Below are 142,370 nucleotides of genomic sequence, written 5' to 3' on the forward strand. Positions count from 1 at the left end.
TCCTCCTTGCGTACTTCCCATAGGCATCTGGTTGGTCACACTGAGAGCAGGATGCTGCACTTGATAGGGCTTTGGTCTGATCCAGCTGGATTGTTCTTAATTAGCTGGTCACCTCAACCAAGCTGTGTCCCCAGCTTCACGGAAATCTTATCTCCAGTCAGGTTGGTACCCTGCACATTTTGATTCATAAAACTTTCTGGGAGCGCTAGACACTTACTTTTATTTATGTTTTAATGAAAGCTCAGGCTCTGGGGTCCTTTGCTGACATGGGCCCTGGTGAAATTGCTTCAGTTGCACCATGGATAATTTGGCCTTGTCCGCAACTCTGTGTGCATTTTTAATGGCAAATATTAGAATAAATTCCAAAGTCTATATCAGAGCAACACTTTTATTAATGCGATCAAAGTGGCACGTAAGCTTTGAAGTCTCCCAGAACCTGCATGCTATTTCATGACATTTAGGTTGGCTTAATATGATCTTTGGAATTTTCCTTATCAGCAAACATGGCGACATTTACTCTGTGTGTGTATCAAAAATAAACGTTCACTATGTATACAGCAAGGATCCAATTTGATTGGTGCATGCCTGCTGATGACAGTCTAGCTGTGCCGCGGCGAAGAGGTTGAGAAAGTGACATGGCTTACCATTGTGCAAGCAATGCTTTGTAAGAGTGTTCTTGTTTTGGAACAAAGAGGGGTAGTTTAAGCCCTTAAGAAAGGGTACTGAAGCCATTAACAAGAGCTTTCTTTATAAAGTCACGATCTGCTGTAAAACGCTACATACTTACACTTCCTTTCCTATGGAAACCAAGAAAAGTAATCACAAAGCAAATACTATAGGGTCATTGTCATCTCCCCAAAGCTATTCAAGATGAGACCCACTAATTAATGGGAAATTCATCAAGCTGAACAATGGGTCATTTCATGTGTTCAAGCAACATGTGAAGTACTGAGCATTTCTGGAAGTCATAGAGCTGCAAACAAAAACTGATTTAAGTGAGTTTGGAACTGCCTATGTTATATGGTGAAAAGTGAAGCTTGGAGAAGCATAATATTCTTGGTGCTGTGCTTGAAGGAGCCGGTATCTGTAGTGAGTCTGTCTTGGGACAGACACTGCCTTTATTACTATGTTCTTAGAATCCAGTATTGGGTTTGAAGGATCCTGTCTCAGTAGTCAGGGAAACTCAGAACCATTCAAAGCCCTACAGCTGTCAGGCACTACGATGAACAGCAATTATAAGATGCAATCACACATGGCTATAATACATAGTAACAATTGAAGGAAACCTGAGTTTAATATCTAAATAAAGATCTTATTTTTATGATAAAAGATGATTTCCTCCTTTCTTAACTTACACACTTCAATATTAGTTTGGACTTGTAATCCATTTCTTTCAATTTGTCAATTCTTCATCTTGATTGATTTATTTTTCTCTGCTCTCTTTCCCTGTATATGATATAGTCTAAAGAAATCAGTTCAAAGCAGTTACTATGAAAGTGTGATAGAAGGCAAAAACACTTCAGAGGACAACAGGGAGCAGAAGAAAAGTGAGATTTTACATCTAGTTTACAACATTCTGAATGTTCATAGTCCCATGCAATTTCACTCAGAGTGAATTTTGGAGTCATTCTTTGAACCCAAGTTCACTCAAAGCACACATAAGCAGCCTAAATACACAATTCTTTCCCACTTAGTGTGTTATTCAAATTTGAAGGAAAAATGCCTGTTCACCAAAATAATCATATGCCAAAATATACTGCACATGTGTTCTTTGTAATATTTTATGATCAAAGGATAAACTAACCAATTACAGCTAGAACATACTTCCTGCACCAGTGGTATGTCTTGATGATTTGGAAATTGTACACACATTGGGGTGAGCTAGAATTTCATGTCGTCTCACCAGCTCAGCAACAACTTATTCAAACCAGCTTCAAATTACAACTAGAACAATGCATTAATCTAGTTCACCTAAAATATCATTCCATAAACAAAGACCTACACTATATAACAAATCACTATATATTAAATCTGGGGTCCCAGGATGGCACTGCCCTTGCTGTCCACCAGTCCCCGGTCAATTTTTTAAATGTATTGGTGTATTTGTGGCAGCTGTTTGGTTGCAGGGGTTTGCCTTTGGGGAGGGGGTTATTGTTGCCTGCTTTTTGTGTTTTGACCGGTGTGTTTGTGTGATTTGCCTGGTTTTGGAGTGGGAGTTCTGAGCAGTGTCAGTTTCTCTTCTGTGAAAGCAGTATTGTGTGATGCCCACAAGTTTCTTAGATTTCCAGATGTGTTCCTTGGCCCAACAAAAGTTGGGGGCCCCTAAATTAATCTAATATATCCATTAAAAAGTATTTACAGGCACATAAATTCTAGCCAACAGAAGATGTGTCAGAACACAATACCTAAGCAGAAGTGCTAAAATGTTGCGTTGTAGGGTAAGGTGTTAACACTTCAAGGAAAATGTGCAGGAGGCAAAATATCATCATCATCATCTTGGTATGTCTGGGAAGTGCAGCTGAGAAAAGGTTTAGGAAGATGATAGGAGTAGCAGGCAGTCTTCACAAACTCACTAGAATCAACAGGAATATAAAGGAAGAGATCCTATAGCAGGAAAGACATAGCTAATTTCCCAACCCCCATAGATATGCAAAATAATTAGCTTATTACCTAAATGACACAAATTTATAACGGTTTGATCAATCGTATTCTGAAGGATTGGGCCTGTGTTTTGCAAAAGGTAGCACTTGTTGAACAGTGGTGGTTAGGTAATTTTAGACTCTGTCCTTTACCATTAGATACCATTACTTCAACATGTGGTAAGCCAGCCCTCTTGTTCATTTTGCCAAGTGGGGTCCTGGATGTCTGCCCAGAGTCCTGGCACCACTGTTGTCTAGCTAGCAGATGCTGAAAAGTCTTCTGACTTAATTTTTCCTAGCATGGGTCAAGGCTGTATCAGAGGCACGCTGCCACAAGCAAGGATGTTAATATTCATTTTCCTAGAATATAAAAGCTTAGTTGGGTGCCAAGAGATTTATTTACTTGGTAACTACAGTTTACGTTGAGGCTTCAGCCACAGTTTCTGCGGAACAAAGTGTTCCTTTTGGGAGCAACACTCTAGAAAGGGACACATTCCTAGTACAGCGGTTTGTACTTCCCTTAAAGCCTTTATTTTTGTTGGCCAAGGCTCCCATTATTTTCAGGAGCTTGAGCTAATGGTTAACAAAAACTGCACACATTGGGTTGTGCTCTCATTGGGCACAAAGTCTCAAGGCAAGTTACTTTTTCCTCTGTGTGAATGTTCCTTAACACTTTTGCTCAAATAGAATTGACAATGCTTGGCTTCAAGGTTACACAGAATATCCACACATCGCAACCCCAAGAAGACCCTGTACAAATAGTAGAGTAAATCTGGTACAGTTCACTTGCAAAGTATTTCTGGAAGTTGCATAGGCATACATAGACAAAAGAGCTTTAAGATTACAGTCTAGGGTAATTATAGCTAGGGCATTCTCACACCACCTCATAATTTCCTTGGCCCAAGAAATCAAGTGACATTAAAGAGCCAATATAAAAAGACTCTCACATCTGCAGCCTCCCTTAACATGGACAGTTTATTGCTGAACAAAAACATGCGATTCTGCCTCTCTGCCACCAGACAACCAGCCTTAAAACAGTCTGACACAGGGTATGGTCAGCTGCCCTCAAGCCTGCATTACAATTTGGTCTTGAAAGAAATGTGAAAGGGAACTTTGGTTTCTTGACCATATATGAATGAAATTTCATTCTACAATAAAAGAGAGTAGGAATCCAGGTGTTACCAATTTATTTATTTTAAAATATTTTTAGCCTGCCCTTCATTACAAAGCAACTCCAGGTCAGGATATAACAGTTAATTAAAACCACAATTAAAAACATAGATCATAAAACAGGAAGAACTACTATATCAGTGATAAACAAACCCAAAACTTAGCCGGGGCTATTAACATGCTACAAAGGCTCTTACATCTGCCATAATGATTATACCACTGTATGGTATACTCACATTGGAGGTAGCAGTATCAGACAGATAGAAACAGTTGGAAAGCACTAGAAAATTTCATTGCATTGTTGATTTCACTATTGTTTCACTATTGTTTCACTATTTATTTTCCAGAAATAAATAAATACTGGTGTAAAGCTTTAGCAGCACTGGTACTTACAAAGGTGTACCTAGGGTGCCTTGTGTCTCTGGCAAGGAGCTCTATCAGTGCCCCCACTCACCCCCCAAAATCACTTTACCACAATAGCTACATTAGAAATTATGACATTTTATGGGACCCAATTACTTGAAGCATCCAGAATGAAGGCGAGGCAGAATGAAAACAAATGCACTGGTTACGCATTTGTTTCCAGGTTCATGTTAAAGCCCAGAGCAGCTGTTTCTAGGTTCAATTTAAAGCCCTTTTGGAGAAGCCATGTTGATTCTCTCTCAGCAAGGCAGGTTCTTCTATGTTGCATAATAATAGCTCTAATATATTTAAGGCAATGGCCTTTCCTCTTAAACCCTTTTACAAATCAATGTTTCATTCGTTACCTTCCTGTCAGCTGAGTTTTAAACAAATTTAATATTTTTTGTTAGAAAATATTCAATTGGACCCAGTGATTTGTAGATAGTTCTACAACTTCAGTTTTCGTCACTTCTATTTAGCTTTGTTTCTCAGATACCCTTCTTGGGGTCAGTGGGGGAATCAGACATAGCACCTGCCCACCATCTTCCACACTGAAGTTCAAAGCAAATAATAGAATTAATTTCTCTACCTTTCTTTAGTAATCCTGTCTTACTGTATCTTTGCTATGTAATGATCCAAATATCACCCTGGCTATTTTCCTGTCTCTAATGTACTTCAGTGTTCTGTTCATTGTTTTGAGTGGGATTCAACTAACACGTCACCCTAGTGGCTAGCTAGCAAAACAGGGCTTTTCTGCCTCTTCCACTGCCCCTCCAGCTGGCTCAGGGGGAGTGTTGGGAGAAACCCCAGAATAGGATGCAGGGGAAAGATAGGGGGTATTGTTCTGTCTGGCAAACTGAAATGTTTGTGCTGACAGAACTATTGCCATAGTGCTTTGCTGAATTCCTTCTTTTAGCAATATGCGCCTTAAAATCTTTTTCACTTGCCTGCTAGTTTTGCTTTTCCAGCATGTTTATTATACTTCCTCTTTTCTTTTCTTTTTTAGTTTTGGAAGGCTTCTACTTTTTAACACTTTAAATACTTCCTCCCTTAACACATTAGACAAAAATATTTACAAAAATAATTTTTTGTTCCATTCTGTTGTTTATAGAAATACTGAACACAAACTGGATATTTTGAATATAAAAAGGTAGATATTTATGAATATCCCTACATCAAAAATTTATTGTAACAAAATTGAATTCAGAAAGGCATTTTCAAAAGCAAAACCCTTCAACACACATTTGGTCTAAAAACTAGCTTTTCAGGTCACCATAAATGCACATCTAAGCCTCTTTAACACTATGGAGTAGCAGTTCCACAATAGGACAGAATCTTTAACTGCACAGGTAATGAATTAAAGAAAAGAAAATCTGACACCTTCTATAGAGGCACGGGAGTTGCATCAGTAATGTGTCTTCCATCTATCCCTCCAATTGCATAAACTTTGTTTGCTGCCTATGTGATAATGGATTAAGCCATTGATCTTCAACTGGTGGTTTGGGAACCACTATCACAAGAGTGGGGAATTTGTGGCCCTCCAGATGTTGCTGGATTACAATTCCCACCATCCGTCTCCATTGGCCACACGGGCTGGGGCCACGGATTTCTCACACTTGCACTATCACATCACAGCCTGGTCTAAGGGAGGTCACAACAGCAGCAATACTAGACAAATTTTTGGTTGAAAACTATGAAATGGATCCCCAGGTGCATGTTTGGGTTAATGGTGGATTCTGGGTCTGCAAAAGTTGAAGACTAAGCATTGTATAGCAAGGTTTAATGAAATCTTTGTAATAAGACCATTGCTGAGGCTAGGTTACAGGAAATGTTAAAAATGAACTCCTTCATCGTGTTGTTCTTTAACCAGAGCTTTTTTAATTGTTCACAGGGCATTACTACTACTGGCTAGGAAACACAGGGCGTTGTCTCAAACTCATATGCAAGGAAGGGGACAGACATAGTCATTTTCTACAAAGGCGGCAAAACAAAAGCTGGGGGAGGGAGTAGAATATAGCGGAACATCTGCAAGAAAGGGAGCTATGACGGAGGCTGCAAGGGACAAAGGCAAACATGGTAGTGACTGCAAACCAGAAGAAGTGGGCTTAAAGGAAAATAGCAGGGGATAGAGAAAGGTTACTGCTGTCCTTCTGATGGACTTTCATAGAACAAAGTCTGGTTATTGTCTTCAATAGGAATATAATCAGTTGCATGGTGCCTTCCAAAGGGACCTCAAAGGCACCCCTGTGCAATCTACTGTCACATCCACGCTGTATGAGTAGCATACAGCTGATGTCTAGTTAACATGCACACAATTTCTCTCCAATTTTAACTAATTTATAGGATATTGCATATTTTAATGCTATTACTCACATAAACCATGAGATACAATGCTTGCGGTTTTTTGAAAGGTGATTACCCCCCCCCCCCTTTTAGGCACACAACTGAAAGGTTTCCCTTTCCTATTTCTAAACCAAGACCATTAGTGTACAATAAACGTCTCTGAGAAGAACACATCTTTTCCAATAAAACACTGCACACTGGCGATAATCCCTGAGAACACCAGTGAAACTGTCTTTCAGATAAATACTGGTTTCAAGCTTAAGTCCTGGGAGTCAGTGCTGCCAATACACAAACCGCATTTAAGACAAATCCAGTCATCTTGACACATTTGCTCTTCCCTGAACTAGCTAGGTGTTAATGACATAACAGCACTGCAGTATTTATAGCTGTACTTACTTTACAGCATTCCTTTTTCAGATTCTAACTTACTATGCAGAGTGAAAACTGTGCATTAATGTTCACCATGCACTTCCCAGAATGAGGATCATTTGTTTCTTCAAAGCCCCTCCATGTTGGATTTTAACAAATCCTTGAAAGTGTGGGATCTCTGCTAAGAATCAGCCCATAGTGAAGTACAAGTAAGCCATCCTAGAAAGTAGGAAAGAAAAATCACACTTGTAAACAAGTAAAAACAAATGCAAAAACAAAGCCTTGTCACACCTAAGTTTCTTTATGCCACCTAATGAAAATTTGCTCTTGATTGTGAATAATAAAATGCAGGATCTCCCAGTGTGCTATTTAATGAACAGAGGATCAAGGGAGTCAACAGCTGAGTATGAAGCCCACTTGTAATTTCTTTGTGAGTACAGTCCCATTTAGAGGTGGTTTGAAAACAACTGAACAAGTCATTCAGTTGTTTGCCTGTGTCTGAACACTGTAATATCCCTTTTAAAGAGAGGCTAACAGTCAGAATGCACAACCCATTGTTGAACTGTTCCACATCATATTGCAGCCACTTTGTCTTTTGACTCAGCTTCTCCATCAAGCCACAGTTATTGCAGAGACTCCTTAGGATCCAATCCTCCCTCCAGTAAGTTTGAGGGCTGCTTTGCACTTTACAAGGCAGTGTTTGCGGCAGTAAAACCAGTGTTTAGCTTAGCAAAAATGCCAAGTGTTAATGGCAGATGCATCATCCTGAACACCTATGTATGTATTGGAGAAACCTGACCATGTGCAGATTCCTGTTGTATGTACAGTACATTATATGCTTTTTTTGAAGACGACAAACACACTATGAGTCATTCTCAATAAGCAAGCTTCAGCTTTCGATCCCAGGACGAAGTGTTATGGAAGGCAATTTCCCTGAAACAAACTGCTGGAGTAAATGAAAAAGCAGGCACTGCTTTGGGGTTATATATAGGGTTGGTCCATACTAATTAGCAAGTCTGTACAAAAGCCATAGGGAGTCAACTGGCAACCTCCATTTGACTGCATAATTGAGCCATTGAAATCAGTCAAATCACAACAGTTTTATATGCAGCCCTAGCATGGAAGTTTGGATATACAGAAATGGTGCCTTATGATAGGTTTAGCCTTGCCATAAGTCTGTCACAATTTCCTGACAGGCTACTATTAGGTGTGAAAGGCAATGCTGTGATTGTGACTTCTTCTGACATATACTGTGTTCAAATGTTGGAGATGTGTTGGCTAGAAAAGATCTACAACATCAAACAAAACATCACCTATGAGCAAAATAAATTTAAAAACATGTACTGCTGTATAACACCTTTCTCTACTGATTACACTTCATTCTGACACCTTGTCTAGAATGCAAAGTTAGCACTTATGCACCAAAGTGAGAAATGAACAATTCAACCTGTAAAACAGGTTATTTTAATTCAGTAATTCAGCAAGCTATCCTTAGATTTGATTAAAAGAGCCACCAGATTATAAACTGTATCTTATTTTTTTATTTTCAATTGTCCTTATATTGTATGATTTTAAAAAGTGGTAAGAATTCTACATTACTGCTGTGATCAAGCACAGACAATATGTGTGTAGAAAGAGGCTTCTACAATGACTGCTGTTCTAGATGTGACCAGAGTATGCAAAATAATCGTGCCCTACAATGGGCAGCGGTTGCACCCAGCACCTGCTATCACTATGTGCACAATACTCTTGAATGCTAAAGTACAAGATCAGCATTGTCAGTTCTGATTCCAGATGCACACTCTACCCACCACTGTCCTAACAAATGATTAGTGCATACAAAGCAGATAGAGCCAACCACCTGTTCAGCAGGGTTGATCTGTGAATGCAGAATCACATGCTTAGCCTGCAGTATGCAAGGATGCCTAGATCACAGCACATTCACCAAGGATAGCAGAGTTGGTGAATTTTCCTTTTCCTCAACCTACTAGGAGATCCATGATATATCCTTTTGTGTCTTTAGATTGGGAGAGACTGCTTTCATTAAAAACAACAACGCTCTAAACCATAACAGCCTGAAATTTTGATTCAGGTAGGTAGCCGTGTTGGTCTGATGCAGTCAAAATATACTAAAAAATTTAAAAATTGTCCAGTAGCACCTTAGAGACCAACTAAGTTTGTTCTGGGTATAAGCTTTCGTGTGCATGCACACTTCTTCAGATACCTGAAATTTGTTTATTTTTAAAAATTAATATGCTGGTAGAAGCCATTTAAACACTACATGAAGACTCAGCTAGACTTCAGAAGCAGTCCTATACTTAAGTTCTGTTGGCTAAGATGCTATAGGATTTGGCTGAAGGCTTGCTATCCTGGCCAGCTTCTAAATATGCCAGCAGCACAACAGAATGTTGTCAGAACAGATAAAATGGGGTGGAGTCATGGGCAAGACAGAATGGTACAGAGGAGGAGCACACTTGTGCTGTATCCTATAGCCCTTCAATCCTGGTTGACAGGTAACTTTACATCAGTGCCAGAACTGGCATAAGATTTCCCTCTGTGACCACTCTGCCCACATCAAAAGAGCATTAGATGCACTTGGCCTCAAACACACATGGGAATCTGAACGCATTGCTAATGCTTCTTATCTCAGAATCCTAATACGTATCTCACCTCGGTACTCCGGACACATACTGTACATCCAGCCCCATTCCACTTCAACAACTACACCTCACACAGGTAAGCAAGAGAAGGAGAAACACATGCTATGATGTTTAACTGGTGCACCTGACACCTGTCTCTCTTCACCCCTTTTTGCTATACTTGAATACTCTTGTCCTGCCTCAACAGTGCTGCTGAAACATTCCTCCCCACAACAGTGGGGAGCAGTGTCTTCCACACAAAAGGGAGGTGCTCATCCATACACACAGGCAAACTTGCTGTTGGTAAAAGCCAGACGCTCCACTTCAGCCTTTGCCGCTGCTGGCAATGCAGACTCATGCACACTTCTGCCTTAAAGGTTCACAACTCAGAAGCTTTCCTGGAAATGCAGTGCTTGGCTATATCCCCAAGGGGTGTATGGGAGGCAGAGGCAGGAGCACCAGGGGCAATTCCCTTGCAGCAGTGGCTTCAACTTACCTGTACTGCACTCTCCCCTAGAGCTCGCTGGATTTCCCTCAAAGTCTGATAGTGTTCCAGCAGGTGATCACCACATATTATGTCTACCTAGAAATAAACAGAAAAAAGGATCAAAATGTGTTTTCTTTAGCTGCAACAAGCTAGGGGCTTTAAAGTTTTAATTCAAAGGCTGTTTGAGAACACATTTTATGTATCTATTTCATCTCCAGAAATGCTCTCCAGGACCTCAAAACTACTCTTTTGTAGTCCCAATTTCAAAAAGCATTTTGAGGATTTGGCAAGAGATCTCTTCAAAACACAAGTTGTTATTGCTATCAAGAACCCATTGCCTGCAATAGCACTGTAAAGTAACAAGCCGCTATGAACATGTAAAGGACACTCCTAAACAGATTGAGTTCATTTGAAGACAGCACCCCGTCCCTGCTTCGTAAGACTTATTGCTTCTCTGTTAACTACTTTAAATATCCTTTTCCTGTCTTATTAACTCCAATGACTTTGTTCAAATATTAACTTCATTTTGTACTGTTCAGCGGATGTGTCAATAAATATCTCAAGAAATTCCATGTTCAAAGCAAATATCCCTTCAGAACAGGTGTGGTTAAACTTGTTAACATGAGCAGGTGTCCAAGAATCATTTTAATTAAATAACGCAGGAGCTCCTGGGTGCCAGTTCTCTGTGGACACTGTGTACATGCCATTTGCAATCTGTATCTCATTTGACACTAACAAGTCCCAGAGATACTGATCATTGGCAACTCTCTGAATGATTCTTTAAAACTAAACAGAGGTGCAAAGTCCATTCATGTAAGAATTGCATGCAACTATTGCATGATATTGCTTAAGTCATCCACACCATCAGCAAACAGAAATCTCAAGTGATGCAACTGAAACAAAGATAGGATCAACAAGTCATGATCATGTCCATGTTTAATATCTAAGTCGGTAGAGTTCAGTCTTTCTAGTGTCAATGAATTGTTTCTGTGTTGATCAATGTGCTGTGATTTTGTTACCTACATAACACTTTTGCACTACAGAGGATTTGGGGTTGTGTTCTAGGGTACAATTTTAACTCCTGCAGTTTCAGGAGTTTGCAAGAAGATTTGCAAGAAGCAAGTGGGAGCAGCAGACAAGTTGTCTTTAGGTTGCTTTGTTTTTGTTTTATTATGTATTTTGTGTTTTCATTTTGTATTTTTATGTTGTGAACTGCCCTGAGATCTGTGGATCTAGGGCAGTATATTAATGTAATAAACAAACTTTTTTTTACTGACAATTTCACCATCAATCCTTGATAAAAGCTTCCTCAGTGTGAAAATGGCTGACTGGGTTCTTAACAATGAGCTGTGCATCTTTGACTTATCTCTGGTGCTATTCTATGGTGGGTACTAATCTGTTCTGAATAACAGGAGGCAGATTATACTCAAGATGTTTCTGGATATTTTCAGAAGCACCTCTCCAAGTCAGCAGATGATTATTTTTTTTAAAAAAAAACATTCAACAAAAACAGAACACATGCTGGAAACCTATAGGGAGTCAGATATACCTTCACTGTTTGAAATGTTAGTTCTGTTTCCTTCACTGGGGATTGTATTGACTTCGTCTGCTAAAGGATGTTCAGCTTCCTAGGTTTAATAATTAGGATTTTTAGGAAGAGGTCTGCTGATATAACTCCTTTGCTTGACACCACGGAATTAACTTTCTTTTAAGGGTAGAAATTATGACATGTGCTCCTCCCATTTGAACAGAAATGAAGTTCCTTGGTCTTGTATTGAAGAGCATGTAGCAGTGTTGGTATTCTCCGATAACTCAGTACTCTACAGGTGTGGGAGAGGAGACCTTGAAATTTAAGATTCAGGTAGGTAGCCGTGTTGGTCTGACGCAGTCGAAATAAATAAAAAGATTAAAATATTGTCCAGTAGCACCTTAGAGACAAACTAAGTTTGTTCTGGGTATAAGCTTTCGTGTGCATGCATAAAGAAAGCTTATACGCAGAACAAACTTAGTTGGTCTCTAAGGTGCTACTGGACAATCTTGAAATTTGTGATAGTCTGTTTTGGTCAAAAATAGCATCTAGGGGCAGAATTTATCATATTTAGACCTACCAGGCATACATTTCCAAATTATCTGCCTGGCTTGCTCAGTATTTATTCCTACATATTTCCCCTTTATCATGCTAAATTAGTACAAACATTTTTACAGTAGTAGAAATCACAAGAATCTTTAGAGGAGTCAACAAAGTTGGCCACATTTGGCAGAAGCAGAAAAGCATCTGATGGCCAGGGAAGCAGAAATCCTAACAGACATTTCAGGTACATCTTTTGAACAGCCTGTCTCCTGTTTGTCAGAGTGGATTACCGCCCTTTATCTAATGACACTAGAGATAACAGCAAGGACCTTGGATTTAGATAAAACAGAAAGAGGAGAAAGGGGGAGCTAGTAAGAAAAGAAAGGCAAAACAGAATATGATCAAGTGAAATGTCCTAAGTCCAGTCCATAAGAAATTAGACATTAGAGCTGCATTTATTTCTATGCATTTCCCCCATTTCCCCTCTTTATCTTCCTAACTTATTACAAACATTAAAAAATGGCAAATTAGCATCTAATTGAAACACCAAGGTGCAAACACACACATTTTATCTGCATTTCAGACCACCTGCCTGTTTCCTATGGGCAGAATCTGAGGCTGTGCTCACTTCTTTCTCCTTCCCGTTGCAGTCCCAAGTGGCCTCAAAATCTGCTCTGCAGAGCTCAACCCTCCAGAGCACATTTTGAGGGTGCATGGAAGGCTTCAGAGGACAGTGAAGTCCCTCTGCATAAGTGGAAGCCTGTTCTGCGCATACAGACAACACTAGATACAACTCTATGTATCCAAACCATTAAATGCCACAAATTATGATCAGATGGAACTTATTCCAGTTTATTAACACTGGAAGCAAAATGTTAACCAATTCCATTGCTGTAAAACAATTCTTCACAGTCCTGAGATAATTCAAAAGTGACTGCCTAGAGATATCCTGATGTGACCTTCGCTGCTGCAGTTCTAGACTAGATATTAAATGTTTCAGTGGCTTTAAATAAATGATTGCAAAGCTGCTTCCCCTCTACCTCAAAGTGCTTGGAATATTAAATGCCTAATTCTGCTACTTCAGTGCTAAGTCCTAAAGCTTCAATACTAATTGTTCGGGTGGGATTCAGGTGATAGCTGTAAAACTCAAGGGAATAGAAATACAAAGAAAAGAAGCAATTTGTTCTCAACCACCCTTTTAAGAAGCATCTGTAGCATTTGTGATTATATCCATTAATCCCTGTGATGTAAGGAAATATATTACAGATAAGGGGGGTGGGAATCCCACCTGCCAGCAGTGTTCTAAATCTATTTTAGACTTTTAAGTTTAGAATCAAATCAGTGTTACACTAGTGTTGCAACAATGAATATAACTGATTTGACGCTTTCTGGAAACAGGAAGATCATTATATTGCTGTAAATATTCCCCTAATGAACACACTAAAGTCTAGTTAAAGCAAGGGAAAGAAACCTTTCTGATGTTTTTAAAGAATTACCTGCCTTGATTGGGTGCATGCAAGTTATTTCCCTGACACCCCAATCCAATACATATGTATCTCAGAAGTTCCACAAAGTTTTATGCAGCTTACTCCCAAGTAAGCATGCCTAGAATTGGAAGGAAAAATAGATGAAAACGAGACATAAGGGATGCAACTTGTGCATAAAGCACTGGATCTGTCAAGAGTTTTTGTCAGGCTCCAACAACTTGCCCTCCTGACCACCCGGCAGCATCTTTGGCAAGAGTTGCACACTAACTTATTTTATCCCGAAGTGTCATCCCGGTTGCATTACAAGCTCCACCAGCTGACACTGTACTGCATTAGATGACTAGGGGGATGAATGCAACTCTGTCTGGCTCTATAAAGTCTCACTCTCAGGGCCTGTTCTTCAGTCTAAGCAACTTGTCTCCTTGTAAGCAGATCCTGTCAGGCTGACCTCCCGCTCACCAACTGCCCTTCCTGGAACTTTTGTCCGCCTGAGACCATGATGCTTTTCTTTGGCTCCCTGCCTTGCAAACAATTTGTTCTTTCCTGTTTTGGGGGTTATGATACTGGTTCCACTTCAGATGCTGAGCATTAACTTTAGATATACAGTGGTACCTCGGGTTACAGACACTTCAGGTTACAAACACTTCAGGTTACGGACTCCGCTAACCCAGAAATAGTACCTTGGGTTAAGAACTTTGCTTCAGGATGAGAACAGAAATCACACGGCGGCAGCGGGAGGCCCCATTAGCTAATTGAACTTCAGATTAAGAACAGTTTCAGGTTAAGAACGGACCTCCAGAACAAATTAAGTTCTTAACCTGAGGTACCACTGTACCAAAGCTGTCAACCTTTCCTTTTTTTGCAGGAAATTCCCTTATCCCAGCGCCGTTTCCTGTTGCTTCCCGCTGCTATCCCAGATTGTTAGATATCCTGTAGACTGTCCCCAGGACAGGTGAGGCTGCTGATCCCTTATTTTCAAATCTAAAAGTTGACAGCTATGCTGTACAGTGGTACCTCTGGATGCGAACGGGATCCATTCTGGAGCCCCGTTTGCATCATGAGCAGAACGCAACCCGCGTCTGCAGGTCTGCGCATGCCGCGATTCGCCATGTCTGTGCATGCACGTGATGTCATTCTGGGCGTCTGCACGAGTGGCGAAACCCGGAAGTAACCTGTTCTGTTACTTCCGGGTCGCCACGGGACACAACCTGAAAAGATTTAACCCGAAGCGACTTTAACCCGCAGTATAACTGTACATGGTAAACCCAGCTACTGAGGAGCCAGTTGAAAAACTGCATGGGCTATTTATACAAATTATTGACCCCAAACCTCCCTTTGTTTATAAATTGCTCTCATTGTGCCTTTACCGTGCACCAGATATTATACTGGGCCCAATCAGACTCTGATTTCTAGCAGAAGATGCATCAAACACATGCTACTTCTAATTATCTCCCCAAAGCCAATCTTCATTTACAATAAACACTTTCATCTGAGAGATTCCTCTGACAAGGGAACACTTCTGTAAGCTATATTAGTACATCTAAAGCAGTGAAATAGCAAATTCCTTTATAACTGTCGCTCTCTCCCCACACTAATTCTCTCTCAAAAGGCAGGCAGAAAGCAGCTTTTGGATGTTCTGATATTAGGATGGCAAGGCACTTACTATTTCAAAAAGATATTTTTCAGACATTACTACAACAGTCTTATCAAGTGAAGACAGCAGCTCACAGGCTGATTTCAATAATGTGAGTCCAGGGGGCAAGATGGCAACTGAAAGTGTTGGGAAGACGTGGTTTATTCAACATTTTTTTTAAAAAAAATGCAAATACTTAATGTAACACTTTTCAGTCCGAAGACTTTTAGAGTGCCTCAGCACTCAGACTGCTAAAACAATAGCAGTCATAAAAACTTTAAAACCAGGACAGCTGGGACTACAGAATGTAAACCTAAAAAGAAAAAAACATAGTCTAAAAGGCATGAGCGGATAAGGTCTTCACCTGGTGCTGAAAGGACATCTAAGCTGGCTCCAGGCAAGCTGCCTTGGGGAGAACATCCCAAAGCCAGGGCACAATAGCAGCCAAGCCCTACCTCCAATAATAATGGGGCTCATAAATTTACACCGGAAAGCAGGGGTGGCTAACCATTTTTGGGCCAATGGCTGCAATTACCTTTGGCCAACCACTTGGGGCGGGTCACCCCCTCCGCCAAAAAAAACCCAACCCCACCCTCAGTGATCTATGCAGATGAGAAGGGAGAAGATTGGAATCTCCACTGTAGTGCTGGGAAGAGAGGTTTAAACTTATCCTGCCAGCCCAGTATTCTGGTGCAGATGTAAATCACTCCTTCCCTGCTCATCCAATTTGTCTGATGAGCAGGGACAGGGTGATTTGAAACTCCAATGAAGTGCTTCTCCCAGCCCAGCACCATAACTCCATATTTCTTTTGCCACTGCCAGAATCAGTGTGGTTGGAAGGACAGCACACAGAAGAAACTACTTGGCAGGCTGTGTCAGGCCTTCAGGGTAGGGGCTTCCTGCAGTACAGCAAAACTGAAGAGGGATATGAGAATAGTAACATCAACAATATGTTCTGACAAGTAGTTACTGAAGCTGGACATTCCAGATGTACTTCATTGCAATTAGTGAGCAAACAAGTATGAAAAGGAGAAATATTGTTTTCGGATTGACCATGTTAAAATTAAATAACACCTGATAACCTTCAAAAATCATGTTGCAATTATGGCTCTTTGCTGCAGGCATAAAACTAATCATTCCCTCAGTGACCAAGACCAGGACTTTCAGGCATTAATAACAATAATAAACAAACTGCCAGCCTATGGGAAGAGAGAAAATCAAGGCTCTCTAGTGCCGTGTCCTAGCAAAGAACTCCTCTGGACTCAACCACAATTAAGCTGGGAATCCTTAGGGGCCTACTTCCAAGTAGTATATCTAGGAAACAAGTGCAACATCAACTTTTATGTTCAACTGAAGTCTGTGGCATACAAGGCTTTTAAAGAGAGTGTTGCATGTTCCAGTAACAATGACAGAAGATGGAAGTTTTGAAGTTACTCTTTTAGCATGGGATGGGGTTTAAATATGCATTGTCATATCTTCTATCAGCAAATTAATCTAGGCACACTTTGAAAATGAACAGAAGGTATATCAACAGAAACAAATAAACCTGAACAATCAAAGGCATTTGCAGACACAGTTGAGAACAAAATATGCCTATCCCATCTTTGGAAAACAGATCACAACATATCACAAAATCAGTTCTGTAGGTTTTACAAATGTGCCCAATGAATTCACTTAGTGTACATTTTCATTACAAGAGAGCAACAAAACACACTCTGGAGTCTTAACACATCAGACCATTTGGGCAGATTAATGTTTTTAAAAGGCAGAATCAGAAACCTTTCTTTTAATTAGATGTGCAAATGCATCACGTGTATTAATGCAACTACAAGGACACATAATCCTTGAATCCTTTTCACCTTGCACATAATTGTCATTAAATCCTGTATTTTATAAAATGTGAAATTCAATATCAGGTTGTACCTGCTGAACAGCTGCACAATTTGGCAGAAGCCATGCTACACTCCCAGAACAAAAAATATGCCACCACCACGATGAAAGATGTAGCAGTGCAATTTTTCTGCCAGTGAAGATGGACGGAGTCATCAGTGGCATAAGGGAAGAACATTAGTAGTTAGATTGTTTTATAATCTTAAATATCATGACTACACCCCCATTTATGGTGAAGTTTTAGACTAGACCTAGAGCTGTTGACACAGAATTTCTATCCTATTGACCTTCCAGACCACAACCAATCATAAGGTATGGTGTGATAAATCACAGCATAAAACTACCAGTATATAAACCCTGGACAGGGAGACCATAACTCAGACAGACAAGGTGCAGGGCTGGGGTTGTACAGAGAGAGTTCCACCTCATTAGCAACAGCAGTGATGAGGCTGCTCCTAGCTGTTCCTCTGTAAGAATATCAACCTATTTGCTCCAGGCATGGCTGCTGTATCCTTTGTTCCTACCATGGAACAGAGTGCCATCATGGACCCTGCAGCTGATATTCAGCTACATTTCAAGCAATGGCCCACTGTACAAGACTTCTGGTGGGCTGAACTGGTGGGCTGTTGGAAACCCTAAACATGTGTACTTCTTCTTCAGAATTGCCTCCATTTTGGAGGCTGTTCAATAAAGGGTTATGACTTTGACACATTTGTTGCTATGGTGTGGTATATGGGGATCCCTTTCTCACACTCTAGAAGGCCATAGCTTCATTTGGCTTTGGAATGACACTATAAGGTGGGGAGATGGTGTCAATATGCTTGATGGGCTCAGGACAGTGGTCACATCTCACTACTCATTCAGGTTCCCTGGACTGAGACAGAGGCAGGATTTTCAAGGTACACAAGTGCATAGCTGTTGCCACCAGGATGTTAGAGAGAGGGATGCTGAAGGGGAGAAGGGCCAAATCTGAGTGGCTACATGGCAACATGACACCTTCACGTCGCCTATGTGATCCTGAAATGGATTGCCATAGAAGGAAGCTATTTTGTTTTTAAAAATGGTGCTAAAGCTGCAAATCAGAGACAGCAAACAGCACATGTAAAAGGTCAACAAAAAGATATGTTGTCAAACATTTCACGGAAAACTCTGTTTTGCCCCACAAAACATCACAGAGAGAAATACGGCAAAGTGCTATTAAAAAATCTATGTGGAGCAGTGGAAATAACTTTAAAGCTCTTATAATCCAACACATTGGCTTGCCCTCTTACATTTGACTTTTCTTCTTTGGTTTCTTCTTCTGTGCTTGCTTGCTATTGCCTCAGTGTGTGTTACATAAATTCTTTGATGCAACAAGTGTGGCTTTTCCAAGTTACATAATGCCTTGTGAAATGCACTGCATGGAGAACGGTAAAAACCTCACTCGCATACTTGCTGCTAGGAAGCAGACTTTCAGTGTGAGCAAGAGAGTAGAGGAGTGTCATAGCCAACGATATGGTGCAAACAATTAGCACAGCATACCTGGCAGCCAGGATCAAGGTCCATCTTTCTTCTGAGAAATTTCTCCACATGTCCAATTGTTGCCTCTCCTGAAACCCGTACAAACTTCTTTTCCAGTGGCTGGAAGGAGGAAACAGATTTCATACTGTAAGGCTGTTCAGTAATGAAGGGGGCAATTCTAATCAGGTTTTTTAACAAGGACTTTATCCCATATTATTATTATTATTATTATTATTATTATATGAAACTAGTAAGTCATTTTCACAAATTTCCCCCTTAAACAGCTTTTTTCAGCAATAAGATGATGTTGTTCAGCTGCAACCCACAGTTCCACTATTTTTCCTCTTCCACCCACAATCTCACTGCACATGTATCTTCTGTATTTAGTTCTTCTTCCCATAAGCTAAAGGAGGCATAGATGGTTCTCCCTGTTCCATGTTATCATCACCACAATGCTGTGAGTTAGGCTAGGCTGAGAGCTAGCAATAGGTTCAAGGGTCCCAGTGAGCTTCATGGCTGAGTGGTAATTTGAAGCTGGATTGTCTCAGTCTGAGGTGGTAATCACTACACCACATTGGCTCTCAAATACATATATGTACCATTTTTATTTATTTCTTTACAAATTTCTACCCTTCACAGATAGCTCACAGACATAATAAAAACATGGTGTTCTGGGCATTGTTAATCACTAGCCCATTTCTATAGAATACAGTCTAGTTGTTCACTCTTTAAAACAGGAGTAACTAACCTGTAACTCTTCAGATGTTGTTTGACTGGAGTATCTGAAAGGCTACAGGCTGGCCACCATGCTTCAGAGGCAGTCATAATTTCCAGTGCGCCTGGTCCCTCAAACTAAAATATTACATCCCTGCCTTTGCAACATTCCTTTATCTTTATAAATTACAGATTTGCAAAAAAGCAGTATATACTCCAGGACAGAACCACTGAAGTTTTACTTATGCATGCCATAACAATGAACCAAAGGAAGATAAATTTCAGCAGTATTTGTACCTTAAATTTCCCAGACAGATCATTAGCTCTGAAAGAAAAAGAGAATTAACATAATAAGTATGTCTGAGCTACATCTGGATTTGCAGGCTCAAACTGCTAAATCAATACAATGCCATTAGTTACAGAGTTTCTCTGTGATATATATATGTGTGTGTAATTTATATGCTCATTAGGTCCTTGGATTATGCTTGAAAGCTTAGAATATTACCAGTTATCGTCATTATCATAATCTCCTGTTAAAGGCAGGCAGCAGCACTCACCACAAGTTGTAGCTATTATACAGGCTTCAAAAGTAGTGAAAGGAAAAACTGCAGTAGTTGATTCAAGTAGTTCCTAAGGCATGCACCACAGGGGTAAGTTTCCTATCTTCAAGGAAGGGGAAACATTTTCTGAATCAGAAAGCTATCATTACAGAAGTTCCTTGGACTGGATTCAGGAACAACCCTAACTAACAAGCCTGCTTTGAGAGTGTGGATGACCCTACCAGGAAGAGCCAAGGTCACCTCATTTAAGTCAAGCAGGTTGTTAATCACCACCATTTCAATTCCATCTGCACTCCATAGTTAATCCTCATCCAGTCTGGTACAGCATTTAGATACAGCTTTACACTTGCTGTTGCTGCTCTGCTGAGAATGCATATTGGTGTAATTAGAATACTGATAACGCCATTCCTCAAGTTTGAGATTATTTCACCACATATTTCATATATATTTTAGATCAGCATACTTTGAGAATTGGTCTGAAGAGAAGACAATGGTCCAGTTCAGACAAACATATATTGGCTTCATAAGCACAAATATGCAGTTTAATATCCTGGCTTGCTTTGATCCAGGTAGGCACAAGCTTCCTGGTTCAGGAGCAACTGGAAACTACTGAACTAGGCCAGTGTATTTAAAATATACATGGATATTTTTAAAAGCTTCAAGGACAAACTGCTTTCTTTATACTGACACAGAAACAAATAGAATTGCAGCCACTGTATTACCTTTATATTGAAGAATTCTGTATTAGGAAAAACAGTGAGCTTGACTTTAGTAGAACTAACCATGTAATTTAAGTCTACCTTTAGACATCAATCTAAAAGGTATAGAGTGTGCAAGACTGGGTGCTGAGCAGAACAATCATATGCACAATCAGCTGTCAAATTGCATTTCAGAGGATTGACTGCTTTTCCTTTAGATACATGGAGACAAATTCACTTGCAGAAAAGAACTTTTTCTTTCAAAAAACTGTAAGTCAACTCTTTATCTTCATGAATGTCTAAAAGGTTAACAAAGACAGATGGAAAAACCATGTTATTTCCAAGGCAGAAGATATCACAGTTTTTCCATTCCCAGGATTGTTACCCTTTTACTACCATAGGAAGGACTGGACCATTTCAAGATATAAATTGAATGATATGGAAGAGGTAATAAACAAAATTGCTCCCAGAAAATGACAAAATATAAAACAAAACATGTAACAGATATACATATACTACTACGACAACAACTATTGGTAATTAAATTTGTAAACAACCCTTCATCCGTAGATCTCAAGGCAGTTCACAACATTAAAAGTTGCTCATTAAAAGTATTGTTAACTGGCACACACACCATTACAAACAGCAATTCTGATCCAGGGTGATGCTGGATTAAGGCCCACTGAGACCCACGATCAGCACAGATGCTCCCTGAGCCAGTCACCATCTCTCAGCCTAACCTACCTCAGAGGATTATTGTAAGAATAAAATGGGGGAGGGACTTAAGGAGAACCACCTGTAGTTTTCAAAATGATTTTTGACATTGGAATTTTTTTTTTAATAGTGCTAAAACTAAGGTTGCAGTAGTTCATACTAAGCATTACAAGTGTCTCTTTTAAAAAAGGGGGGAAAGTACAGATCACCATTCTTTTAGATGACAGTATCCAACATGACGCCCTCAAGAAGTCTACAACCAACCTCTACCATTGATCAGGCAACTTTGTCGGATGCAAAACGGATATGTTAAATTAGAGAAAAACTATTACTGCACATGTCCAGAAACACATTGGCTTGTCTTTTAGCAATAATCACTTCAGTGTTTGCCAGTTGTCACTGCCACCTAGTGGTTAAAAACAGGAAAAAAGGTTAGGCACCCCAAGTTACAGAACGCTTGGTCGGGCACGGTTTGATTAAATAGAACTGTCTTTACACATACTGTACACTTCATCAGAAAAGGTATAATGAGGGTTCTACATGTGCCTACTATAGAAAATTGCAGTCTGTTTCTGTAAGAACTGAACTGAACTTTTATTCAATAAATCAATCTGTAGAGATAAGAAAACCTTTCGGAACAGTTCAGAAATTCAAGATGAATCTACATCCATTGGGAAAGGAGAGATGGCTTTTGTAAGCCAAGAGTTCTACAAATAGAATTGCTAATCTGAATGTCTTCCATTAGCTCTCAATCTAATTACTGAAACAAAAAAAGCTAATGTTGCAACTGAATGCCAAGGCCAACATATCCTTTTACGTCCATGTCTTTAAAACGCTACTTGTAAGTTAAAACTCAATCTACTAAAAGTCTGCTTTTACTTACCCAATGAACTCAAGGAGTAGTGACATGTCAAGCTCTGGAGGGATACGGAAAACCGAGCCTACAACTTTACGGGGCCTCCCCCTGGCTATAGCAATTGGCTGTGGAACAGCTAGGATAGTAGAAGAAAAACAAAGAATATTATTTCCCACCTATAACAGGATACATGATGAAATAACAAGTTGCACAGACTCGTATCTTAGTTCAGAAATGCACCGCCTAATTGCTATTGGTGCTATTTAAATGTTTTTACTAACTCAAGAGGGACAACACTGTTTTTTCTATGATTAATGTAGCATTTTGTTACAATTTTTTAACCCACATTTTCTTTCAACCCACTGGCCTGGTTCACGTGACATGGTAAGCCAAACCATGCTTACACGGATTACAATTATTACATGAGCTGCTGGAGAAAGGAGCTTGCAACCACTTTGTTCCTTCCCAATCTTTTTTACTTCTGTGCTATGCTGAGCTAAGCCAAGGTTTGGCTTAGCATGTCATCCAAACTAGGCCTTGTGTTTTAGATCTTACCTTACTAAACCACAAGCTATAGCCAAGAACCTATAGTTAACACAACGCACTAAGTAGCTGTCACAAGGAAGATGGAGCAAGCTTGTTTTCTTCTGCTCTGGAGGCTAGGACCTGAACCAATGGATTCAAGTTACAAGAAAGGAGATTCCGACTAAACATCAGGAAGAACTTTCTGCCAGTAAGACCTGTTTGACAGTGGAACAGTCTTTCTTAGAACTCTCCTTCCTTGGAGGTTTTTAAACAGAGGTTGGCTGGCCATCCACCTGTCATGGATGCTTTAGTTGAGATTCCTGTATTACAGGGAGTTGGACTAGACTCTCAGGGTCCCTTCCAACTCTACAATTATGATTCTATGATACAGCATGAGCACAGTTCTCTGCCATTTTAACAAGAATTACTGTCAAATTAGTAACTGGCTAGTAAGCCAAAGTTATCGGTGGATGCAAGTATTCTCCTATATTAGATGAATTTGGACAGGCCTTGATGTTGTCATAAATGCACAGGAAGAGTTCATAAGCAATGGATATCCCAACTTCCCAAAGGGTGCCACAGACAATAAAGTGGCCACAATTGCTATGATGGTCTGATCTAATCATATTTATTGTGCTGTGCATGCATGATCTAGTAACATCCCTTCTCTACTCTTCACTCAATTTTGTGCCTTGAAAACCCTAGCTGTCTTTCACAGACATGAACAAAATCACTACACAATTCTTCTTAGCAAAAAATGCTGACTACATAATTCATTTGTGAATATCACAACTCTGAACGTGTCCTGCTATCTTATAGCACATTAATCAGAGAATCTTTAAGCTAGTTAATTAAGCTTAATAATACTCTTGTGGGGCAGATAAGTTACTGTACTATTATTTTCATTCTGGTGGGGTGGGAAAAGAAAACATTAAACAGCTTAATCAGGTTCAATGAACAATGACAATTGCTCAGTCAATCATCTGTCATCCTTCCAAATACTGTACCAATTACACTGTCCAACTTGGAACACGTTTCATGATTGTACCCATGGGACATCCCCTAGCATCAGCCTGACCATAGTCTGTGGTTAGAAAGCTGAGCCACTGGAATAAAGCGGCATGACAATTCTTACATATATATTTTTAAATAGCAATGCTGCTATTATAGTTGTTATAAAAACTTACCAGGCTTAGGTATTTCCAAACCTCTCTCTCGGTAGAAATCATGCATTTGCTTTTTCTCTCCTAAAAAATGCAATACAAAATATTTGGGTTTGCTCCACATAGAAAATACAATGCATAGATGTGTTTAAAATCTATGGCTCTATGGCTCTCAGTAAGTTATTGGGCTCCAACCCCCTCCGGCTCCAGCCAGGAAGGGATGATGGGAGTTGTAGTTCAACAACAGCTGGAGAGCACAGGTTCCCCCAACCCCAGTATAGATATATTTTCTCAAACTAGTTGGTTAGCGATACAAAACATGCAAACTAAAGAAACCACCATTATCATTCAGCAGGATTTTCATACATTTATAGTATTGTGTCATCTAAAGATTCTTAAGTCAGCAAAAAGAGAGGAAAAGTCTTAAAACAGAAGCAGTTAAGATATATAAGGTAAAGGTAAAGGGACCCCTGACCATTAGGTCCAGTCGCAGACGACTCTGGGGTTGCGGCGCTCATCTCGCTTTATTGGCCAAGGGAGCCGGCGTACAGCTTCCGGGTCATGTGGCCAGCATGACGAAGTCGCTTCTGGCGAACCAGAGCAGCGCACGGAAATGCCATTTACCTTCCCGCCAGAGCGGTGCCTATTTATCTACTTGCACTTTGATGTGCTTTCGAACTGCTAGGTTGGCAGGAGCAGGGACCGAGCAACAGGAGCTCACCCCGTCGTGGGGATTCGAACCGCCAACCTTCTGATCGGCAAGCCCTAGGCTCTAGAATCAGACTCCTTTGTCCAGCCACTGTTCACAATATTTAAAGCTCTTCTCTACAACCAAAATGCCTACAAACTTTATAAAATGAAAGCTGAGGATCTCAGATGGTTGTGTGACAAACTACATGACGGGGTTCATGCTTCTGCAGTCACAGAAAACAGACACAGCCCTTATATCAAGAACCAAGGCAATTTAGGAATTATCTAATTCGCAGCTAACACATTCTCTGGTGAATCTTATCTTTAATTTTTATAAATAGCACTAGGCTCAAAATAAAGGACTTACTTTCTTCCAAGCTGACAACTAATTTATACACTATGTCTTGCAACTGTCGATCCAGCCTGTGGAAGTAGAATAAAAAGATTAATTAAATTAGTGATTGAATATGGGTTGTGGTAGTGAACTGTTGAAGAAGAGCCACAGGAGAGGAACTAGAAGCTATGTTCAATGGCATACCTAGATTTGCAGGTTTCCCTATTTTGGGAAAGATTTGAGGTTCAAGCCAAAATATCTCAGTTACAAAAGCAACTTTACAACCATCTTTGAAGCAATGCACTGGCGCACTAGAGGAAATAAGAAGTCTCAAACAACCCTTGTGTGGGAAAGTTTCAAGACCAGGGAGGCAAATCTTTTGGATATGAAAAACTTTTGTTGGTAAACAATAAAGGGAATTAAGAATTGTGTGAGGTGCTAGACCTTTTATGAGACAGCAACGTTTCCCTCCAGTGCATATAGCAAGTTAGAAGTATTTTTCAAGTTCCAATAATATATTTTAGTTCAAAATAGAAATATCAGTGTTATCTGAAAACCATTGCTTCTTTTACATACACACACACAAAATATAGATAAACAATTATAATTAAATTATAATTAAAATATATTACCTGATATTATAAAGGGGTTGCGTCTGATGTACTACAATGTTGCATTTTGGGCATCTGTTACTGTAGTAAAAATGTCTTACTATGCAGCTTTTACAGACTGTAGAAGATAAATTTTGCAGTTACAGGCCTATAATGTGGTAGTACACAAGTTCCAAAGATAATACAGAATATATAGCATGTGTCACCTAAAATGCAGAGTAACTGTAGAAATAAAATGTGTGCGTGTGGAGGATAAAAACTTTTTCAATCGATTTCTGCCCTACTTTTCGATACAAAATTTCAAAGGCTTACTAAAATCTTACTGAAAAAAGTTATTAAGAATAAGTCTTGAATAGTGGTATGCAATATGTATTTACTTGATATCAATCTCTCCCTTTTCATACTGAAGGATCCACAACATGTTTACATAAAATAATACAATTTTTATTAAGGTTGATTCTAGGTCAGGCATAGGCAAACTCGGCCCCCCAGATGTTTTGGGACTACAATTCCCATCATCCCTGACCACTGATCCTGTTAACTAGGGATGATGAGAGTTGTAGTCCCAAAACATCTGGAGGGCTGAGTTTGCTTATGCTTGTTCTAGCTTCTCCAACTCCCAATGCTACTCTGAGGTGGTATATAACCCTCCCCCTCAAATTACTGCAACTCTTCCCACTGTCTTTTATCCCTTCTTACTTTCCCAGCTGCTGCAAACGGAATAGTCTGTTGCCTGGCTGGGCACTCCTTATTCCTTTCACTGTCAAAATGCAGATCATCTCACAGTCCAAGAACCAAAAGGGAGGAGCCAGGTGCAGCAGCTGCACCTAAAGCAAGTGACTTTGAGGTAGAACATGTGCTTTTGTGCAGAAAGCCCTGGGTTCAATTTTTTGCATCTATATTGTGTGTGTGTGTTTAGGATCAAATACCAGAGAATGTGAAACACCTCTACCAGAACTTAGAAAGCTGCTATCAGGCAGAGTAGATAAACAAATACTCTGCCCGATTAAAGGCAAGTTCCTAGGTTCCTAACCAGCAGGCAATATGAAGACTCTGGGCTGGGCAAGTATGGAATAAATACAAGGAAAACTGCTATTTCTTGGTCTGCACAGCAGTAACATCTGTGTGCGGTACCTCAGGCTTCAGCTGTCACCCAATGACTCCAGGGATTTTGGATTACAGAACCCCTCCAGATCTGCATCTGCATATGGTCATCTACAGCCTAGCCATGACAATCAGGTTAAGGAGCAGCAGAAGCTGAGGTCAGGGTAGCTATTTAAGTAGAAGAAAATGTGCTAAGATCTATTCAGGAAGCTGAATAGGAAAGGCAAATAAAGGAATGATTTATTTTAATTTATTTCAGAACATGATCAAGGAGAATTTTGGGGTGGGGATAGTATAATCCAAGACATACTGTAGCTGGATTGTTTCGAATTTCCAGGAGCCCTCTTAAAGACATCCACCACCATGGAGTTACCACAATTAATACAACATTGTTTTGCATTATCACCAAAATGTACTTAGGCTTGATATTTCTGCATAGATAACGTCAAAGCTTCTGTTGAGTAAGAAATTAATATTAGTACTTACATGTATGAAGGCACTCTGTGATGGTTGTGGCATCTATGAAGTACCCTTTGCAGATAGAACACATTATATATGGTGTCAGCTCAGAGAGGTTAATCATGCGCTGCAAATGTGAAAAAAGGAGGGAAATAGTTATTTTAAAAGTTTTGCTTGTTACCAATACGAAGATGTATATTGTTTATTGTTTGATTAAAGCACAGTATTAGAAGTGAAGTGGGGATTTTCCTGGACACGGTCTTTTTAATTTTGTTGTGAACTGCTTTGGGAACCATTTAAGTGAAAGCATATGTAAACATATAAAATAAATAAAATTAAGAGCATAAGAAGAGCTTCCTGGAACAGGCCAATGGCTCATCTTGTCCAGTATCCTGTTATCACAGTGGCCAACCAGATGCTCATGGGAAACCTGCAAGCAGAACCTGAGCATCAGAACATTCTCCCTTCCTGCAGTTTCCAGCTACTGGTATTCAGAAACATTACTGTCTCTAGCCATGGGAGATGGTGAGGAATATTTCACCGGGGACACACAAAAGATGTCACATTGTGAGACAACACAGAGCAAGCAAAACGTATATAGGAAAGGGCCATAAACTCTGTGGTAGGTCATCTGCTTTGCATGCAGAAAATCACAGTTCAGTCCTTGACATCTCTAGGTAGGGCTTTGGGAGACCATTGCTCAAAACTCTGAAGAGTTGCTGCCAGTCAGTGTGCACAATATTGAGCTAAATGTACCAATGATCTGACTTGGCATAAGGAAGCTTCCTATGTTCCTGATCCCACCGTTCCCAAGGAACTCACAGGGGAAGATTAGGTAAGAGAAAGGAGCCCAAGGGGTATCCAAGGAAAGTTAAAGCTGAGCAAGGATCTGAATCTGAAATCCCTACCCAGCTCTCTAGCCACTGCACCACATTGGCTATATTTGGCACAAGGCATCATAGGAAGCACTGTTTACATATTTATATCCCCATCCTTTCATCAGTAAGTTCCAGGAAAAAGTACAGCGGTACCTCGGGTTAAGTACTTAATTTGTTCCGGACGTCCGTCCTTAACCTGAAACTGTTCTTAACCTGAAGCACCACTTTAGCTAATGGGGCCTCCCGCTGCCGCTGCAGCACGATTTGTGTTCTCATCCTGAAGCAAAGTTCTTAACCTGAAGCACATGTAACCTGAAGCATATGTAACCCGAGGTACCACTGTATATGTGTTGCCTGCTCCCACTTTCATCTTCACAACAAGCCTGTTAGGTAGGCTAGGTTGCTAGATGGTGATCGATCCAAGGCCACTCAACGAGCTTCCCAGCGGAGGGAGGATTTGAACCTGCTTCTTCTCCATCCTAGTCCGATGGAATCTCACCCCATGGTGTCTGCTTCACCCAAGGGTGCCCATGTGCTCCCCCTTAAGCGCACTGCCTCTTGTTTTACCTCATCCTCATCTTCGCCTTCTTCCATCCCAAAGCCCCCGAAGGGGTCCGTGGACCCCCCTCCTAGAGCTGCTGCTGCTGCTTCCTCCACCTCTTCTTCCTCTTCCTCCTCTTCTTCCTCCTCCTCCTCCATCTCTTCGTTGCTGGACTCTGAGCGGCTTCCCGCTTCGAAGCGGGAGTTTTCCCCGGAGCACCCCGGGGCTTCCAGACCCGCTATTGCTTCCTCATCGTCGACGTCCTCCTGCTCTCCCTCGCCCAGCCCCTCACCGGCCACCTCCACCTCTTCGCTCATCGCCGCGGCTTTGAGGGAAACAAATGCACGGGCCGCTTCGACCGACAAGGAGCAACCGAAGAAATGCCTGGGGGGCGGGTAGGGCGAACGCAGTTCACACCCAAAGGAGCTATTCCTGTCCTTTCTTTCCTATCTCTATGATCCTTCCCTAAACGTGACTACAGCTTCAAGGCGCGTGCGCAAAGCCTCTTGGCGCGCACGCTTCTAGGGCGCCTGCCTCATTCACATACAACCCCTATGTACTCTGGGAAACTGAGTTTTTATTCTCTCTCGCAACGGTGAGCCAGGACTCAAGGTGGGCTTTTTACCTGTAAGCCGCCTTGAGTTCCAGTTACGGGAAAAGGCGGGATACAAATAAATATATAACAACGACATCAATACAGCAGAACTTGGTCTTAAAACTGAATTTTGATCCCTATTGTATAAAATACATAAAATGGTTTTCATAAACTTAACGCTGGCTACTGCTTAATAGCAGTTTTGATTAGACAATTGAAATGGGTGCATAGTGAAATCATTCTGATGCCAGTGTTGGTGAAGGGGTCAGTATTTAGTGCTTGTACAACATCATTATTATTACATATTTGACTTTTTGGTCACTCACTACGAAAAATCTAAGCAATTTACAGAAGGGGATTATATAATATCCCGAGGTTCAGCTAAATAAATAAAAAAATAGCCAACACGATGTTTAGAATTGGCTTTTAAGTGTGCGAGGGTGCAGAAGACAGAAATACACCACCACTCGAGTTTCACAGAACTCTCTCAAAGACATCTCAGAATCCTACTTACTGATGAGTTCACTGACAACTTAAAATGTGGTATACGTTACACTTTTCACCTGTTATATTTGTCATAGGATATATACAACTGGAGAATCGACCCCTCTGTGCAAGCCGCACCCATAATCTCTCATTTCACAAACTTGTAAACGGTCGCAGAATCATCGGTGGTATTTACTTGCTCTAGTTAGTTCTCCTTTTATTTTACAGTACAGTATTCTATTTGAAATCATTTCCCTCCAGTGGAACAGGAAGTGCCGTAAAGCGCCGCCCTAATTGTCGCTAGCTGCCCTTGGCCTCACGGCTTGGAGACCGTGCCCTCACTGTCGCAAAGCCGCGGGCTGCCTGAGTTGGAGGCGAGGCTGTCGGGTTCCATTATGGCGGCTCTGCCGGAGGAGCCGGCCGAAGCAGTCACAGTGAAGCCGGACCCCGACGCGGGAGCGCCGCCGGCACCACCCCCTCCTCCTCCCGCTCTCCCTCAGTCTCCGGCAGCAGCAGCTGGAGCGACGGCGGCAGCGGGAGTCGCTGCCGCTCCCTCTGCCCCCTCGGCCGCCGCTCCTCTAGCGGAAGGGGGCGAGCCGTTGGCGGCAGGAACCGACGCGAAGCCGCCGGTGGCGCCCAGCCCTGCGCCGCCCGCTTCGCAGCTGCCCACCGACCGGCAGACGCTGCTGGCCGTGCTGCAGTTCCTGAGGCGCAGCAACCTCCGCGAGTCCGAGGAGATCCTCCGCAGGGAGGCCCGGCTGCTCGCCGACGAGGTCGCGGCGGATCCCGGCTCCTCGGCGCCCGGAGTCCAGGCGTCCCATGGCGGGGAAGGGCAGGAGCCCGGCGTCGGCGCCCCCGGCTCTGGGGATGTGCTGCTCAGCTCGGTCACCTTTGGCCAGAGCGGGGCCACCATCTCTCCGGGCGCTGCCGCGGCGCCTCCCGCAGTGGCCTTGGGGCCACCTGGGAAAGGTGAGCGAGGGGGTCGCTCGCAGGAGGGACCTTTCGTATTTGCACTGGCTGCTTTGTGACAGCTGAGGTCAAAATCCAGTTTTTAAATTCGCAGGCTGTTCTACGTTGTGGTCACCTAGTGCTATTGCACAGGATTCGTTCTGCGAATGGTAATGACCAATTTATCTGTTTAGGGAAGCTTTTAATGTTTGACAGACTATTGTATTTTAATATTTTGTTGGAAGCCGTTCAGAGGGGCTGGGGAAACCCATCCAGATGGGCAGGGTATAAATAAATTATTATTATTATTATTATTATTATTATTATTGGAGTACATATTACTGTGCGGGAGGCAGGGAAGACAGGAGTGCCTGGCATTCTCTGGTCCATGGGGTCATGAAGAGTCGGACACGACTAAACGACTAAACAACAATGACATATTACTGTATACGTTAACATTTTTTTTTGTTAATCGGCTTGCTCTTTTGAGGCACACCTATAAAGCTGTTGTTTATATTTTTATTCTCCCAAGCAATCAAAGTTAAAGTCTACAATAAAACTAGATTTAAAACCAAGCTGCTGTTTATATTTTTATTCTCCCAAGCAATCAAAGTTAAAGTATACAATAAAACTAGATTTAAAACCACACATAATACAGAAGGAATACAAAGTGTAGGCTACAGCTTCAGTTTCAAAATAACTAGGTGAGAGACTTAGTTATCACCTTTTATAAGTACATTTTGGGAAGTAGTATAATAGGAGGAATTGGCGCCACTAATAGAATATTCTGTAGAGCAAAACTCCCATCAGCCTTAACTAGCATGACCAATGGCATGGGGTGATAGGAGTTGTAGGTAACGGGCTATACTGACTGCATAACCTGCTTATGAATAATATTTGATCCTGGATTGTAATAGTACAATTGAGCTTAGGGTATGATTGAGTGATGTCAGTTTTTCATGTAAACATTCATTTGAAAAGAAATTTGTTGAGCATGTTTCTTAGTCATTTGCTCCGTGTCATTACTTACTAAAAGTGATAAAAATAGCACTGTTGCTGTGCATAATAATTTATGCAGCAGTATAAAGGGGAAAGAGGTTCTTGTCTCAAGAAGCTTACACAGTTTAGAACTGAAATAGTTACACAGAGTGCAAACATTGATTTACCCATTATATGTTAATGCCTTGCAGTTGGAGTCTTTGTGGAAGATCAGCCAGATGTAAGTGCAGTACTGTCTGCCTACAATCAGCAAGGAGACCCAGCGCTTTATGAAGAGTACTACAGTGGACTGAAACACTTCATTGAATGTGCTCTGGACTGTCATCGAGCTGAGTTATCACAGCTTTTTTATCCTCTCTTTGTACATATGTACTTGGAGCTAGTCTACAATGGGCATGAAAATGAAGCAAAGTCCTTCTTTGAAAAGTAATACCATTTTGTGCATTTAGTCTCCACTTTCATGTTCTCACTATTAGCTAGATAAATCTAAAAATTTGTTGGTTGCAGATGTTCACAGTTAAAGTGTGTGAACTGGAAGTAGAGTCTGTAACATTTACGCTAAGGCAGGCATCCAGAGGAGGAACAAAATAATCCTGAGATGCTGAAAGATTTTTAAGCCCCTCTCCTGGCAGCTAGGTCTTTCCTGCAAGTGTGGGCTACTGGGTGCCTGCAACCACAAAATATAGGCAATATTTTAGGAGGATATTTATAGATGCCATATAACATGACTTAAGACATTCCCAGTTATTACATAGATTATTGCATTCCAATGACTAATTATTATTCTTATGAGGCAGCATTTGTTTATGTGTGTGCTAATTTGTTTAATTATGAGGTTAAATGCCAGTTCTAGTGATGTCTGTAAAGTTCTGAAACTTCTAGGCCTGAACCATTTGATAACATTGCTCATTTCAATGACTTAAGGGAGTTGAACCAATGAAATACTCTGCATTGTCTCCTGTTATGGGCAGCAAGCGAATACATACATGGCCTCTTCAGAGAAAAATTATCTGTGTCCAAGGCTGTAAAATCCTGGGTATTTGGTACTTGAATTCCTAAACATTTATGTGGTTACTTGGGAATCTGAAATGTTTTTTCCAGCCTTGTGCATTCTGGTTTTATGAGCTAATACAAAAGGTTGCTGCTTGTAAAAGCTAGCTATTTCTCACAGCACCTGTGCTTCTGTGCTTTAGAATTGTGGCTTTCTTCTGGTATAATGAACTATGTAGTAAGGGTTTACTTTGAAAGTCAAGTAGTTTATTAAATTACTGCTATTTCAAGATGTTCTGCTAGACTGACTGCACCAGCAATTGATTGAGAAAGATCTGGGACGTTAAGGGTGACGTAGAATGATGTCCGCTTGCTTGTGAAACAGGACTTAGTTTACTTCTCCTCAGCCTCCAGAGCAGATTTGGGGGGGGGGGGGCAGAGAGACAGGCAGAGGTAGACGAGGAAGAAGCACCCACTTGCACTATTCTGGATCTCACCCTTAGATAATGAAAGAAATTACGAGATAAAAGCAGTTATGGGAGTGAAAAATTCAATTGAAATGATTTTTTTAACATAACTGAACTATTGATAAAATATAATTTTTAGATACATTAAATATAAGATGGTGATAGTACATAGATGTCACGCGTGAATATAGAAAAATAAAAAATGTGTTCTGCTGAAGATCACAGAACTTAAGTTGTTTAGACAGTTGTCCCCCTACACATCTTTTGTGTGATTCTAACCTTTTTCTAGGTTTCATGGAGATCAGGAGTGTTATTATCAAGATGACTTGCGTGTACTATCAAGTTTAACCAAAAAAGAGCACATGAGAGGGAATGAGACAATGCTGGATTTTCGAACAAGCAAGTTTGTGCTGCGAATTTCCCGTGATTCTTATCAGCTATTGAAGAGACACCTTCAGGAAAAACAGAACAATCAGATCTGGAATATTGTTCAGGAACATCTTTACATTGATATCTTTGATGGAATGCCTCGCAGTAAACAACAGATTGATGCTATGGTGGGAAGTTTGGCAGGAGAGGCAAAACGGGAGGCTAATAAAGCAAAGGTATGAGGTTGATAAATACGTAACATCATGAACATTTTGTTAGGGATGTATAGGTTGTCAGTTCTATGAGAGTTCTTGGCTTCTTTAGATCTGCAGTTGGTTAACAGTGTATGCTTCTGGATAAGGAAGAATTAGCTAAGCACTCTTACTTATCATTACTCCTGACTGCAGCTCCTTGTGCTAAACTGGATGTTGTTCTGGATAGATCTCCAATTTTCCAGAGCAGTTAAACTTTATGTGCCCCTGACTTGCCAAAATGGCAAGTATCTCTCTGACCATTGTCTTGGCATTAGGAATGACTTACATATGTTCTGCCTTTGTTCAATATATGATACAGAAAGGCTAAGGAGTTACATTTGTCACTGACATCTGTGACAGATTATTGGCCCAGTTTACATGTCATTTTAAAGCACAGTTAAAACTTAACTGTTGTTCCCACTCCTCACCCCCCAATTACTTGAAAATTGCTGAGAATTTTGGTGGACCACTCTTCGTAGAGATGTATGTCTTAAATGAAAGCTGTTGTGGTCCACAGAGAAACATTCATATTTTTAAAAGTAATTACATTGATCTAATAAAACTTACTATTCTGCTCTACCAGTTCTCTGTTTCTTTAACTTTTCTTTTTTTAATTACATGACTCTTTTCTTCTTTTGACTTGTAGGTCTTTTTTGGCTTATTAAAAGAACCAGAAATTGAGTTGCCTTTGGATGATGAAGATGAAGAGGGGGAAAATGAGGAGGGCAAGCCAAAGAAGAAGAAGCCAAAAAAAGACAGCATGGGATCAAAAAGTAAAAAGCAAGATCCAAATGCTCCTCCACAGACTAGGTAATGCTGAAAGTAGAAACGTCTCAGTTCATTTTCCATCTTCCTTTTTTAGTCTGCACCAGTTCAGACTGAAGTGGGCAGCTGACATTGCTGAATAGAAAACTAGATATCACAGAAAAGGTCTCTACCTCAGTCTTTTACCTGATATCTAGCTTTGTGTATGGAAGGTTGGCTTTTTTCCCTTCTGCATGGAGGAACATTCAGTCATGTGAGCCCTCATGCAGTCTGATGTGATACAGAGCAAAGGAAAATTTACCATCTAGGAACTAGACTATAGTCAATATTTTGATAAGCATTTTCTCAGTTAATTTGCTTCTTAAAAAATGTTTTGGAGGTTCTAGTTCTATTAGGACAGGGGTCAGCAAACTTTTTCAGCAGGGGGCCAGTCCACTGTCCCTCATACCTTGTGGGGGGTTGGACTATATTTTTTTGGGGGGGGGAATGAACGAATTCCTATGCCCCACAAATAACCCAGAGATGCATTTTAAATAAAAGCACACATTCTACTCGTGTAAAAACACGCTGATTCCCAGACTGTCCGTGGGCCAGATTTAGAAGGTGATTGGGCCGGATCCAGCCCCTGGGCCTTAGTTTGCCTACCCATGTATTAGGAGATGCATTGCACTGATGTAAAAAGCTTGTATCATTTGAAGGAAAACTTTCCTCTATGAATATGGAGGTGTTCGTAAAAGTAACTTCCCTTATATTGTAAAAGAATTGGTAGAGTTATGATTTTCCTAATTTTGTCATCTTTTAGTTAATACTACCCAAGGAGCTTGTTTCTGGGTTCTTTCCTCCCCAGACATTCAAAAATTGAGTTCTTTTTCGGCCTCTGTTCAGTGTGCAGGTGTGATTTCCTGGCATCAATGGATCTTTTGTTTCGTTTTTGGTTTTAAGTATGTTCTTCTGTATGCAGAATCCCGCTTCCTGAGCTAAAGGATTCAGATAAGTTGGACAAAATAATGAATATGAAAGAAGCCACTAAACGTGTACGTCTTGGTCCAGACTGCCTGCCTTCCATTTGTTTCTACACATTCCTTAATGCATACCAGGTCAGTTGTGGGATTGGTAGTGATACCAAAGTATGACATTAGGCAGAGGGCAACTGGAGGTGGCTTTGCCGAAATGGCCTCAACCAAACGGGGGAGGCCTGGTGGGCTTAATTATCCACTCCTTGTCTATAGCAGTGGCTCCCCAGTTTCAGACCATTCCCTCCCTGCCCTACCTGCAGATGTTGAGGGTTAAACTTGGCATGCAAAACATATGCTGTATAATCCAGCCCTTCCCAGATACCTGTTCTATCAAATCTTGGCACAGTTTAAAAAATGGATTGTGCCCAGACTTTGCATGAGTGGGATGCTGCTTGCACAGTGCGGTTTTTCATCCTCTCCCCTCTGGCAGGACAGCTGTGGAACTAAGTGTTGTGGGCTGCAATGGGAGATGGAATCATAGGAAATTGGACAGAGACCACTTGCCTAATGCGGAGCCGGAAGGCCACTCGTTGTAGTCAGGATACAACACATAGTTAATACCAAAAATGTGGAAGTGCCTTGTGCAGGCTGCTTAAATAATAGGGGCCTGCAAATCTTTTACTTTTAATGATGGCTTGTGGTTGCCCCACATGAAGCAAGAGTCCTTCCTTTCTCTTCTTTTCACTTATTGAACAAAACATGGGCAGGAAGAATTTGTCTTACTTCAGGTTGGGAGGCAGAGATGGACAGCAAGGGAGTCTCACTATTTCGAGTGTCTCCAAATCCTGGTGTAAAGTGGAAAATTAACCTCTTCCCCTTCTCTCAAGTCCTCTGCATTTGCCAGAGGACTCAGGAGGGTTGGGTAAATGGTGACTACAAAAAATCAGAGCCAGCCAAAAGGTGGATCCTTTCTTTAAAAACAAAAAACTTCTGCCCAGGTTTAGCAACATTTGCTTTACATTTTTTTAATAAAAAAAATGGCTATACAGTATAGTTAATTTTGTAATATGGTAATTCTCACCTCTGTGTTCAAAACTAACGCTAGATGGCTAATTCTCGGGGAACAACACTGTGTGGTGATTACATTCTCAGCCCACATATAAAACTTCTTCAATGGTGATTTTTGCATGAACAGGGCCTTACAGCAGTGGACATTACAGATGACTCTAGCATGATCGTTGGAGGCTTTGCTGACTCCACTGTCAGAGTGTGGTCTGTGACACCCAAAAAGCTACGCAGTGTGAAATCAGCAGCAGGTAATCAGAATGAACTCTCGTCCTAATTTACACACTAACTGTTCAGATAGAGGATCACATGGAGGAAGGTTGCTCAGTTTAAATCCTTCCTTTGGAATAGCAATCCTGAGCTAATGAAATGAAATTATTTTGCCTTAATGCATCACAGCTTTAGCATTCATATTTATTTAACTGCTGACAATAGAACCTACCCAAATTAAGACAAATTGTTTTTGCATATAACTACTGACATCAGGGGGAAAACTATACATAAGGATCAATGCTCTATTTAGGGAAGATGTTGTGATACTTTGGAAATGAGGCAATGTTTATTTTGTGTTATTGTACTTCCTTATTGTAGAGTACTGTGTTTTTGCTAAGGAAGATATGCTAATGCAGAGATTTTAAAAATCAAGTGGTTTCAGGAATGGAGCAGAAAATACAATTGAAAGTGTTCAGGCCTGTCAGCCTAGCAAAATGGTTGCCAGTGGTACTCTGGTAGAAGCATCACAGATTTCAGATTTCAGTGAAGGCCTTTCCCAACCAGATGCCCATCAGATATTTGGCACTGTAGCTTGCTTCAGGCATAGCCAGCACATCTCTGTTGGCTGGAGCTGATGGAGGTTATAGACAAACACATTTTGAGGGCATCTTGGTCTGTATCATTGAAATTGACAGAAAATCATGATTTAGGCCATGGTGGTATTCTGATACAATCAAAAAGGCATTTGCACTTTGGCAAGCACTACTGGCGATCTACATGAAGATAAACTTTAGGGTTTTTTTCTTTTCAGATCTCAGTCTCATAGATAAAGAATCAGATGATGTTTTAGAAAGGATCATGGATGAGAGAACAGCAAGTGAGTTGAAGATTTTATATGGTCACAGTGGACCTGTCTATGGTACCAGCTTCAGTCCTGATAGGTAAAACAATAGTTATTTGTGGGGGGATCTCTTAATACAGTATTCTTTAAGCAGAGTATCCACACTTACAAAAAGTATTTTTCTGGAGACTTTTGTACAATTTGAGTCTACCACCTCAGGATAGATGAATGAGACCTGATCCCATGGACTATGCAATTTATGTTGAGCATCAGAAGGAACCTCATGAGCTAGAAGCCTCAAACTGCTACAGGCGGTGGCCATTTTAGGCATGTCCAGTTAACATGTGATTGCCGACATATGAGTCCTTTTGGACCTGGAAGAGAACGGAACGAGAGGTGTGGCATGCTTATGTACACTCAACCAAAGCATGCAGAGGCCAGGAACAGAACCCCCACATGAAATGTTCCGTCTGTACTAGCATATTTTTAATCTGAAGGTCCCATCCTTCAGATGAGCTATGTACAATATCAAAAAGCTTAGAATTGAAACAGTACTGCACAATTGTTGTTTACAAAAGTGCAGTGGGTTAAGCCAATGTCCACTTAATATCTATGAATCTCAAAGCCACCTCTAGCTATAGTCTCTGAAATGTTTTTGTGTATTGGACAATGAAATATATAACTGTCAAAATAATGGTTTTATTTCTTTAAAGCATGATCAAGTTTATTAGATGCAGGAGGCTTTTCACATATTTTAAACTAGTAAATTATATATGGGGCAATAGACATGCACATGAATAGATGAGTGTTCTATATTTCATATTACAGTGGTGCCCCGCAAGACGGAAAACCCGCAAGACGAAAGGGTTTTCCGTTTTCAGAGGCACTTCGCAAGACGAATTTCCCTATGGGCTTGCTTTTTGAGTTTTTTTTCCGCTCCAAAACCCCTTTTTCTGAAGTGCTAAGCTGCTAATAGCCTTTTAGCAGCTAAACCACTAATCCCTTAAGCCTTAAAAAGCCGTTAATAGCCCTTAAACTGCCAATAGCGCTAATCCGCTAATGGGCTTGCTTCGCAAGACGAAAAAACCACAAGACGAAAAGACTCGCGGAACGGATTCTTTTCGTCTTGCGAGGCACCACTGTATATCACTGTTTTAAAAATATTGTATGGAAAACATGAATATGAAATAACTTCTAAGAAACAAGGGGGATAACATTCTGAGGAGCATGTTTTAAAGTGGGCAGCATCCCATGTTGCGTGAGTGGACTTGAACTCATGTAATTGGGCTTCAGCTACCTTACCCTTCCCTCCAAAACCCCTCCATCATCTCTGGACAATGCTGTAATACTCCAGAGCAATTTGAGGGTGTGTGGAGGGTGGGGGCTACAGGCAATGTTGGATACAACCTAGTAGTTTATAATTTTGAGGTTATATTGTTAAATTTTAATTCTTAAAAACAAATCAGGCGTCAGCCAAACATCAAACAGTAACCAATCAGTGTGATGGGCTAAGAGGATGTAAATGTAAGAAATCCTTAGTTCCTATGTCATCTCAGCTGTGATCTTATTCTTTTAGCTTCTTAAATGCAAATTGGGGATAATACTCTCCTGAAGTGTATTAAAAGCTTTGATGTCTTGAAATGTGTTATTGAGGGGTTTAAGACTGAGTATAGCTTAAAAAATACCTTTTCTGATTTATTTTTTCTGTCAGGAACTACTTGCTATCATCTTCAGAGGATGGCACTATCAGACTGTGGAGCCTCTTAACCTTTTCTTGTCTAGTCGGATACAAAGGACACAACTACCCTATATGGGATACACAGTTCTCTCCCTATGGATATTACTTTATATCTGGAGGTCATGACAGAGTGGCTCGGTAAGTCAGCATGAGTTTCCCATCTCAATGTAAATCTGCAGTTCTGTCTTGTCAGTTGGTGACATCTCCTTGTTGCTGTCTGCTATATTTTAGGGCAAGGGTAGGGAACCTCTAACCCAAAGGCCAATCTTGGCCTGCAAGGTCCTTTCCCCTGAACAACACCCACTTGTATCTCAACAGATATCAGTGGGTGATGTCAGCTGATGAAGGGGGGGCAGGGTTCAATCCTGCAAGGATCTATTTTGCCACCGTGTTCCCTGTGGGGAACATGCTGGTGAAGCAGACTCCTTCAGCCAGTAGGACTGAACTCTTTACTTATCAGTTGGTGAATGGAGAGTTCAGTCCTTATAGTTGTTGCTTTGCCAGTATGTTCCCAGCAGAATGGCACTGGTGAAGGAGACCCCTCCCCCTGCCTCAGATTAACTTTGATAGGTGAACCCACCTATCAGTCACCTGACATTAGATGATTGATGCCAAAGTTAACTTATTTTGTATATGGTATACGACCCTTCTCTTGCCAACCTAGCAGTTCAGAAGCACATCAAAGTGCAAGTAGATAAATAGGTACTACTCCGGTGGGAAGGTAAACGGTGTTTCCGTGCACTGCTCTGATTTGCCAGAAGCGGCTTAGTCATGCTGGCCACATGACCTGGAAGCTGTACGCCGGCTCCCTTGGCCAATAAAGCGAGATGAGCGCCGCAATCCCAGAGTTGGTCACGACTGGACCTAACGGTCAGGGGTCCCTTTACCTTTGCCTATACGACCCTTATATAAGACGACCCCTACTTTTTTGAACCCAAAATTAAGACATCAGGTTTTCGGGAGGACAAAATGCAAAAAAACCACACCCCATTGCAGGTCTGGCCTGCTGTGCCAAAAAGGTACCTCATCCCTGTTCTAGGATATATCCTATAAGACATTTGACTAAAAATAGTACTAATTGCCATTTAGGGTTTTTTATACTAGAGGGAGAATTAAATTTGCCCCCCCGCCCCATCTCTCTTGACTCTTCAGCTTAGTTTGGAGGCACTTGTGAAGCACACATTCCCTTGCCGTCAGGACATCAGCAGTCTTGTTATGTATTTCTTGTTTCGCGTTTTTGAAATGTTCTTTGTACTGGTTTAAGCTTGTGGGCTACGGATCACTATCAGCCTTTGCGGATCTTTGCTGGCCATCTTGCTGATGTCACATCAACGCGTTTTCACCCAAACTCGAACTACGTTGCTACAGGCTCAGCAGATAGGACTGTGCGGCTGTGGGATGTCCTGAATGGGAATTGTGTCAGAATTTTCACAGGACATAAGGTAAATTAATGTGAGATTAACACTGAAATACATTAGTTGCACAAAAATGGTAACAGGAGATGGCTGAAACCTTTACACACAGTACTAGAAATTAGTTAAAAACTGACCTGTTGTTCAAAGTTTCCTTTTGAATAGATACTGTTTCTCCATAGGACCACAACCTATCTTATAACTTCCCACTGGGAAGTAAGAGGTCACCTCAGAAGAGGTGGTGCAGAGTGCTCTGAAATGACATTATTTATTTGAAGGGTGCTTGCTAAGTAAAACAAGGCATACTGTTGACGGTTTTGTTTTTGGATTTTATATATAGGATTTTCTGTAGCTTTGAATTGTTATCATTTCTAGTGTAATTTACCTTGAGGCTTCTTGTAGAAGGTGATGCATAAGTGTTGTTGTTAATAGGCTTATTTTTGTTCCAGGGACCAGTTCATTCATTGGCATTTTCTCCTAACGGAAGATTCTTGGCAACTGGGGCAACAGATGGAAGAGTGCTTTTGTGGGATATTGGGCATGGTTTGATGGTTGGAGAATTAAAAGGACACACAGACACAGTCTACACACTCAGATTCAGTAGAGATGGAGAGATCTTAGCATCAGGTATTGAAGTCAATTTTGCTCTGTTTAGTGGAACAATACTATCATCTGGAATCATAGACTTGTCTCTATTTTGACATCTCAGTCTTCCATTTAGTGAGCAATTGTTAAAGCATATTCATTTAATACTTTAATTTGCTAGCATTGTCTGTTAACTAGAAAAACTGAACCTAAAGGACAAGATGGTGCCACACCCAACTTTCCATGTATAGAAGCAGACATGACTTGCAAATGGTGAGGGGAGGTATCGTGTATGCACCTGTGGGAAGCCAGATAGCTTGGGGGCTGCAGGAGAGGCCGCATGGCGCACAGCTTTGTCCATAAACACACTGCTTCTACACTGCATCCCCCAGCATCCACCACCTGAGGCTAATAGGCCAGGCCCGAACTTCCTTTTATGCAATTATATACCTTTTGAAGCAAAGCTACTATTTATGTATTTACCAAAGTGGGCATGCTAAATTCGAGCAGGCTTTGCAGAATACTTTAAATATTTTCCCCCTCAGAATTTGGCTTTTTTTTTTTAACCTATTATGAACAAGGAGTGGGTCTTTTTGAAAAAGTAAATGGGTTTAGAAGTTTTGCCTTCCTGCTTATTCATGCTCCCCCACTGTAATTTTATTAGCATCAGCCCCCAATCTATCCAGTGAAGGGGTTTCATACTATATAATACAAATATAACATAATTATAATTCCATTTATTTTTTAGTATTACAAGGGTTTCAGCTTGTATCTTTTAAACTATAAATTGTGAGAGTGGGACCTGCATTTCTGTCCTGTTACCAGAATTTTAGAAACATTGGGTCATATTCTACAGAGTCCATGCATGAGTGAAATGGGTTCCGACTCATGCATTAGGACTTCCTCTCCTCCCTGCAAGCAGGTTGAAGGATCTTTGGAAAGGCTTTATCTTTGAAAGGCTATTAACTACTACAGAGTACTTAGCAGTAAATATAAGAAGTGATTAGTAGTTTTGTAGATCCTCAGCTTGACAAATGGGTTGTGGTGTATAGCAGAAGTTTTTTCTTTATATTCAGAATTAAATGTTATGTCCTGTTAAATTAGAAGAGTTGTTTTCATTTTTCCTAGGTTCCATGGATAACACAGTAAAGCTATGGGATGCTGTGAAAGCCTTTGAGGACTTAGAAACAGATGATTTTACCACAGCCACTGGACATATAAACCTGCCTGAAAGCTCTCAAGACTTGCTGTTGGGTACATACATGTCCAAATCGACCCCTGTCACACATCTTCATTTTACCCGCAGAAATTTGCTTCTTGCCGCTGGAGCATACAGTCCTCAGTGAACTACCAAACTACAAGACTTGATTGTACAAGTCTCATGTATATCTTAGAATAACTTGAATTAATGAAGACCACAATGTACATATTATACAAATGAACTGAACTTGTCTGCCAGAACAAATGGTGCAAACTGATGATGATTCAAGCCACACCTTCAGAAACTGCTATTTTAAACCCCACCCCAACCCCAGTGTTAGTGCTGAGACACTGACATCATAAAAATAGGGGAAGAAACATATAATGTGGTATGGCTTTTTAAAAGAAGTAAACAGTATGTGGGAATACCTTGCTTAACCTTGTCCACAAAATGACAACAGGCACTACAAAACTGTAGTGCCAGTTGCATAAAGCAAAGTTGTTTGAACAACAATTTAAAAGCACTTAGTTTGGCATTAACACAGGTTTAATAAGTACCCAAAATTTTCTTTCGGAATAAGGCTTGTTCATATAAGTTCTTCAAGAGTGGAATTTGTCTCTATGGAGCTGTTACTTCTTTATAAAGCTGTGAAGAGGCCTAAGTAGTTATCTGACTTATGTGAGTAACCTAGTTTCTTCAAAGCTGAAAAGCACAAATTGAACAAGATTGAACATTTCTAAAACTTCAATTACCAGTAAGCGGCATTTTAGGAAACGCAAACAGTACTTGAAACCTTTAAAACTGAATTTTTGCGTTCCTAACTATTTTGGATACAAAAAGTAGACCAACCTCCCACCACAAGAATCTTGATTCATCCCCCCTTAAGTATTTGCCAGGGGGAGAAATACTTTTTGAGCCCTTTCTATAATGACAAAGCATAAGTGTCATTTATGCTTTCTGTGAAAAATTGTGCCACAGCTATACACAATTTGTTGAAAACTAGTATGGATCCATTAGTTTAAAAACATACTGCCATGGTTTTGCATTATGTACAGTTTTATACTTTTGATATTTTATAATAAAATCTATTTTGTGCCTGTCTTTCAGTTTCATTTGCTCACAAGGGCCTTGTTTTTACCCGTCTGAACCTATATTCTGTAGTTCCAGCAAAAGCAAGCCCTTGTACTACAAGCTTTTATCTTCAAAGACAAAGCAAATGAGAGAATCATTATTTTAAAGGGAAAAAAGTGAGGCTGTTAAATACTACTTGTGGAAGATTTCCACTTACATAATTCCAGAAATGCTTTGTCAAGTTTACAACTGGATTTTTAAAAGGGTTGTACGTATAGAAATCAGTGTTTCAGGGAAGCCAGTTAGTCACATCTTTAAAATGGGGGTGGGGAACCACAGGCCTGAAAGCCAAATGCAGTCACCTGGGCCTCTCTGCTTGGCCTTTGCAAGTCTTCTCAGGCCACAAGCCTACCGCAGCCATATTCTAGTGGCTGTGCTTTGTACTCTTGAACAATGCCTCTTTTGATTCCCTGGATGGAGGCTAGAGGGATGTGTGTAGAAATTAGCAAACTGTACAAAAGTAAAAATTGCATTCTTTGACCCTGCTCACTACTAGCCTCTAGGTGACTGATCAGAACATTTGTCCATCAGAAGGGGCCTGCAGGTCACTGGAAGTACATCATCTGGGATGAAATGTATATGCAGCATCATAAAGGATGTTTCCTAAGAGGCAAACTGCAGAAAGTGGTGGAATTTAGGCCTGGTTTGAGTCTCAACACTAAATTATGTTTTTGCACTACATAAATAAGCAAGCCACTTCCTGCAGGACTGCAAGATTAGAAGCTTCCCTTTCTGCTTTCAATTTAATTACAGGTACTGTTACATTTGAAGCCTAAACAGTAGTTAATCTTTGCTATGGATTGGTGAATGACCAGTTCATAAACCATAGTTAAGACTGCCCATTTTGTCTCCATTTGGACATAATAAACCACAACTGGTTAAAAGCAAGTGAAAGCTTTGTTATCCCACAATGGATGCAACCCACGATCCCAATTACCTATCTGCATTTCACTTTGGGTTGAATTAAGGCTGTGCAGAGTGGTGCAGACACATATTTGCTCAGAAATAAGATCAGTCAAGTAGTCTTAACACCTATCATTCAGCATTATCCTCAATGTAAAAGCAGCCCTGCCAGATCATTGAATTCCGTATGTTGACGAATGCCTGTAACAGGTTATATTAACATTTAGTATTAGTGCCATACTCTGCTCAGCACCATCCACATGTTTAAGACACAGGAAATAGGATCATGTTTGTTCCTCTCTTACTACAAATGGAACACAAATGGTTGTAATGAAAGCCATAATTTACTTTTGGAACAGAATGCAGTGTAACATTTATCCCAGAGATACAGTAATGCCTGAGGATGTATCCATCATTTCTCAGCACAGATTGAAAGGGCTCCTTAACTGAATTGTACACACTAGAACTCTGCACGCTGTTTATATGTAGGACCGTCACTTCTGTAGTGACAATGTGTACAGATGACAAACTTCATCACTGTTCATGATTTATTGAAGTGTACATCAATGTCTAGTTATATTACGTGAATGGTCCAGTGTCAACATGTCAACCTGTCAAAAAAATAAACATCATTCAGTTACTACATCTTGCACAACTTCTATTTATTAACACACAGTGGCAGTATTTTGCCCAAACCAGGAAAATTCATATACTGGCTTGTTCTGAAGCCATTAACCAGTTTCCTGGCTCATACAAAATGGGAAATTACAGTTAACAGAAGACTTCCTGGTTGGTTTGCTGGCTCACACATTTAAGGCTTATTAAGCAGATATATGATCATACAAATGGGGATACACTGCTGACATGAAATAACATGCTATTTAGTTGGGCGGAACTTAAAGGTATACTCACAACTGGATGTCAAGAGGGTATGAAAGCAACCACTTCCCCTTATTTCTGCATTTAGATACTCTTGCCATGCCACTCAGTGAAGAACTGAGTGACATAAAATAGGATAAAAATGCACATGCTGAGCAATTGCTGCTATCTGAACTATCAACTTTTCCTTAGCCAACTCTATTAAGACATCTATGAAATTTAAACTCATGGCAAACATCCCAGGTTTCAAAAACAAGCAAATTAACCTTGCATATCCTGTATCAAAATTCTGGTACTATGCATCTGCTCCTGGTGTTTGATTAGCTGAAGAACAGAGTGTTACACAAATTCAAGATCACTACACTTTGTTATGCCATTTAAGAAAGCCCTTCTATGTTCAAGTTGAGATTAGAGAGACAGCAACATATGATAACAACATTCCTGGTAAGAAATAACTTCATTCATGTTGATACAGAGATTTACCTGGATTTCTGGAGGTTTTAAGCCCTACTGGCATCAGTAAAATATGGCAGACACTTACCCATCTTATTTCTGTGTCACGGCTGGAGTTTGCTTCTTAGGCCTCAGTTTAAAATACAGGATGATAGCTGCAATCGTTGTATATGTAGCTATAACATACTAAAGACAGAAAAGGATATTATTCCTCAGATAAAACACATTTCAAAGGGTTGTTTTTCTGTTATTTAAGTGCAGGAAAGAGAGAAATGGATTATTAAAAGTACCTGAGTTTATTAAAGCCCAAATCTGACAGGAAGGCAGGGCTGTCCACCTGTCAAATCACCTAATGTAATAATGTTGTCAGGTGACACCACCTTGGGTGCTAAGACATCACCTTCTGAAGTGTGTTCCAAGGAGATTTCATTTAAACTTCTTAGAAACACATTTCAAAGTGAAGGCCACACCACAGGATACCAGAGGCAGGGCAAGTGGTTTGTGGAATAGAGCCTTGCAAACCAAATTAGGATCCCTGCCAAGCCTAATTCGGTCTGTGTGCCAGAGGTTCCCACCCCACACATTCCCAAATCAATTCAGGAACTTTTGAGAATCAACTTCTTTGTTTCTTAGCAGTTATTTAACTGGACACTTACATTTCTTCTGCCTGTCATGGTGTAGGTATTGAAGTATTTATGAAACCCTGTGAATTGGTGTTGTGACCCAGCATCGTGTCCTGCCATCACTATTAGTCCTAGATTTTAAAAAAGGAAGTTAGTACTGAATCTTTTTTTAAAAAATCTACAGTATCTTCCAGCCAAAGTAGACCAACTTCATTCCAATTATTTACATTTGAGCATGAAAGCATTAGCTACTAAAACTACATAGGAGGATCTACTCAAAGCTGTTATTCTGAATTGTTTGCTCCATCTAATACCAATGTATTTTACAGTGCTGACCTTCAAACAATAATGGTTACTTCTGAAGTTAAGAGCGATGCTTCAATAAACGTAATATGGGCTTGTAAATAATGAATTATTTAGCCACCTGAGCCTCCATAGAGCAGGTTACGGATTTGCCACTATTCACATGCATGGGTAATAATAATAATAATAGATAACCTAATAAGAGTTGCATGTCCTATTTGTAAGAATGATGTAATCCATAGTTTTAATTGACATTAGAATACTTCATGCAGTAAATTTATCTTATCGTTCCAGACTACAACTCCTGTACCACCTATACCTGGTTGAGTCAATGACCAACAAGACCAACAACTGTAGTTTCCCACCCCAAGGAGTCAGGCCATCAATGTCATAGCTAAAGGCATAAGTCTGGGCAGAAAGCACGCACTTTCAAACAGACCTTCAATCACTGTTGTTCAGCAAGAAGTAGAAGGGAATAGGCACCAACCACTGAAACATTCAAATCAATTCACTGAGGAATACTAGTTAGATCTAGTATAGGAGACCAACTTACCAAATGTTTCTCAACTGTGATTAACACAGGTATCTCCTCAACAGGTGGATTGATTTTATACTGCAAATCTGGAAAACAAGGAAAGAGACGGCTCATCCTCTTGCAGATACAGGGACACTACGGAGTCATAAGCAAAGCCAACCAGTCTGGTGCTATGCATAACACCAGAACTTCAGAAAAAGGAAACCACTCCGTTTTGCATATTCCCATTGGGATATTTCACTAACCAGAAAGTTATTTTATGCATCATCGTTTACTACTGAAATAATAGCCTTTAAACAGTTCAAACTGCTCAGTACTTTTCGATCAACATAACCGAAGCTCCTTTAGACCTCGGCTAGCTATTACCATTGAACTAACTTTAGTTATTTCATATGAACAGCAACATGCGTATAAAGAGTATCAAACGCTAAATTACTCTATGTACCAACCAATGGCATTCATATCGAGTTTTGAAGACAACACAAAGAATAGAAAATGACAGCCTGGATCCCTCGGCCCGGTCGGAAACAGCAGCACAAAAATGCTGACCCTTTGGACCTATGCAGGAGCTATTGGCTTACTAAACTGAATTTCAATTGCCATAGCAATCCTTGAAGGTTACTCCTACCAGGGTCTGTGTGTCACAAGACACTAACAGGACCTCTACCCTTTTTACAGATGCTACTCAAACTTCCCAACAAAATTAACCTTCTGCCGAGCCAAGTCAGCGCCCGCCGCAGTTATTACCCGCTTTCTCCTCCCGATAACAACCATTCAATGCCCTTCGCGTGCAAGATGGCGTCGCTCAAACAGCCGTCCTTTCCGCTTGCCTCTGATTGGCTGAGGCGCGCCGCCCTGACGAGTAAGGCGGCACCGCCTCAGAAAGCTATGGTGTGATTGGGCAATTTGCGTGTTTGTCAAAGTTACCGGATTCCTTGCGCTCTGTGACGATTAATAAACCGTCCCGCGAGTTCTACCACGGCCCGGTTTCCGTAAAGCCCACTTCCGGTTCCCCTTTGCTGGCCTTCGAATTCGTTTCCGGGTTACGGAGCAGATGGCGGTTCTCACGCCCCAGGCGTGCCAGTGAGTTGAAGAAGCGTGGGGGACACAAGGTACATAAGCTGAGCTCTCTGGAAAAGAGGGATAATGACGGAAAGGAGGGTGGCCTAAGGAGAGGGGGCCGAGTCCGGGTAAGCTGGGGATTGAGAAATACGGCAAGGTGGGTTGCACGTGTAGAACTAGCGTGGCTATGTGAGTGCCTTGCGGGTTCGCCGCCGGAGTGCTTGCTGTGACGCGCCTCCGCTCTTCTGTTTGCAGGATCTCTCACAGAAGACATGGAAGGGGGGCTGTGTGGCTTGATTTAACTTCCGTGCAGAAAATTGAATAGTCTGTAACCCTAGAAATCAGGGTGTGGGGTGATCATACCGCTTCCCACCCTCAAACTCTGTTTTGCTAAGGGGTTGGGGGACGGTGGAGTGTGAAGTATGGAGTATGGACGACCGTCAGGACCCCACTTTCTTCCCACTAAAGCCATTCATCCCGTTTTTGTAATTTTTTTTTTTAAATATTGAAAGCTGCTTTATGGACATAAAGGCAGAGTGAAAATAGTGCTCTTATCTGCCTCAGCTTCCACTTTGTACCTTCTGAGCTATATAAAAATGTTTATATTTTAAAACTAGTAAAAGATTGCTAGATTTTTCTGAATGTATGTGGGGAAAATGATTAAAATACTGGTATGGTTATGAAGCAAAGTCATTTAGAATAGTGCATATTGTTCATATTGTTTGTGAAATGCTCTTTTTAGTTTGTCATATTTTAAAATACAAAGTTTCTGGGTTTATAATAGCCGCACAACAGCCAGAAATCAACAGGTGAGTTTTTTTTCTTGGCTGAGAGATAGAATCATAGACTTGGAAGAGGACCCAATCATAGAATTGGAAGGGACCCTGAGGATCATCTAGTCCAACCCCTGGGATGCACCCATGCAGGGATCAAACCTGTGACCTTGGTGTTATTGGCGCCACGCTCTAACCAACTGAGCTAATGGTAGAAAAAACTATTTATTGATCTCCACTTATGTAGGCATTGAATACAGTGGTACCTCAGGTTAAGTACTTAATTCGTTCCGGAGGTCCGTACTTAACCTGAAACTGTTCTTCACCTGAAGCACCACTTTAACTAATGGGGCCACCTGCTGCTGTCGTGCCGCCGGAGCCCGATTTCTGTTCTCATCCTGAAGCAAAGTACTTAACCCGAGGTAATATTTCTGGGTTAGCGGAGTCTGTAACCTGAAGTGTTTGTAACCTGAGGTACCACTGTACTTAGGATCTTGGTTCATGAAATAACTCTTCGTTACTTAAGAACAAAGGAAGGACTAGCTTATTTTTGCATCTCTACCAGTAGACATTCAGTTTGAGTAGGTGTGGTGCAGTGTTTGAACATCATAGATTAACAATATTTATGAGCTCTTGGTGTCCTGATACTCTCATGAGTGTTGTCTTGTTTTAGAGAATGAGTCATCTTCAAAAGCACAACAATTATTTTATTCCTGTTATTTTAAAGTCTGTCCTCATTCTTTGCATATAAGAAAATGTTTGTGTTGGTTTTTCCCTTTTGAACACAATTTGTATATGCAAATAACTTTGTTGCTTCCATTGCAGAAAGATAACCATGTCATCTGTAGAAGAGAATTTCCCTCGAGGTGGCCCACAAAGGAAAAGTCAAGAAGAAAAAGCGGCCAGACAGTCAGCAGTAGAGCAGGATAATTTATTCAAAGTATGCAAACTGTGAACGTATTAAGTTGCCTTCTACTAAGTCAGATCATAGGTTCATCTTGTCGCTTATTATTGCCTATTCTGCTTGGTAGCGATTCTCTACAGAGGTGTTTCTCAAACCCTCTAACCTGTAGCAATTGTAACTGGAGTTGCCAAGGATTCAGCCCAGATTCTTCAGCATTCAATGCATATGCTTTATCACTGTGCTATAGCCCCAGATTGATGCGCTGACATTGTTCTTAACACAATAAGTGGTTCTGGGAACTCTTCAGGATAGAAGAGAAATGCCTGTGCTGTATAAACAAGTTTCCTGCCAATTAAACTGTAGCTCCTGATTTTGGCTCATTTCAATAAGCCAGAGTTTGGCCTGGTTTGGGCATAGCAACAAATTGTGGTTAGTTTAGTTTAAACTCGGAAGTGAATGCTTCAAAATTCTTCCTTTGATGTGTGCCAGAGGAAGAGAGAGGAGGTGGAGGACTTCAGCCTCAATTTTGAGCTCACTTGCTTCCATAACACTAAACTGGGTTAGTGCAGGAACTTGTAGATCTCAAGATGTTGTTGGTCTCCAACTCCCACCAGCCCTAGCTATCGTGGCCATTGGTTAGAAATGATGGAAGTTGTAATCCAGCAATATCTGGATGGTCACAGCATCTCCATTCTTGTTTAACTTTAGATCTGTGCTGCTCCATTGAGTTTCAGACCAGGCCTTCCTTAAGATTAAACTCTCTTAAACATGCTTTCCTGCAGGTTACGTTCAGGGGTCCCTTTGCAACTCTAAAACTAAACTATTGTTTTAGGGAAGCAACTGTCTTTTCAAAATCTTGAAATGTCTTTCTTTTTTTTAACTGTCTCAGACGCAACATGAAGAAGCGACCAAGAAAAGAAAGAAAAACCAGCAAGATGAAACAAAGCCAAAAAAACTCAAGATTGAGAAGAAAGCCGCTGTAAAAATCGGTGTTAAACATTTTGAATTTCTAACAGTTGAGGTTGGTCTATAATTTGTATTATGGCTTATTTTCACACTGTGGCAAATAACTACACAGCAATAAGTAGTACCATTTCAGATAGTAGCATATGAGACAGGAGTAGATTGTACATCATTGTGGTATTGAGAAATAATTCATAGCATGCAGAAGGCAATGATGTAATTTTCCCCTTCCACTTTTCTTTGGATTTTTAAAGGTCTTGTTAAAAAGGGGACTTACAGCTTTTATTAACATCATATCTTTTTCCCCTGTGGGGGACAGTCTAGTTGTGTAAAACACAGGAGAAAAAAGTGTTTCTGAAAGTTGCACATTACCTGTCCTTGTTTTTTAAACAGTCCCTTACTGCAGGGGTACTGCTCTTAGGATGTGTGAAAGAGTCTAATCAGTTTGAGCTGGTGATCAGCTTGCCCAATGGGCTCACTGGATTTGTGCAAGTGACACGTATAAGCGATGCCTACAATGAGATGCTGAATGAACAGGTGGCTACAGATCAGCACTTAGAGGTAAGACAAGGTGCGTGTGTGTTACGTAGTTGTTTGGTGGGTTCTGCAAGTACCACCAAGCAGCAGGTTTCTTCTGTTCAGGGCATTCTTTTGCCTCCTCTGTTTCCTGCTCTGTCCTGAAGAGGCCTACATTGTAGAAGACCATTTAGAGCTGCCTTTACAACACCTGACTTGCTTTGGTGCCAAGATAGGGAACTTGAGGCCATCCAGATGTTGTTAGCCATCCCCAACAGCTACAGCTAGAGTTGATGTGAGTTGTAGTCCAACATCAGGAGTGCCCTGCTTAGTGTTTTGCACACTGCAAGAATGGGAGGATGTGCATTGAAATTAATATCTTCATACATTGTGAGGGGAAAGGTAAATCTGGGAATGATTACCTTATCCTGGGTGTGAAGACATATTGGTGTAGTTGTGGAAAAACCCAGTGTATTGAGGCGAAGCCAACGTAATAAATTGAAAAGAGAACTTGAAGCTATTCTGGTGGAGGGTTTAGACTTGTGGTTGGGTGAAGGGAGCTTGCAGGGTCGGTGTGGAGACCCCGTGCAGGACTTTGGGGCCAGAGTCTAAAAGGGAACCTAGCCAGAGGGAATAGCAGTGAGAAAAATTTCTTATCTGACTCTGTTTTGCTGTCAAATCACACTCACTCGAAATGCCACTCCAAAAGCCAAGAAATCCTGTTAGGGAAACAACATATGAAAGCTCTGAAGGAGAGGAAAATGGGAATCCTCAGGGAGAAGGGCAGAATTTAGAGGAAATATTAGAAATTCCCTCTGGCTAGTTCCATTTTAGACTCTGGCACGGAGTCCTGCATTGGGTCTCCACACAGCCAGTAACATGAATTTCCTTTGGCTTGCCATCTGTATTTTGGAGGAAATAAGCTTTGAATAGTTAAATGGCTGCATTGCAACCCCTTCAGTAATCAACATCTTCCGTAGCATGTTCAAAAATTCAGTTGTATTGCTTACAGCAGAACATTTTGTTTGGCCAAAGTTTCAGAGTCAGTGACTAGATATTACTGTTGCTGTTTTGATATGTTCCTTATTTTAGGATTTATCCATTAAACTATTTTTTTGCAGGATCTGAATTCTCTCTCAGATCTCTTTGCCCCAGGAATGCTGGTCAGATGTGCTGTGGTTGGTGTGGAGAAGACTACTACAGGTCGTCAGAGTATACAGCTAACAATCAACCCCAAAGACGTCAACAAGGCTTTGAATGCTGCCACTCTGAGACCAGGCATGGTATGAAACATATGAATTATCTGTTTACGCCTGCCTTTTCAAAATTATGTCATGTAGCTTACAAAAAATAAAATATAATAAAGCAAAATAAAAAGCACAAAACTACAACAATTAATAACACTTTGTTGTTGTTTAGTCGTTCAGTCGTGTCCGACTCTTCGTGACCCCATGGACCAGAGCACGCCAGGCACTTTAGCAGATAAATAGCTTTGAAATGTAAAGTAACAATTGAAAGAAGCAGTAATAAAAACACAGTGTGATGAATTAAGATGTCTTGATAAATAAAAATGCCTTTACTTGGTGCCAGAAAGTTATCCATGTAGGTGCCAGGTATACACACCTAGAGAGGGGCTTCCATGGAAAAGAACCTCTCTGGTATCATCATATACCCTAACCTGGCAATGGGCATCATCAGATGAGCTCAAAACATATCATCTGTTAATTTTTTGTGATTTGATATGGGAAAATGTTCTTGTGCCTTTTATAAGAATGCAGGGAATAGAATTTCAGCAGGTGCAGATATCTTGTCCTAATATTGCTGTGAAGGGTATAGGTCTCGTTTGTGGGAGCCCAAAGTCCTGTTTCTTTTCAGGGAAACTTGAGTGCTTGAGGAGGGAGGAACAACAATAAGGAGTCTGATAAAATTTCCTTTAAGCTTACACTTCTTCTCCAAACAGCTGCTCTCTGGCTGCATCTCTAGTGTGGAAGATCACGGCTACCTTATTGACATAGGCATCCAAGCAACAAAAGCATTTCTGCCTCGTCAGAAAGCCAAGACCTACCTGCAGTCAGCCAACAAAGGTATAACTATACTTAGGAGTACTGGGTTTAAGGCAGGGGGAGAAGCAAATGGGTGGTTTAGAGAACTGTAAAATCTTAGATTTGGGAGTTACCAGAGGCAGAATTTACTGCCCAATGTGTGTGTGTGTGTGTGTGTGTGTGTGTGAGAGAGAGAGAGAGAGAGAGAGAGAGAGAGAGAGATGAGTACATATCATTGTACAGTAACTTATAAGCGGCCAGCTGTTGTCTGGCTTCTCTTGTTTAGGAAGCTTTTTATGCAAGGTGGAGTATTTCAATCTAGGATGAAAAGCCTTTTAATGTGATGAACATGTGAAAGGATTTCAGAAGTAGCTGGTGCCAGGAAATAATGGCCATAGTGATAGAAAGGGAATGTCAAAACTTTGCTGATAAGTGATGATAGTTGCATGTGTTGGTCTCTTAGGGACTGAGCTGAAGATAGGCCAATACTTTAACTGCCTCATTGAAGAAGTAAAGAATGGTGGGCGGATAATCCGCATGACCATTGATCAGTCGGAGGTTGCTGCAGCTATTGCCACAGAAGCACAAAACTGGTCCCTTGGCAATTTGCTACCTGGGCTGGTGGTGAAAGCCCAGATTCAGGAGGTAAGCTGTTTTTTACGAATTAATGTACTAATCTTATTTTCTTCTCTCTTGGAAGAGTACAGTGAAATTAATAAATTCCCTAACACATCTGCATTTTAAACAAAAGATGCACCCACTTTTTCACAGCTTTGAATTGTTCCATTCTGACTACTGAGGTTGGTTAAAATATAAGGATAATTCCAAAAATAGAGACTTTTTTTGGAAACATCTATGACCCTATGTCTGAACCACATGAGGGTTTTTTCCCTTCCTCTAGCTTAACCTAGATTTTTAAAAATCTCTATAGGGTGATATTCAACATTAGCCCCAGTCAAGCTACCCCATTGAAGTTAATGGACATGACTTAGGTTCATTAATTTTAATGTGTCTACTCTGAGTAGCACTTGGTTGATTACCACCCTAAAATGTTATTAAATCTAGTGATTTACAGCACTAGAAGACATAATTTGGAGCCACTAACAAAAGAATCATTAATATTGTATACATATAAACATGTAATACATATAAACCATAAAACACACATTTACATTTCATGATAGCCACATTAGAACTCAATATTCATTTAATATTCATCTAGATCTGTCAGAGAAATTCTTCTGTTTAATTTTACATCTTGCAGGGCAATTTTTGTTTCCTTCTGAATATTTCCAGGTGACTCCTTTTGGAATTTCTCTCAGTTTTCTGTCTTCCTTCTCTGGACTTGTGGACTACATGCATATGACTTCTACAAAAACAAGAAACTACTCACCAGGTCAGACGGTAAGTGATTTTATAGCAAGTCTTAAATTGTGTTAAGATGGTGCTGTGGGACTTGGTTAAGATATAAATTGAACGGGTGCATCTCTATGGTTTTGCCATAGTCATGGAGGCTAGAATGTTTAAGAGAAGTAAAGTACCATTCTCAGCACATTCCCTATTTTTCCTACAAACTTACCACCTCCCCCCCCCCCTTTGTGTTTTCCTCTCCAGGTGAAAGCATGCATTCTCTTCAACAATCCTACCTCCAAGGCAATACGCCTATCTCTGCGCCCAGTTTTCCTCCAGCCTGGTACTCAACTTGGCAAGTTGTCTAGTGATCAGATTGGCAGGGTAGTTCCAGACTCCACAGTTGAGACCTTTCTCAAAAAGACTGGTGCCATCTTCAAGCTGGATGGTGGCTGCCTAGCTTTTGCACATGTAAGTAACTCAGTGCTGATTGCACCTTGTAGGAGGGTAGACCGTTTCAACCATCATGGCTGATGTTTGGGGAGCAGTACATCAGCACTTTTGCCCGTTACCGATTCAATACATAGATGTGTCTTGGCATCTGTTTGTGAATGTGTTATATGATGTCTTAATTTGTCCTGGAGAAGAGTCCAGAGTCTGAAGGTAGCAAAGAGCTTTTCTAGATTCCTTTGTTGTTTGCTCACCCTTGTTAGATGCAATCATAACCTCTGTGGTTACATTGTGATCATAACCTCTGTTGTCACATTGTAATTCATATTGGAAGGTAGAATCAGACAGGTGCAGCATCTAGGCTTTGCTTTGCTTTCTGGATTACAGCAGGGTTAATCTTAAACTAGAAAACTGTCTGGATTTATAATTTAATCTTCATTTTCTGCACTATCTTTATACCTCTTTCAGATAAAACATCTTTCAGATACTGCCAAATCTTTCAAACCTGCAGCATTCAAGCCTGGAAGCAAACATAAATGCCGAATTATTGAGTACAGCCCAATGGATGATGTGCTGGTGGTGTCTCTCAAACAGTAAGCTTTAGAGTGCAATTTGAGTGAACCAATCTGTGACGTGTCTTTATATACTCATGTTTCAAGCATATCTCCATGTCTTAAATTCTATGCATAGGTGGAACTTCCTTATGCCTAACAGATAATCAATACATTTCAGTTGAGACATAAGTCCCATTGCTTTCAGAACAACTGAGATGGCTACATTATGCACACCTGTGCAGTGGATTGCATTTGCACATTTTAAAAATGGGTTCCATAGGTATCCAAACTTTCTGCCTTCAGGTGATGTTTTGCTACTTAAGTTACAAATGAAATTCTGTTGAGGTCCTTTCTAGCATCTGATGAATTTCTGTCCAGGCACAGCCATTACCCCACCCCATGTACACCAAGGCCACACCAAGGCTAGATCATGGCACACAATGTGAATGATATTTAGCCCAATGATACCCTACCTCATTTAGATCATATATACCAAGTTTCATACTGACAGCACAGATATAAAAAGAGCCAGTATGGTATACAGTGGCAGGACAGGAACGTAGGAGACCAGGGTTCATATCTCCACTTGGCCATGAAGCTCACTTGGTGACCTGTTTAGAAGAGCAGGAGGAAGAATTGGAGGTGGGGGAGAATCAGTTCTCTTTACTCTTTCATCTGTTTCTCTTCCACCACACAGATCAATTTTCACTTCCCTTCTTTTTGTTTGCAGACACATTATTGAGGCTCCATTCCTGAGATACCATGATATTCATCCTGGACAGGTGGTGGAAGTAAGTTCAAGGAGAGAAAAAAAAGTCCTTGGAATCTTGTTTATCTTACTGAACAAACCTGAGGCGAGGGCTTTGGTCCAATTTTGCCCTTCTAACTTGTGTGCTTAATGCATCTTTGAACCTAAATCCTGCTGTGTGACATTAATGGAACACTATTAATTTCACTGTAGCCTAGCAAAGCCGTTGCATTAGTTGTACGGAAATCAGTCTGGTTTCTGCTACATTCCACAAAACTATGTGCAATGGATTTGCCTATCATTTAGTCTGTGTAATCATGCTTTGTTTAGATATTTATATGCTGATTTTAAGGGAAACCTTGCAGGCAGTCTACATAAAAAGATTTAAATAATGAGCATCAATTAAACTGTATGATAAAACAATAAACATGAGCTTCAAGGGGAAATGTAATTATTGAAAGCTAGATCTTTCTTCCCTTCAAAATGGTTCTTAAGTAACACTGTAGTAGCAGCTGAGGGGAGAGGGACACTTAGGGGCTGGGGTAACCAATGTGGTGCCCTCCAGATGGCTACCCAATTTACATCCCAACCTTTCCCCCCAAAGGAGTTGTTGGACTGCAGCTCCCATCACCTCTGACTGTTTGTCACGCTGGCTGAGGCTGATGGGAGTTGGAGTCAAACATTTGGAATGCCCCACATTCACTACCTCAAAGTTAGATGGAGGGCATCTCCTCTTTCTGTACTAGTTTTTCTTGCTTTCTGATCCCTCGTTCTTTTGGACTTTAGGGCACAGTGTTGGCTCTGAAGCCCTTTGGCATGCAAGTAAAGGTGACTGAGCACATCAAGGCCCTGGTTCCCCGACTGCATCTGGCAGATGTGCTTCTGAAACAGCCAGAGAAGAAATACAGTGTGGGAAGCACTGTCCGGTGTCGGGTAAGAACTCTCTGTAAGGGACCGCTTTGCCCTGCTTTATCGATTTCTCTAGCAAGGAGAGACCAAGGGGGCTTTCTCCATGCAATAATCTGCCTTTATAATGAGAGCAGCTGTGGTTCTGTGGGTAACATTAGGTTGGATGTGCAAAACTTAGGTTCAGAATCCCTTTCAGCCATTTTGTTTACTGTGTAATCCTTGGATTAGTTACTATCTCTCAATCTAGCTTATTCAGAGTTGTAGTGAATCTAAAATGGGGACAATGACATGTATTCATAATTTCTAATATTTCTATTTTACCTACTCAGAAGTCAGGCTCGCTGAGTTCTGTGGGACTTGCTGGCAGGTGGATTACAGCCCCACAGGATGAGATGTAGACAGTATTTCCGTCTAGGCAGGAGTTTGCGGAAGAATTCTGGGGCCCCACTCAGCAAAATGAGCAGGAGAGGCCCCCAATTCAGTCAAGCTGGCTTGCTACATATTTAACAAAGTGAAGTAATAAACATTACCAATTAAAGAGAGGATCCCACAGTAGGACCTTTAAGAGTCTAAAATTACAATCCTTTCTTCCTTTGCACTGACTTCAGCACTGACGTCCTTGACTTTAGCACAGACTGGAAGCCTTGCTTTTGGTAGGCAACTTCTGAGTCCAGCTTCTTCCAGCAGGGCTTGAAGTCCGCACCAATCAGATGATTGCTGCTAACTTTAGAAGGGATTGGCTCCACTTGGTATTTTAAAGGGGCTGAATGCAAGCCCTGCTTGCCTCGGAACAGCTGAGAGCACACTTTAAGGCTCTGAATTGCTCCTTTACAAATATGTCTTTACCTGTCCCACACCTGCTATCATCTGACATCAAGTGTTGGGCAGGTGGGTGTGCCTTGGGAAAATGACATTGTCAGCCACATTAGGACCTGTGTAGTGGCCTATTTAGCTTGCAGATCAGAGATTCGCCATGCCTATTCTGAATAGTTAAAGAAGTGTTATTCAGGTCCTGTTACAGGATGAGCCCTGTCTCTGACAGCTATCTCCTAACCTTTCGTAGCCCTTATTTTTCTAAGCTGATGGGTTGTACCAGCTGTATTAGGACTGATCCCATGAGTTCCAAGCTGACATTTTGGACATTCCTTCATTTTGGTTCAATTGTAGTTTCCTGCCAGTTGGCATACATAATTCCAGTTTCTTCTTCTCCTCCAGGTGCTTTCCTGCAATCCTGAAGCAAGGAAACTCGCTCTGACGCTTAAGAGAACACTTGTCAATTCCAAACTCCCTGCCCTTTCCAGTTACGAAGATGCAAAGCCAGGCTTCATCACCCATGGTTTTGTTGCCTGTGCTAGGGAGTTTGGCTGCATTGTGAAATTCTACAACGACATAAAGGGCCTTGTCCCCAAAAATGAGCTCGGCGGGGAACCTTCAATTGTTCCTCAAGAAACATTTTATGCAGGCCAGGTAAAAGCTGGGTAAAAGTAAAAAAGTCTGATTTTCCTTGATATAATTTTTTTAGTTAATAGCTGTACACATTTGCATAACAGATTTGCATAACATCTTTAATGCACATACATTTGTTTAGTGATGGAACATGAATGGCAGATTATTGTTACTGAATTCGCAGGACCCTTGATATGCTTATGTAGTAGGACATAGCAGTGGTCTCTCTTCCTCTCTTGAAAAACATTTAAATAAAAGTTTTTGAACTACTAGTAAAATGACTTACATTTGTTACTTTAACACAGAGAGATGCATAAAGCCAGTGGAAAGTTACAGAACTTCCACGTTTTATCCAGCTAAAGTGGAGGGAAATGGGTTAGGACCCAGATAGGATGCAGTAGAGGGATATCTGGGGACACATTCAGGTGGTCCTGTTTTTGAAGTGTGAGAGTGAACATGCCTGCAATATGAAGATTCTTTTGTTTTGCCAATCAGGTGGTCAAAGTGATTGTTTTAAAATGTGAGCCTGAGCAGGAGAGACTGCTGCTGTCATTCAAGCTGACAAATGAAGCACAAGCTGAGGATGGTGGAGAAAAAAAGACTTCAAAGAAGCGAGAAGTAACATACGAAACCGGACAGGTAATTTATTCTAAAAGATGTCCCTTCCCTTTCCCTGTTGACATTCCCCTGAGGATGCTAGGAGCAAAGACAGGAATTTATGATATTTCTAACTTGGGTTTTATTTCATACAAAATGATCAGATTATCATATCATATATCTTAAGAAGGACTGTGCTATGGGGTCCCAATTATAGTACTACTTCATGCAAACATGGAGCATTTCTGTTGGATTTAAACCATTTATTCTAACTTGAAGTGTTCTGCACATCAGAATAAATGCTCGATCTGGTTGGTCTAGATTTAAATTTAAACATAAATTATTATCTTCACTTTGAACTCCCCTCCAGTGTTCATCAGTATACCAACACTTTATATTGTTTCATTGATAATCTAAGTAAAAATGACTATTGCACTTACTTAATCTAAGCACAACCAGAAGGGCAGCTGATCAGGCATTTAGCAATGCGATGATGAATGTTATCTGTCAACTATATTCTATCCTGTTCCCCACCTCCTTTTAAAAAAGAAATTCACAAACCAAGAACTTGTACAATGACCATTAATAATGAACTATTTGTTGTAGATATTGCTGCAGATTTATTATGCTATTTTTGTTATATTCAAATAAGAACTGGTTTATTTATTTATATTGATTATTATTCCTATGATCCTTGTTTATAAAACCCAATAAAAAGTTATTCCAAAAAATAAAAAATGCTCCTAGACTTTAACTTTGATTGTTGAGATTATTTCTTTCTTTTATCTTTTAAGTTGCTTGCATTTTGAGAAACCTTGTTATCCTGGGAATATTGCATTTTAGGTGGTGGTCTTCCACTTATTAAAAAAGTGTTGCCTTTTTTCTCTTGCTCAGATTGTTGATGTAAAAATTCTGAGGAAAAAAGAAGATGGCCTTGAAGTTACAATCTTGCCGGACAATGTTTTTGCCTACCTTTCCACAAATCATCTCTCTGACTATGTGTCCAATAGCAAGTTGTGGTGGTCCTGCCTCAAAGCAGATGATATTCTCCACAGAGTGTTATGCCTCCATGACAAGGGAGGTCATGTTGTATCCTTGTAAAGTCCAGCCAAGCTTGGTGAAATCATTTAGCCATTTTATGTTGTACAACAGCATTAACTTGCATTGCATTGCATATATTGTCTCTCAGACAAGTGACCTTCAAAGATTCTGTGTCAGTTTTACCTCTCTATGTCTGTGCAGTCTGAAGGAAAGAAATTGTCTTAGAAGATTTTTTAGATGGAGGGAGAGTAGAAGTGAGCAAAGGTTTTTGTAGCCTTTAGTATCTTCACCACCTTGGTTTTTGGATGAAGCAATTATTCCCTTTGCTTTCTTCAGTTTTTTTTTAAAAAATGGCTGCCTGCAAATTGGGATCCCGTGGAATCTTGTTGCTGACAGAACGTTTTATTTCCCCCCCTGCGGAATCTGAATGGAATCAGGAGGTTGGTTGCAACATGATCTTACTTTTTGGCACAATTATGTCCTACATCCCCTGTGTTATAACAGTCTGCCTACCTCCTCCTCTATGTTGATAGGCTTTGGTGAAATGCTTGTTTTGTGGCTGCCAAATAAAACCAAACTACCAGTACGCTCCTTCTCCCCAATTTTATTCCTTGACCCATTGTTTAGACCCTGAGCAGAAAGCCATCGGTTATTTCAGCAATTGAGGAGGAACGGGTGGTGAAGAGCTTTTCAGACATCCAGCCTGGATTGCTGCTGACTGGCTTTGTGAGAAACGTCATGCCTTATGGTGTGTTTGTGGAGTTTCCATATGGTCTGACAGGGCTGGCACCCAAATCGGTAAGGCATGGTGCATTGTCCCTACTAAAATAGGTTTATTCGCAGATGTTGAGGAAGGGGTGCTTTCTAGTTGAAATAATCTCTTATGCTGCACTACTCAAGGATAAAAGTTCCTGATGAGATGAGTTCTCTAGATGGATTTGGAAGTAAGGGCACAAAATAATACATAGGAATTTCCTGCTTGCAAGTGGTATGAGAGAAGCTGTTTCCTAGTGGTATGTTTTGAAATGCAGGCACTCAAGATGACCCCCATCCATAGGCAAAGGTAAAGGACCCCTTGGATGGTTAAGTCCAGTCAAAGGTGACTACGGGGTACAGCGCTCATCTCACTTCAGGCCGAGGGAGGCTGCATTGCTCCGCAGACAGCTTTCCGGGTCATGTGACCAGCATGACTAAACTGCTTCTGGCACAACCATCCATAGCCATGCCCCCAAAGAGCATTCAAGCACTTGTGCTGATCCATATATACACTTGTCGCATTCCCCAAAGAGCAGTAGTACATGGCATAATTCCCAATTTATTAGCATCAGCTGACTGTCAAAGAATAGAGGTTTATAGAACAAATTCGACTTTTAAAACAAATTGAACGTTATCCAAAGATCTTCAGCTAGCTGAAAATGCAGCCTTTGGTCTTAGAAAGGCAAACCATCTAGCGATGAAATGTTAATTAGACTGCTAGCATGAGTAGCTAGCATGAGCTGTCTCTAACTCAACCTAGGTAAAAGGTTTCTTGTCTGGAACTGTTTTGATTGCATTCCTTCCTTTCTGGAAGTCTTGAGGCTGGTGGTGTTGATAGCTCTCTTGCAAAAGCACTCTTAAGGAACAGTATTAATTGGTTCTTATCTCCTAATTGCTATAGGCAATGAGTGACAAGTTTGTGACAGACACCAAAGACCATTATGTGGTAGGTCAGACTGTAGTTGCCAAAGTGACCAGCATTGACGAGGAGAAGCAACGCATCCTGCTGTCCCTGAAGGTGTCTGAGTGCTCCTCCGAGGATTCTGTTTCTGAGAGCTTCTGTTTGCTGCACAAATACTTTAAGGAGCTGCAGGAAATCAAGAGTATCAGGAGTGGAAGAGGTAAAGGTTGTCATGATGATAAAAGATGGCCCATGGAAACCTTGTGTTGGCCACATACGCAGAGTGGATGCATGTGAGCGTCCTGGTTTTGGGGCACAAGCGTGGAGACCTTTTCTCAACATTTTGTCTAAAACCAGGAGGCCTAGGAACTTTTCAAACTTTTATTTAAAGAGAGGTTCAAAGATTCAGTTTCAGGTAAAACATCTAGTCACTCGGGGTGGTTTTCTGCTATATGTGATTGCCAAGTGGGTTTTGCTTAACTTGCAGTTGGAGAAAGATTACATTTCTTTGACTGGCACTTTGTTTCTGGGTGACTGGCTCATTTGCTATGAGCTTAAAAGACCCCATTTTCATATTGACTTAAAGATACAGCAAGAAAGTTACTTTCAGGCACCAGAGCATAATTCCTCAAAATAAGGGAATCCACTCATTTTTAATAGTTAATCCTTCTTATACTTACTCTGACTTTCTATAGTTCAGCAATGAAACATCAAGCTGCAAACGGGACATAGTTCTTTCTTTATCCTCAGATGATGTCGGTGTGATTCAAGAAGTCTGTGAATTAAAACCTGGGCAGAGGCTGATGCTGACGGCTCGCAAAGTCAACACTGATGGTTCAGCACTATTTGATAGCACCTCTGTTTCTGGCTTAACTATAATGGCTACTCATAGTCACCTTGGAGGTAGGACATACTTTGTGGTCTTTCCCCCCCTTGTCTACTTTGTCCTGATATACTATATTTTGCTCTTTGGGTTGGAAACAAATAATTGATTGCAAAGAGTGGAGTCTTTTTGAACGGTGAGCCGCAGAAGTGTGTCTGAAACCTGAGTGAATTCTTGGTTTTTCTCCTGACTCAGCTATCAGTGATGTGATGTAAATAAATAGTGTCTCTTACTGAAGTACTGAAATGCAGTTGCTTCATTTTGCCCCAGTTATATCAAGCAATAATCTTATGGTGCATGTTTGCTTGTTTTTAAAGGCAAAAACATTGTCCAGGGTGAAAAAACAAGGGCTGTGGTTCTCTGCATTGATTCCCTAGAATCAAAGGTCTATGTGTCGCTTAGAGAGGAGTTGCTGTCCCCCAAACCTAAGAAGGTATGATTAGCCTGAATTGGCTTTTATGCTGGATACTAACCTGTGTAGCTGGTTAATAACAGAGTCATAGAAGAGAGGTTCATAGAATACCATAGAAATGAGCAACATATGAAGAGAATTCAATGGAATAACTAGGCCAGGGGTGGTTGACCCACCCTCCAGAGAGCTGCTTTAGCTTCCTAGTCAAATTTTTCTGCCTCCAGCAGCAGCAAAGAGAAAGTCAAAATAGATACAGTGTGGGGAGGAGATATATATGTGTGCATCCTGTGTGTCTGTACAAGAGTGGTATATAGCCATGATTACCACTTGCATATGACCCCTGGAGGACTGGGCAAAGGTGAATGCAGTCCTTGGGACCAAAACAATTGGTTAGCTTATATTCAGATGTCAAGGGGCCATAATGAGGAGGAGGGAGCAGCTTTCCCTTCCTGTGCCCTAGAAGGAATAACTGGGTTTAAGCTGTAACTTCTTCAATATTATTTGATCCTTAGGAAAAACTGATCACCTGTTAGGTACACATCTGAGAAAACCCCAGGGAGTGTTGGCATTTTCTGCTTTTGCCTAAGAATTCAGCTGGGGCCTAAAAACGAAAAAATGTTGTGTCCTGAGAATTTCCTAGTCGTTCCTGGCAAAACCCTGGAGTTTTTGTGATGAGGGTAAAACATTTGTCAGGATTGCTTTTAAATGGCTGTTGAAGTCTGTACCAGGTTTTGTGTGTGTGTGAGTGACTTTCTCTGGATGTCATTTCTGTGTTTTCCAGTTAAAACAGAACTCTCAGCACCAAGCCATCGTGCAGCATGTGGCTACAGAGCATGCAGTTGTTTCATTGGTAGGAAATGGTCAGCTGGTTGCCATACCTGTGGCTTCCCACTTCAATGACACTTTCCGCTTTGATTCTGAAAAACTGAAAGTGGGACAGTCGGTCCTAGTGGTTCTGAAAACTCTCCAGCCAGGTGACTGTGGGCTCTTACTTGCTGTTCAAGATCAGAAGAAGAGAAAGGCTGTAATCAGGTCACGGCGTGAATCTGAAACACTTGGGGAAACCTCGGCCATTGTGAATCACTCGCTGTGCTTGGGAGATGTGGTCAAAGGAACTGTCAAGTCAATCAAGCCTACTCATGTCTTAGTGGCAATTAATGATCAGCTGATCGGCTCCATTCATGCATCCCAGATCCTGGATAAAGTTTCCATAGGCACCTTTCCAACATCAGTGCTAAGAGTTGGGCAGCAGTTGACTGCTCGGGTGATTGGGGGCAAAGACATTAAAAATCACAGGTAAGATCTCCCCAAGCTTCTGAGTGACTTTTCTGAGTTTTAGCCAATTATTAAATTTTAGTTCAATGTTCTAGCAGGCACAGAACTTTCCAGATCTGTGTCCTAAGTGCAAGTGTTGTCCTCATGCATTTATTGCCCTGTTACTAATTTTCAGTCCAAGTCAGGGAATTAAAGCATAGTCACTTGGCTCTCTTCCTACCTGGATACAGACCCATTTCCATCTACAGCTGACAAGGAGGCAACTTGGAATTCTCTGTTGGAGAGAGGTTACCCAGAGTGGGTTTTCTCTTCCCACCTACTCTAGATGCAGGACTTGTGCAAATTAAGGAAACACTTTTGTGTGGAAAAGACCCCTTCCAGTTTTAGTCCTGCATGCTCAGAGTGATTATTCCCCCCCCCCTCCAAGCAGATAAAGAGGGAACTTTGAAAAACTGAAGGGCCACTTACAACTGGAGTAAGGATGATGTGCTAATCTGCTCTTAATTTGTAGGTATTTGCCCATCACCCATCCCCATTTTACCCGTACCTGCCCAGAGCTCAGCATCCGACCAAGGTAAGATAGCCTTTAGATACTTTGTTTGATGAGGTTTTACAACATGTTAAATGCTAACAGATACACCTATCCAAGCGTCTCCTGGTCTGAATGTTAGTCAGTGACAGAGTAGGGGTTCTCTACATAAAATTCTGCATCTTGGAACATATTGCACGAATATGCTAGACCCAAGTGACACTTTGCTTAATTTTAATGATTCTGGCATTATTATCATTATGTAATAATAATAAACAATAATATAAATTATACTCCGCCCATCGAGCTGGGTTTCCCCCATCCACTCTGGGTGGCTCCCAACAGATTAAAAGCTGAATAAAACATTCAGATCTTGAAGACAAGAGAAGTTATTGGTGGGTGCTAGGATTGTAGTATACAGTACATTGAAGGGAGGCAGCCTAGAGTTTTACAGATAGGAAATCTTGGATTGGTTGGCAAATGCTTGGACCTAGAAATATTGGAAGGGAGCAGGGAGTGGATCTCAAGCTGTTCGCCCTCTAAGGATACATGGATCTATAGAGACTGCCTAGAACATGTCTGGTGATCAAGCTATTGTAGAATGATGGTTTTAATTTTAAGTTGCTCCTCCTTTTTCCAGATAAGATAATAGTCAGTTCCCACCACTTTCCCCTCTCTATCTTCAGCCCCCCAACCATATCCCACACCATTCCCAAGGGCCCTCCAATGCCCACAAGCAATTTCCTTGGGGTGGGAGTTCATTAAGCTGCAGTAGGAGACATGAAAAAACGTGTTCTGTGAACTCGTCTTTTACTCAGAGCCAATTCATTCTAAACCATAGGAAATGTCTGTAGATCTCCAGCATCCTTGTTGAGAATTTACCAGCCCTGTAATACACATCCTAGTATGTGTCTTGTGCACTATGTCCCTTGCTTTTGATTGCCAACCTAAAATTGGGAGTCCTGTGTTCTCCATGAGCTTGGATAGGAGACACTTTGATCAGGGACAGGGGAAATATTGACATGTCAAAGCAAAGAAGCTAAGGGCATAACTGGGGTGTGTGTGTGCTATTGGGCTGTTGTTTTTATTTTTATTATGTATTTTGTGATTTTATATCTTGCTTTTATTCTGTGAACCGCCCTGGGACCCCCGGGTATAGGGCGGTATATAAATTCAATAAATAAATATAAATAAATCTCCACTTACAATCAGTGAGCTGTCTGGAGAAAGCAAAACTGCCCTGGGTCCAGAAGATGGCAATCCGGAAGAAATACTGAAACCCTTTAAGCCTGGGCAGACGGTGACATGCTTTGTTAAGAAGGTGAGGCCTAAAACTTTTCTACCTTTGCGTAACAAGGGTTTCCCCCTCCCCCTTCATTTTAAAAAGTTGGGCCAGTCTTCACTGTAGATTTGGGAAGCATGACATGCTTCCGAATACTCTGGGTTGATGCAATTTCCCAATGGGGGATAATGTTCAAAATGTGTGGTTGTATGTGTATCCATAAGCTCTTGTTTCACTTGGGTTGGGGAGGTTGGTGTGGAAATTCTGGAATAATTTATAGGACCTATTACCAGGGAATGCATGGTAAAAACTAGACTCTGTCTTTTCTAGTGAAGAGTTTTTTATTTTCTCCTGTTCACTTCTATTCTTAGTATGCTGCTGCAAATAAATGGCTGGAGGTGGAGGTCACCCCTAACATTAGAGGGAGAGTTCAACAGCTGCTACTTTCCCTTCGACCCACAGTAAGTAATTGCCAAGGAATGAAGGGCACAGGATCTATGCAGGAGGCTACGCTCAATAACGTGAAAATCTGCAGTAAAGAAACAGAAGCATTAAAATGTTGGAAGTGTGTTGTCCTGGCTATTACCAGAGACATAGCCGTGTTAGTCAAACAAAGTCTTATAGCATTTTTTAAAAGGCTAACCAATTTATTATGACATAACCTCTATATGCCATAATAAATTTGTTAGTCTTTACAAAGCCAAAAGGATACATCCTTGGGATTGTTATTTTTTGTCCAAGTTAAGCTTTAAGAATTCTACAGCCATATAAAAGACAGTCAATAGCAGTCACAGCAAGGGTTACTTCTTTCAGGATAAGAGGAGCACAAGGCTTTTTTTGTTCAGATTTTCACTGGAAAGGTGTAGGAAATGTTCTGGTCTCTTTCAGGGCATTTCCCAGATAAGTACACAATTTGAAACCTTAACTATTTCAAAATGGTTTTTATGAAGAGCTAAACACTAGCCCAGCCCCCCCCCCCATGCATCACCACTATGGGGAATTCTTCACAGGCACAATTAAGTGGTTGGATGATGCTAAAGATCAGGTCATTCTCTCCCAACAGGTCTTAAAACACGCAGGGAAACACTTCAGAAATGGACAAGCTTTGGCTGCCACAGTGACCGGCTCTGATGTCACTGAAACTAAGCTCCATCTGTCACTTACAGGTATGATGAGAAGAGAGCGCCACAACATTAAGATCCCAGAAAGAGACAGTCAATGACAGTCACTCTCTATCTAGTCATCAGAGGCTTATAAACCCAATTCCATAGGCTCACAATAACTCTGATCCTGTAGTTCCTTGTATGTGAAAAGCTTCAGATGTGTCATGGAATTCTTGAGCATAAAAGGGCTTTCCATTTACTCCAGTGTTGTCTCTCTCTCACACACAGCCCCATGTTCATATCCCCATTGTACGCATGTAAATGCCTCTGTGGCATTGTAATAAATAGGGAAGGCCATGCTAATTTGGTTGCCGAAAGCGGGGCCAGGCTGTATGTCAGTCAAAGTGAATGGATGAGTAATCATTTTGTAGCTCTTGATGATGATGCCTTTAGTAATGGGGGCTTGTAAAGGTAAAGGTAAAGGTATCCCTGCCCGTACGGGCCAGTCTTACCAGACTCTAGGGTTGTGCGCTCATCTCACTATATAGGCCGGGAGCCAGCGCTGTCCGCAGACACTTCCAGGTCATGTGGCCAGTGTGACAAGCTGCATCTGGTGAGCCGGTAGGGGCTTGTTTACGTCATCAAAGTGGCACAACTAGAGGATGAACAACCAAATGCTGAGCAGTGGCTGCTGGTCATAGGACTTGCCTTTATACCAAGTGAGACCAACTGTCCATTTAGCTCAGTATCATCTACAGTGACTGGCAGTGGCTCTCCAGGGTTTCAGGCAGCTGTACATAATGATGCCAGAACTTGAGCCTGAGACAGTCTGCATGCAAAGCACTTGTTCTTTACCACTGTACTACGACCCTTCCCATGTTGGTTGTGAGCTAATTCCATCGCTGGAGACAGTATTCCTCCAGATCCCAGTTGCTGGGAGAAACAAGCAAGAGAATGTTATTGTATTCATATCCTGCTTGCAAGCTTCCCTTAGGCCCCTGGCTCACCACGACGGGGAATGGGATACTGGACTAGGTAGAGGCTTTCATCTGATCTGACAGGGCTGCTCTTCTTGTTCTGTTTTTGTCTCTCCTGTTATGGTTCTGACAAAGTTTGAAAGACTGTGTTTTCGTCAGTGTTTATGTGCAAGGCAGGGAGAGTATATTTCCTTGTTACTATTAGAAATCAAATATAGTCCCCAGAGTGGCTGGGGAAACCCAGCCAGATGGGCGGGGTATTATTATTATTATTATTATTATTATTTATTTATTTATTTATTTATTAATTTATAGTCCTTCCCTGTGTGCCAGTAAAGTTCCTGGTGCAATTTGTACTAGGGACTGGATTAGGTCCTCCATATGTGGGAATTGATCATAGATGCACTTGGGGTTCAGGATCCAGACTGACAACCTTTAAGTGTACTGTATAAGTAGGCCATAGGGGAGTGTGATATTATAATATCTGACTTGATCTGTTTGAACCTCCTCACCCCTGAACAGGAGTTTACTCTCTGGAGAAAGGAACCATCACGCTAGGCTATGTGAGCAAGGTGATTCCGCATGTTGGCCTGAATGTTCAGCTTCCCTTTGAAAGGAAGGGGAAAGTCAGCCTTTTCCACCTGAGTGATTCATATGCTGAGCAGCCACTAGAAATGTTCAGCATTGGGAAAATTGTCAGGTAAGAGTCTTATGCAAAATCATGTCTGTAGACAAGCTGAGGGAATTTTATTTGACAGTCATTTAACCCTAAGTCCTTTCTGGTCCTGAGCTTCATTGGTTCTCTTAGATCCTTAATGCCCTCATGAAGCCCATGACCAAGAACAGTTATCACATAACTCATTCAATCACAATATTTTCTGTGGAGAGGGTCTTTTCGAAATGTGCAGAAGTTCCATGTTTTCTTTTTCCTGCATACAGGTGCTGTATCCTTTCCAGTGAAGGTAAAAAAATGGAAGTGTCCCTTCGACAATCCAGGTAAATCCCTAAATATAGATGGGAAGAAGATTAAATAATAATGATGATAATAATAATTAATAATAGAAAATACTCTATATCCTATTGCACAGGTTTTCAAAATTAGCATAAACTGCCCTACTATTTGGGACATAGGAAGAGGGAACCTAACATTTGGGCCTAAAGTGCAACTACAAAATTTTGTTGCATTTAGAATGGATTCTGCAAAGTAGATAAATATGTGTCCTTAGAATGGATTCTGCAAAGTAGATAAATATGTGTCCTTTGCTAAAGTTGCTTGCTGTTTTTGAGTTGTTGGATTTTTTTTATTTTTTTTTGATACTGTGGTTTCTTGTTTGTTCTTGTCTTTTTTGTGTCCAGTTCTTAAGAACAGGGGAAGTAAAGAAATCCCACTAGGACTTCTCCTTCATTCATTGCTTTCTAAACTGTAAGCTTTTCAAGGGTAGCTAGAGCTCTACTTTTCTTTATTAACAAAATGGAGATAGAAGTTGTCAGCATTTCAAAGCCCTTGCATATGTTGCAATAGTTTCTGTACTATGGATATGGGTTTTTTTTTTAGTATATTGTCAGGATTTTCCGCTTTGCAGTCACCAGAAGTGTCCTTTCTGATATAGAAGCCTATCTAGAAATAGGGCGTTTCACTACTTCTCCATTTCTGTTATAGGATAACTCCCAAGAGCCATTGTAAAGTGGAAGACCCTGAAATCACATCCCTCGACGATCTTCAGAATGGTCAGCTTGTCAGAGGCTATGTCAAATCCATCACTCCATCAGGCATCTTCTTTGGGTAAGTTTCCTTTGCTGACCACATTGTGAATTTTTGTTGGAATGGTATCTAAATAAATTGTAGAGCAGTTTGGAGCCTATAGTTCTGGAAGTCAGGAATGGCCAATTGTTCCATCTCAGAGCAACTTTACCTAACCCTGAACAATCTGAATAAATTTTAATCAATGAGGGGTGGGGTGGAGTTTGTCCACCATTTCACTTATAACATTTTTCTTTTAAGAAATAAAGCTGGTCTGCAATAGGAGCAAAATAAACCTGTGTTACTATATGCCACTATCTTTTTTTCCCCCTTGGCAGGTTGTCTGACTCGGTTGTGGGTCAAATCCCACCACAATTTATCTCTCCTCTCTTCATCTCGGATAATTCATTGTGTGCAAAATACATACATATCGGCCAGTTTCTTACTGCCAAGGTTTTCAGGTAGGTGTGATGTTTCCTAATAGAGGGGTGAATCTGGGATGGAAAATATTGCGGAGACACATGAGGACAGTATGGTTCACAGGACAACAGAGACCAGAGTTCAGATATCACAACAGTTGTGGGCTAACAGGTGGTATTGGGGAAAGCATTTCTATATTTTCCTCTGCTCGCTGTCTTATGAAATGGAAATTATAATGACTACCATAGAGGGCTGGTGTGATGCTCAACAAGTTGAATAATGTTAAAGCCTGTGTTACTAATAAGAAAGTACTGTGTAGATTTAATGTTTATAGCAGTTCCTTATCTCTCCTGCCACTTTTTTTCTGCCCCTTCTCTTTTACTCATTCTGCAGTATAAATAAAGAAAAGAACCTTGCAGAGCTCTCTCTCCTTCCTGAAGACACTGGGAAGCCAAGCATTATCCCAGAGTCCCTGGAACTGCCAGTTGGTGAAAAGGACGCACAGCCGAGAAAGCGAAAAAGGGGAAACTCTGAAAGTGAGCAGGTATTTATCCTGGAAAAGGGGGTTTTAACCCCACTGTTGATGTGAACAGTTATCCAACGATGCAAACAAACTACACACACAAAAATGTTAATATTTTTTTTAAAAAAAATAAGCTGCTCTACCTAAACTTTTTTTAGGAGGTTAAAGCACAAAAGAAGAAAACTCGTTGCCCTGAAGATGATGATAGTGGTGTTGAAGTCTACTATCGGGAAGAAGAGGAGGGAGAAGAGAAGAAGTGTGCAACAAAATCTAAGGTAAAAGACTGGCTGGAGCATTGTTCGTGCTTTGTGTGGGATGCTTGCTGTGTGTGTTTCTAAATAGAGGCTTTTTTCTTGATTGTGTTTTCTGCAGGAAAAGAAAGTTCCAAGGCTGCAGGTTTCAGCCAGCTTTACATGGGAGGAAGGCTTAAGTGTGCTGGATACGACCATGTTGAACCAGAGGGAGCAAAGCTCTGACAGTGAAGAAGACGATGACGATGTTACAGAGTCCACGGTAGAGTATCTCAATGTATTTTGCTTTGCATAGTGCTTGGTATGCAATCCTGTTTACTTAGGCCTCTTAAGAGAAGTACTATCTTGCTGGCCTAGAAAGTACAAAGGCAGTGTTTTGCTTCTAAAATTAGCTTAGCTCTATGTCAGGAATTAATTTGTGCAAAAGGCCTTTTGTGTTTTAGGCTTGCATCTGGGGTTCATGGATCACTTATTTATATATACCTATGTCTATAGAGACTATCCGTATACTGTTCTTTTTCTCTAGATGTGTTGCTCTGAAAAGAATCTTTTTGTATATGCAGCTGAATTTTGAGCCATGCCCCTACTCACAAAACTCTCTATCCTTTTCAACTAATTGGCTTCCTCTCCTGTCTTGGCCCTCTGTTTAAGACCAAGAAGCAGACAAAGAAAAAAAAAGAGCTCGAGAAGCAGAAGGCAGAGAAGGAACTCTCCAAACTTGAAGCTGCCCTGATGGATCCCAGCCGGCAACCTCAGACAGCCGACGACTTTGACCGATTGCTCCTTGGCAACCCAGACAGCTCCATCCTCTGGTTGCAGTACATGGCTTTTCACCTTCAGGCTACGGAGATAGAGAAAGCAAGAGCTGTGGCAGAAAGGGCACTCAAAACCATCTCCTTTAGGTGAACTGCTTCCCCTTACCATCCATTTTTAGCTTTTAGTTGATGAGCTGCTATTGCCCATGCATGCTTAGCTTGGCTTTATCTCGTGGGAGGGGCACCTGCAGAACAAAGTGGACAGTTCTGTCACTTTCTCTCCCCTCTCTTCACAGACGTTGTCCAGTCAGATCTCCTGCTTTCTCTTCCAGGGGGATTTGTTGAGCACAAGGCGAGCATTGAGCCATGTGTAGGTAGGGTGGTTATTTGTGGTGCCTCTTTCTTTCAGAGAGGAGCAAGAGAAGCTGAATGTGTGGGTTGCACTGCTGAACCTGGAGAACATGTATGGCACCGAGGAAGCTCTAATGAAAGTCTTCGAAAGAGCCATCCAGTACAACGAGCCTCTGAAGGTCTTCCAGCAGCTGGCAGACATCTACAGTGGCTCTGAGAAATATAAGGTGAGGCTGGGTTTACAGTGTTGCCGAGAGAAAGATCACTTCTGCTCACTGAGTCTGGCAGGGAAATTGCTTGTTCATTCTGTTCTTGGGAAGAGCCCACCGTGGTTGATCCACCTGGATCCTGCGCTTCCATCTACCCTGTGGATTTATCATGCTGTGGATTTTTCCTCCATTTTGGACAAGTATCAGGCTGATTTCCCTACATTCCTCTTTTTCATCTAAGCAGTACCACCACATTGCCTCTTGCTCTAGCTTGTTGGCTGCATAATATTCTCTGGGGCCCATGAGTTGGGTTCTGTACTCCAAGATACATACAGTTGTGAATAGCATACAAGGCAAGGGAGAACCACAGGATTCAAAGTGTGTTTCCATGGTTTGAACGATCTTCTCTGATTTTTATTTTCAGCAAGCTGATGACTTGTACAACACAATGCTGAAGCGCTTTCGCCAAGAAAAGTCTGTGTGGGTGAAGTACACCACTTTTCTCCTGAAAAGAGGCTTGGTGGAGGCAGCTCATAAGCTCCTCCCACGTGCACTGAAGTGCCTGCCAGTCAAAGAACGTAAGAACCACTTCGCTCTTCTTTCCTATGATTAGCATCTAAACATCATGTTGGTTATTTATGCAGTACACAGGTAATATCTAGGAAATGCAGTATGTGCTGTGAATCTAAAAATATCCATAGCCATTGTTAGCAAATTCTCTTTCAATAATTGTATTGGTACTTTCCTTTAAAAAAAATACTTTTCAAAGTTAATCAGTTAGGGATTGGGGGGTGGAGCATGTTCTGAATAGGGAGATTTCAAAGTTAATATAAAGGACTGTGTATATTCCTGGATGCTGCAGTTTTACCAATGGCTTGAGAAATTCAGACAGGATTTTCATAGCCTAAATTGAATGCAAGATATCCCTTTGCATTGATTGCATAATTTCATTTATTTCCCTCCCAATGCACTGAAGGAAACCCAAACAATAAAAAAATTGCCAACACAATGATCTGTGCACATTTTATGAAACAGGGGGGCGGGCTTTTAATAATTTTAGTTTTGTTGCCTACTCTGGGAATTTGGTAGCATGGAACCCCAATTCCTTGCTAATATTGTTGCCAAAGTAACTGCAGCATCCTTGAACTCTAAGCAGAGGCAGTGACGACTAGCCAGAAGAACACTTCTAAAATGCACTTTTGCAGATCTGGATGTGATATCAAAGCTGGCGCAGCTGGAGTTCCAGTTTGGTGATCTGGAGTATGGCAAGACCATTTTTGAGAATACCCTGAGCACCTACCCGAAGCGTACAGACATCTGGTCAGTGTACATAGACATGATGATCAAACATGGCAGCCAAAAGGAAGTACGGTGAGTACTAGCATGGGAAAGTGGGCTGGTACTTCTGAACTTCCTAGGAAATACAACATAAGGGATGCTTCTTGGCCTTAAATCCAGGGAAGCTGGGAAGCTTGATTTCATGTGAGCAAATATTTAACAACTCTGAAAGGTGCCGCAGGAAGTGACTGGATGGTAAGCATTAAGAACCTGTATTAGGCCTGCTATTTACTAGAGGAACCCATGGCTTTTTTTCTCAATACTTTCCCTTCTCTCAGCCTGGAAGCTGAGAGTCTAGAATGGGAACCTTCATACTCATAGGCCATGATTCCCAGTTTTCAGAAAAGGCACAAAATGTATGTAAATTTTAATTGCAATCTGGTAAAAAAAATATTGTTCCATAGCACAGAAATTTAAAGAACTTGCTGGTATGAAAACTGGGGTGTGGAGCATGTGGCTTCAGAGCAACACCATATGATTTTTGTTAACAGTCAAGGGAATTGCAGAGAGCCTGTCCTTGAAGCATGACTGATTATACCTTTCTGCTCTCTCTTCCAAGTTACTAGAAATTTATTTCTCTTTTCAGTAACAAAACAGCCCTTAAAAGGCCCCAACACTACTTACTCTCTAACAAGAGAAGAAGCAAAGGATTTGTGTCTCTTACCAATTCTAGTAAATCAGTTTTGCGTCATAACATCCTAGCTGAGTTTACATGTAATGGGAATTCATAGAACTCCACTATGTGGGTTAACCTTAGCTTGTTCTCTTTGCAGAAAACCATAGTTTTCTGTTACATGTGAACTGAGCCCCGGTTGCTGCAGGCGTGCTCTTAGACTAGAAATATTATCACTTCTCAGGCTAGGAGTCCCCTGCCATGCTTGTAAAGAGCAACTGAGATGTGCTTGACATTTGACAGAGCAGGATTTCTCAATGAGGGTGATATACCCCTCCAAGCATGTGTGTACTGAACACTGAAGGAAAACACACAAGTGAAACTTGTTCTAGTTTCAGAAGCTCTGTGAACAGATCCTTGTAGATGCTAGGAATCTGAAAGCTCTGTGATTGAACACAATGTCTGAATTTTCTGGAAACACATGTGGTAGTCACTTCCTGTCTTCCAGGCATCATTTTGATAAAGCGCTTATGATGGGCAAGAAAGATTTGTACCCACAGGATCAGCTAACTCCTAGGCCCATGCTTTTTCTGTTGCTTGTTTGTTACCTGTTTGATTGCATAATAAAAAAGAGTTTTCCTTGTTTTTGTTTTGCAGGGATATTTTTGAACGTGTAATACACCTAAGCCTAGCAGCGAAGAAGATGAAGTTTTTCTTTAAGCGCTATCTGGAATACGAGAAGAAGTATGGCACAACAGAAACAGTCCAGGCTGTGAAGGCAGCAGCACTGGAATATGTGGAATCCAAGAGCAATCTTGCTTGAGGGCTAACTTCTAGAGCAGTCAGGCTTTTTTTGTTCTCACTTGCAGTGCAAGATGCAGCAGGGACAGAGAAGCAGACCATAGCTGTAAGGAGGAGAGTGTTTCTGCCTGCTCCATTTCCTGATCTCAAAAGCAGATTGGGTTAGCCCGGACCAAATTACTATGCTTTATCAAGAACTGTGTGAGAGCATAGTTTCTGTAGATGTTTATACCTATTGAACCTTACAAAAACTTTTGAATATGAGAATTATAGTTGGAGCTTTATTTAAATTTATTTTGGAGTATAAAAATAGCAGAAAGTCACCCACTACTTCCTGTTGCTCTGCTCATTAAATGAACCAGGGTTTTTTAAAGCTTCCTTTTTCTTCTGTTCATTTTCAAAGGTGCAAGGAATACTACTGGTGTCTGTCTTCTGCCAGTATTCTAGGGTGTGTTTCCTGGCTTGTCTCATTAGATTCATTCTCACATACATAGAGTCTATCATAAATATGACTTAAGAGAGGACTATTGGTTATGCCAATATGCAAGAGTTGGAGTTACTCACTGATGCCGTATTTTATGAATATATACCTAGAAAATTATGCCAGGGCTGTTTTCCAGCCCTTATTTTAAAATGGCACATATACTTAACACCTAAACACAATGTAAAAATAGCAGGTGAAAATGGTCCTCTGGTATCTGATTTGTCATATAGCCATGACCCAAATTAGAAACACTTTCCAAGGCAAAACTCCTATATCTGCATTGCACAGAATCCAGAGAATGTAATTTATTTAACTGGTGAACAGAAAAAGTCCTAGCCGCCTAGTGAATAATGTAGGGGTAATGTCTCACATCCATTCTCTTAACATTTAGCAGCTGTGCATCTTGGTCCCTTCTCTTTTACATCCCATTTATTACTGCTTCTATCCCCTTTGTGCCTACTTGATCCTTATCAAAAGCTTTGCAATAATACAATTGGGATAAGCAGAATATATTTTACAAACAACACAGAACTGATGTAAAATCATCAGATCACCTGATTAATTCAAGGGGCAAGATCTCTTCTGATCATTTACACCGAACTGACCTGGAAAAGCAGGCATAACCTTTATATGCATTCCAGCAGTGGGGTATAGTAAGCCAGAGAGAGTGAGTTGCAATGCCTATAGATTTTGGTACGTGACAGACACATGTGAGACTAATGTTAGATTTCTTCACAGAACCGTAATGGTTTAATGTTACAATTCCACATAAATCTTGTGAATGTCTTGAATGCCCAAGAAAACTAGAGATGCGGATGTTAAGTCACTTGAAAGGTGACTGTTGCAGCATTTACTGGAACCATGAAAAATGACAAAACATACATTGGATCATGTTGTTTATACAATCCATGTGGTCTGTGCCGTATTTGAATAAGGAAGACCATAAAAGCCATGAGAAATTATAACAGCGTTTAGAAAGAGCCGTGGAGTGAAAAAACAAAAAATCAAATTATAGTACATGATACCGGACTTCTTATAGGGTCCCTCAACCAGGAAAAGGAAGCTCTTCAGGTCTTCTGTTCATCTTAGTGTGGCTTAAAACTCCAAGCAGGCATCAAATTCTGATTATGGTTTTTGCTGAGGATACTAAATGTTCATACCTTGCCAAAGGTAGAATATGTCATGGATAGGGAACCTGTGCGCCTCTAGATATTGTTAGACTGCACTCCCATAATCTGACCATTGGCCATGCTGGCTAGAGCTGATTGGAACTGGAGTCCAATATCTGGAGGCCACCTATTAGCCATCCTGGAAATAAATAGAAGTGCTTTTCTGTATAGCAGCAATTCAGGTAATTAGATAAAATCCCTGATTTAATAATTTGGGGAGTCACCCTTTGGACAACAGACCCTTGAAGCAGGACCCTTTACCATACTCTTCAACTCTCACCCACAAACTTTTATTAAGAAAGGATAGTCCCCAAACTAAGATGAACCTTGCGACATTTTTGGTAAAGGATATGGAGATAATTGTAATAAATTGGGGGGGGGGGGAGCAATAGTAGCTCTTTGCTGGTAGACAGTTATTCAGAGACAATTGTGCTATCATCTGAAGTCCAGTACATGGGAAGGCATGTAGAAGAGTCATAATGAGAAACGGGATCATAAAAGTGCAAACTGCAGAGTCTTGTCCATTAAAGAAAATAATCCAGTCTAGGTCAGTTAGGTGGTTTTTTTTTAATCCTGTGGAGGAAATACAGGGCAGATGCCACTCACAAAAACAGAATTCAGCCAATCCTGTGGGTCCTAGCCCTGAATCTTGATAGGGAAGTAGGTTTCTGAGAGATTCCGCTGATAATTTCCTGTACTAGCAATCAGAAATTTGTTGCCTACTACATGTTTCCAGCCTACAGCATGCATCATCCCCTGATCATTGGCCACGCTGTATGGGGTTGATGTCAGCTGGAGTTCAGCAGTCTCTGGGAGGGCCACAGGTTCCCCACCCATACACACACACACACACATGTATATATATGTATGTTTGAGCCCTCCTGGAGGAAGTCAAACAAAAGTAAGTTAAGGCACAGCTCCATGATGGCATTATATTGTCTTCAAAATGAGGAGGAAAATAATCAGCAATTTTTGAGTAAGCAGAGCATCCAGTTCATTTCCTCTTCTTTCCATTGTATGTGAGAATACATCAATGAGAGGCCTCTGGGTATCAGACCAGCTGTCCCAATCCAAGAGATTAGCTGCAATGTTTTCTTTTAGATTTATTATTCTCTCTGACTCACAGTCCTGTGGTCTTAGTTTAGTAGTCCACAGTTCCAGACATTCTGCTGCTCCTTCAATTTCTGTTTCGAAATGTAGTCTTTTGGATGACCACTCACATCAAATCCATTAGCCGTATCTTTTGCTGAGAGCTTAGGTCAACAGATAAAATGAAGGTATACAGCACAGATGTACCAAGAGCGGTGGTCACTCTTATAGTCCAGTTCATTCTATGCATGTATACTCAGAAGTAAACCCTATTGAGTTCAATGGGACTTACTCCCAACAGGGAAATGTGTTAAGTCCACAGCTTCTGCTAGGTAGCTAAGAAGGCCATTTCCTGGCTGTCAGGACCTAAGCTGTTTCCTGTCACACCTTTGGCCCATTTATGGAGACGGCTATAGAGGGGGAAGCCGCTCTTCTCCCGATAGATATAGACCCCTGTGATGGCATCCCATTGTGGCCTGGGCTGAAGGGTTTCGACAGCAAATTCCTGCACCAACTCCTTCTCCTCCTTATCCAGACACACAAAGCCAAAGAAGTTTTTGACGTTGTTTGCAGCCACAACCTTCGAGTGTATCTCAGCAGTGCGCTGGAAGAGTTTGGCCTCGCTGGAGCGGTACAGATTCCAGTAGTCCTCCTGGCGGTAGCTGAGTGGTGAGCAGCAGTGTTTGAGGCACTTGGTGATGAACACAATAACTGCAACCGCACCAATGAGCATCCACCCAAACAGCTGAAGAGAAAGACAAATAAACCAATTAAAATTTGCGTTCCCTTTAGGAGAAAGTAGGGTTTAAAAGGATATCCTTGGCTACCACACATTGATTTGTATATAAATAGAAAAATTCCCACAGTTGGTAAAACTGGAAATTGCAAAAACCTAGTTCATATACATGGAAAAATACAATATATCCCTGAACAGGGACCCACAACCTTTCTGGATGGGGGCACATTTGGGACTCTGAAACTGTCCTGGGCAGCGAACAACAAAAGGAAAAAGTGGTGCTTTCCCAACATCTCCTAGAACAGGCATGTCCAACCAGTAGATCGCGATCTACCAGAAGATCCCTGGCTGATCCTGGTAGATCGCGGGACCCCTATCGATCATGGGATTAAGAAACAGTTTACCAAAAGTTAACAAATAAAAGCTGAAGAACTTCGGGCAATCCTCCGCAAAAAAAGCTGAAGAACTTCGGGCAATCCACCCACCCCATGCATGCTCCCCCTCCAATGACTGGGTAGATCACTGCCATTTTTTTTATACTGGGAGTAGATCAGTCTCTTGGGAGTTGTACATGCCTGCCCTAAAACAAGCAAAGCACCTATAACACACACACCCCTGCCAAATCAGACAACCCTCCTCACAACAGGTATCATTTCGAACCAAACAAATACCCCAAAACAAAAACAAACAATGGGGAGCAGCAGGGGGCCTTTGTGAATGTCAAGGAGTGTCTGAGGGTGCTATGTTGAGGGCCCCAGTTGTAGAGAAATATAAGAGGATTTAGTTTCTAGTGGCCAGACAGAGGCTGAAAATGAAGCAAAAGAGAGGACAGTTCAGTAGATTGTTGACCATTTAAGGTTGCAATCCAATGTTTTCTTACTGTGGGGTGAGCTTCACTGCATTGAGTGTAGCTGCTTCAAGTAACCATGCAAAGAACTGGGTTGCAAGGGTTTGTAGATCAGCCCCCACTGGGGCAGCCACAGAATAAATTGAACTAACGTCTAAGCCTTGCCCAGAACAGCAAATGGGTGCAGAATCACATAGATCTAAAGAAAGCCCAGGGGCATGCTATCATACTATGATATCCTGAAAACCCAAAGTTCATACCATGATATGAATAATAACAGTAACTATGTACAATGATAATGGAGTAAAAGAAAAAGCAAACTCACTAGCAGAAAATGAAAGGAAAATAGTAATCAAGGGAATTACCATTAGTTAATCGTATTAGTTGATGCAGGGGAAGTTAATAAAGACTCTAAAATGAACCTGTTTTAGGAATTTACAGCTTATCAGGTATGTGTCATATCCTAATATACCAAAAGCACACATTTTGGAATGGAAAAATATGTTCTAAGCCCTTAATTATTCTTATTCCAAGCAGGAGGCAGCACTCCTCTGCTTCAGACGAATAAGTAAGTAAAATGCAATACCTGAGACTCATACTTTAATCGTCTTATAACCTCATCCTGAAATCTTGTCAAGTTTTGCGGCACGTCTTTACAAGGGAACCTGGCCATGGTTTCTGCTCCGTAGCCAGGTGGAAACTTATCCAGAGATGTAGGTTCTATGAATTCACTCAAGGCACAGACATAAGCCTCTCCACGAAGCAGTGAGATCACGGACCATGTAACAGGAGCAACTGCAGCCCGTCCCATGACAGAGCCAAAGATCAAGAAGTTGGCTGCTGCTGAAAAGTTCTTGGTTCCTCGTTTGTGGCATTCAGCTACCAAGTTCCAAGTGTGATTGTTCCAGATGACACCAATGACGAACAGGGCCAGAGCTGGTACACCAATGGCAGCCAGACCATAGATGTAGTTCCTGGCTGGGGAGCATGGACAATGGAAAGCAACCACAGAGAAAAGTTCTTGGCTTCCAACAGTGCCCAGAGCCACCAGGCCATTGAAAATCATCACATCTTTGCTCTTGAAGAAAAGTGAAAGGAAGCGGAAGTTTTCAGCAATGAAGGCAGCCATTTTGCTTTTCTGTATCCAGTTCAGACTTCAGTGTTCTGATGTGGAGTTGTCTGCAGCATCACGGAGTCTTGTTCTTCTCACCTTTCCATGGGCTGCAAAACAGAATAGTTACTAAACATTGGGAACTAAGCATTATCATGGTTGCTAAAGGTCAAGAGATACAATAATACATACTCTTATCTACTTAATAGCTACAATAATAATCCCATGCACACTATATTGTTTGCAATGTCTGCTGGATTTTGGTATACTTTTGGTATTTTCTTTACCTAGTACTATAAATTACATACCAAGTGTACCTGGTTGGTAGGTAGAATACTGTCTTATTTGAGCAGTGAATCTCTACTTCTAGCATTATTTTGAGATGTAATATCCTAAAAACAGCTAGTGTTTTAGGACAGAAACGTGTGTCAATTAAAACATGGGAATTTATGTTGCTTCATTACAAAATGTGCTGTCCAGTACTAGTACTATTCATTTTGATGATGACATTTAATAGAATCTTGGGGAAGTCATATTTCATTAGACTTAATGTAATTTTATTTATTTATGGCACAAATGTATATACTGCTTAACATAAAAACACCATAGTGGTGCACAACATAAAAGCACAATATACCATAAACAGCATAAAAAATCAGTATAAACAGAAAGGTCTTAAGCAAGCGTCTAAAACTGAACACTGTTGATACTTGTCTGAAATCAGTAGGGAGTTCCACAAAGCACTGAATCTTCCTTGAAGTGTACCTATTTATCTGTCAAAGTATAAAGGATATATAATAAATGAGACAACTTTCTTCTGATCAGTCTGCCACTGTACCGGCTGCTTCCATTAATAATACTGGAAGATTAGAAAGGACTAGGCAGTCATGTACTTTAGTGAACAATCTGGCACTCCATTGAATCCGTAGCTGGACTTTTTATCTCACCGTACAAGAGAACACCCAAGCATGGCTTACCTTCACTTCTATGAGGCTTTAATGACCGACTGGAGCTTGAATTTTCAGTGAAGAAACACCATTATCAGAATAGATAATGTGCTGCTGTTAATCTTAGGTTCTGTCCATGTGTTACTTTGCTACCAAATTTTCTGTGTGATCTTGAGACAGATGAATCCTCAGTTTTGTTGTACTTCCATTCACTAGTTCTGACCAGACTGTTGTTATGAACACAGGAGTATTTACATGAGTTTACTGTATTAGTGTGAACAGGTTGGACCAAATGAATGGCACTTGATGGATGGAATAATGAGGAACAAATAGTCATTGCCTGACTAATTTGAATCAATGGGAGGTACACGGAGTAATGAATTAATGGGAGCAACAATTCATTACCTTAGGTGACACAGCTGCATATCCTAGCAATTATGGCCACTCAGCAATGTGAATAATATATCTCCAAGCACCATCTAGTGATAGGTTTACTAATTGCACATTTGGGGCATTATACTTGTATGTATAAAAGTTTAATCCAGCATGTGCTTGAATGCCTCCTGCAAGATAGGGCTGGTCTGGAGGTACCCTAGGAATAGCAGGGTCTCAGACAGAGACCTTTCCTATCACCTGCTACCTGAGCTACTTAAATTATGGGCTGGCCCTACCATTAGGCAAAGTGAGGCAACTGCCTAAGGTGGCAGATAGAGGATGCCAGCAGCAGCTTCCTGGCTGTGCCTCATAAGGCCCCCGGCCAGTTCCTTCTGTCAGGAGGACAGAATTGTGTGTGCTACAAGGCCTGACATGGCCCTCCTAAGTTAGCCTTCTGAGATTTAGTGGAGTGTGCTATTCCATGACCAGCCTTGTGGTAAGATTTGGCTCTCAGTCCAGTTGGCTTCTGTACATAGAAATGGCAGGAGGTGCTTGCTTAAGGCAGCAAATGTCTTGGGTTGGCCCTGCGTAAACTAGAGGTGCCAGGGATTGATCTTAAAACCACCTGTATTCAAATCATCTGCTCTACTGCTGTACTATTGCCCCTTCCCACCATGAACATAATTAGTAATGGTTTTTTTCCTATGGACCCCAATATAAGGTTGCCATATGACTGGAATTTCCCAGACATACCAGAGATTTGGATGTCAGAAACTGTGTCCAGGCAGAAATCGCTTGAACGTCCAGGAAAATACATATGTATGGCAACCCATGTCGTAAGTGTAGAATTTCCTTTAAAACCTCTCAAAAAACTCAACAACATTGCCCCCTCCCAAAAAAACCAAACCAAAAATCAACAACTTTTGTGCCTGGATTTTTGAAATATGACAACCCTGCCCCAATCTCTCTTTCTATGACAGTTACAGCCAATTCAGTCCTCAACACTCTGCAGGCCTGAAGCCTGATCCCTCATTCTTTTCCTCACCATCCATAAATGCAGCTTAGGGCCAGGAGCAACAAATAAATAAAAAAAGTTACCCCACAAGTAACCATCTCTGTTATCCCTTCAGTCCTCCAAATGGATAATTCTAGATTCTCCTTCAAACTATGGTAGGATTTGTTTTGTTCCAATATGCGTCACTTTGTATTTACATTGAATAATACCTGCTATTCTGTTGCTCATTTATTCAGAGGTGTCCCCCACCCGTGAGTTGCTCTCACTCTGGTCTGGATTGCAGCATTTTGAAAAATGAATAATTTGAAGTCATTTCTAAACTAGGTTACTACCCTCTTCACCTTGAACTTAATATCATTTATAGTTAAACACTAGATCACTTTTCAACACAGATTCTTAGGGGATGCAACTGTTTACTTCCCTCCACCATAACAATTCTCAGTCCATTTATGTGTTTACTGATTTTTAGTGTGTTACAAATCCACAAAGGACATGGCTTTTTATCCATGCCTGATAAATTTTATTAAAATAAATCCCCTGTGTTCCTTAAGTATTATTTTGACACATTTCTGTTATCTAAACACCCCCAGTGTCATCCTAGTTTCTTCACAGAATTTTATTGAGGTTTTTTTTAAAAAAAATTGTAATATTCTCCTCAAGTTCTTTATTTGCTTGACTTACACACAGCTTGCCTGTGTGCTCGCCCCCCGCCCCCGCCAGAGGGCAAGACTTCCACTTTTAAAAGGAAGCTTTTTTGCCTTTTATAGCTTCCTTGACTCTGCTATTTTTAACCATTCTGTGTTCCGTTTGGACTTGTTTGTACATTGTCTAAGCTGTGGTATTGGTTCCATTTGAGGAGACTCTGTTATAGTGTTTTGTTCTGACATAACCTCCAAGCTTCCTGAAAAGATATGACACTTATAACAGTACCCTTTGGGTTTCTTTTACCAGTCCTCTTATTTGGGAAGCGTGTGATAAAATTAACTGAATGTGCTGTATTTTCTGATGTTTTTTTTTAAAAAAACAAATACATATATGCTGCATTTCATAGGATTATGTTCCCTGTTCCCAAATAGCTTGACCGTGCTTGTGTTTTGCATCAAATAAGAATAATAAGCAGGGTTGTTTTTTCAGCTAGAACTCACTGGCACTCAGTTCCAGCACCTCTCATGTGGGTGCCATTGCCATTATAAGAGAACAAGGGAGGTGTTCATGATGAGTCCCAACACCTCTTTTACTAGAAAAACAGCATTGATAATAAGCATTAAGTCAAACTGCCAGAGGAGGAAAGATGAGGTAGATGTATGGTCTTCCAAGTCATGGACAGTCTCCCATCATGCCTTAAGTACAGCTAAAACCAATCTGGGGCTGTAGCTTATGTTTTTAAAAATCTTGTAGGCATTTTTAGGTTGCAATCCTATACCACATACCTGGGGGTAGGCCGTGCTGAATTCAATGGAGCTTACTTTGTGGTCATTGCAGCACCTTGTACCGTCCAGCTAAATATAATTTTCTCCTATGGATTTTAATTGGGCCTCATCAATGCAAGTCAACTAACACCTTAATTTGCAAGTCTTTTCAATTAAAGGATGTTTGTGGGCTTCCCATATGATTATGGTTGGCCACTGTGAAAACAGGATGTTGAACTTTGGGCAGGGCTTTTCTTATGTAAATGCTTTATGCATCTTCAGCCTGAGTACTTGCAGGACAGAAGATAGCAGAAATTAAAATGATTATACAAGTGAGAGGAAGAACCAGGAAATTCCTTTCCATCTACTCATACACGTGCTTGAGTCATGCACTCTCGGGACTGAAGGACTGAATCCACATTAATACTCGGAACTGAACTTCTATGCAGCAATTTTGGCACCTTAAATCTCTAATATATCTGGGAAGAGGCAGGTTGGGGTAGGGAAGTAGAAAGGCTTTCCCATTCCTTCTCTTTCCCTCCTTCCATTATAATCGTCAGGAAAATATAAAAACACTATTAACCTCATGTTAATGCTGATGGAATCTATTACTCTTATATTTTATAGTGTAAGGTCACTTGCAACATAAATGCAAAAAATATATACGTCTGGCATCTCACATGTCATCCTTGTGCCTGAGAGCCACACCCTTAGACCAAGGCCTGAATGTCAGAAACAGCCACACACATTTCAGTACACACACAGACCAGCTACCCCACCCAGAGATTTGTAGATTCTTTTAATGTTCTTGTGCAGGGCTTGTTGAAATCGAAACAAAACAAAAGCACCACTTGAAATTGAAATATTGATAGAAGATATGAAAGAACTGCTCACATAGCATAGCAAAGGACTATATTGCGTGTAAGCTATTGTGTGTAAACCAGCTGGGCTTGCTGCCAGTTTGCTACCGCTGCACAAAAATAGTTTGAGAACTTTTTACGGTGGAAGCAAACAGGCGGCAAAACTGATCTTTTCTACTTCTCTAGCCCTGACATCTGACAGCCCAGCAAACGTCTTTCTTGCTAATAATAGGGGGGGGGGGTTGTTAGGATCACAAGTAGATATATTTAGTGTATGTATTTGTTTTCAGAAAGCTCCAGGTTTCCCAAAATCAAAATGAAACTTGATGAGAGAGAAAAAAAAGTTACTTACTCCTGCAGATCACCGAGCCTCTTTTTAGCTGGCCACGTGGGTTTTGAATCTATTCCAGGAACATCTGGCTGCCCTGCACGTGAGGATAGAGAATGGGATCAGATGCAGAAATTGCCACTGACAGAAGAAATAGTTAAAAAGTGTGAGTTTGCTGCTATCCAGCAGCTTCCTTTTGCTTGCAAAGGGCCTGGGTGGTGTAGGGTTTTTTTTGTTTTTTTGTTTTAATTTTCATGTGCAAAGGGAGGGGAGAGGCTTCCGTCTGGGTGGGGATTGTAGAGGGAGGGAGGGAGAAAGAATTGGCCAGATTCATCCTCTTGCTGTCACGCAGAACACTGTGCCTTTAAGGAAAGGAGAAAAGCGTAGGGAAATGATAGGAAAAAAATGGTAGGGAAATTACTGGAAAAAATGAAACTCTTCATAACCAGATCAAGATGACTCATTCACAGAACAGAAAAAAAACCAAAAACAACCTTTGCCTTCAGCTGTCTGGGCTGTGAAAATAGGTACTGCAGTTTCTTCTCTGGCCCCCAAAATAATGCTTGCTCAAGAACAAAGGATTTTTGCCTTTACAAGATGGTGCAGTTGGCGATATAGGTGCTGTTATGGTTACTTCACCATATTTTATAAACTTTTGCCTAGTAAAGTTCACGCTGCTCTAAGTAAGCACTGTAATTATGGTGAGATAAAACGCCACTGTCTTTAAAGCAAAGGGTGACTAATAATCCATAATGCTGAGTGATGTCAGAAAGACAAGCAAGTGCTACACTCCTGCCTGGTGTTTTCGTTTGTTGTTGCTGCTGTTTGCTGTGGTGACATTGATTACATGAGCATCACTGGACCGCTTTTGGATCATGCCTGTCATTACCTCCTTTTGTTGAGTTCCCAACTGCTAACTCTCAAGCCCAAAGGCATCTACTAGGGAGCAGGCCTTTTTCAACTGAGGGGACAACTTCATGGAATGCCTTCTCCAAGGAGGACCATATCAGTTTGGGCCTTCAGTCACCAAGTTTCTGGCTCTTTGTTCCTGTTTGGTTTGTTTTTGTCCCATTGTCTTGATTTATGAGCTCCTGCTGCAATGTGGTGATACAATAATGATGTGGTATATTTGTTTCACTGTTGTTTTTGAAGTTTTTTTGTGTGTGGCCATTTGGGGCTTTTATATGTATCAGCCATCATAGGCTGTGCAAGATCCAGCTGCCCACTCCAACTCCCAGGTGTTAGAGAATCTCAGTGGGAGGCATTGTCTGGCAGCTGCCAAATGGCAGCAAGGGAAGACTTGCCTTCATCCTGGACTTGCATGATGACACTAAGGACGACCAATGCCAGGTGGCAGGAAATGCCACCTGAATAATGTGTCAGCACCGGGACATTTCTGTTTCTGATACTACATTCAGATATCATTTTATTGTGAGAATTTTTTGTAAGCCTACTTGAGCACCTTTCAGGGCTAAAAAGTGGGCTGTAAGGCTTCTTATGCTCCTGTAACAGGACTCTCCTCCCTCCACTCCCTTTTGCATGCACCACCCCCAAATCTGCCCTTAAACAAACTTGGACGCACAGAGGGAAGAGAGGGGAGGAAGTCTTTGTGCTGATAGGACAGTTTTTTAGCACTAGAGTTTGAAGAGTTTTGGATTTGATATCCCGCTTTATCACTACCCGAAGGAGTCTCAAAGCGGCTAACATTCTCCTTTCCCTTCCTCCCCCACAACAAACACTCTGTGAGGTGAGTGGGGCTGAGAGACTTCAAGAAGTGTGACTGGCCCAAGGTCACCCAGCAGCAGCATGTGGAGGAGACGTGAACCCAGTTCCCCAGATTACGAGTCTATCGCTCTTAACCACTACACCACACTGGCACTATATTGGATAAAACTCTAAATATTCCAAATAAATGATAGATTTTGATGTTTCATGTAAGCCTCTTTGGGTTCATCTCTTTTAAAAAGAAAATCAGGGTATAACATACATTTTTAAATACATATCCATCCCCAACCTAGCTATATATTTTCTCTCCTTTTCTCTCTTGCTTTCTATTCTTGATTCTGTATCCTTGTGGGTTTCTACATATAGTTCTGATATTTATTTATTTTTACAATGCAGACTTCTAATAGAAAGGTTTTCCGTTGGGAGTAAGGCTAGTCCCCTGCCCCTTCTATTAATTGGGGACAGGAGTATCATTCACAGCAGATGGTTAGCCATCTGCAGTGTTAAAGCTACCAGAAACCACCACCTGTCCAAAAGGACTATTTACCTTCCTTGTGGCAACAGACTAACATGGCTACTCTTCTGGAATTTTATTTTAATGGATTGCCTGTTATTTCAGCTGGTGTACACAACTATGCCATAGGCAGGAAGCCCTGCTCTATAAATAGAGGGAACTTTGCAATGGCATAACTGCGTAAGAAACATTCAGAAGTCACATACACTTACAATGCACATCTGAGTTCTGAAGTGCAGAAGAGTTAGGAAATGTCATTCTTCCAGTCTCTAGCATGAATTCAAGCCCCAAGGAAACCAAATAGTTCATCCCAATTTAGCATGGGCTTTAAGTGTTTCCAGGTTTGACTGCTTGGGAAGGCTTCATGGTTCTCAGCCTTTGTGCTCTCTGATAATTCTAATTCAAAGTGTTGGTACTGACCTTTTAAGCCCTAAACGGCCTTGGGAGCATCTCCACCCCCACCATTCAGCCTGGACACTGAGGTCCAGCACCGAGGGCCTTCTGGCGGTTCTCTCACTGTGAGATTTGGGACTCAAGCAGTCATCTAGTCCAGGGATGTCCAACTGGTCGACCCCGCAGTGGAGTTAAAGTCTTCACCTCCTGCTGTCATCACTCTTTTCCTCCCTAAAAAAAGCTCAACAACTTTGGCTTTGCCCCCCCTAAAAACCCTCAACAACTTTGACTCCCCCCTCTCTCTTGGGAGCTGGACGTGCCTGATAGTCCAACTCCCTGCAATGTGTGTTTGGGGACTGTTTACCTGGCCACAACCTCTGCTGAATCAGGTCTTGGTTCCAGTTCTTAGTACATACAGTACTTATAGCCCTGATCTGACTGTTTGCCTGGTTCTGAACCCTGACATACCTTTATGTCTGTCTCAAGTGCCATCTGCAGACCTACTGCAGCTTTGCACCCAGCTCCTGTCCTTATTCTGGAGTTTCAGCTCTTGTGTCCTTGGCTGTGGTCCAGTGTTGACAGTGAATAGCAGGACCCATAGGACAATTGGGCACGCCCACTGGGACTGATGGGAATTGTAGTCCAGCAACATCTGGAGAGCAACATGTCCCCCATCCCTCATTTAGTTGATCTGCTGCACTGTGCCCCGGTGTTGAATTCCTGTTTACCCTTCAAAATGTACTAAAATATAATCCCTCGCGGTGGCTCCTTTTATAACTAAACTAACCAGTTTTCAGATTTCATGTGCACAGCTCTCATGCTTGATGCCCACCTCTTCATGTTGCTTATGCTCTTCCCTCTTTCTTTTCTTAGCCACTAATATCCACGTGGCAAGCTTTGAGCCTACAAGTGCAGGAAACAGACAGGATGTGCATAGTCAAATCTATTAGTGAGTAGTGCCAGAGTGAGCTGTTGGAAGGGAGAAGCTGGCACTAACCCACTATTAAGGTCATGTTCTGGAGACAGAGCATGATGAAGCACAAAACATAACAGAGCTGGCCATACCTTTAGGCAGTTAAAGACAGCCACTCCAGACAGATGGATTAATGAATCATGAAAGAACAGCAAATGCCATGTTTGAAGTTTTGGCTTTTGCTTACTGTCATAGTACTTGTGGTATTAAGCACTGTGACTGTTGTTGTTGTTTAGTCGTTCAGTCGTGTCCGACTCTTCGTGACCCCATGGATCAGAGCACGCCAGGCAGGATCAGCAAATCTGTCAGTTTCCTTTTATCTCCATTTATCTCCCCCCACCCCGGCTCCCAATCTTAAATTCAGTTCTCCCCATTTCCACATCTATGTGTGATTTTTTTTTTTAAAGGTCCTCATTAAAATTCATCAGCATTTTGGTGTAAGTTCCTCCTAATATTTCTGTGTGCAATTTTGCCTATTATGCACATCTTTTCAAAGCAATTCTCCCTAATGAAATGCTTTTTGAAATTTATTTTCACTAATACATATGTTTTTATGTTAGTATAGGTACATATTTTTGCACATAAAATCTGACTGGAGATGCATTGCAAAATTTGGAGAAGTGTGGATGTTAAGGAGTGACAGTGTTTCATATAGTTTCAGAAAGTGCAAATTAGGTGGGTTCAGCTTTAAATGTGAACTGAATGTGATTTCTCCCCATCTCCAAATGTTACTTGGGACAGATATCATTTGGTGTTCCGCTACAGGCAGCAAAATCTTTTGAGCTGGGCCTGAAGCATTGTAACAGGGAATGAAGGGAGTATGAAGGATGCAGTGTGGAGATGGGCAACTCACTGGATGGAGAAAGCAAGGCAGAGAGAGCAAGGCAACCTGTGTGATGGAAAAAGATGAAATAAAGGGTTGTTCCAGGCCTGTGTGTCTCATAAGAAGGACAGGTCTAATTAATTGTTGGCAGTTAACTTTTAATCTCCGTTTGTGACAAAGGAAACACATAGTAAAGAAAAGGAAATGGTGAGTAAGAAGTGGTTTTCAACTAAATTTAACAGTGCCTACTGAATAGTGCCTACTGTTCTTTAAACTGTATTTATTTTTCTTTAAGTATCTATGCCAGGGCACATTCTGCTTGCTCCTGAGTGGGGAGGTGTACAGGGAACTCAAGAGCTGTTCCAGCCATTCAAGTGGAGAATATGCATACATAGGCAGGGGGGCTTCAGGGTCTGCCCTTGAGTCCTAGTCACATTCTTTTCAGTGTCTGAAAGGGACTATTTGTGTGTACAATTGAGACCCCTGTCCCCATCACCTAAGCACAATTGTTCTACATAAACAGACATACTGAACAGAGTCAATGATTTTGGTTTGAAAGAGAGGTTTGCACTACCCTCCAAAACATGTGCTTTCTAGTTCTACAAGCCTCACCATTTCATTGTTCCTGTCTGCATTTCCCATGGCAGCAACTGACAACCAGAGAGAGAACCAAGCACCGTAACAATCAAAGACACTGAGATCCCAAGGACAGCGGGATACAGTGCTGCAGATAGGATTTACAGTGGTGATGGGGAACCTGTGGTTCTCCAGGCATTGTTTGATGACAACTCCCAGCATTCCTAACTGTTGACCATCTTGGCTGGGGATGATAAGAGTTGGAGTCCAACAACCTCTGGAAGATCATAGGGTCTCTGTCCCTGATATACAGGCTCCAGAACATATGGGAATAAATAAGGAAGGCTTTTGGTCTTCATTTTCAGAGAAAAACTGATACTGGTTCCCAGGGGCAGAGAATCATGTGTAAAGGACTCCTCTCTCCTCACCTGTCTATAATTAATATGCATATTTGCCATACGGGTGTCTAGCTATAAATATAAACCAGATAGTAAGCAGAAGTGTAAAGGACCTATACAAAGGGAACTAGCAGCACAATTGTTGTGTTGTGTGCCACCCCAATCTCTCAGCAGTGGAAGATTCCAGGGGTTCCAGACACTTACCCAGGGTTCGTGTTTCCTTTTGGAAATGAGGCACATTGGGGACTGTAGTGTCTTTATGATATATAGTTTAATTACACATATATACAACCTGAGTCTGCAATGGAGGGGTTCACAGTATTAACACTCCAAAAGGGTCTTGTTTCTCCTGTAGCCACAGCCTTAGATTTAAACAGGCATCAATATTGCTCTGTCTCAGTCTTCTTCTCAGCTTGCTGCTTTACATCTGGCCCTCATCCCTGCATTTTTTCACTCTTTCCAATTATCAAGTTGAGGGAGGGGCCTCGCCCATTTGCCCTCTCCCACAGAGCTCCTTCCTTTGTTCTTACACCTTCCAGGAGGCTAGCCTCGCTATTCCAGGAATTAGAAGGCTTGATTTGATTTTAACACTTGCTGGATCCAGAGATTAGAGGGTTCCGGCATACAGTTCAACACCCCAAACTCATAACACTATACAAATCCTATGCAGACAAATTCAGACAAATTCATGGGTAAGTGAGCACAGGATTGCAACCTAAAAGAAAACAAAGAACACCTATCAATTCTCCATTATTATTATTTTTTGAAACAGGCAAAATATTTATTTATTTATTTATTTAACTTTATATCCCACCCTTCCTCCCATAGGAGCCCAGATATTGGGAGGAAGAATGTGCTATCACAGCTGCCAAAACTGATGCCTGGTTACCACATGGGGAGCCAAGCAGGCAGCAACTGGCACAAATTACTTCCATTGCAAACAGGAAGAACAGGTTTTCCTAAAACTTGATATTTAACTTAAAGTTATACACCTAAGCAGAATGCAGTGAATATGCTTCACAGTGAACTCACTATTTAAATTTATGTATGTTAGGATGTACAGTAAATAACAACATGCTGCATTTTTTCTATTATATGGACTTGTAGTTTGTTAGTGTGTTTTGGGTATTGTGGGTGCCACCTAAAAAAATAATAATTATAATTTTATTATTTAAAAAATAATAATAATTTTTTAAACCCGTATAAATTTAAGATTAAAACATTTAGAAGGTTTTTTTATTAAAAAAATATTAAAAACAAACTACTGAGATGCCAAAATTTCAAAAGCTATTATGATTAAATTAATATAATTTAGTTTTGCTTGGTAAGTAAAACTTGGTAAGTAAAATGTTAGCATTACCTGACATTTTCAGAAGGTAAAATTAAAATTCTTTGTTTTTCTGAAAACAGTTTATGTGCTTCTTTATCAAACATAGATTTACCAAGCTTGATATTGGCCAATCACAACAATAATGGATTTGGATTCCGCACACCCAAAAACATAATTAGGACCCCACATTGGATTCACCCTACTGTGAGGGCTTCCATATCTACATATTGTCACTTGAAGCTGCAGTCACACATTCTAAATGTGCATGCGTAAACTCACCTTCCTGTGCTTTGTGCTTTCCTGTAGTACCTGCTGAACCTGTACAAGTGTAAGCTAGTAGGTCATTATAAAGAGTACAGCTCTTGATAGTCCCAGAACAAAGGAACACACTATCCCATCTGGAAGCCAGAGGAGCTAGGGCAGAGCCAGCCATGTGGCCCTGTTGTATGATTAGCCTCGACAAGTGAGGCAGAATGCAGCAATGACCTCAGGTGGCAGATACTAGCGGGGGCGGGGAGAGGAGCATCCCTCAAGCCATTCCACTCTGTTGGAGATTAGAACTATGTGTGTCACAGGGTTGTTGTACAATCGCTAAACAAGCCATCTGTCCTCCGTGCATGTGGGGATGTTATCCCATTGCCAGTGTTGACTATTCAAGTGCCAGAACAGTCAACTTCTGTACTTTGAATGGGATGGGGCAGAAATTTGGTCTGATCCACATTAAGATCCACTCTTTCTGAAACAATATGTGAACCAAAACGCAGCTATACCCTGAAACTCATACTTCTTCAAATTTTGCGATGCAATTCTCCAAACCAAAATGTGTACAAAAGTACACATATTAGGGAATAGTGTGTATAAAAATGCATATTTTAGTGGAAACAGGGGAAACGGCATACAAAAGTGCACTATATTGCTTGCAAAAATGTATGTAGTAGCCAAAATTGCAGACAAAAATGTGTATGTTAGCATTTTAGTGCACATTCCTCCTATCTGATTCTCATGAAGACTATTACATTTTTTAAAATGCAAAATAATACAAACTGAATTTGAGAGTGAAAAAAAATGAGACACTGAGAGAAACTGAAATTAACAGGTTCATCCATCCCTAGATGGATGCATCATTCTGTATTTTGCCTCGGGCAGCAACATGTCTTGGGAGCAGCGCTGGCGATGAGGCAGCCGTGAAATTGATCAGAAGAGCAGCAGGAGAGGGCATACTTAATCTCTTCAACCAGCCTGGGGTTGGGGTATATGTGGTCCTTTTAGCTTATTCCATACCAAGAAAACGTCACCTCGGGGAGGTCAGTTTTAATTGGAAAGGGAGGCTATACTGAATGAGTTAAATACCTCATCTCCCCACCATTGCACTGATCAAAATTGCAACCTCTAGCAGCTATATTAAAGTAAAACCAAAAACTGTCAGGAGACTTCTTATATTCCTCCAGTATCTTACTTAGTTTGACACTCACTGAGATGATAAATCTGTACTACGTAAAAACAGAAGAAAAGAAAGCAAAACTAGATGTCTCTCTCAGGTCTACATTAAAAACAGAGATGTCTAGAAGATGGCAAGGTTATTGCTCTTCTTCCTGATACCTAGTGTTCTGTGTCCAGGGATTTATTATTAAATCCCCCCCTTTTCCGTTCAAAGTTAGAGCTGGCCTGAAGCATTTTGCTGCCTGAGGTGGAGCAGTAAAGGGCATATACATCCACCCCACCAGTCCAGGTGCATAATATCCAGGGCTGGTGAAATTATTTTGGCACATGCGGCAGAAAATCTCACCTCTCCTTGGCAGGAAAAATACAACAACACTAAATTAGAAATAGCAGTTTGCTGTCATCTCAGAAACAGCTGCCTTGCTGTGCTTGACGATAGGGCTGGCCTTGCTGAATTCTTACAGCTAAGGAACTTACAGTGAGAAGTAAGCCTATGTCCTATCTAGATGATGGAGATTAGCAGGGTGCAAAGTGTGTACAATAGTAGTTAAATAAGCAAGAGCTGCAACCAGTTCTCCGAGAGTCTAGGCTTTTACCTCTTTCCTCCACCACTACTGGTCACAACAAAAACATAATTCATCATCAAGCTAAAGAAAACTTGATTTGCAAAGGCTACACTGAGCGACACATGACTTGACAAAGCAGGAAGCACATAAATATAGACATGCCAGTGATGTCTGACATGTTGGATAGCCCTGCCTTGCATCCTCCTCATTCCGATGTCAAGAGTAAGACTACTTTTTGTGGAATCCATTGAAGCTTCCACTGAACACTAGCTGAGAACATCACGAATGGGCACACTGGCCCAGCTTGCACATCACATTAAACTGTACTTAAAAACAAACTATGCTTTTTAATTTGAAGTGCAAACTGGATCATTAATTGGTCATATGATGCAGAGGGCTCTCTTGTCTATGAAAGCTAAGGTATCACAAGACTCTGAATTATTTTTGCTGAAACATGGCTACCACTCTGAAAAATTTAATTGGTTTCTTAAATGGTTCAGAAGAACCATTCAGGTTAATGCAGCTGATGTTCTCTGCTTATTAAAGGACCAGACACCTTGAAATTACCCCAGATCCGCTGCCAGTTCATTTAGTTATGGGGCAGATAGTTATGCTTAATTTGTAATATTTGAATGTGGCTCTTCCTTCTTTCAGTTAGTGGATTTATAATACTGTCCTTAAAACATACTCATTCATCTCTACTTCAGCATACCCTTCAACATATTTTCTTATTCTAAACAGATTTTGTCAGAGCATGTTGTACAAGTCAAAGCTAAACAAGTCTTACTTATATGATAAGGAGATAAGGGAAGAAACAGAGCCTTATAGCTGCTATGGTCAGGTATTGCTAGTTTATGGCGCCCTCTGGTGTATTTGAAATACTGCCTTTGTGCTTTTGGTTTGTGCCTAAAACATTCCTGCAAGTCTTGGAAATGTTGGTTTTGCTTTACTACCAACAGAAATGTACCCCTGTACAGATAATATTACCTGTTTTTAGTCTTTCCTTTACAATAAAATGAAACATCTGTTTTGTGCCTTTCACATACAATGGAGACTTAGCAGGTGGTTTTCATCTGAAGAAATTGGTAGAGATTTTTCAAATCAAAATGTGATGTTACTTGCTGCTGAGACAAATGGTCTATCCTTTAGAGTTTAGCAGGGAATAAATATCTTATTCCAACCAACAATGAACCACCCCATAGTTTTTGTTATATTATTTGTATCACAGCAATCATCCAATTTAAGGTGCCATCACCATTTAGTCTTTCTGACATCTCTTTTCTCTTTGACAAAATCAACAGGTGAGCATTGTCAGTGTTTATTTGTTCTATTCCATGCTAGTGTCCACAGAAAAGCTGGGGGGGGGGAGACTTTTGGACAGGTGTTCTGGATGCTCTCACAATGAATAGTTGAAAGATCTCCTTGATAAATGTGTGGTCCCAAGCCGTGATCTAAAGGGATATGTGCTTTCTGATTACTTCCACTCCATCCTCAGACTTTGCTGTAATAGATAGCATACTCTCTTTTAGGCGGCTGAGGGTGTGCGATTTCTCCTGCCCAACAATTCCCATTCTGGATCACCTCTTGGCTGAGGCACAAAGGGGGCTTACATTTGTGCCAGTTCTTCAGAATTTTGTTCATGGTCCCTTGATCCATGATACCCAGCAATTTTTCCTTCTCTTCTCCTGTTTCGGAAGGTGTCTTTTCCACAAAGGTTGCATGACCCATGCTTAGGTCCTTATTTGTGCCCTCAAAAAACTGCTGGATGCAAACCTTGGCAAAGCTTTTAGCATGTTCCGTGCAGGTCTCATCAAAGAGCTTGCGTTCGATGTCAATATAGTGAGACCAATACTTGCTCTTCAGGAATGCGGCTTGAGTAAAGCAGGGACGTAAGGAACGAACAAGGAATGCCAACAAGGTCATCAACAGCACAAAGGTCCAGCCCATTGCCTGAACGGGAAAACCAAACATCATACTATTATTAGGGAGGTGGTTGTGGGAGTGGGATAGAGAAATCTATGCAGTACACAATTGCAGTCATGATTATCAGTGGTCTTCCAGAATCTGTGGATCTTGGGACTAGCAACCTCAAAAGATTGTGGGGCTGCTAGGCTCATGTCTCATCCATCAATGAGTGGATGATCCAGTTGTGTGAACTAACATCACAATCTACCTCATTGTACAATGGCAGTGATGTTTCCATATTTGTTTGCCAGATATGAATCCAATGAAAGCCCTGTGCTGTTGTATTTGAAGTTCTTGAAGTTGGGGGATCAAATGGAACCTGAACCAAAATCTAGACCAAATCTTTTAGTTTTCCTCAACCAGAACACAGTTCAATCCATTTTAACAGGGATGTGTTGGGGAGCAACTACACCAGGAATAAGGAATCTGTAACCTTCCTGATGTTGTTTGCCACAACTCCCATCAGCCCAACATGGCCAGTAGTCAGGGATAATGAGAGTCATGGTCCAACAACATCTAGAGGACCACAGGTTCTCTATCCCTAAACTACAACACAGCATCTCTTATATTGCAGCAGTTACCTAAAATTTTCTAAAATGTATTGCATAAACAAATTATTTCCCCACTCCTAAATCCAGTATTTTTCCTCTTGGCTTTTATTTTTTTTTTAAAGGAGCACATTTTTGTCTCATGCTGAAACTGGCATGCCATTTCAGTAATACTAAGTAGAACCATTCAAATACAAAAGTATTTAGAATTGGGTTTTTTAATAGAATGAATTGATTATCTATAATGCCAAATTTAAAAACAGCAACAGTGCAACAAATATTGCTTGATTAAAGAACGCTCTGATTAAAGAAAGATCTGAATATTTATTCCAATACATTCTTAATGTTCAATGCTAAGAAAAGCAGTGGTTATCCAACTAATACACAGCAGAGGAAGGGCTAGCATTGCCGAGCAATGCCAAGGGGAAACAGAACAGTGGCAGCATCAGATTGGTGAGAACACAAGTGATCAAATCAGATTTTTAAAATGACTTTGACGTTGTTCCCAGGTGAAAACCTAGAGGGAATTTGCATCCTATTTAAGATGCAGAGAACAAATGCAGACTGAACGCAGTAAACAACAGGAAAGGACTGTATTGACCTGCCTGTTTTAGGTTGGGATCACTGGATATATTTGTCTGTATTTGCATTGCAAATGGAATATTTGGAAGCAGGGGAAGTTTAATCATAGGAGTTCATCCCTTCTTCTCTCACTTCCTTCTATAATCCATACTTCTTACCAAAAACGATGCATGGAATTATTACAGTAAGGAATCAAGCACTCTGTTTTGCAGGATGCACCCTACATAAGCCCACTCTTTGAATGTGGAACTAGCACACATTGCAGCTCCAAATGTGTGCACACTTACCTGTGATTAAGGCCCACAATTTATGCTGTAAAAAGAATAAACTGCAATTGTAGCATGAGGAGTATATCCATTACATCACATTTTAAACATGTTTTCTATGAAGTGGGACCTCAAGAGAAGGAGGAAAAGTGTTGTGTTTCTTACCAGTAATAAAGAACTGCAGAATGCTGAAAAATGCTCAGAGAGCTTGCAGTGTATAGGAAATGATAGCACGATAAGTGCATATAAAGTCATATAAAAAGCCTGCCAGCTTTATAAGGGGTCTCTCCCATTCTCTACACCAAATTAGCTTAAGCAAATCCTGCAGTCACTTTTTGCTTACCTGTGATATACAGCGCAGATACCTGGTTGCAACCTCTTTGGCAATAAGTTCCTGCCCCTTGTAGATGTCTGTGCAGGGAATCCGGGCCAGAATTCTCCTCAGTTCCTTCTCAGGTAGTTGGGTATAGCTCTGGTTCCCCAACTTATCTACAGGCACAGAGGTGCTGAAGGCACATATAAAGCACTCTCCATGCAACAGTGTGACTGAAATCCAAACAGCAGGAGCAATCATAGCCCGCTGTGCCATGGAGCAGAACATGTAGCGCAGGACAGCCGGGTCTTTCTGCCGCTTCCCTGTGGGTCTTTTCCACTCTTCAGCCAACATGGAGACATTGTTATTCATCACAAAGCCCAGTAGAAACAAGACCAGGGGTGGCACAAACAGGATACCCATCCCATAGGCCAGGTTATAACCTGGAAGACATGGGCAGTTGAAGTCAAAAGCCACGTACATCTGTGCACTGGCAAGAGCCATGATGCCACATATGCCATTCATGAATGATTCCTGGTTGGACTGGAGGAACTGGAAGATCATACGGAATTTATCCATCGTTGCCACTTTACGCACACTCGCTTGCCCGAATGCAATCAGAAATTTGTTGCCCTTTTCATGGGGCAGAATTTAAAAACAACAACAACAAAAACCCTATTGCGTCTTGCCAATGTCACTTACTTTTTTCAGTTTCTGCTCTTACACCAGCTTTTCAATTGCTCAGGCAGAGTGTCCCCCTCCCCCTTTTATTCCTTGCCACTTCAGTACATTGACTTTGTTATCTTTACCTTATGAGTGAATCTCTACTCCTCCCAGGTTGACTTGGTGTGCATTGTATTCCCTCTTCTGAAAAGTTAATTGTGTGCCATTGTCAGGTATGTCATGGCTTAATACAGCGAACACTTCTTTCTTTGTGGGAGCCATCACATCTCTTATTTAGAAAACTCTTAAATCCCTGAGGTTGCCTATTTGTGGAGGCATGATTTCTTCTGAGGAGTTATTTGGAATCTCTTCTAGGCACTCTTTATTCATGACAGGAAAAGGATTCCTCTGGCTTCTGTTCATGTGCCTGCAAATGCCACATGCTCCTCCCACTGCCCTTAGAAAAACAAGGGAAAGCTGTGCCCCACCTTTGTAGGTTTACCTGGGGGGGGGGGAAGGAGAGTACCTATGCAAATATCACTGTGTGGGGTAGGACTGGAGGAGCAAGTCAATTCAGTTCACATTTAAAGTTTATTTTATTAATACAAGTTTCTCATGGCCGTTGGCTAGAACAATAAACTTATGAACTGAAGTGAACATTTAAAGATGAGCCTACCTCATTCCCACTTTCCAAAACAATACACACAAAACACAGCCAGCCTTCAAAATTCACACTGCTCTGAATTTTGCAATGTGTTTTCCAGTCAAATATGTAATGTGTATAAAAATGCATATGCTAGGGTAAAGTGCACCTAAAATGCACAGCTTAGAAAATAACCTACAAAAATGTGTTATATTAGGGGAAATTGCATTCAAAATGTGTGTATTAGGATAAATCGCCACTAAAATGCTGAGGAATAATTAGGACAGCTTAGCAAGAAACTGATGTGGAAAAATGAACTTAAGGCTGGAAAAACAGAGAAGTGAAATTGAGAAATTTGCTCATTCTCAGCGTAAGATCCATTATAAGGATAGGGATTTGCATAAGAGAAATATAACTCCTGTGTTTTTCCAGCTTCTCTCTCCTTTTGCTGTTCTTTTTGAAATTTTGGAATCCTTCACTGCTTTATACTCTGGGTGGAGCTGTAACATGAATCAGAAGCAGCAGCAATCTTTTCTTTCTATATAATGTTCTATATCTATGCAGAACACTGCTACTCCCTCTTACTTTGTCCTCCAACAAGCAACATTTCCTGTTACTGTATATTTCTCCCATGTAAATGTGATCTGATGGGCAGAAGTTTGTAAAGAGATTTTGGTTCAACAGAACCTCTTAAACTAGCCACTTGCAATCTCTCAGCATCCTTTTCTCTTCTGCAGGATGAGGATTTTGGGTCTCCTTCATTAGGGAGTTGAGAAGGCTTGCAAATAATAATTTAGGAAACTGCCTTATGTTAGGTCTGATGTTTTATCTATCTAACATTGTATTTTCTGATGGGCAGCAACTCTCTGGGATCTCAGGCAGAGAACTGTTCTATTGTCAGTTAAACCTTAATTGGAAATGCTGGAGGGCAGTCTTGGGATTTTCTACCAAAGCATGTCCTCTAGAATCATAGAATCATAGAGTTGGAAAGAGACCACAAGGGCCATCGAGTCCAACCCCCTGTCCTCTAATTCTGATCCGTGCTTGAAAACAATTAATGGTAATTTGCTGCTGATATAAATGTTGACACATTTGTTAGTTGTTTTAATGCAAAGAAACAGAGAGAACAGAACATGGGATATACTGGGTGAGATCCTGAGAAATGTGAGCAGAGTTATTAATATGAAGTGGGGCTTCCCTACCACTTCCTTCCTGCTGAAGCCCCTTGCGCTCCTGAAAGGCTAATCTCAACGATCAAGAGACTCTCTGAAATGGCTGGGGATGTGGTGTGGTGAAGCTGGGCTGGAGGGAAGGGGCAGAAATCAAAATCAAGGGGACCTTTCCCCTTTTGTGAGAGTGCAAGTGTCATTTGCTTGTCCAAGAGGATGAAGAAGAGATCCTTCTAATCTAAACCCTAAAATGTAAAATGTACAACTGGAGGCACTCTGGTTTAGATTTTTTGCTTCATGGTCAAAACTCCAAGGTTTTGTCTGACAGCTGGCATTATCATGAGCTGACAGTAAAATTGTTTTATTTGTTCTTCAACGTTAGGAACTCAAAATGCATCAAGTGGTCATTGCCAATCACTGCATTTCAGCCACATTAACACGGTGTTGTACTAATCAGAGAAGGCCTGGGGATGTCTTCACCCAACACACATGACCTTTTTGGTTTCCCTGCCCCCACAACAACACCCCCTGCCCAGAACTGCTATTCATGAAGCTGCCAGGTGTCAATGCACATGCGTGATGACTGTCTCAAATGTACACACCTTTCTTAAGTATAAAGTAAAGTAAAGGGACCCTGACCATTAGGTCCAGTTGTGGCCGACTCTCAGGTTGCGGCGCTCATCTCGCTTTATTGGCCAAGGGAGCCGGTGTACAGCTTCTGGGTCATGTGGCCAGCATGAACTAAGCCGCTTCTGGCGAACCAGAGCAGCACACAGAAACACCGTTTACCTTCCCACCGGAGCAGTACCTACTTGCACTTTGACGTGCTTTCGAACTGCTAGGTTGGCAGGAGCAGGGACCGAGCAACGGGAGCTCACCCCATCGCGGGGATTCGAACCGCCGACCTTCTGATTGGCAAGTCCTAGGCTCTGCAGTTTAACCCACAGCACAACCTGCGTCCCAAGTATAAAGTAAATGTTGCTTTATTTTTTGGGGTCAGATTGAAGCTGGTTTGAGAAAAACAACAATATTTCTCAACAAACTACAGTGGTACCTCGGGTTAAGAACTTCCTTCCTTCGGGTTAAGAACTTAATTCATTCTGGAGGTACGTTCTTAACCTGAAACTGTTCTTAACCTGAGGTACCGCTTTAGCTAATGGGGCCTCTCACTGCTGCTGTGCCGCCGCCGCGCAATTTCTGTTCTCATCCTGAAGCAAAGTTCTTAACCCGGGAGGTACTATTTCTGGGTTAGCGGAGTCTGTAACCTGAATTGTCTATAACCTGAAGCGTATGTAACCCGAGGTACCACTGTACAAGATCAGTACGGATTGTGGCTATTGGTGTGTGCATGCGGCTCTAACAGCAGGAGCTCAATGGATGTGGAGTAAGTGGTAATGTGAACATACCCTCCTTTACACCTGTTAAGCATTAACTGGCACCCCAAATCCCCATTCAGTGGACCTCCAGAGCAACATGGTTGGATACTGCTGAGGTCACTTTCTTAATCACATCACCTTGTTGAAAGAGTTACATGATCACTGAAGCTTGGAATGGGGAGGGGAGACCACAGAGAGCAACTTCCAGTGAATTGAGGCTAAGCAATGATCTGTGGGCTAGTGATATTAAAGGAGAACTCACATCAAAGGCTTGAGAAAAGGGAACATGTAGTGAAAAGCTTCATGGATATTTGCAGAGAGCTTTTTAATCTGCCGGGGAAAGTTCTGTGTTACCACATTGAATGCAGGCTAACCATTTAACAGAATGAGACAGCCACCTGTCTTTGGCTGTCTTGAAAGCAAATAGTTACTTATTTATTTTTTTATTATGGAATTTCCAGACTTGCCTTTTTGCTGTCAGAAAGGTGTGGGGACTCCTTGTGGGATTTTCTTCTTCAGATTCCAAAATAATTTGTCTGACTTTGGATACCATGCACCTTAATTGGGGTTGGGGGACCATTTGCTGCTGCCCCTCAGCAAAATGCCTTGGTCTGGACCTGTGCCCGGGGATTGTGTCATGTTCCATACAGTGAGAGCAGGCAGAAGCTTGACTGGGGTCAACTGTCTTATCTCTAGTTGGTTTGCAAGTAGACTGTCACAGATTTCTGACTCCCAATAGTTTAACAATGGTGCAGTGATCACAGCGGCCTTGTAAGGGAGGCCAGCTGTCCACGGTATGTTCTTTTTTGTGTCACCACTCCCCCTTTCCTCTAACTCTTGGCCAAAGAGAGGACTAGAGCTATGAGCTGGATATCTTGCTGGGAAGGGCAGCTAGCTCCCTCCCATCTTCATGGGCTGTGGAGCAGTATGCTTTCTTTGTACTTTCCCTCAGGCACAAGTAGAAAGCATAATGGCAAACAGCTAAGCAGGTGAGGGAAACACAATCCCTTGGGCGTGTCTCAGAACCACTCCAAACCCCAGTGCCAAATTAAAGAAAGTTTTGTCTTTGTGTGCAGGTTTTTTGTGTGCGTTTTTTTTTAGAGAAAGAGCTAAGAGACAAAGGGAAAGCAGCCTGGTACTTTGATACAAAATAAAAGACTAACCGATGGAGGATTGTTGGAAAGAGTCTCAATACTCACATACACACAAGGTCACACAATGTAGATTCAGCATGCAGTGACCTTGGATGGTCAAAAGTTGGGACAAAGGAATGGGTCTCCATATTCCATGCTTATGTCATTTGAGTCCAGCTGGCCTTGAGTGACAGGGCAGCAACAAGCCCAATCAGCTGAGTTGCACGTAACTAGGCACCTGTTGGAGCCGAGGCTGGATGAGTGCTGCTCCTGGTGGCCTACTCTGGGCAGATAAAAGGTACCCCTGCCCGTACGGGCCAGTCTTGACAGACTCTAGGGTTGTGCGCCCATCTCACTCAAGAGGCCGGGGGCCAGCGCTGTCTGGAGACACTTCCGGGTCACGTGGCCAGTGTGACATCGCTGCTCTGGCGAGCCAGAGCCGCACACAGAAACGCCGTTTACCTTCCCTCTAGTAAGCACTCCGGGCAGATAGGACATATCAAATGAATTATCAGATTGTGTGCTCAGAAGTGGCAGAAGTTATGTGGTTGGGTTCTTGCGAAGAAGGGTGGCTAGAGATGTTGTACAGTGGTACCTTGGGTTACATACTCTTCAGGTTACAGACTCTGCTAACCCAGAAATAGTGCTTCAGGTTAAGAACTTTGCTTCAGGATGAGAACAGAAATTGTGCTCCGGTGGCGTAGCAGCAGCAGGAGGCCGCATTAGCTAAAGTGGTGCTTCAGGTTAAGAACAGTTTCAGGTTAAGTACAGACCTCCGGAACGAATTAAGTACTTAACCCAAGGTACCACTGTAGTTGCAAAAGACACATACCCTGGCAGGACAGGCCTATGCCACAAACAGCAAGTAAAATAATAATAATAATCAGCTACAGCATGCTAATTGCTTACCCCTCAGCCACAGCATTCCTTCTGTGTAAAATATAAATATTAAATGATTGCCTTTGAGCCATAGCTGTCAACTTTTCCCTTTTTTTTAAAGGAAATTCCCTTATTCTGAATAGGGTTCCTTGCAAGAAAAGGGAAAAGTTGACAGCTATGCTTTGAGCAACTCCACTGGCCATTTTTAGTGTTTTATATTAGGAGTTTCTAATCAGTAGTAACCCAGATGTGTCTTTGCACTTTAGTATGCAGCCTGCAAGATGAAGTAGGTATTTGGCTCTGCCTGCTAAGCTAACCTTTTGTATCTGGCCCTGCCCTCCAATGGCAGGATTCTAGAGAAAAGCAAAGCGGATCCCACAAGTTGTCTGCTTACTTCTAATGTACAGTACCAAGCATGTTGTTGGGGCTTCTGTAACTAACTGCTGGGTCTAGGCTTGCACTGTTAATTGTTAACAATACAGTGGTACCTTGCGTTAAAAATGCTTCGGGTTACAAACGTTTCAGGTTACAGACTCCGCCAACCTGGAAGTAGTACCTCGGATTAAGAACTTTACTTCAGGATGAGAACAGAAATCGCACGGTGGCGGCAGCGGGAGGCCCCATTAGCTAAAGTGGTGCTTCAGGTTAAGAACAGTTTCAGGTATTAAATTCTTAACCCGAGGTAAAGGTAAAGGTACCCCTGCCCGTACGGGCCAGTCTTGACAGACTCTAGGGTTGTGCGCCCATCTCACTCAAGAGGCCGGGGGCCAGCGCTGTCCGGAGACACTTCCGGGTCACGTGGCCAGCGTGACATCGCTGCTCTGGCGAGCCAGTGCAGCACACGAAAACACCGTTTACCTTCCCGCTAGTAAGCGGTACCTATTTATCTACTTGCACCCGGGGAGTGCTTTCGAACTGCTAGGTTGGCAGGCGCTGGGACCGAGCAACGGGAGCTCACCCTGCCACGGGGATTCGAACCGCCGACCTTTCGATTGGCAAGCCCTAGGCGCTGACGCTTTTACCTACAGCGCCACCTGCGTCCCTTAACCCGAGGTACCACTGTATTAACTCAAGCAGGGAGTCAGCCAGAACTATAGGTGCTCCTGGGAAACAACCATCTGTAGCCTGAAAGAAGTGGGGAAGTGTCAGGATATGGTTTCCTTGCCCTTCCTAACTGGCACCTAGGGTATTGCCCTGGTTCAGGCATAACTGGTTTTGAGAGATACTGTTTCAAATATAAATGGACTTTAAGGCAGGCAGGAATGAGCTGCTGCACCATCAAAACATGATGTGAGTTTCTAACAAAATATGTAATCCAAATTCATCACTGAGGTTAGAGTACCAGAATAACTCTAAAGGAGGCAATGCAAAACATAATGGGCTGCTTTCATCACTGCATACATAGTAGCTTCATCAACTTGTTATACAAGACAAACAAATAATATAGCCAAAGGCATGAAAACGCGATGCTTCCAATGATAGCAGCGTCATTGTCAGAAATTGATGTCCAGGCACATAGCTTACTTAGTAATCACACTGTCTTTTCCTTCCTTTGCATTTGTATATTCCTGCTGCGTCTAAAATGCTTTAAAAATACCCTTCCATGAAAATCAGTATGCAAAGTAGTTATCCACCCAGTTCATTCCTCAGCAGCTTGCTAAGGCAAATAGTCAATTTGATTAAAACACATGGCAAATATGGAAGGTCAGATATTTAATCTCTTGAGTGTGTCTGCTTAAAATTAAATTAGAGCAGGTCTCTAATATGTGAAGGAGACCAAACATAAATACTCACAGAGGCTTCTATTTAGAAGCCCAGGATTCTGCTGTAATTACATGCCTGGCTCTCTCATCTTTTCTTGTAGCCTGAAAATGAATTAATAATTTAATTCTAGAAGGGAGATTCAAGTATAGCTGTCCAACATATTTCAATAGGAAGTTGGGGAAATGATTCTTATTTTTATATTTTTATTTTATTTTGTATACCACCCTTCATCCAAAGATCTCAGGGCACTTCACACCATAAAAATACAGAATAAAACCATCAAGTACACAATAAAAACAAGATAGAAAACAAAGCAAACCAATAACACCCCTTCCCACAAACACATTTAAAAGGACATAGACTGTTAATAAGCCAAAGGTCTGGTTGAAGAGGAACATTTTCACCTGGCATATTATGAAGGTACCAGACAAACCTTCCTGGGGAGAGCATTCCACAAATGGGGAGCCACTGCAGAAAAGGCCCATTCTTGTGTTGCCACCCTACAGACCACTTGTGGCAGAGGCACACGAGAAAGGGCCTCAGGTGATGGTCACAGAGTCCAGGTCAGTTTATATGGGGAGAGGTGGTCCTTGAGGTATTGAGGTCCTGAGCCATTGAAGTCTTTATAGGTCAAACCCAGCACTTTCAGTTGGGCCCAGAAACTAATTGGCAGCCAATACAGTTGGGCCACAACTTCATATAGTGCATTATTCATTAGTGATAAGCTGTTGCCTTTGTGATAATTTAGTACACCCATTACTGTCTCCTTGCTGAATAGAGTTGCCAACTTTGGACCTACCTTTTGCCTGCTGTAATAATCTGTAGGATGTGGGCTATGTTGTACAACATATTGAACACATGTTTAAGTACCAGTACCACCGAGCTATGAATTGGCAGCAGGTCTCCATAGCTTCAAACTGGGGTCTTTCCCAGCCCTACCTGGAGATGCCAGAGATTGAATCAGAGACCTTCTGCATGAAAAACATATGCTGTACCACAGAGTTACAGATCCTTTTGCATTTTTGTTATGGCCTATGGCTCATATGGAAATAAATCTGAACTGAACTCGTTGTACAGACATTAGCATGTGATAATGCTTCACTCCATGCCGTTAAAGTTTCTGCTGCTGATTCCATACCCCTCAACTTTTCCGGATAAACTGGGACACCCCATTCCCCGTGCCCTCCTGGAGATCACGGTGGCCATTTGGGGCAACCATGATCTTGAGCCCCCAAAAGCACTTTCTTTGGTGCTGTGATCTTGCACCCCAAAAGTGTGTTTTGGAGCACCATGCCCAAAATAAGCGCTTTTTCCAGGGCTGTGAGCTTGCATGGGTCATGCTACTCATGTGGGAGTGTGAACCTGGAAGATGGTGTCCCGGTTTTTCATCTTGATGTGTTGGAGGGTATGTGCATACTATGCTGTTGTTAAAGATGAAAGAGCAGCCCATTTTTGCTGGTTTGTGTGTGTGTGTGTGTTTTTCCCCTAGCTACTGATGTTCTCATTTTCCATTTCCTTTTAAACGTCTGTTTGCCTTGTAATTGTGGTCCCTGGCTGGGGATGCCACCTGTTAATCATACTGCCTGTCCAAGGCATAGATATTCCCTCTGTGCCCAGGGGTTGCCTCCGTGTACCTCCACTCAAATCCAGCGAAGGTTTGCTGTAGTACCATGATTGAAGAAGCTTGTTCACTTGCTCCTGGCTGCTGATTCCTTGCAAGTGACCCTTCTGCCCTTCCTTCCCCTCCTCTTTTCCTGGGTGGGCATGGAACCGCCTTCGTTTAATTTCTTTCTGCATGCTCTCAAAGAAGTGGAGGATGCACTTGTGCGCAAAGTCCCGGGTATGCTCACAACAAGTTTCATCAAAAATCTTTTGCTCAATATCAATGTAGTTGCTCCAGTAGCGAGTCTGCAAGAAGGTAGCCTGGTTGAAGCAGGGCCTGAGAGAGCGGGCAAGGAAGGCGATCACTATAAGGGTCAGCAGTATGCTCCATCCAAAAGCCTAGAAGGCAAAGGAAGTACAAATGTTAAAGCAATCAAGGCCAGCCACAGGGAAACAAAAAAAACAGGAGATCTATGTTCTATTGCTTGAATATCCCATAATAAAAGGGATTTCTCAGATCTTCTAGTTCAACACCCTGCTGTGGGAGGAGCCCCCGACTTCTGTTAAGTAAATAAAATGGTAATAAATGTTGATCTGCTAATTAATGTCTACATTTATTTAGTGCTAGGAAAACAAAAGGAATATTGTCCTTGACTGAAAGCCTTATAGCAAGGATAACCAATGTGGTGCCCTTCAGATGTCCTTGAGCTACAGTTCCCATAATCCCTAACCATTGGACATGCAGGCTGGGGTTGATGGGAGTTGGAGCCAAACAATATATGAAAGGCACTACATTGCCTACCCAGTCTTATAGTATATGTTAAGACCGATAAAATGGCAGATGGATGAAATGGCAAAAACTGAAGGAATGGGTACTGAAATCAACAGAAGGACTGCTTCATTAGTTGGCATCTGTAATCAGTCAACCCATGAGTCTATCTGTGACTCACTCTTCCTTCTGCAGAGCAGAGCCTGAAACCTGGACTGTGTCATCAACTGCCAGGGGCTTGGAGAGTTTGCCTCCTCACCCCACCCTAACCCAACATGTTCCTGTTACTATTGGTTGGATTTTAACTGTAGCCCGTCTTGGTTGAAATTTGACATGGTAGAAGGTTATCACAACACAGGGGATGCAGGACTATGGAGCGTGTTTTGCACATGGGACCAGAGGAGCAAAATACATGGAAGCAGAAACAGGAGAAGACAAGAGACTTGGGGGCATAATGAATGGAATATGCTGAATGGAAGAATTAAAGAGGTCTGGGAATCTTCATCATATTTTGCTGGAAGCCGCCCACAGTGGCTGGGGAAACCCAGCCAGATGGGTGGGGTATAAATAAATTATTATTATTATTATTATTATTATTATTATTAGCATTAGCATTTCAAAAGAATCTGTAGTTAGCAAATTAGTTTGCAATCCTTATTTTGTTTATTCCCACCATAGCTCTGTTTGGTAGGATAGTTTAAGAGAAGGTGACTTGTCCAAAAGTTTGTGTCTGAGACACTACATAGTTCATATAGCGGCTCAATACCTTAAGAATTGTTAGTTAATCTGCACATGCTGTAGGGTCCATGTGTATTCTATGAATCATCTGTTGCTCTTTCCTTCCATTAACAGCAAAAATCAATTTAAAAATTATGCTTCTTGCATTTAATCAGTGTTTATCCAGGAGAATATTCTGAAGATGAACTTGAGAAACAGATTCTACCTATATATGTTTCAAGAGCAGGTTAATGTTCCTATAAGGAACTCCTACAGAGCAAGATCCTATAGATGTCTGTTACTTACCTGTGACCAGCATTTGAGGTACCTGGATACAGCCTTGCGGGAAGTATTGTTCCTTATGAGTTCATCATCCTTGCATGGGACCTTGGACAGCAAGCGCTGTACCTCATTATAAGGTGTGATGTTGGTGACGAAACCTGGAAACTTATCAGGGTCAACAGAACTGCTGAAAGCACAGACAAAGCATTTTCCATCGAGCAGGGTCACTAGGATCCAAACAACAGGTGCAATCATGGCCCGTTGCAGAACGGAGGAACACATGTACCTGGTTATTGGATAGAGAAGCAAAAAACTAAACTGATATTTCTAATGGCTGGAACTTGCTTAGCACTGCCAATAACAAGGGAAGGGACAGTAGCATACTCCAGTGATTTCCAAATGGGTTTCCCAAACTTCTAAGTTCATTGACCCCTAATTGAGCTTATAAACTTGTCATCCACCCCAATCCAAATTCTTAAGTATTTAAATGAAATAAAGTCAAGCAATATTTATTAATCATCAATATTTATAATTCATGCAAATCTTAAAATGTAAAAAATAAGGAAGTATGTTTTTTGCTACAGAACAAATACCAGCTTGGGGAGTGGGGGTTTTCACATGGGAAATACAATGCAGGTGGAAATAGTTAAAACTGCCCTTCCAGCATCACAGTTCCAATCCAACCCCTCTAATCTAAATTTTCTAAAAGAATGCTGGTGAATCGTCTTCCATTGTCCTGTTTAGTTTGACTCTGAGTGATATGTGTATCTGGGAGCCTGTATTCAAATCTGGCCTTATTGTGTACCCTTGGGGATGCCACTATTTCTTAGCTTCAGAGTGTTATAATAACTATACATAAGAACTGTACAGTGGTACCTCAGGTTACATATGCTTCAGGTTACATACACTTCAGGTTACAGACTCTGCTAACCCAGAAATATTACCTCGGGTTAAGAACTTTGCTTCAGGATGAGAACAGAGATCGTGCTCCAGCGGCGCAGCGGCAGCAGGAGTCCCCATTAGCTTAAGTGGTGCTTCAGGTTAAGAACAGTTTCAGGTTAAGTACGGACCTCCCGAACGAATTAAGTACTTAACCTGAGGTACCACTGTAATCCATTTCAGTGGTTATGGTGATATCATGCTACATAAAGCCTCCTAAGTACTGTCAATAATTAAAACAATACAATACAAATTCTAAGTAATAATTTGGAGGAAGTTTAGATTCCACCAGCAACCTTGGGAGAGAAGAGTGCAACAAATAAGTAAACTTCATTGTGGAAAGTAATTAGCACCAGTACTGAAATCCCCCACCTGATAATGGCTAGATTCTTCTTCCTGTCCCCAGTAGGTCTTTTCCACTCCTCAAGCATCACCACAAACTGTCTGTTGACAATGAGACCACAGAGGAAAAGTGCCACTGGTGGGATAAACATAATTCCTAAGCCATACGCCATGTTGTATTTAGCAAGGCAAGGGCAGTGGAAGTCAAAGGAGCTGTACATCTTTACACTTGCCAATGCCAGCAGTGCACATATCCCATTAGTCACAGACTCTGAATTGGACTGGAAGTACTGGAAGATCATCCGGAATCGATCCATAGTGCTGTGGTGACTGAGCGCCTTTCCTCCTGTAGAGCGCTTGGGTTCCTCTCAGAGATGAAGCGCTGGCTGGTCTTCTTTTGGCAGCCTTCTCTGGCAGGGTGATTAGGTGAGCTCTGTAAGGCCTGTTTAGTTCAAAGACAGGATGACAATAAGCAAGCAAAGCAAACAATAAAGTAGCTCACATTAGCATCGTTGCCTTTGTTGTGCCATTCTTGGCTTCCTACCTAGGAGCCTCCTTATTCAGTCCTCGTTGGCATAATTGTTCCAGCTGGGTTCCTTATCCATGTGTTGTTGGATCAGGATGAAACCTGGTGCTTAGTTATCTTGCTTTTATAGTAAGAGAATGAATAGAGTCTTCCTGGTATTATAGCTCCTTCATTAGAAAAATCAAATCACAAAACTCTTTTGTATGTGAAACAGTCATAGCCTGGAGGTATGATGCAGTATTTACTCTCCAGTGTGAAGATAGTAACTGGTGCACCACAGAGAATGAAAGTAGCTTTCAAATAATCAAAAGCTGATTTTAATTCCCCTCCCTTTGCCTCTTCCCATGTATGGTTTCCTTCTGTTGTCCAGTAATGAATCATCACTGGTGTTTGTGAGAAACCAGGTCAGTCAAATGAGATAGTTTGCTTACAAGTCTCCTCCCTGTAAGTTGTTTTTCAGCAGAGTTGGCTTTGATTCATCTGCAGCTCTTAAAACTGCATGAAAGAGAATACAGGGGGCACAGAATGCGAGATTTATTTCCTGCTCTACCTTAGAATTGCTGTATATATGGTCCCATATCTTTGTAATCTTTTCATTTGAAACAAAATTTCATAATCTGTCTGATGTGGTTGCTTGATATATTTAGCTATGTGAGATCCTAGGGAAGGAACTCAGCTCAGTAGCTGAGGATCTGCCTCCCACTCAGAAGGTGCCAGATTTAATCCCCTGGCATCTCCAGGTAGGACAGAATGTTCCCAATCTGAAACCCAGGATAACTTCTGCCAGTCTTTGTAGGTGATATGGAGCTATTTGGTCCCAGGTAACATATGAGGCTATTCACAGTGTGAGAATCAGGGCTCCATGGGCTTCTTAGCAATGCTACCACATATGACTGGGATGCGGGTGGTGCTGTGGGTTAAACCACAGAGCCTCGGACTTGCTGATCAGAAGGTTGGCAGTTCAAATCCCTGCGGTGGGGTGAGCTCCCGTTGCTTAGTCCCTGCTCCTGCCAACCTAGCAGTTTGAAAGCATGTCAAAGTGCAAGTAGATAAATAGGTACTGCTCTGGCGGGAAGGTAAACGGCGTTTCGGTGCGCTGCTCTGGTTCGCCAGAAGCGGCTTAGTCATGCTGGCCACATGACCCGTACACATGACATGTACGCCTGCTCCCTCGGCCAATAAAGCGAGATGAGCGCCGCAACCCCAGAGTCGGCCACGACTAGACCTAATGGTCAGGGGTCCCTTTACCCTTTACCTTTACCACATACGATTATATCCTGTTCTGTAGCCAAGCCGAATGAAGTTGTGTGGTGCAGAGTGTGGCATAACTTTTTCATAGGTAAGGGTTACTTCTGTTTTATGAAGCAACCTGGAAACATATATCTCAGCAGAGGCCTATACATAACTCTGGAGGTAGCAGCATGTTAGGAGGCAGACCCAACTCGTCTTCAGCTACCATTGCAGGATCCCTCCCCACGCATTACCAATGGATTTTGGTACTTGTAGACATATATTTCCTTAGGAAATGGTTCCCAAAGTCTCTCCTCCCCTTCTGAGTTCCAGATTGTGTTTCAGCTTTCATTTTAAATGTAGTAGACTAAAACAAACAGAATTTGAAAGATGAGTTAATCCAGGATTGTCTCAGTCAGTAGTTATAATTGCTATTGTGTGTGCATGAGGTTGTGCCACAAGGAGGCAGTGTTTAGCTTTTGGTATTAAAACAGACATTAAGCAGGTCTTGCCAATGCTAGGGGAATACTTGATAGGAATGGGGGAGAAATTCAGTTTTGCTTGTATCTTGATAAGAAACCACCTAATTCACACTTCTCAAACAATTGAACCAAAACAGGGCTAACCATTTCAATTTTATACTTCTCCAATTTTTGTGATGCAACTCTCCAGTCAAACAGTGCATACAAAAATGCATATATTCCAGGAAAGTCTCCGCAAAAATGTATATATTAGCAAAAACAGCATATATAATGCATAAATGTTAGGGGAAATTGTGCACAAAAATGTGTGGAGGACAACAGTCTGGCAAAAGCTGTGTCATAGGAAAGCATATGGCAACATTATCTGGTTCTGGAATGTGTGACATCTGAAAATATTTTTACTAAATGGGAATTCTGAGGGAAGAGCAGAGCTGTCAGATAGATTATTCAAATAAGACACTGCTGAGAACTTGTGACTGTAGCCTGCCCCTGCCTCTACATGGTTTAGTTTAGTGTTTGCATCTCAAGATTACAGTTTGCTTGTCTTGCAATGCACCCAGGCTGTCAAACCAGAATTAAGACTGACATTTGCCTGTAAAGTTAATCTCCATAACCAGGACATGCACAATTTATTGATGAGGAGGAATGGGGGGGTGAAATAAAATGTCACACCTGTTTTTGCTTAGCAAAATTGTAGGCATGAAGCACTTTTCAGTGTAAATAAATCAAATCATGTCTCTCTAGAATCCAGCAGAGTTTTATTGTTTGATTAATCTTGGCATTAGTTTTAGTTGCAGGCAGTTGCTTTGCTGTCTCACTCAGGAAGGCTTTGTGACACTTGCTGAAGAGCTGTGTGGCTGTGAGGATGAGATAAAAATATTGAGTATTTATGTAGCATTTTTGAGCATTAGAGGTGCTTTGCATATATTAACTGAGTAATCCTTACAAGAACCATTGGGCAGAGCAATCCAAACCCCCAATCTGCCTGCACTGGAGGGGGCTTGGATGTGGCGGAGGTGTCCTTCGGTCCCACTCTGCTCTGTGGAGTGGTGTGCTACATCTGCTAAAATCACAGGCAGGCAGCAGCTGCAACCAGCTGTATGCCTGCTGGTGGGAGCCAATGTAAGCCCCTCAAACCAGCTATTTTGGGGGGAGGAGGGATCAAAGTGGCAAAACTCTCAGTGCCAGAACTCCTGCTAGTGGTGTGTTTGTGTGGAAATTTACCCATTTATTATATTATAGAATCTGAGCTGAAAAAGGAAAGCTGAGTGAGCAACTTTTTGGGGAAAGGCTCCTGCATGGCATAGGAAGTATTAACAAAATAAAAAAATTCCTTCCAGTAGCACCTTAGAGACCAACTAAGTTTGTTATTGGTATGAGCTTTCGTGTGCATGCACACTTCTTCAGATACCCTGAATATCTGAAGAGGTATCTGAAGGGTATCTGAAGAAGTGTGCATGTACACGAAAGCTCATACCAATAACAAACTTAGTTGATCTCTAAGGTGCAACTGGAAGGATTTTTTTTATTTTGTTTCGACTACGGCAGACAACACGGCTACCTGTCTGTAAACAGAAAGTATTAATTGCACATGGCTTGAGGATGTGGGGGCAGGTTGGAAAGTAAAAAGATTAAAAGTGAAGCTGTGCCATAAACATCACAAGAATGGACACAGCACATTTAATTCCTCTTTCTGATACGTACTGGATTCGCTAGGTAGTACAGCTTCAAATATAAATTCTGCAATGGGTATGGATGATCTTTTTCATATGTGGACTGAATTAACTCCTGGGTGTTTACTAATTCTTATGTGAAGATCCTGCCTGGTTTGACGGATGACAACATTGCTAATGTAAAGGTCACAATCAAACATTATTGATCCAAAAGACCATGCTGGCAGCAAACATTCCCCTAGGACTAGTTTTCTAAGACTCAACATAATAATGCTGGCAAATTGATAGTATAAAAGTGTATCTCATATGAATCTACAGGAAAACATCAAAGGAGAAGGCTAAGAAAATGGATCCTCATGCAGCTGAACCATTATAACTTGATGCAATAATGTTTTATAACAAACAAACAAGCTATGGTTTCTAAAGAGAGGTACAGTAGCAGCAGAAAATAACCTGCAGCTCTGTAAGTGCCTCTGATCTATATGTGAATATATGGTTTTGTTTCTGAGTTTCAAACTCTACCTCAAATCCTTTCCCCACATACCGCTGTGAAAATGAACATTCGGTGACATTACAGCAGTTCACTCACTAACATTCACTGGCCAAGAATCTTTGCTATTCTATTAAGGGATAGACTACAATTTTATTTTAATTGGTAAAAACAGTTCCAAGACAAACAGGCTAAATTTGAAATGTTTTGCAGCATCCATGAAAAAAAGGAACATTTCACAATGTTCCAGTTCTAACACTAATAGTTCAGCCTTTTTCAAGATTACCTATCTTGAAGCTTGGAATTTCTGAATATTGAAAATGGGAGTCATATGTGCCACTCCTGCAGATTATGTCCTCGTGGTATTCCTGCGCATAAAAAAGCCCTGGACCTGTGCTTCCTTTCATTCCCCTTCCACTCCCCCTCTGGGACAGAAATCTTTGCCAGCCATATGTGGAGACACCTGGGATCTAACCTGGGACTTTCATGCATGCAAAACATGTACTGTACGACTGAGATGTCCAATCCACCATGCCTCACCCTGTATTGACAAGGTCTCCAGACCTGTAGGTTGCAGTATATGTTTGTAGGGATGTGTATAGATGCTAGGAGAGGATATATTTATTAATTACTATCCTTCTTTTCTCATGTTTATGAGTTCAGTAAAGTGCATGCCTTTGCAGCTTAAAAGGGAAGTTGCATTCTCCTGGTATTTCCCCCTTTTCTCCCCCTTAAAACAACAATCACACAAACAGTCTGGTGAAAGGTAAAAGTAACATTTACTCACTCAGAATACTTGTTGAAGAGTAACAGATACAGCAGCTTTGTTCAGGCAGGCTTAAAATGGTAATTCGTTTACAAAGACATGCTTAAGTCTAGCTTAAGATGGTGTCTGAGCAATGGAGCTCAGACATGCAGATTGTCCTCACATTTCTGGCTTGGTGATGAGATGAAATGGGAGAGGATGAGAGGATGTGCCCATGCAGGTAAGGAGAATATATATGGCTATGCCCTCCCCCTGTCAAGACACAGTGTGAGCAGGGGCGTCTTGCCCATAGAGGCAAGTGGCGCGGGGCGTCAGGGAGCCAAGTTCTGGAGGGCGCCAGGGAAGAGGCGGAGGCTGGACGCGGCGCCTCCCAGCATCAGCTCGCCACCCTCACCCGCCTCCGCCATGCCGTGCTGAAGCAGCTCCACACCCGGAGCCTCTGCTTGCCATGGCCACCATGGCATGGGAGCCAAGGAAGAGGCGGAGGCTGGGTGCGGTGCCTCTGGGCAGCAGCTCGCCACCTTCGCCCGCCTCGCTGAAGCAGCACCGCGCCCAGAACCTCCGCCTCTTCCCAGCCAGAGGAGCCACCCTCTAGCCACTGCCTGCCTCCTCCAGCCCTGCAAAGCTGCCAGCAGTGCTGTAAAAAGGTCAGCAACTCTGGGAAGGGGGGGGAGGGCTGCCGGAGGGATCTTTGCACCACTGCGCTGGATATACTTAAGACAGCCCTGAGTGTGAGTGGCCCTCAGAGTTCTAGCAAATTTACAGGAAAGCTTTGTGAGCTTCAGCTCCTATCATGTGCCTGTCTAGAAAACATGCATTGTTGGTTTGACTGCACTGTAAATATCCCATGCTGTTGTGTGCAGAGTGCAGTAGCATTGCACGTGTGCTTTATCTTGCTCTTAGTGTATTGCGGTTTGCAGCCTCACATAGCTTCTGAACTCTCCTAGGCCCTTAAGCTACATTGACTGCATGCAGCATGAAGCCAGTTAACCCTCTATCTGCACTTTTGTGGCTTCCAGCAAGAATGTCAGAACTGTTAACTTATTTTCCTGTGCAGTCAACCACAGAGAAAATCTGCCTGAACAAGCCTTCTTCTTTAAATTGTTGAAGGACAGTCAGTGTTTGCTGATAATGTGGCATTAGTGCTATCAAGTACACTGAGAGACTTCTGAATTTGCTTAGGTCTGGTAAAAAATGTTAAGTTCCATCACCAAGTGTCAGTCATTTAAGGTACAAAAGAGTTGCTGTGCCAGAGAAGAGATAGTTATGATGGAGCACAACGGCTTATGTGCCAGCACAATGTCCCTTGTCCCCTTCTGCAAATGTCATAGGTTTGCTCAATATGAAGGAGCAGTAAAACAGAGTTAGGTCAGCAGTGTACCAGTTAACAAGCCACTGTCACTGGACAAATGTACATGAAACAGAAATTGGGTAGGCAGGTATGATGAAAGGTTGGAGCAAGATAGAACAATTTCAGAATGATTCAGCAAGATGGAGCCTTCTGTGTGGGTACACAAAGCACTCATATGGTATGTATACATGCCCAGCCAGCTTTGAACAGGATATTACCTTTAACTCGACAAAAGCATGCTCTTCTGTATGCTGTTGCTGCTGGGCATATATTTATGACCAGGGTCCCAGATAATGAAAAATATTAACACTTAAAGCCCACCGTAGCCATTTATCTCAATAAATAGCTAACAGATAAGGGAGCAATCTGCTTCCTCTGCCTCCACAAGGAATGCTTACCGCTTGATCAAAGGGGAATAGAGCAAGAATGTGGTGTACATTCAGCACATTAATTTGCCAAGCATCAATGCTTAGGAAAACAGGTTGCTCCAGCATAACTTGTTTAGGAACTAACTGATCACAATATTTGCCACTAAGAATTTCCCAGGCCTAGGGGACCTTCACTTCCCCTTCCACGGTGGCACATGGCGTGACTGAGTAAATGAAAGCTCTTTCTGAGGTGCACCTTACACACTCCTGTTCTCCAATTGTGCATTCCATGACTTTATTGGTCTAATAGGATCATGGGAAGCTATGTGTCCATTAGCACATATTTTTTTTGAGCTCTGGCTTTGCATGGTCATAGGCAGGTCTTTCACATTCCCTGCTATATTATCCTTTTAACTGTCGGTGCCAGGAATTGAACCTGGGAGTCTGAAGGCAGCCCTGTATAGGGAAGCTTTTTAATGTGCAATTTTTTATTATGTTTTTATATACGTTGCAAGCCACCCAGAGTGGCTGGGGCAACCCAGTCAGATGGGCAGGGTATAAATAATAAAATCATTATTATAATTTATTATTTCTGCATGCAAAAACATCTGCGTGCAGATACTCCCCCCCCCCATCTTCCTGTTCCTGCTGTAACAGGTGATTAGTTCATGTGGTCCCTCCTAGCCCCACCGTGGTATAATCACATCCACCTCTGACCTGAGTTTTGTACTTGCCCTCAGTGAACCCTCTCCCCTGCCATTTCTTATTTGATGCTGATTAATAGCAGATTAAATAATCAATAGTTGACCAGGATATTACTTTTCTATTTTTCAATTTCAAGAATTCTGCTGGTTCTTTCTCTGGACAACTGTGTGTATGGCTTGTATAATGGGTAGAGATCAGAAGGGTTGTGATCCTATTCCCCACAATGCAGTGAATAGCCCTTGAGTAGTGAATTGCTTAGCAGATTCTTTGCATCTCTTCCAAAAGTGCAGGCTGTGGTTCTCTCTCCAATGCATTTACATAGGCAGCCCAACTTCTGGGAAACTTGGCACCCCAGTGGTTTGCCTGATTTGCCTCTAGGGTTGGAGCAATCCTAAACATATCACCAAGGACCACAGCGGCAAAAGCCAAGACTCAGTGTGTGTGTATCCAGAGGGAGAGCAACACCTTCCCCAAGAGAAAGGTAGTTAACAAAGGAATGATAAAACTAGTTCCGGCTATTGATTTATTTTTATTTTGACATTGATACACCACTTGATTGCAACAATACCTCAAAGCAGTTTGCAAAAAGAATACATGTGCTCAATGAGCGGCTACTGCAGAGCTTTCAAAACTGTTTGTCGTGACGTTTGTATGTCACTGCAGTGTGCAGGTGTGTTGTGCAAATGTTCCCCATGCTCCTCCTGAGGCTGAAAAGGGGTTAGTTTAATCTCTGGTTTGCTAGTGAAATTGAACTACTGTGTTTCAAAATGATGCTTGTCTGAAAAGTGTGCCACCAACATAAACAGCTTGGAAAGCTCTGAACTACTGTGTAGTAGAGAATGACCAAGTGCTTAATTTTCACTCGCTAACTGCAGCGGGTGGAACTTCCGTCCAAATATTTGAATGTTGTAAATGAAGTGGAGAAATATCAAACCTGTTAATATGTGAACATCTTTTGGCATGGACCCCGAGCTTCAATTCTTCTGGGGCTTTTAGATCTTCTCTCCATGGGCTTAACCAAAAAAAATTTTTTTGGGGAGTGGGGGAGCAGCTAAAGTTGTCAAGCTTTTCAGGGGAAATAACAGGTCAAAATACCCCATAAGTAAGACATTGCAGTGGAGCAGACTTCTTCTGGTGGGGGGGGGGGCGTTGAGTACTTTCAGTGCTTTTCAATAATATTTGTGGATCTATGCTTCTCTTCCTGTAGGGCAGCGGTGGGGAAATTGCAGTTCACTTATACTGCTAGACATATATTGCTAGTGATAGCATCCATCACTCCTGGTTGTGCTGGCTGGAGCTAATGGGAGTTGGGAGTCCAATAACACGTGGAAGACCACAGGTTCCAGAACCCTATTCTAGGGCACAGGGGCTGACTTTCTCGTTTTGTACTGGCCTTCTGACTAAACCTTTTTTTAAAAATCAATTACTGTACTTTAATCTTTATGGTCTCTCTTTGTTGGAAAGCTGGGAGAAAATAGAGAAGGGAAGTAAAGAAACATGACCCTTGACTAATAATGAAATTCTACAGCTAGAGAAACTGTGTGGCAATGGGTCAAACTCATCATAGGAATCATTCAACAAGCTTCCAAATACATAATGTTCATAGAAGGCAAAAACAAAATCTGAAGTGAAACCCTGCAGCTGTATCTAGGCCAGAACTGTACCAGTTCTGTCATTATTCACACCTATCCCATTTGTATCCAGCGCAGAAAGAGAAGATCGCAGCTAGGAGATTCAGGGCCAGCTGCACTGTTAGTTCACATCACTTGTCACCAGGGTAGAACATAATGGGGAGAGCTTCGTAATGTGTGGTTGTTGTCCTTCTCCTAACCTAGTGCGTGTTCTGCAGTTCCTGACTGAGTGGACTTCTATTTGGGTGGAGGGTTTATCCCTTCTTCTTCTTCTTCTTGGCAGAGCTGAAATATAAGATCTGGCTCTGTTTTTATACACAAGGTGGTAACAATTAACATAACATAAGCACATAATAAGATCCTCACTGGATCAGACTAAAGGCCTATTTAGTTTAACATGTCTCTTCCAGTAGCCAACCAAATGCCTATGGGAAATGCAAAAGTAGGACATGAGGCATGATCTCACATCTCTGATTCTGGAGTTTAATTGATAGCCTTTTCCTAGACAAACCACCCTAATCCGGAATACTAAGAAAGCACATGCCAAATGCAAGTGTGGATGGGTCCATTGTTGGCCATCACATCTTGTGCTCCTAAGTCCACCCTGATCCAGTAGGAATGCTATCTCCGTTTCCACAGAACTGTAGACAGCTCTGCACATGAGTGAGCTCCATGTCAAAAATGGATGATTTCCCCCCTTTCAGTACTCCCCACCACATGTTAAGGAGCAGCTTATATCTGATACAACACTCATATGAACATGTCTTTGAAAATTAACCTCTAAACAGAAGAAGATGCAGGCACGTAGATAACTACTTACTTTAAAAATAAAATTAAAAAAAATAACCTTCAGGTAAAATGTAAATATCCTGTAAGTCACAATGCAGAGGATTTGACTAACCAGCTAGCATTTCTGTTGTACCAGTAACTTGCAGCAAAGTCACATTACAGTTGTTTGTAATGTTAGTTCAAGGGTAGCTATTCTGCAGCAGAGTGTTCTTGAGAAGGGACAATTTGCCCCCAAGGAGCAGCAACCTTTTCCCACCTGTTGCTTTCCCCTGAAACTCCTCCCCAGTGTTCCAGACTAATGACTGCTTTGCAGATGGGGCTGAAAGTCCACCAAGAGACATAAGTTTGAAGGAGGAATTTTAAAGCCATAAGGCGAAGAACAAAAATGTGATTAGCAAGTTATATTCCTTTCATCATCTGGGAGCTACTTTCCTTCGGTGGATTTAAGAAGCCAATAGCCTCACTAAGAGTTGTCTGCAGGATATCCGTTTTTGGTTAGGATGCCTTTAAAAGCATAGACCTAAAACAAAATTTAGGACCCTGCTGGTTTAAGAGCATCTTTCACACTTGTCTAATTTAGGACCAAGGGGGCTCAACAAGACTGGAAGAGAGATCTTTTAAATCTTTTATTAGGAACCAAATGCTAAGATTAAAAACAGAATTATATTCTTACATTATGACTTCTGGATTAAGATAGCATCACTACCAAAGTCCTTTGCATTGGTGGAGTCCAAAGATGTGCCGGTACCATGAATCTGTTGGTGCAAAGGAGGGAATTAGCAGAGGTGTGTATGGGTGAGGCAGGACAGTGGAGCTTAATTTGAAACCTTAGTCACAAACCTATGCTTGCCCAGAGGCCATCGCTGCTCTAGAAGTCTGTATCATGGTGACGAACCTGTGGCCTCCAGATGTTACTAGACTACCACTCTCATCAATGGCTCTGCTAGCTGGGGCTGATGGGAGCTGCAATTCAACATCTGGAGGGCCACAGGGTAGCCCCCCCTCAATCTATGTGATTTCTTAAGTTGGTTTTCTTTCAAAATGTTGTTACAAAATGGTTGTTGGTGGCTAGTGTTGTCTCTTCCATCTCCACATGTTTTCTTTCCTCCCTTAGTGACTTCTTTCTCTGCTACCACTTTATAAAGAGAGGTTGAACTATCACAAGATTAAACAAATCAGGTGTGATGGCACACAAAGGGAAGCAAAGCCACAGGTGTTATTTCATAGCTCTGGAGCAGGGGACAGCACTGTTCTTTTAAAAAAGAAACCCCCCTTTCATCGCATACACATAACAGTTTGACAAAGCCTCTTTTTAGAAGCTTCTTGTCATGCTCATCCTATATCCAAATGAAATAAAGATACCTCTCTCTCTCTCTCTGTGTGTGTGTGTGTGTCTGGAAAGACTGAACTAAATCTCTTCAGTAGTAGTCTTGATTTACAGTGCTAAAGATATACTTACAATATACCCAGTGTCAAGTGTTACTTTTCCCTTTTGTCCCAAGCTCAAAGATCTGTCATTCTCAGTAATAAGAAGGTTCATGGCCTAGTTTAAAAGGGGAATAGCAATGTTCAACAAAAGCCCCCTGCCCCCCATAAAGATATGTTCTTCTTCAACTAGAACTTCTCAGTCCTGAGGACTGAATAAAAATGTTTCTGGGACAAAAAGGGGTTGGTACCAACACTCTGAACTGTGCTTGGAAATGTACTAGGAGCCAAAGTACCGTATTTTTCGCCCTATAGGACGCACTTTTTCCCCTCCAAAAATGAAGGGGAAATCTGGGTGCGTCCTATGGGGCGAATGCAGGCTTCGCGGACCTCTCCGCAAACAGCAGGAGCGCTCCCGCTGCTGGCGGAGAGGTGCCTGCATGCTGAAGCCTGCGCGCGCTGAGCTCAGCGCGTCCAGGCTTCGCGGACCTCTCCACCAGCAGCGGGAGCGCTCCCGCTGCTGGCGGAGAGGTGCCTGCATGCTGAAGCCTGCACGCGCTGAGCTCAGCGCGTCCAGGCTTCGCGGACCTCTCCGCCAGCAGCGGGAGCGCTCCCGCTGCTGGCGGAGAGGTGCCTGCATGCTGAAGCCTGCGCGCGCTGAGCTCAGCGCGTCCAGGCTTCGCGGACCTCTCCGCCAGCAGCGGGAGCGCTCCCGCTGCTGGCGGAGAGGTGCCTGCATGCTGAAGCCTGCGCGCGCTGAGCTCAGCGCGTCCAGGCTTCGCGGACCTCTCCGCCAGCAGCGGGAGCCAGCACTGGGCTCCCACTGCTTGCAGAGAGCTGCCTGTTTGGGGGCTGGGGTCGGGGGAAGCTCGGGCTTCCCCAACCCCGCGCCTGGGGGGGAAATAATTTTTTCCCTTTATTTCCCCCCCAAAAAACTAGGTGCGCCTTATGGGACGGTGCGTCCTATAGGGCGAAAAATACGGTAGATATTTTAGGACCGGTGTTATATGGTCCCAACGGCCACTCCCAGTCATTAGTCTGGCAGCTGCATTCTGGATTAATTGGAGATATTTTCTGGACTAAGAGGGCAGTTTGAATTTTTCATCTGGTCAATCCATAGAGCAAAGTCTCCAGAAAACATTTTCTGTAGAAAATGGCAGGACATAGATAAAGACTATTGAGATTTAAAAAATAAAACCCAAATTCTGTTATTTGGTTTTGGCTACCTACACAACCCACTGGTCCTTGTTTGTGGAAAATGTTTTGTTGTGCACTATGGATTTAAAAGATATATTTGGGGTTCACACTGCCTGTGGGCATTTGCAAATGCTTTCCCAGGTTTGCACATAAGAATGAATATGTAAATCTACAGGCAGGCATATGCTTAATGTGGCCCTGTTTCCCAAAGGTCCTAAGGGCTTTTCTTTGGCACAAGCAAGCTTGCGTCATCTGTAATTATTTGCATGCACAGCAAGCACACCTGTTCTCTGCTTGTTGCAGACTGTGGTCTGGTTTTCACAGGCAATTTTTGACAGCTTTGATTAGATGGCTCTCTCATCTTTTCTGACTTCTGGTTCTAAAAGCTAGAGAGTTAAAGGCATAGAGATTTACCTTCCCAGAATTTCTGGAATACATGCTTTTTGCAATATATATGCAGTACAATTGCATATGTATGGTTGCAATCTCTGTTACTTACCTAGGAGTTAGTTTCTGGCTGCTGGCACATGCCTTTTATAGCTGATAACACTGACGTTGTACTGTGGGCTACTCTGGACATTTTACCTTCAGGTAAAAACTCTATATACTTTGTATGTCCCACATGAGAGAAGGGCTGTAGCTCAGTAGAAGATCACCTGGTTTCCACATGCAGAAGGTCCTATGTTGAATTGCTGACATCTCCAGGTATGGCTGTGAGAGACACTTGCCTGAAGTCCTGGAGAATTGCTACCAGTCAGTTGGCAATACTCAGCTAGCATGGTCTGACTTGTTGTAAGGTAGCTTGCTATATTACTAAATACAGTACTCAAGAAAGGACAATTGCACCCATGCAGAAACATTCGTGCCCTGGCATATCTGTGTTGCAATCCAAAATCCTCCCCAAATCAATGGGAATCTCCCAGTGACTTGGAATGATTCGGAGCTATGCCCGTTGCAGAAGGCAATTCTAAACTATTGAAGATTTATTTCCCACATGGACACTTAACTTACAAACATATGATGATGCACCCAGGTACCTACCTACCTACCCACCCTTAATGCACCTCCTTTTCTTTACGGTGCAAATGTTGAGAAGCAATTTTTGAGCTTTTAGTCCTCATATACATGCCTTTGTCAGGACCTGAACAACACATCCCTTGAGGCCGCTAGCGATCCATACCTGCTCTTTTAGTGCATGGTTGCTCATATGTTGCCCACAGCACACACCATTACTTCTGACATTTTGGGTAGGTAGGGATGATTCCATTAAAAGCAAGCTCTGGAGAGTAAAGGAGTGCCTTAGTTTTAGGAGCAAGTGTTTAATCTGTACCGGTTTTTTGCTGCTTGGATTTGTATTGCTCTTTAAATTCTTGCCTGTTTTATATTATTTTTATGTGCATTGTAAACTGCCGGCGATCTAATGGTGTATGAGTGGTATCTATAAATGCATAACATGAAATAAAATAATAAATATATAGGACCCAAATATACTCCCGACTGAAACCTAGAGGTGCAAATGGGCTAACAGAAAAATGAATGGGGAGAAGCACCCTATCCCTCTTAACTTATCCACTTGGCGAGCCTGGCCCCTGGCACTTCACGCTTCCAGCGCTGGCTCCCCTTTCTGGGAGTGCGCACACGCGCTTTCCTCTGGAGCGCATTCTACGCGCTCACTCAGCGACTGACCTCTGCACGTGCACCCACGACCATTTCCTGTTCGTCCCTCCTCTTGCAGAAAGGCGCGCGTACAGCTCCAACTTACCCCACCTCAACACACACACACGCTGCACGCTCTAGGCTCAACTCATCGCGCTGGGCAACCTTCCGGTTCTCCTCGAGTACGCAGCCGGATCGCCGCTTCTCGCGCGTACAATTCGGACTCCAAAGGGCGCGCGAGAAACTGGAGCTTCTGCCCCGCACATGCCGCCGGGATCTCCAGCCACGTGCCTCCGTCCGCTACCCTTCCGGACGCTACCTGTTGGGCCCGGCGTTCGCTGGGCCCTGGAGCCAGAGGCGGGAGAGAGCCCCTCCGCGCCTTTTTGTCCCGCCTCCCGCGCCAGAGGTGGCACATCTGGCTGCTCACGTGACTCATCTGGTCCCTTAAGTCACTAGTCTGAGGAGGCAGCTGTCACCATAACAACCAGATCCAAATGGGGAAGCGGTCTGCCGCAGCCCCCCAGATAGGGACGCCGCGGGGGCGGGCGGGGGGCGAAGGAGAAAAGGCCCCCGAAGCGCCATGCTGCTTCAGCATCTGCGGCTGAGCAGGGGCAAGGGCAGCCGGATGACACCCATCCCCATCCTCTCACATTGCCTAGGCAAGGTAAAATCCACGGAGCGAGCCTGGCAGGAGTAGGAAGGGAGAGGCGAGAGCGCGCGAGAGAGGTGGGGGGGGGGGAGAGAAGAGACACAAAGGAGGAATCCGAGAGAGGAAGAGCGGAGGGGGAGGGATTACCGAGGGAATCAACCTGAGCTCCCCGAGGGAAGAGAGCAGCAGAGATCTCCCATCCTGCTCGCGCAAGAAGCAGCCGCTCCCCAATCATTTCCCTCCACCCCACGATGTAGATGAAGCCCAAGTGAAGGCAGCATCTCTGAGGAAGAGGAGACAAAGGGGGATTCTGGAGCCAAAGTGACTGCGAGAGGGAAGGAGAGGAAGGTCTAGGAGAGAGAGAGGGAGGGGCGAGCCCAGCCCCTAGCCCCTGCTCTCCTCCCCTTCCTTACCCCGCCCTGGCCGGCGGCACAAACCCACAGATCCCTCCAGCTGTTGTCATCTCCCAGCTGTTGGCTGCTGCCTTCTGATGCCATGGGGAACAGCTTCTCCAGCATCCCAGCGCTGCCGAGAGGCAACCCGAGCCGGTTCCATAGAGTCCATCACCAGCATCTCAATCTCAAAGGTAAGAGAGGCACAGCGGTGTCTTGAATTTGTTGTTTAGAAGTGTGGAAAGAAAGATGATGCTCTTCTTCCTGTAAAGTTTGGACAGCTCATTTTGCTCATCACTGGTGTGTCCTTGGTGTTCACCTGAACGTGTCATTTTTTCCCTTTGGCATTGTTTTGGTAATTGTTCTAAATCTACTCGAACACCCCACCCCTGCTGGTGAAGAAGGTTGTTCTTTCACTCTGGTGATTTTTAAGCACATGATGACTCTGAGAGTCTTGTACAATGTGGACTAGTTGCATTGCTTCCATAATACATCCCAGGAGGACAAAGGAAAATAGAGAGACCCTCTGATTCTTTTGAGGAAAAGAGGGAGGTTGTGATTGCCTACATATTTACTTGAAAGCAAGTCTCACAGCTATCATTGGGATTCACTCTTAAGTAAATGTGGTAAGGATCAAAGTGGCAGATGGATTGAAATCTGAGCATCCTTTTGTTGCAATTGTGAATAGGAGAAATAACACATTAATAAGGGCTTGAAGAAGAGGAGGAGGAAGGAGGAGGAGAGGGAAGTGTGTGAGATCTCAGGCAATATAAGTAGCTTCCAGTTTTTTACTTCTGAATGAGTGTGCTCTAGCTGCTGTTGTCTTGGTTACCCCATAAATGTCAGCTTTTGAAGTAGGAGGATCTAGTTTTAGGAAATGACATATTTTATGTGTATATGTGGCACACTGGTTTTGGTAGCTGTAGCTCAGAACTGATTACTATGATAATATTTCCTTATGTTGAAAAATGATCATTCTGGGTTGTTTGTATGTAGATTAGCGGATTCTCTTGCAAAGTCAGAAGAGGATGAAGATTGAATTGCCTGTATCTGGTCTGCTATAGCTGCCCAACCCACAAACCAGTTAAGCCAGAGTATATTAGGAATGGGACCAACGTGACTCGAATCCAAGCATTCCTGGTTAATGGGTTTTTGAATTTAGCCACAAATTCTTGTTTTAGGAAGCATTCCCATCTGTTTTCTTGAGCCGGTATAAAATATTGTCATATTCAATGCTAAAACTGAAAGAAGAGTGATGCTTCAATAGCCACAGTTGTGTTGTTCTTTTAGATCTTTTTCAGGTGTGTTGCTTCATCCTGCATGCCATAAGATTTGTATCATTTTCAGTTTGACAAATGAGAAACACTATACAAGGACTGTGGGTTCCAGATTGTTTTGGAAAACACTTCATTTATAAATTGTTATAAATGGAAATGTGATTTTCTTCTCATCACCCGATAACACTATTTCATGTCCTCAGTATTGTTAGCAATAGTTTTTTTGCCCAATTCTGCAGATGATGGCCAAGAAGACATACAGCCACAGCACAGACTGAGTCAGACAGAAATTCAGGGCAGACAATTGCTGTGTTTAAAATTAGATGTGTAAGGAGGGGGCAGCCGAATCTTACCGAGAGTCCCATCATTCCCTATCAACGCAAATGTGAAGGCACAGACGATGCCGCAGTAGTTGGTATTCAATTGTAAACTGCCAAGAAGGGTTTATCTTAAGAACAAGGCTGTCAGCCGGAAATTTCTCACTGGCACAAACTTAAACAAAATTCAAGATTTGTAGACAGAGTGAGCACATCCTCATACAGTAATTTGTTACAGATAGTTTAAGCCATGATATCAAATATTAAAGAATCACCTGATTCCACTTTGTTTCATATGGCATGCTTGGTTTTGGTTTTCACACCCCACCCCATTTTAACTGGGTTTGGTTGCTATGCTGTCACTCCTGCTGACAAAACAAACAAAATGGTTCTTGCGTAGTCTAAATACTATAATGATTGAAATTATTGAAATGGAGAGTTAACTAGGCTTTGCCGTTTGTCGTTAAAAAAATACAACACACACACAAAAAAACCCCCCATCCTGCCAAGTAACTGCCAGGGACAATATGTGCTTTTCCTGTATTTTTGAAAGAAGATTGCCTCAGGTCCTACATTTACATGCAGAATAAACAAGCTTGATTAGATTTGACAGGTTCCTGTAAAATGCTTTGGAGGCACAGCAGCACAAAAAGTATGAATGTCACACTGTTTTGTTACATTTTGGGGACGTATATTTTAACTGAAGATTCATTTCACTGTAACCCCTTTCCCTAACAATCTTTCCAATTGGGAGAGATGCAGAAGAACTCATGGTTTGGCAGTCTCTGGATCCCTGTTATCTTTAAAAGAAGGTAGCCATGTGGATCTGACGTAGTCGAAATAAATAAATAAATAAATAAATAAATAAATAAATGTCCAGTAGCACCATAGCTTTCGTGTGCATACACACTTCTTCAGATACTTCTTCTTAGTTGGTCTCTAAGGTGCTATTGGACAATATTTTTATTATTTTATTTATTTTGATCCATAAAAGGAGATATTCTTGTTCCTCTGCAGATGACCTCATCATAACTCGGTAGCCATTATTGGCTTTTCTTTTGCGCTTACCATTGTGAATGCTGAAAGAGTTCCATGCCTATAAAAGCTGTATGTAGCGGCCAAGAGATGGAGACACTACAGTCCTTTCAATCTTCCAGATGAAAACATAGCACCACCTTTCCCAGTTGAGTCTTTTTCGCTCATTCCTATTCCAGTGTATCTGAAATACTTGAGAGAGGGCCAGCCACTGCCTGATCCATGATTTTGTAATAGCCCAAACCATTAAAGATCATCCAGTTCTGGTGGCATGATGATAATAATGAATGCCATTTGATGACTGGGTGATTTTCAGCTTATCGTTAGTACAACTGATGTTTCAGAGCAATTTGCTTATTTGAATCCTAACCATATCATGCTTATGCTGTACATTCTTCTTGTAAATTAAGGTTTATTTCAGCTTTACTCAGGAGACGCATATTACACTTCCTAGATCTGGGTCTTAAGGGAGGTTAGTAGGGGCATTTGCTTGAGCCCCTCTGCTAAACGTTAACACAGGAATGGGGAACCTGTAGCTTTCCAGTTGTTACTGGATTACAACTATCATAATCCTTGACAATTGCACTTGCTGGTTGGGGCTGATGGGAGCTGCAGTCCAACAACATCTGGAGGGCCACACGTTCATACCTGCTGTAGCCAAAGGGAAGTAAGCTGGGTTTGCTAGGAAACCTCTTAACAGGAATAAGCCAGACTGTGTCATGTGATGCTGCTCAACCTGTGTAAAAAGTTATGGATTAGACTTGCTTACCAATTGGTAAATACCTGGTTTGTGTGAATGACCACTTGTGCGTCTGTCATGGCTTTTCCTTTTTCGGTTCCTGTTGGATTGGATCCAGTAATAGTCTGCCTTGCTGCACTACATGCTTGATAGAAAGGCTGAGCCCATACAGTATATTAACATACCATGTCATTCTTCTTCTACACATCTGCACATGTAGTCAAAGTAGACTCATCCCTTGGCAGGTTGATATGGATGACCAGACAGCTCACTCCAATACAATTTGAACAGCTATATGGGCAGGAGTGGTGGTCCAGAAATTCACTTACCAGTTTACCATTGGCAAAGACATTTTTCTGTTCTGGTGAGATTTTGTCCATCTTCTTTCAAGTCACTAGGAGAGAGGAGGAATTTCCCCAACCCTTGTACTCAGCCTGAGTGTGAGACTCCTGGCTTTTCTCCAGGCTTGGGAGAAGGGCAAGGAATGTCATCAACTCAGTCTGAGTCTCTCTGTATCTCAGGGAGAATAGGGACAACAATCCCACTCCAGCTCAGATCTGGGAAGGAGGATGGGGCTTGTCTCTGTAGACATATTGGGTCTTGACGATCCTCAGAACACCTCCAACTCAACCCTTTATTGCCTTCTCATCTAAGTAGGGTAAGGATGATGGGGAGTACAAATTTTGGGTGTACCTATGTGTAAGTGTTCTCTTAGTCCTCCTGCTGAATGTCCAGATGTGAGTAAACATTTTCTGGCTCTTTTTGTCACTTTGAACATGGATAAAGAGAGAATGCAATGCATGCCACCAGATCTGTCATTCATGAACGAAAGGTTAAGATTTTATTTTATTAAAGGAAATCTAGGAGGATGTTACTGGGAGGTTATTGTGCAGATAAAAATAAAAAGCTTTGCAGTCTCGTGATTAATAAAGGCCTTGTATCAAGACCACTAGTCAGCTGGGCCCACTAGTTCTGATGCCCTTTCCAGGCTCCCTGCATTTAACAGCTTAGTATGAAGGGAAAAACTAAATTTCCCACAATGCTCCACAGTGATTCCACCTGTGGCATTATGGGAAAATAAAGTAGTGACTCCCAGCTGGTGGTGATCAAAGCACTTTGGTTGCTGCTACACCTGTCTGTTGCTACCCGTACCAGATAAGCATGTGAGACCCACAAAAGTAGGAGGGGAGCTGTTCGAAGACACTGCTGAGGACCCTCTTAAACCTGGAGCAAGACCTCTCATTTCCCTTTTAAAAATTCTTCCTCTAGCACCTGCAAGCTCTGGTACAGTATAACAGAATCAGTTTATGCTAGATAAACCAGTAATTGAGTATTCTGCGGGAGAAGGCTGACTATATCTACCAAAACCTGAATCACTCCAGGCCTGACTATGAGGCAGGCTGAGTTATGGAAACCACTTTTGGCTCAAATGTGCAGTGATGTCTGAGCCATCAAATTCCAAAGATAAGAAGAAATGCTAGAGTGATACATATATTAATCTATTTAGGGGTGGGGTTTTTTGTTTTTGTTTTGTTTTGGTTCCCCCTCTCTTTGCCTGCAATTCCACTCTGTTAAAAGTAGTGTATGTATATAAAAAAGGGTGCCTAGACATTCCGTTGTGGCAACCATAGTCTGTTTAAGGTGTCATTTGGCAAATAGCTTATATATCTGAGTGTGTGTGCTATTCTCCCATATAGAAAGCTAGATACAGATATATTAATGAATGGAAGGGGCTCTTTTAATCGTACAATGTATCTGTGTTTATAGTTTTAAATGAAAGTCACTCAGAGACCTTTGGAAGAGCGACACTAACATTCATTCTGTTAAAATGTGAGGAAGAAGGGAAAAAATACAGAATGGGGATAAGAGAAAGCAGGGATCAGCAGGCAATTAGACAACTGTTTCTACATCAGGAGGTGATACATAAGTCATCAACGGAAAGGGGGGGAAGTCCCAAATATATGAGTAAACATGCATAAGATTTGCCTCTGATAGAGATTGTCCTTGTTCAAAATGAATGTATTACATATTTGGATTTTACAAGTAGAACAGCTCTTCATATTTGCTGTCTGAACTGCTCGAACAGTAACTTTTTTGTTTTACTTTTGTTCAAACATACTACAGTGTTGGACTCTGCAGCTTGAGATAAGCTATACAACTGGCTGGTTATCGGAATTAAAAGTTTTTAGCCTTTATAAACAGACCAGAGCAAATGTACAAATCTCAGATCCTGATAATACCTAATTAACAACTTTGCTTGCTTTCCTTCTATTTAAACATGTTCAGGATTCAGATCAACAGCTTATTAAGATAAGGCTTGCAGGGAGTAAGTTGTCAGAATTAAAAGTTTTTAATTTATAAACTAGTTTTTATAGAACAAATAAACCCATTTAGCACTGAGCACTAGTGTTCTCCTCTAGTTGCAAAAGGAGAACACTGGGGCTAAATGATCAAGGTAAAGTGTAGATGTATCTTCATAGAATTGTAGAGTTGGAAAGGATCTTGAGGGTCATCTAAACCCACCCTATGCAATGCAAGAATCTCAACATGCAGGTACCCATCAAATTTAAAACCACACTGGATGCTGCTTAGCTTTGCAAATGTGCTAGCAGTTTCATTGTTTCACTTGCAAGCAAACACAATATGGGAGCCTGTTCCAATATATTTACTGCTTAAATAATGCAGAAGTTAAGGTGGGAACCTTAACTTACTATTTTCCTGCTTTTGGGTGCATGAGTGAATTGGTAACAGCTTTAGTTGTTTTTAAAATCAAAGGTTTTTGGATGCTAGGATTCTCTCTGGAACCTTGGTTTCATAAACATGCTTGTTCTCCTCCTTTTTTTCAGGGGGAGACCAATTAAATCAGGAGAAGCTGGAAATGCTAACAATTTATTAAATAATAGGCTAAAGCTCTTTCTATGTATTTATGTATGTATGCATGTACAATTTTCTTATCTCAGTGTTTTTAAATAGAGCAATACTGAGTGGCTCACTGTCCCTTGGGCACATGGGATGGTGTAAAAAACATATGGTCTCTCTTTTCAATCTGTTCCCAATTTGCCAGCTAGGCTTCTTCTGAACGACTTGCTCTGAAAGTTTGAATAACCAAAATTATGTAACTACAGTGTTTCTCTTAATACTGTGGCAGAGGTTATGTTCATTGGGTGATGTATTTTTGTGAGATAGATGGAAACACTGCCAACAGAACCATAGAGAACAAGCATATCTCTGCCAACCTCTTGTATTATTTGTGTTAACTACCAAACAAAGTGTATTTAGAGTGGAAAAACTCCAAACATTTCTGATCTTTGAGAATCTGGAAGAAAGGGCTTCTCTATCTTAGCAAGATATCCCCAGATATTGTTTTAACAGTTTAGGAGTAGCACAACACAGGCCAAGCAAAGTGGACTTCAGAAGCATCTCTTGGGAAGTTTAGGGATTTTCCCCATCCTGTAGCTTCTAATCTAAAGACTCAGTTGACCTTGAACACTAAATCACCAATTGCGTCCAATGCTAGTGGGCATCACACTGTTTTTTTCTAACAAGACACTCACTGTGGATCTCTTAATACAGTGTGATTCTACACTGAACACTTCTATGATCCAGGAGGGCTGGAAGTAGTATAAGGCCTCTGCTCTGAATGACAAATCAGATTGCCTAGCTCATGCTACCTCTGTGGTGAAGGGAAGCTTTTTGGACCACATTTCCTCATTTTCCAGGAGCGCCTATGTATCTGGCTATTAGGGAATTATATATGTATAAACAACAGACTCCACAAATGCTTTTAAATACACTGCTTCATTTGAAATTTAGTTAGGATGTAGGAAACCAAATGATGCATCTCTGAACTTTTAATTATTTCCTCTAATTATTGAACACTGCCACTTTTTCAGGCCTTCACAATACCGTGCTGTGGGATAGCCCCATGCTCCGTAACAAAGCCTGAAATTCTGATTATATGTTTAATCGGAGTCTCTGACATTGGAGATAATAATCAGAATAACTCTGAAGTAAGTCTTGTGATAGATTGGAAACTGTTGACTGAAACTAATATCCTGGTCTTGGCTATTTTCCTGTGACTTGATAAGACTAAATGAAAAAAAGGGAGAGCAGAAAGGCTGGTGACATGAATTAAAATGTAGGAGGAATACTGAATCAAGAATAATTACAATTAGATGTAGCTACTTAAATAACACTCCCCTCTGCCAGCCCAATGCTGTGTGCATTTGTAAATCTCACCAAGTCTACTGAGACTTAGACTGTATACCCACCATTCATTTAAGCACATCCTCTTCCCTGCTCCAGAAAAATTCACAGTTACAATCCCAACACACTTAACAAATTAGTTTCCAGGATTCTTTGGCTGGGGTTGGTGGTGATGTGCTTTAAATGTATGCTGTGTATGCAACCTAGATCCCAGCCAGCTGCGCAGAAATGACACCTAAAGATGTAGCCTTCAACTTGATTGTCTTTACTGTTATCAGCAAGTTCCCAGAAGGGGACTTGCTTGGGGTCTCCTACTGTGACTGAGTACAGGCTAGATCCCTAGCACTCAAGGTCCAAGTACAGCACTCTCACCTAGGAAAGAAATTCATTGACCTCATACTGTGTTTTGGATTAACTTGGAAGTGGCAAAATAGATTCTGGCAGCTTCTTAGTGCTCCTGTACTCAACAGAGGACTTTGGGGGCTTGGGCAGCACCCCACACAAAGCAAGAAACCCTACTGAGTTCTCTGTGAGGTGTAGAGAACTCAAAGAAGAGACAGATGCAGGCTAACAAATGTAGGTACCAGGAAGAGATTTCTGGTTCCTGATGATGACATGGCGAATATATTTTCCTTCTATACATCCTCCCTCTTCGTTAACAGGTAGCAGGTACCAGGCGCTATACTGTAGATCCCAAGGCTGCCTCTGGTGGATTCAAGATTCTGCTTGAGTTCCCTCATTTTCCATTATGGCAGTTTCCATGGTTAGTAAACAGCTAACTCCAAACAAAGGACTGGGAATGTGCAACATGTAATTTACTTTTCTTTTTACACCTGCTTTCAGTGATCTACAGTATTGCTTGTTTCCACCTCTCAGTAATTTATTTCCACCCTCAATCTGTAGCTTTGTTTTCTATTCAGGCATCTTACTTGTTACCACCACCAGCTCTGCCCACAGAAAAGCCCCCTTTAAGTTGTTATTACTTTCCCACATTTTCTTTCTCCCCCCCCCCTTTTTGCTCTGCTCTTTATCTTTTAAGGGCTCTCCCTAAAACTGCCTCTGTTTCTCAGCTCTCCTAATTACACTGCTTTTATTTACTCTACTTTCTTGTTCCCTTTCTTCTGCTTCCCTAAAAGCCCTGGTAGTAGGTAGTGATTGAGCCGGGCAAAAGGTTATTCAGAAAGAGATTGATTCTGTTATTAAACCAACCCAACACAGGAAAGGCTATATTTGTAAGTCAATATTTGAGTGGTGAAAGCAAAAGGCTGGATAATTCATTCTCCCAGAAACTGGGATATGAATCTTAGCCAGGTTTATAATGTGTTTCAGTCATGCACAGTCTAGGGAGACCTGAATATAGAAGATAAGCTCCCTGGTGCTGGAAGCCCTTTAGTACAGGGTGAGAAACCTGTTGCTCTCCAGATGTTGGATTTCCAACTGCCTTTACCCCTAGCCAGCATTACCAGTGGTCAGGGGATGATGAGAGTTATAGTCCAGCCACATCTGGATGGGCACCGGTAACGCAGTCCTGCTTCAGCAGGTACTCCTGGACATCTTTTCATTTTGTAGTCATGAAGGCTAGTGAGGATGGAGGAATTGCAGCCTAACATAACAGAAACCCTTCTTGCTAATACCTATTTTCCTGAATAAGAGACATCTATATATTATGCACTTTTAAGTCAAGTGTCTTCAAGCCTGAGAGCTAATGAACTGTTTTTGGGGTAGACAATACCAGCTCTTTGGAAAGCTAAGGGGAAGGTTATTGTTTTTCTTTTCATGCCAGGTGCCAAGGATTGATTCACATATGTGAAGGCCTTTGTTTGAAGTCTCAGGACTACCCTCCTACTCATGTAATTATTTGCATTATGCACAGTACTCCAAAGAGCAGCTTAGGAGAACTTAGGAACTCTTTCGAAAAGGAAAGTACCGTATGTGCAGAATTGGAAGGGGGATCCTGTCCCTCATTTTAAAATACAGGTGTTGAGAACTAGGCACACAATGACGTGTGTTTTTTCCTGGATTCCTTTCTGCATTTTGCCCCTTTAAACACCGTAGCTCTCACCCTCCAGCCCAGATGAAAGAAGTCTAATCAGATTATGCTCAGTCCTTTTTTAATTTACATTGACTTTTCATATGTCAACACATGATTTCAAAACCTTTCTGATCAGCTTTTATCCTCTGATGGGTGTAAGCTCTGCTTGATTTCCCTTGAACTGAAAACATACCTTGTGCTTTATGCTTGGTCACTTATCATCAACACCCTTCTCCTGACACACATATTAGTATTAGTGTCTTAACAAGCTAGGAGATAGGCTTCTGAGAGCTGAACTGAGCCCCAAAGAAGCAGAGCTTATGTGATTTGTTCATCAGCCTTCATCATCTGAAGATAAATTCCAACCTCCTTCTTAAATAGTAGCTGTTCAGTGTCACATTTAACTGTATTTCTATTATTTTGATTTATTTGATTTCTTTATTTAAAAGCATTTCTAAACCACTTGATATTTTAAAATCCCTAAGTGGTATAAACTAACAATCAACTGTATATAATAAAAGCAGCATTATAAAAACAGATAAAAACCGACAGGTAAAAACAGAAATTCAGATATAACAGGCTCCAATATTGGAAAAAGCCTGGCAAAAAGGTTGTGTCTTCAGAAGGCACTTTTGAAGCAAGTAATAGATGATGTTTCACACATGGCGGAGGGAAGAACATTCAACACTGCAGGGGCGATGGCAGAAAAAGACTGTTTTGGGATGACTGCCCTGTGATACTCTGTAGGACAGGCATAGGCAAACTCAGCCCTCCAGATGTTTTGGGACTACAACTCCCATGATCCCTAGCTAATAGGACCAGTGGTCAGGGATGATGGGAGCTGTAGTCCCAAAACATCTGGAGGGCTGAGTTTGCCTATGCCTGCTGTAGGATATGATGCCACAAGTAAAAGTTTCCCATGTGCTCTAAATGATCTTATGTTTTAAGCTGTTTGCTTGTATTTAACTGTCTGTTGCCATTCTATTTTTAAAATATATTCTACAAAGTTGCTTTGTCTTTCTTTCCATGTAAAGTGTTTAAAGACTTCCTCTTTGAAGAAAAGCAAGGACACTTGGAGCGAGCACTGCATGCCATTTTCTCCCAGGTTCATAGTGTGAACAACATGTAAATTTACTTAAGTAATAGATAATGTGAGAGAAAACAAGGCTTTATTTATTTATTTATTTATTTCATAAAATTTATATACCACTTGATTGTGGAAAAAACCCCTCAAAGCAGTTTTACAGTATGAAATGCAAGCAGTTTTAAATAAGAAAATGTCTCCAAATGGTCACCTCTCCCTGTTATTCTGCTGTCACTGTTCATTCTTTTAAAAGCATTCCTGCATATTGAATTTGAAATACAACCATAAGAAACAACTAGTGGGTATATCTCATTTTCTTCACCTCCTTCGGCATATTCCTAAGATTATAAATCCCTCCCATGTTATCTCTTCCTTCAGGGTAGGACAGTCTTGCCAAACCCTGGTTCTAAGGTTCTGTTCTTTACATGTTACAGAATAAGTGGATACCACAGGTGCACTTCACTTTGTTGTCACCTGGGAAGAAGCTATGATTGGCCATAACGTCTCGGTGTGTATGATACATGTACACAGTGCTTTTTTTCCTTAAAAAAATGTTTAGGGGTACTCTCATTTTCCTACTCATATTGAAATACTGCCCCCCATTAAAGCCAAACTTAGATTCACAAAATGTTTAGTGGCATGTGTACCCCTGTGTCCCCTCAGAAAAAAAGCACTGCATGTACATATGGCAAAACAGATTGTACTATAGATCTTTCAGATATAATCAAATAGATACCCATTTGCGTAGCATACACTTGCTTCTTTAATATAACTTCTGACAAAATTAGGCAGTGCTTGGTGGGTCATTTTAGGGGCAGGATCTGGCCTGCAAGCTGGTGGTTCATCTTCCCTGCTTTAAAAGGTTAGAATGTTGCACATGTAGAGGTATTGAAATGTAGCCAAGATGAGCACTTTAAAGAAAACTCTAGTGTAGAAATATTAATAATGTATACATTATTGATAGAGTGTTCCCAAGGGGAAATGTCTGGAAACAAAAGGGTTTTGTGATACAGAAGGAATTTTTTGTATGTATTTTTGCTTTTATGCTACATAGGCAGTCAGCCTAGAGGGCTAAAAATAGCCTTGTTATCTAAGCTTCCAACCTGGAATATTACAAGAGGGTTATGAGGAAAAAACAGTTCAGTATAGCTTTCAGCTATATTTATAATGCTTGCTTTCCTTAGCTTGCCTCTTCTAGTGTGTCACTATTTGGTCGCCTTGTAATTCATAAGAAGGCAGCATTCAAGTGTGTAAAACATCATTGGGAGGAAAAGAGTAGAGATACATGCTAAACATGAGATGAGATTTATGACACATTTGAGATAAGGCCCTGTGGCAGTAGAGAGAAAAATTTGGTGCTAATTTACAGTCTAGCAACAGCAACATTTTCTCACAGCATAGCGAGCATTTAATGATGCCAGAGGCACAGAGTGGAGTCATGTAATGAGATATTTTTAATATCCAGATACAAGCAGAAGTAATTTCCTTTCTGCGAAGATATCTGAGACCTGTTAGTCACCATCAACTGAATCTGAACTGAGCTGAGGCCACTTCACAGGGTACCAACATCACTGTATATGCAGACAAATTTGACATTGTCCAAATACAGGATAGTTTGTTCAAACCATAGCTTGTTAACAAAATAGAAAACCATGGCCTGGTTCACACATAATGCTGAACCATGGTTTTAGCATTACAGCCACAGGTAGGAAGGGGCTGCTATGAGCTTCCCCTTACACCCTCCTCCTTTAGCTAGGAAGAGGGCTTTGATAGAGTTTAATTTTACTTTCAGTAGATCCTGACTTGTTATGTATAAACCAGATATAATTATATAAGGAAAAACACTGACCCTTTTCTAAACATGACAATTTTAAACCTTGCATTATTATGCCGCCTTGTTTAACTAACCAGATTTTGTTTTAAGCTTCTTTTTATTTGGAACTCCTCCCCTCCCACCATGAAAATCACTCTTGGTTTTGAGAGAACTTTTAAGATCTTTTAATTTATGCCTGCATTTGGTTAATGGGTTATTCTTGGAAAAAAGTGTTAGTTTCTGCTGGCTTTGAAGTTGGTGGGGCTTTTTTGAAATTGTAATTAGTATTTTTATGAAGTTTCTCTGTGTTTTTATTTCCTCCCTGTAAACTGCCTTGTGGGGATTCTGAAAGAGTTAGAAATCTATTCTGATGATGAATCCCATCTGATGCATTATTCGGATGTATTTTTATACAAAATGAAATGAACAATTGTGTTGTTGAGACATATTCCAGAATGCAAGAGGAGTGTCCGGAGCCTTGGGAGGTACTCATTTTTTCACTGTTCCAGAGGCCTCACAAGATCTTTAGGTGATGTTGATACAAAGCATCACCTGGATGCTAAAATGCTATAATGGGTATCATTGTGTAATGTCTGCAGCTTCTTATATAGTTCAGGCTAATAAAAATCTCCTGCTGTAGATGAAGAATACAGTAAAGAGGATCTAAGCAAAGTGAATATTAAATGGAATGGAACTAATGAGCTTTCTTAAGATGTTTTCCAGGAGTTGGGTGACATCATCAACATTTCTGAGATGATAGTCACCTTTGATCTTTTTTCCCTTGGGAAGCTAAAGGGGGTGGCTGAAGACTAGAGATTAAAGGGGGGAAACATCCTTTTCTACTCATTATTTGCAAGAAGATGAAAGAAGGCACAATCTATTGGCAACTTTTATACTACTATTGAAATGAATCTGATATGCACAAAATATTTTCCATACCAATGGAATCTGCACATGAGAACTTCCTTTGTCAAAATTCTTTAAAAGCATTCTCCCCCTTCTCCTGCATCTCCAAACCAAGAGAAGCTTCACATGTTGATTTTCTGCTTGTCATGTAGCTGATGAAGGCACAGGAGCTGTGGCAGAGAAACGGGACATTCCTGTTCTCTGTGTGTTTTGCAGTGACTACTGGTAAATCCATTCCTATCTGCAGCAGAGCAATCTGTAGTAACTTGGTTTTAGACCTGAGTCTCCTGATGTACCAAAGGAACAGACTACATGTTAAGCATGTGCTTACAACTATTCATAGTTTTTTTGTTTTTCACAAAATTATCTGTGGGAATCCACAGAACTTAAAAAACCTGCAAGATCCCTCAATTTCTTCCTTTGTCATTTTCCTGCTAAAATGCCTCTTGACACTGTTAGTTGCCCCTAGAGGTGCTACTTATATATATTGAGTTTACAAGAGACCAAGCCTACTTAGAGGCTTTATATGGTATTTATGCATTTTCCAATATCAAGGATCCGAAGCATTAATTAACGTTAAGCAAAACAAAGCTGATGAACAGAAAGCATATTATAGGCTGTTGACACTGTTCTGAAGAGGCCTTTGTATGCACTTCTGATGGCTGGGGAGTTTTACTAGTGGGTGCCAAAGATTAACTGTCCTTGTATGAGCTGACCTAATACAGTATAATTAAATTGTGTTAAGCTTGAGCTGTCTTGGGATAAGTATAAGGCAAAATAACTCAAAAATCAAATCAGGGGGGGGGGGTCTTGTGACATAGTAGGACTAGTTTTCCAGGGATCTGTGTTGCTAAAAGTGACCTGGATGGGGTGACCTGGGATCCTATGCATCAGATGGGCAAACTCTACCATAGTAAATTATTTAATGGCCAGAATAGCTTGAGACTTGATCCATTTTGTGCCTAATATTTGCTTAAGAGGCCTAGTTTGTTTATTTAATTAATTAATTTATATTCCACTAAGCTGCTCAAGGTATGCAGGTGGTGCTGTGGTCTAAACCACTGAGCCTAGGGCTTGCCGATCAGAAGGTTGGCGGTTTGAATCCCTGTGACGGGGTGAGCTCCCATTGCTCAGTCCCAGCTCATGCCAACCTAGCAGTTTGAAAGCACGTCAAAGTGCAAGTAGATAAATAGGTACTGCTCCGGCGGGAAGGTAAACGGCAATTCCATGCGCTGCTCTGGTTCGCCAGAAGTGGCTTAGTCATGCTGGCCACTAAAGCAAGATGAGCGCTGCAACCCGAGTCGGCCATGACTGGACCTAATGGTCAGGGGTCCCTTTACCTTTAAGCTGCTCAAAGTAGTGCATGTCGTTCTCCCACTCACACACATTATATTTACAACAGTCCCGTGAGGTGGATTAGTCTGAGGAATAGTGATGGGTCCAAAGTCACCCAGCAAACTTCATGGCTGAAAGGGTTTTTTAAACCCGGGTCTCCTCAATCCTAGTCTGGCACTCAGCTGTGGCAGCTGGAACTGTAGATGAACTCCAGACACACTGCAAGGTGACAAAATACTGACAAAATACTGACTTTTTGCTAGAGCAGGTTGCTGAAGGACTTTGCATAGAAACAGGGTGGCATCACTTGCATGGTGTGAACCAAGTCATCTTCCACTCATCAGTGTTGGTGGTGGTCAGCGAGTGCATGGGACCTTCCTCCTCCTTGGCTACAGCTTGGTAGTGGTCAAGAATTGCACCATGCACTGCCCAACAGACTGCAGCAGGCAATAACTTAAATACCAAAATCAAAGAATGAGATCGCAACAAAGTTCAGGGGTCACCATTGTAGTGTCCGTGGCTGGAATAATTTCTCTGTGGTCTTCCCCTAGTGCCCATGAAGCCTCTGAGCCCCCACTCTATTCTATGATTCTTGGAACCATTTTTCTCTCTTGAAAAGTACAAAGACCTGAAGGAGAAATTTGGAAGAGTGTATTTCCCACTACCTCTGAGTGTCAACTCTATGTGCTTTTCAAGGCTCAAATTAATTTTGCTGGAATTAGCTCATGACATTCAAAAATTCAAATGTACTTACACGCCCCCAAAAGTTGATGACCCGTGTAATAGTTTAAAAACTGTGAATTATGAATGAAGCCAAGAGAAGCAAAATCTAGCGAGATGCTCAAGGGATGTATATCTGAAGAAGCAAGCTTGAACCTGGTTTGTGAATTGGGATGTCTCTGTTTATGTTCCAGTCAGAGATAATGAGATGCACATGGAGAGAAAAACTAGGCCCATTTCTATTTAGCAATCTTCGAGCATTTGGCAAATAGACACACCCAGTAGAGTTTAATGCTGTGACAGTTTAATTTTCTTATCAGTGCAAATACAGTACATGGAGACTTGGTGCCTAATTTAGTCATGTTGCTTTAGCAACACCATGTGGGATGCAAAATGATCTCCTTGGTAACGTTTCCTATCAGTTCAATGAGTGACCGTCATAAACATGGAAGCAAATTGTAAAAACAGCCAGACTCATGGACGGGATCTTTTTATAGCTGCAGAGGTTATGATTTGGTAAAAGAGAGCGGGGAAACATGTCTTTAAAAAAGTAATTTTTTTATTCAATGAACTAAAGCCATTGTAGGATTTTCGGAATCATGTGACAGAGCCCTGAGGTCGTGTATTTACAATGATTGCCTATTCCTATTTAAATCTGCCTGTAGCTTGGTATCCTTGAGATATGAATTTGTTTCCTTCGTCCTTGTTTCCAGCCACTCCACTTGCTTGACTAGGTTTCATCTGATTTTACACAGCCAGGCCTCTCTGCTTGTGTCACAAAAGTGATGGCAACATATAGGATGGGGCTCCTTATATGCAGATGCTTGAGAGCATGTGACTAGCTTTTATGCAT

At 41.6% G+C, this 142,370-nt stretch overlaps 8 protein-coding genes across 22 annotated transcripts in view; 3 read left to right on the forward strand and 5 right to left on the reverse strand.

The window, feature by feature from the left end:
- Nucleotides 1-3,811: 3,811 nt before the first annotated feature.
- On the reverse strand, nt 3,812-28,981 carry PCGF6 (polycomb group ring finger 6). Of its 2 annotated transcripts, XM_083441590.1 has the most exons (10): nt 28,504-28,981; nt 27,086-27,185; nt 25,517-25,613; nt 24,918-24,973; nt 23,885-23,944; nt 22,200-22,308; nt 19,642-19,669; nt 18,652-18,750; nt 10,059-10,145; nt 3,812-7,142 (listed from the first exon to the last, which is right to left on the reverse strand). In XM_083441590.1, the coding sequence occupies exons 1-10, from the start codon at nt 28,792-28,794 to the stop codon at nt 7,074-7,076; spliced, it is 996 nt and encodes a 331-aa protein (XP_083297716.1). In that variant the 5' UTR covers nt 28,795-28,981; the 3' UTR covers nt 3,812-7,073. The 2 variants fall into 2 exon arrangements, with proteins under 2 accessions (XP_083297716.1, XP_083297717.1); XM_083441591.1 differs by lacking the exon at nt 18,652-18,750 and having other exon boundaries at nt 28,504-28,959.
- Nucleotides 28,982-29,900: 919 nt separating this feature from the next.
- On the forward strand, nt 29,901-43,462 carry TAF5 (TATA-box binding protein associated factor 5). Its single transcript, XM_083441536.1, has 11 exons — nt 29,901-30,527; nt 31,697-31,931; nt 33,252-33,567; nt 34,232-34,395; nt 35,312-35,447; nt 36,502-36,622; nt 37,396-37,525; nt 39,137-39,301; nt 40,428-40,605; nt 41,025-41,202; nt 42,289-43,462. Exons 1-11 carry the CDS (start codon nt 29,954-29,956, stop codon nt 42,504-42,506), a joined length of 2,415 nt encoding a protein of 804 aa, XP_083297662.1. The 5' UTR covers nt 29,901-29,953; the 3' UTR covers nt 42,507-43,462.
- A 1,258-nt stretch (nt 43,463-44,720) lies between these two features.
- Nucleotides 44,721-48,039, reverse strand: ATP5MK (ATP synthase membrane subunit k). 2 transcript variants are annotated; one of them, XM_083441611.1, is made up of 5 exons: nt 47,936-48,039; nt 47,207-47,274; nt 46,384-46,481; nt 45,816-45,913; nt 44,721-45,006 (listed from the first exon to the last, which is right to left on the reverse strand). In XM_083441611.1, the coding sequence occupies exons 3-4, from the start codon at nt 46,468-46,470 to the stop codon at nt 45,821-45,823; spliced, it is 180 nt and encodes a 59-aa protein (XP_083297737.1). In that variant the 5' UTR covers nt 46,471-46,481; nt 47,207-47,274; nt 47,936-48,039; the 3' UTR covers nt 44,721-45,006; nt 45,816-45,820. The 2 variants fall into 2 exon arrangements, with proteins under 2 accessions (XP_083297737.1, XP_083297738.1); XM_083441612.1 differs by having other exon boundaries at nt 47,897-47,984.
- Nucleotides 48,040-48,206: 167 nt separating this feature from the next.
- On the forward strand, nt 48,207-76,036 carry PDCD11 (programmed cell death 11). Of its 2 annotated transcripts, none has more exons than XM_083441498.1 (36): nt 48,207-48,300; nt 49,849-49,963; nt 50,817-50,948; nt 51,284-51,451; nt 52,528-52,689; nt 53,367-53,490; nt 53,912-54,093; nt 54,745-54,852; nt 55,063-55,269; nt 55,717-55,841; nt 56,533-56,593; nt 57,337-57,483; nt 58,675-58,926; nt 59,401-59,544; nt 60,397-60,591; nt 61,171-61,341; nt 62,201-62,420; nt 62,951-63,103; nt 63,401-63,516; nt 64,277-64,791; nt 65,282-65,344; nt 66,512-66,620; nt 66,953-67,042; nt 67,645-67,747; nt 69,184-69,361; nt 69,601-69,657; nt 70,322-70,444; nt 70,741-70,863; nt 71,216-71,366; nt 71,504-71,620; nt 71,718-71,858; nt 72,248-72,498; nt 72,761-72,929; nt 73,336-73,489; nt 74,117-74,282; nt 75,520-76,036. In XM_083441498.1, the coding sequence occupies exons 2-36, from the start codon at nt 49,859-49,861 to the stop codon at nt 75,683-75,685; spliced, it is 5,448 nt and encodes a 1,815-aa protein (XP_083297624.1). In that variant the 5' UTR covers nt 48,207-48,300; nt 49,849-49,858; the 3' UTR covers nt 75,686-76,036. The 2 variants fall into 2 exon arrangements, with proteins under 2 accessions (XP_083297624.1, XP_083297625.1); XM_083441499.1 differs by having other exon boundaries at nt 48,234-48,407.
- An 833-nt stretch (nt 76,037-76,869) lies between these two features.
- On the reverse strand, nt 76,870-86,286 carry CALHM2 (calcium homeostasis modulator family member 2). Of its 2 annotated transcripts, none has more exons than XM_083441602.1 (3): nt 86,058-86,286; nt 80,575-81,209; nt 76,870-79,150 (listed from the first exon to the last, which is right to left on the reverse strand). In XM_083441602.1, the coding sequence occupies exons 2-3, from the start codon at nt 81,115-81,117 to the stop codon at nt 78,734-78,736; spliced, it is 960 nt and encodes a 319-aa protein (XP_083297728.1). In that variant the 5' UTR covers nt 81,118-81,209; nt 86,058-86,286; the 3' UTR covers nt 76,870-78,733. The 2 variants fall into 2 exon arrangements, with proteins under 2 accessions (XP_083297728.1, XP_083297729.1); XM_083441603.1 differs by lacking the exon at nt 86,058-86,286 and adding an exon at nt 82,077-82,585.
- Nucleotides 86,287-96,210: 9,924 nt separating this feature from the next.
- Nucleotides 96,211-99,097, reverse strand: CALHM1 (calcium homeostasis modulator 1). Its single transcript, XM_083440680.1, has 2 exons — nt 98,476-99,097; nt 96,211-96,721 (listed from the first exon to the last, which is right to left on the reverse strand). Exons 1-2 carry the CDS (start codon nt 99,022-99,024, stop codon nt 96,263-96,265), a joined length of 1,008 nt encoding a protein of 335 aa, XP_083296806.1. The 5' UTR covers nt 99,025-99,097; the 3' UTR covers nt 96,211-96,262.
- Nucleotides 99,098-106,285: 7,188 nt separating this feature from the next.
- On the reverse strand, nt 106,286-125,892 carry CALHM3 (calcium homeostasis modulator 3). Of its 10 annotated transcripts, none has more exons than XM_083441586.1 (4): nt 125,119-125,356; nt 110,754-111,165; nt 109,467-109,728; nt 106,286-108,073 (listed from the first exon to the last, which is right to left on the reverse strand). In XM_083441586.1, the coding sequence occupies exons 2-4, from the start codon at nt 111,038-111,040 to the stop codon at nt 107,591-107,593; spliced, it is 1,032 nt and encodes a 343-aa protein (XP_083297712.1). In that variant the 5' UTR covers nt 111,041-111,165; nt 125,119-125,356; the 3' UTR covers nt 106,286-107,590. The 10 variants fall into 10 exon arrangements, 5 of the variants coding, with proteins under 5 accessions (XP_083297712.1, XP_083297711.1, XP_083297715.1 ...); XM_083441585.1 differs by having other exon boundaries at nt 125,043-125,356; XM_083441589.1 differs by lacking the exon at nt 125,119-125,356 and adding an exon at nt 113,634-114,212.
- Nucleotides 125,758-142,370, forward strand: part of NEURL1 (neuralized E3 ubiquitin protein ligase 1) — a 122,696-nt gene continuing 106,083 nt past the window's right edge. For both annotated transcript variants that reach the window (XM_083441539.1, XM_083441538.1), the window contains exon 1: nt 125,758-126,247. In XM_083441539.1, the coding sequence (XP_083297665.1) occupies nt 126,157-126,247 (91 nt within the window). In that variant the 5' untranslated portion in view covers nt 125,758-126,156. The remainder of the gene's footprint in view (nt 126,248-142,370) is intronic.

This window comes from Podarcis tiliguerta (assembly GCF_965153285.1).
Source record: "Podarcis tiliguerta genome assembly, chromosome: 5".
In the NCBI taxonomy this organism is placed as follows: Eukaryota; Metazoa; Chordata; class Lepidosauria; order Squamata; family Lacertidae; genus Podarcis; species Podarcis tiliguerta.

Coding starts and splice junctions, on each gene's coding strand:
- CALHM3 (XM_083441586.1), bottom strand. CDS start 111,040: ATGGATCGATTCCGGATGATCTTCCAGTACTTCCAGTCCAATTCAGAG. Junction 109,729..110,753: donor AAGAATCTAGCCATTATCAG/GTGGGGGATTTC, acceptor TCCAATAACCAG/GTACATGTGTTCCTCCGTTC. Junction 108,074..109,466: donor ACCTCAAATGCTGGTCACAG/GTAAGTAACAGA, acceptor TTTGCCTTCTAG/GCTTTTGGATGGAGCATACT.
- TAF5 (XM_083441536.1), top strand. CDS start 29,954: ATGGCGGCTCTGCCGGAGGAGCCGGCCGAAGCAGTCACAGTGAAGCCG. Junction 36,623..37,395: donor CAGTGTGAAATCAGCAGCAG/GTAATCAGAATG, acceptor TTTTCTTTTCAG/ATCTCAGTCTCATAGATAAA. Junction 40,606..41,024: donor GAATTTTCACAGGACATAAG/GTAAATTAATGT, acceptor TTTTTGTTCCAG/GGACCAGTTCATTCATTGGC.
- CALHM2 (XM_083441602.1), bottom strand. CDS start 81,117: ATGGCTGCCTTCATTGCTGAAAACTTCCGCTTCCTTTCACTTTTCTTC. Junction 79,151..80,574: donor GATTAAAGTATGAGTCTCAG/GTATTGCATTTT, acceptor CTTTCTCTTCAG/CTGTTTGGGTGGATGCTCAT.
- CALHM1 (XM_083440680.1), bottom strand. CDS start 99,024: ATGGATAAATTCCGTATGATCTTCCAGTTCCTCCAGTCCAACCAGGAA. Junction 96,722..98,475: donor ATCTGCGCTGTATATCACAG/GTAAGCAAAAAG, acceptor TTTCCCGTTCAG/GCAATGGGCTGGACCTTTGT.
- PDCD11 (XM_083441498.1), top strand. CDS start 49,859: ATGTCATCTGTAGAAGAGAATTTCCCTCGAGGTGGCCCACAAAGGAAA. Junction 53,491..53,911: donor CCTGCAGTCAGCCAACAAAG/GTATAACTATAC, acceptor TTGGTCTCTTAG/GGACTGAGCTGAAGATAGGC. Junction 72,499..72,760: donor CTCAAAACCATCTCCTTTAG/GTGAACTGCTTC, acceptor TCTTTCTTTCAG/AGAGGAGCAAGAGAAGCTGA.
- PCGF6 (XM_083441590.1), bottom strand. CDS start 28,794: ATGAGCGAAGAGGTGGAGGTGGCCGGTGAGGGGCTGGGCGAGGGAGAG. Junction 19,670..22,199: donor CTACTCCTTGAGTTCATTGG/GTAAGTAAAAGC, acceptor TTTTTCTTTCAG/AGCTAATGATCTGTCTGGGA. Junction 7,143..10,058: donor TAGGGGAGAGTGCAGTACAG/GTAAGTTGAAGC, acceptor CCTACTTTCTAG/GATGGCTTACTTGTACTTCA.
- ATP5MK (XM_083441611.1), bottom strand. CDS start 46,470: ATGGCAGGACACGATGCTGGGTCACAACACCAATTCACAGGGTTTCAT. Junction 45,914..46,383: donor CCATGACAGGCAGAAGAAAT/GTAAGTGTCCAG, acceptor TTCTGTCTTTAG/TATGTTATAGCTACATATAC.